At 38.9% G+C, this 144179-nt stretch overlaps 3 protein-coding genes across 3 annotated transcripts; all 3 read left to right on the top strand.

Annotated features, from left to right (window-relative positions):
• Positions 1 to 7015: 7015 nt before the first annotated feature.
• LOC145771932 (actin-histidine N-methyltransferase-like) lies at positions 7016 to 65629 on the top strand. Its single transcript, XM_082583703.1, has 14 exons — positions 7016 to 7205; positions 7794 to 7886; positions 31156 to 31313; positions 36562 to 36634; positions 37627 to 37737; positions 54939 to 55019; positions 55379 to 55434; positions 57106 to 57241; positions 57539 to 57636; positions 57818 to 57992; positions 58338 to 58496; positions 58638 to 58801; positions 60574 to 60763; positions 62160 to 65629. Exons 1-14 carry the CDS (start codon positions 7109 to 7111, stop codon positions 62249 to 62251), a joined length of 1683 nt encoding a protein of 560 aa, XP_082439829.1. The 5' UTR covers positions 7016 to 7108; the 3' UTR covers positions 62252 to 65629.
• A 58237-nt stretch (positions 65630 to 123866) lies between these two features.
• On the top strand, positions 123867 to 127649 carry LOC145771884 (lymphoid-specific helicase-like). The gene has a single exon (XM_082583640.1). It carries the CDS (start codon positions 123902 to 123904, stop codon positions 126665 to 126667), a length of 2766 nt encoding a protein of 921 aa, XP_082439766.1. The 5' UTR covers positions 123867 to 123901; the 3' UTR covers positions 126668 to 127649.
• A 5900-nt stretch (positions 127650 to 133549) lies between these two features.
• LOC145764275 (protein FAM200C-like) lies at positions 133550 to 133879 on the top strand. The gene has a single exon (XM_082575900.1). The coding sequence runs from the start codon at positions 133550 to 133552 to the stop codon at positions 133877 to 133879; it is 330 nt and encodes a 109-aa protein (XP_082432026.1).
• Positions 133880 to 144179: the final 10300 nt, after the last annotated feature.

The raw sequence follows: 144179 nt of genomic DNA on the forward strand, positions 1-144179 counted from the left end.
ATTCATAGCAGTCAGTTTATCAGTATAATCTTCAATTTTATCTTCATTGTTGTCAGTCGATAAGCTTTTAATAAAAGCATCAGTAGAGCAGTACAACACATCGAAACTTCCAGTTACTTCAGTGAATTTTTCTTTTAATTTTATCATGTCAATTGGGGGTAACATTAATTTTGAAAATTCATTTACAGTTTTGTTAAAATTTCTGTTTAGTTCTCTCAACTGTCTTTCTGAAGGAATTTCAATTTCAGCATTAGGTCTAGTTGCAGTTTCTTCTCCAGAGCCAACAGAGTGTTCTCCATTTTGAGAGCTCATATCCTCCTTGAGGAACTGTGTCCTTTACCTATTTAGGCACCAGACAAATGAAATGTTTTTATATTGTTAATTATTGATTCTATTTTTGTTAAGACTCTCACTCCTAAGGAGGTTTTCAATCGAATGAATAAAGTCCAGTCTGATTCAGCATATTTTCATATGTATTTTCAATATCCAGGGTGAGACTATTTACATCCAAATAAGTCAGTTCCAGATAGTTAACTACAGACTAGTTCGTCGATAAAAACATTTCTACCTTATGAGACCTTATTCAAATAGAACAACACATTAATTAGATACACATACCGTAATAAACTCATCAATCCAAAGAGATTAAGCTAAATTATTATTATTTATTCTAAAATCCATAGCTTACTGTCAATTCTAATTTCGTTTCGACCACGATATAATGCTGGCGCGCTAGAGCCTAAAATCTGGTATCCGGTCATTAATAAATAAAAGAAGTACGTTGTACGAATATTTCACACAAACCAATAAACAAGATACTGTACAGTAGTAAGAACATACCAAGAACGTTAGATCGCAAGAAAAATTAGTAAGAACAAAGAGATGGAAAAACACTGTACCAACGCAAAAAAAAACGAAAAAGAAAAACAAAAAACACGCAAATGAAACTACGGACTTGGAGAGCTAAAATCTTGCAATCAATTTTCAAAAACGCGGAAAAAATCAAACTGTTGAAGAATTGACTTCAGCAAGTGCCAAAGTTACTACTGTATTGCAATTATGACACAATGAGTGAATAAGCAATGTGATTGCGATGTAACTATACGATTTTCCCGTACGCAAAAAGGCACGACAGTAGTGTTAAAAAGTTGTCTGAAGTTTGATGGGCATTTTCAAGTTTGTTGAGCATTTTATCTTTCTATATAGAAAAATATGTATTGTGATTACGAATTATTTCAAAGTTTAAAAATGCATCGCGGGCCGCACCAAAATTTCTCGAGGGCTGCATGCGGCCCGCGGGCCGCGTGTTTGAGACCCTTGCTTTAGACCATGGTTGGGTGAGTTCACTAATCACTGGTTTTCTAAAAACCGGGCTGCAGACGATAAATAAAACTTAACTTTTGCAGGTGACCGTAGTTTCTGGGCTACGCCGTGTGACACAAATGGAAGAAGTTCCTAATGACAAGTTTTTGTGTGTGTTTAGAATGTAAGGAATATTTTTTAAACAAAACCGGTTTTTTCAAAAGTTTTGGTAATTTGAAGTGTGTTTAAAATGCCTATATGCTTTGGCTCCTTTTTGGGCTACTTGCAAAAAAAAATTGGTTTGAAACGTGTTTTTGGCTTGGTAATTTTGAGGAATCTGGCAACTCTACAAGGTTTGCTTCTTTAAATGTAAGTTTTACTTTTATCGAAATTGAGTTTAGAACAGGGCTTTTCAACTGCGAGCCTTTTTCGGGGTTTGCGAGCCGTTTTTCGGAGGGTTGCGAGACGCTTGAAATTCCAGTGTATTACGGTATTGTTTCCAATTTTTTTTTTGCCAAAAAAGATTAAAAACTGTGTTTTTTCGCAATTGAGCATTTTTCTACTTAAAGTTATTATATCGTTTAAGCTTTCAGACGTTACAGGGCTTTAACCATAGGAAAGCATTCGATATTTTTCACCAAGTTTTTCTACATTGCTTTGTGCAGACTAAAGTTAACCAGTAGCAATGCTATGGTAAAAAAGCAAAATTATATAGAATCCTATGCAAAATATAGATTTTTCAGATCGTTTTCAACGGCATTGAAAAAAATTAGTGTCGGCTATTTTAAAAGTTCTTTTAGCAACATGTGCACGCATTAACAAACTTGATAGTTAAAAATAGGAAGTGGCTACATTTACGGCGCCGTAAATACAGCCGTTCCATGCCTTTTTTCTAATCTTTACGTCGGTTTTACTGCGCATGCGCACTGTTGCTGGAAAAAAAGTCCATATATAACTTCCAAATTCAACTGTTTTTGCCAAGTGAATTGGTGGCGCCTACGATCTTTGTTTGGCTTTTGCTCTCAAGGATACGAGTTCAATTCCACCAAGAAGTGATTTTTTTTTTAAACCTAATTGTTAGGCTACACATTTTTGTGGCCGTTCAGTTTAGTTTGTTTTTATTTCTGACCATCACAACGAAAAAACAGTATATGACAAACATAGCAGAGGTATAGAAAAAGGTAGAAGCGACAAAACGCGGACGTGATAGCATGTATGATAGCAAAGCAGGGCAATCAGTTTAAAATATGGCATGATCGTAAAACCTAAAAATTTTATAAATTTAGAATTTTTTTTTACTCCATTCAATTGAAAGAAAAAAAACTCACTAGCCTTTTTTTCTCTTTGTTTCAAATTTATAAAAATTTTGTTACGGTGTTACGAGTGGGTGCAACCTAGTTTGTACCCTGAACAGTTCGGACCCTCAGTTCGTACCCTGAAAAGATCGAGAGAAAAAATTAAAAAAAGCCGAAGTCGCTGATCGCAGTTTAATAGCACAAAGCCGAAGTCGCTGATCGGAGTTTCCGCAAACAAACTCGAGGGTTAGGGTTAGCGGAAACCGCGGAACTGCGGAAAAATATTTGCGGAAACTGCGATCAGCGAGGGTTAGAGCAGAGCATAGATTACTCGATGATTAGAGTTAGGGTTAGCCGAAACTGCGGTTAGCAAAGCTGATGAAAAATGTTTGCGGAAACTGCAACCAGCGAGGGTTAGGGTTAGAGCATAGATTGCTCTATAGTTAGGGTAAAGGTTAGCGGAAACTGCGGAAAAATGTTTGCGGAAACTGCGATAAGCGAAGGTTAGGGTTAGAGCATAGATTGCTCTATAGTTAGGGTTAGGGTTAAGGTTAACGGAAACTGCGGAAAAAGGTTTTCGGAAACTGCGATCAGCAAGAGTTAGGGTTAGAGCATAGATTAATATATGGTTAGAGTTAGGGTAAAGGTTAGCGGAAACTGCGGTTAGCGGAATCTACGGAAAATGTTTGCGGAAACTGCGATCAGCGAGGGTTAGGGTTAGAGCATAGATTAGCCTATGGTTAAGGTTAGCGGAAACTGCGATCAGCGACTTCGGCTTTGTGCTATCTTTCTCTCGATCTTTTCAGGGGGAAAATTTAAAAATGTTTGCGGAAACTGCAATCAGCGACTTCCGATTTTTTTAATTTTTTCTTTCGATCTTTTTAGGGTACGAACTGAGGGTCCGAACTGTTCAGGATACGAACTAGGTTGCATCCTTACGAGTTACGACCATGCCATATTTTAAACTGATTGTCCTGCTTTGCTATCAATCATACACGCTATAACGTCCGCGTTTTGTCGCTTCTACCTTTTTCTATACCTCTGCTATGTTTGTCATAAACTGTTTTTTCGTTGTGATGGTCAGAACTAAATACGGCCACAAAAATGCGTAGCCTAACGATTGAGTCACTTCGGTTTAAAATTGGCAGTGGTTATTTGACCGGCTCCGGTCTTTGAATCTGAAACACTATTTGACCGGTCATGACGTCACTGCATAAGCGCTTTTTTCTTTTTCTCTTTCAAAGCAAAAGACGAGAAGCGCCGACATAAGTCCTAAATTCAACACGTATTCTTCAACTCAGTCCGTGGCGAGTAGGGTTCGTCTCCGGCTGCCAATCTAGAGGGGATGAGTTCGATACTATCCGGAAGCATTCTTTTTTTTCATTTTTTTTTTATCTAAATTTTGACCCGAAGCGCATTTATGTGGTCAATTTTTAATTTGAGTAGCCTACAGTCCAAGTTAGTTAATAGTTCTCAAGTTAGTTATATACAATACTTCTTTTAAAAGAAATGATAATGGTAAAACCATTTTTTAAAGAAGTATTGTATATAACTAACTTGAGAGAAAAATGTAGGGTCGTTCGGCAACACACGTTCACTTATGACGATCGGAAAATTACCAAGAGAAATTCTCAAATTCCAGCAAATTAAAAAAACTCTAACATTATTACTCACATTTGAAAAGACATAAAAAATGGGCTGTAGGCTACTTAAATTAAAAATTGACCACAAAAATGTGCTTCGGGTCAAAATTTAGATAAAAAAAAAATGAAAAAAAAGATTGCTTCCAGATAGTATCGAACTCATCCCCTCTAGATTGGCAGCCGGAGACGTATCGCACGCGCCACGGACTGAGTTGAAGAATACGCGTTGAAGTTACTGAACTTATATCGGCGCTTCTCGTCTGTTGCTTTGAAAGAGAAAAAGAAAAAAGCGCTTATGTAGTGACGTCATGACCGGTCAAATAGTGTTTCAGATTCAAAGACCGGAGCCGGTCAAATAGCCACTGCCTTTAAAATTTAGTTTAAGAAAAAAATTTTAGTTCAGAAAAAAAATTAAAAAAAATTACGGCGCCGCAAATGCAGCCACTTCCTATTAAAAATAGGAGGTGACTACTGACTATTTGACCGGCGCCGGTCTTTGAGTCTGAAATACTATTTGACCGGTCATGACGTCACTATGCAGGCACCTTTTTCTCTTTCAAAGCAAAAGACAAGAAGCGCGTATATAAGTTCTAAATTCGACAATTTTATTCAACTCGATCCGTGGCGCGTGCGATACTTCGCCGGCTTCTATTCTAGAGGGAATGAGTTCTATACTACCCGGCAGCGTTCTTCTTTCTTTTCTTTTTTTAACTAAATTTTGACCCGAAGTGCATTTTTGTAGTCAATTTTTAATTTGAGTTGCCTACAGCCTAATTTTTTATGTCTTTTCAAATGTGAGTAATAAAGTTAGAGTTTTTGTAATTTGCTGGAATTTGAGAATTTCTCTGGGTAATTTTCCGTTTGTGGCCGTGCTAACTACTGATATATAGCCTACTACATAATTTTTCATTCAGGCATGTTTTAAACCTTTCAAGGTTTTGCCACCTTTTCCCGTTCATTAACGTGCTGGTAGGTCTATATTGATTTTTGTAGTTAGTATCTTTTTCGTCCCGGACGCGTTAATGACGAAAAATAAAATGATTGATTGATTGATGTGACCGTGTTTGCCGAACAAAGCCTTACATTTTTGCTCTAGTTATATACAATGCTTCTTTTAAAAAAATGGTAATGGTATATAAATGTAATGCAACTCAAATTAAAAATTGACTACAAAAATGCACTTTGGGTCAAAATTTAGTTAAAAGAAAAGAAAGCTTCTGGGTAGTATCGAACTCATTCCCTCTAGAATAAAAGCCGGCGAAGTATCGCATTGAATAAAATGAATCACGCCACGGATTAAAATCAATCAAGCCACAGATCGAGTTGAATAAAATTGTTGAATTTAGAACTTATATACGAGCTTCTCGTCTTTTGCTTTAAAAGAAAAAAAGTGACTGTATAGTGACGTCATGACCGGTCAAATAGTGTTTCAGATTCAAAGAGGGAGCAAGTCTTTTAGGCGCAGACAGTTAGGCGCCGGTCAAATAGGCGCGCACACTGTGGCGTCAGGATATTTAGGTGCTATTCCCAGTAAAGTCTACAGATGCTTGGCAAGTTGGGCAATGCTTTTCACACAAAATGTTATATTGAACAGAAAAATATGTTGTTTTGTTAATGCGCGTGCATTTATTTGTTGTTAGTCATAACTTCAGTGAATGAAGCTGCTTTATCCTGCAATGCTTTTCACACAAAATGTTGTAATGAACAGAAAAATATGTCATGCTTTCGTGAGTGAAGCTGCTTAAACCGGCAAAGCTTTTCACATAAAATATTATATTGAACAGAAACATATAGACTACTGTTTTTTTAATGCGCGTGTTCGGCATTTATTTGTTGTTAGTTCAGGTTTGCGTCGGTGAAAGCTTTATTAACAAATTATTCAAGTTTCCGAACATGAATGAGTTCACTTTTAGTTAAGTCAAATAATAACTACCACCAAACATCAGTAAAAAATATACTGTGGCCTATATTCAAGCTGGCGGTAGGCTTGAGTGAAGAGTAACTCAGTTTTCCGTCAAAACCCGACTAGGTTTTGCCAAAACTGAGCTGCTACAATCTGCAGGCTTTACTAGGAATAGCACCTAAATGAACGGGCGCCGCAGTGCTCCTCAGTCCTCACCTAAATATCCTGACGCCACAATGTGCGCGCCTATTTGACTGGCGCCTAAAAGATGTGGACCCTTCAAAGACCGGCGCCGGTCAAATAGCCACTGCTATAGCCACCCTTAAAAAATATAGTTGAATGCAGGTAAACATTTATGAAACGTCTCTCATTCTCAACATGCAATGTCATTAGAACATTGTAATGTTATTAATAACAGAAGTTTTGATGGGAGGGGCGATATAAAACTTTGCGAGGAGGATTGCTCCCCCAAGCATTCCCATGGCTACATTTCAGAAGAAAGGTGGAAAAAACTTAGAATAATGTTGTATCTAGAAGAAATAAATAACTTCAAGCTGAACACTAACAGTTCTTTTTAACTGTTACCGGTACTTTTCAATTTGCTTATTTTTATCTGTTAATATTAGTTAAGGAAATTATATATACTTGTTACATTTTAACGTTATGTTATTTTTCGCACATCTCTAGTCCACAGTTATCATTAGGTTGTGATCCTTGGGTTGTGACTTTGCTGATTTTCTTCCTAACCTTATGTTGGCTGTCGAGAAGAACAAAGAAATCATTTAATCAGGCTGTGCCATCTTTATTTTGTGAAAAATTCTCTTACTGAAAGAAATGTTGCTGTTGTTCAATTACAGGCTTTGACAATTAAATCTAAGTCTTGATACTTTGTTTACCTAAATACGCTGGGTGTATATTTAACCACATTGATTTTCTGAGAGAACAGTACCTACTGTTAATGCGCAATGGGTAAGAAACACCGAATGAAACAAGGAGATAAAAGTGGAATAAGTGTGAAGCAGAAAAAGCAGCTGATGTATCTAGCAGCTGAACTCTTTAAATGTAAGTTATCAATTAGCCTAACTGATCCTGTTTTCATGGTACCCGGTCATTTGGTCGACATGACGTTTGGTCGACAAAACATTTGGTTGACAGAACGATTCATTTTAGGGTTAGGGTTAGTTAACTAACCTTAACCCTAACCCTAAAATAAATCATTCTGTCGACCTACCGTCCTGTCGACCAAATGTCCTGTCGACCAAATGTCTTGTCGACCAAATGTCTGTAGACCAAACGTCCTGTCGACCAAATGTCTGTTGACTAAATGACTGTCGCCAAACGACCGAACACCGTTTTCATAAGGCACAATGGCACATGTTATAGTTACCATACATAATAACATAGCCTTTGATTGAGAATTGAAGGTATCACAGGGTATCACAATTGAGGTCATCGTATGTCACTTGAGCATGATGTCATGCATTTCAGTTACAAATCTTTTTAGGTAGGAAAACTGAAGCATTTCACTAGTTTGTAACAGGTAACTATTAAAACCTGGTAGACTAAATTTACTGGCATAGAATCAGCTGAACATAATCTGGGCAGATCCTTACATCTTTGTTTAAATAACAGTATATATTTGTTCTACAGTATGCATCATTACTCCAAGTCGTAATAAGGAGTGGGATCATTACCTCAAAATTTTTGATGCTGTTGAACAGTTTCAACAAAAGCAGAAAACAGGTATTATACCCTACTGATACTACATTTATTTGACATATATACATAATATGGAATATATTATACACATATATTATTGTCCAAGGTAGGCCGTACAGCTGCAACCGGTGAGGAGACACGACTTTGAATACTATGGTTATTGGTTATGTAGTGTTACTTTACTTCCTCATTTAATTCTCATTACTCCCAAGGCTGCTCTGGCCCAGATCAGTACCATAGTACCTGTCAGCGTCAGGGTCCCATACAGGCCATAAAACTCATATTTTTTTCCGGCAGTCATCATTGCCTACTGAGAGCTTCTTCTCGGCGGCCAAATCTGCGCACTTGGAGGCCAAAATATAAAAACGATAGCACAAGTTGAAGTCTGGGCAAAGTCCTGCAGTAGAATCGTGGTACCACGCAATAATAACTGCTTTATCGGGATTGTAATCCGGTATTGCGGGACCATCTAACGACACTAAATTGTTTCAGCTGCCCAGTAAATTGTTTCAACTGCATAACCGAATACCAATTTTCATAAAATCTGACCATTTATACCGTTCAAATGTCACCATTGAGGGTGTGAAGTCTCTAACCCAGGGGTTCTTAACCTTTTTTGTCTTGTTTACCCCTTGACGAATGAAAAAAGTAAAATTTACCCCCCACCGTTTTGGTGGCCCCTTGTGATGTCCGTGTCCAGACTTCGAGGTCATAAATCTCGTTGCGACTTCTACTGACTTTTCAATCATCAATTGTTGGAAAATTTGTGTAAATTTATTTTTGTACTTTTCTACTCCACAGATCTAATTTTGTCTAAAAGCCCTAAATTTTATCATGTAGGCCTACATCTATAATGGTATCATCACTTTTTCCTTGAGTTTGCATATTGAGCTGGTTCAAACTTGAAAAAATGTCTGTCAAGTAAACCAATGCACCAATAAGTTTGTGGTCGCCAAAGTGCTTATACTCATCGGGGATTTGCGTTCTCCATTTAAATCTCGATTTCACCATATAGTTCGAAAACTCGAGACAAAACAATACCCCGAAAGAGCCACTGAACTTCGGTGTGATAAAGGAGAACAGAGTGTTGTGATCTCATCTGCTCACAAACCACTTTGAAAAGACGATGTTTAAGAGCACGTGCCCTGATAAAATTCACACATTCAACCACATGCTTCAATACTGCTTTCAAATATTCTGGAAAAGCTTTACTTGCCAGTGCATGTTGATGAAGGGCGCAGTGAGTAGAAATGATGTTCGGTGCGGGTTTTTTCACCAGAGTTGTAAAGCCAGACTTAGCATTGAGCATAGAAGGGGCACCGTCTGTGCAAAGTGAACCCACATGTTTCCAGGATATATTATTTTGAAAGAAACTATCATTTTTTTTCCAGAACATTAACCGCTTTGGTAGTCGTCTCTAAACTTTTGCACATCAAGAATTCCTCTTTCATCTCACCAGCATGCACATATCTACAGTAAACCAACAAATATGCACAGTTCGACACGTCAGTGACTCGTCTAGCTGAAGACTAATTCTTGCCTTACTAGCTCGAATTTCGTCTTTGTGGTCGAAGTTCTAATTAGGTTGTGTACTGTGAAAATGTAGCACACATAGCCTACCCTGCTGAAATGAAACTGGTAGTCTACTTGCGTGGAGATAAAAAAAAAAAGAAGAAAACTTACATTAAGCATAAATTTGAATCAAAATCGAATGCAACACTATCAGTTTTTTAATAACTTAAAAAATGAAGTTTGCTTTAATTTATGATTCAGTAAATTTATCCCCTCGGTAGGTGAAATTTACCCCCAGGGGGTAAATTTACCCCCGGTTAAGAACCCCTGCTCTAACCCATAGCGGGAATATTTTTCAACTATGACGACATGTGTTTTCCCCTCTCAGATGTCAACTAATCTAGTTCTCGTTTTTAACAACGATTCAATGTCCGACAACATTGCATCGACATAAAAACGAAAATATTGCCAACCGATGTAAATTAGCACTTCAGGTTAACACTTTGTTAAAATAAACCGGGAATTACAAACAAGACTTAGTCAAACAGGCAAATACGCAAAGGTTTTTTAAAAACTTTATTCTAGGATCATTTAATAAGCGGAAAATTCGTCTTGTTTTTGTTTATTTATGTCCATCTAGTACTGCTCTATATTTATGCAAAAAATTGCAAACCTGCAACTTGTGGTTTCGCGTCACGGTAATTAACGCTATTACTCTGAATGAATGCGCGTCACGCGTTGGCCTAATGTACTCACGCATTTGCGAATGTGCGGGTAGCCGGGTACAGCTGATGATCGCAGCTGGATATATTCCATAGTAGGCCTATGAAGTCCATACAATAGCAAATGTTCCTGCACAATACAACAGCGGTGATTATGATGCGCTGACCTAATTCTATGTCACTCTTTGATACTACATCTTTTCGGAATAGCCCGTTTCGGTGAGTCGGTCCCTATTAGGTGATTTTTTTCATTTTTTTTTTTAAATTATCGGGTACCGTAGCCTAATTATCATTGCCGTTTTAGGGTTAGAGGTTAGGAACTCACCGAATCGGACTCACCGAATAGTAGCAGACCCACATATTTTCGACAGTTAATCCACGCTCATTCTATTGCAAAATTAAATTATTGGCTGGAAGAAACCGGCGGCCAAACTTGGCCGACTGAGAAGGTAGCACTGGCGGTCATTTTAGCACTACTTAGCGGCCTGAATAATGTTTAAAAAAAAATTGGAGAAATGGGATAATTCATATATCCAAAAATATTCAAGTTTTGTCACTAATTTTTTGCACAATACTACCCCTAGTGGCGAAAAGAAAAATTGAAATATCTTAAAAACCACTCGTCATATTGTTATGGAACTTGCATGCACCCCCCCATTTTCATGGGTAAGGAATTTGATTTTAGCAATATTTTTGCAAAATATTACCACTAGAGGGCGGTAATTCTAATTTTGAACTATTTTTCTGTAAAAAGGCGATATTGTTGCATTTCTAGAGCTGTGCTATGTGAAGAATACAATTTCATGGCTTATGCACAACAAAATTTATTCAATTGTAAAGAAACTGCATCATGCAGGGTAGGCACTATATCAAATCCAAACAGGCAATGTGAGTCTTAGTTAACACAATTTCCGCAAAGGCAGTTGTGCATCTTCATTGTGTTGATAAACAACGTTTTCTAAGATTTAGTATCTTTCTTCGTTCCTCCTCCACCACTTGAATATAGTTTTGCGGATTTTTTTCTTGCTTTGCTAGATGAAGAAAGTCGGAGACCAGTTTTACCCCTCTGCTGAATGATTACAGACTCTGAGTGCACTTATGATACCATTAGCAGAAGCATAGCCATCATCTATTTCCCACTCTTTTGGGTGTTTGGCAAGAAAAGTTGAAATGTGCAAAAGTACAAAAAACATTTTGCTGCTGGCATTTGCATAGGAGCACAATGACAATGAGTTATCATTAACAATGTCTGGCAGCTCTGGCTTACTGTATCCATTACCGAACCTGTTTGTAACCTGGCCATGGAAACTTGCATTTAAATGCAGCAGAGTTCCAGCCAAAGCTTCCTTTTCATCCATAATGACTTGTTTGTCCCATAGAACTAAGGGGATCAGCTCCCTAGTTACATACCATGTGTGCCTACCTAAAGCTTTTAAAGCAGCAACACTGATAATTTTGTCTACTGCATCATAGCTTTTGATGTCACTTACCGGTTGCAAATCTTTTCGGGGTGCTGATGCGGCAATTGGACAGTTGAACCACCATCCATGTGCAAAAGTCAACAAATCGCTCTATGTTGTGTATTTGTGACTTGGAAATGATTTCTTGTGGTGGAAAGTCTTGCAGCATTACTATCTTATAGCAATATAGCTTAGGGTGGATCAAAAAAAATGAATTTTTGAGTTCAGCTTAGTGCATCTGCTAAAAGTTGCAGTTTGGGCTATCTTTTGCATTGGTACTTGAAAAAACATTTTTTGACCCCGTTTGACCCCTATCCAAGAGCTCTCTAGTGGCCGCCGAACCAAAATTCCTTAAATTGGCTATAATTTTTTTTCTAGTGGGCTCAGGCTAGTGGTTTTGGTGTCTATCCCCACTAAATCAAGTCTTGGGAAGTCATTTCTGCAATCTAAAATCATCTATGGGCTAGCAAAATGACATCAGAGCCCTTTTTCAGCAAAAATGCTTAAAAAATTGGAACTTTATTGGGTTTTTTTAGAAAAAGGGCAAAGAAAAACAAATTCATAATGCTGCTAAAGGCATTTTTGTTAATACACTGAAGCAAACATATAAAGCAAACAATTACCCTATAAAGTTTTGCAAAAATGCTGCCTTTGACTTGTGCATCCAATTATCCATAGCACAAAATGCATGACAACGGGTTCAGGCAAGATCAATCTGTGAGTGTTTTGTTGCTTAGTTCACCAACTTATGGCATGCATAACTTTTTTTGTACATAATTTATCTTGTGCAGAACTTCCAGCCAGCATGGTTTGTTGCTTGTGTATGTTTTGTTTGTCGTATCCAGGTTTACACCCGGTGGTTGAAGATTTAGATTAAGTGGACGGGAAGGCAAGGAAGCCAATCTTCGTGTCCACCTTCCGGCATGCCTTCAAGTGTCCTGCCACACACACAGCCGCATGCTCTTGAGTGGTGTCGAATCGGCACCCTTTCGATTGCCGTTCCAGTGTTCTCACCACTCGGCTATGCAGTGTTCTCACCACTCGGCTATGCAGTGTTCTCACCACTCGGCTATGCTTGTGTAGATCTTGTACAACTCTGAACATATGGCCTTTTTTTTCTTCAGACTTGGTTACTTTACTGGAGTGATAATTTGTTACCATTCCCAACGCTCGCTTATCTGCATCGTTTGTGACACGGAAGAAGCTGAGTTTCTGCTTGATAAAAGTAAAATTTTTATTTTGTTCCAATAGCCTTGGAGGAAAGTGCAAAAAGTCGGGGATGACCTCCAAGAGGGAAAATAAAGTAAATGAATCTGGACCAAACAAATCTTTTAAACTTTGCGTCTGTGGCTGTATAATAGGCTTAAGTAACTCTTTGGATTGGGAGGTTGTTCGAGTTCATTGATGCTGACTCCATTGATACTTAACCATAATTTGCGCAACAGATTTTTTTTTCAGTTATGGAAACTTCTTAGCTAAACAAGCTAAAGACTACAAGTCTCTCAGCCAGGTACCAAAGATGGTTGTCAAGCTTAGCCTGGAACAACTATGCCAATGGTTTAAACAATTTAGGATACTTGCCTGTGTTATGTTATGATCCATCATCAGTATGAAATCATTGCTGGGAGACTAACGTCAAAGGAACAGTGAACCATGGCTTAAAGTAGAAAATGCAAAGAAATACTGCTAACTCTTATTCTTTGCGGCTGCTCATGACTACAGGTTGCAGAAGCTTGGATTGGCACAGTTATCTGCTTTTTTCTCTGCTCTTTTCTTTTTCTGCTTGACTTTAGTGCTGATTTCGACTTCGAACCAGTACTAGTTAATACATTCCAGTTTCTTTTTAGTACAGTTATCACTTGTCAGTTGTTAAATAACCTTCATTTAAATAGCCTCTCCTGTTAAATTCGATACAGCAGTCAGATGCTTCAGATAAAGGGGTTACATGAGAAAGCTGAGACTTGTTTTTACTTGCAGAGGGGAGTTTTGCCAGATGGAAAATACTTCAAAATGAAAGCTCCAGGTACCTACCATCATGCTCGATGGATGACAAAAATAATATACACACTGAAGATAGCCTTGTTGAGAAACCAAAAGTCAAAATTAGTACTAAAGTTAAGCAGAAAAAGAAAAGAGCAGAGACAAAAGCAGATAGCTGTGCCAATCCAAGCTTCTGTAGTCTGTAGTGCTGAGCAGCTGCAAAGAATAACAGAGTTAACAGTCTGGTACACCCCTTCATTTTCTTTGAATTTTAACAGTCTTTCTTTGCATTTTCTACTTTAAGCCATGGCTTACTGCTCCTTTGACCTTTGAGTCACCCAGCAATGATTTAATGTTGATGATGGATCGTAACACGAGCAAGTATCCTAAATAGTTTAAACCATTGGCATAGTTGTTCCAGGCTAAGCTTGACAGCCATCTTTGGTACCTGGCAGAGAGACTTGTAGTCTTTAGCTTGTTTAGCTAAGAAGTTTCCATAACTGAAAAAAAATGTGCTGCGCAAATCATGGTTAAGTATCAATGGAGTCAGCATCAACGAACTCAAACAACCTCCCAATCCAAAGAGTTACTTAAGCCTATTATACAGCCACAGACGCAAAGTTTAAAAGATTTGTTTGGTCCAATTCATTTACTTTATTTTCCCTCTTGGAGGCCTTCCCCGACTTTTTGCACTTTCCTCCAAGGCTATTGGAACAAAATGAAAATTTTACTTCTATCAAGCAGAAACTCAGCTTCTTCCGTGTCACAAACGATGAAGATAAGTGAGCGTTGGGAATGGTAACAAATTATCACTCCGGTAAAGTAACCAAGTCTGAAGAAAAAAAAGGCCATATGTACAGAGTTGTAGGCTACAAGATCTACACAAGCAACAAACCATGCTGGCTGGAAGTTCTGCACAAGATAAATTATGTACAAAAAAAGTTATGCATGCCATAAGTTGGTGAACTAAGCAACAAAACACTCAGATTGATCTTGCCTGAACCCGTTGTCATGCATTTTGTGCTATGGATAATTGGATGCACAACTCAAAGGCAGCATTTTTGCAAAACTTCGTATGGTAATTGTTTGCTTTATATGTTTGCTTCAGTGTATTAACAAAAATGCCTTTAGCAGCATTATGGATTTGTTTTTCTTTGCCCTTTTTCTAAAAAAAAACAATAAATTTCCAACCTTTTTAAGCATTTTTGCTGAAAAAGATCTCTGATGTCATTTTGCTAGCCCATAGATGATTTTAGATTACAGAAATGACTTCCCAAGACTTGATTTAGTGGGGATAGACACCAAAATCACTAGCCTGAGCCCACTAGAAAAAAAATTATAGCCAATTTAAGGAATTTTGGTTCGGCGGCCACTAGAGAGCTCTTGGATAGGGGTCAAACGGGGTCAAAAAATATTTTTTCAAGTACCAATGCAAAAGATAGCCCAAACTGCAACTTTTGGCAGATGCACTAAGCTGAACTCAAAAATTCATTTTTTTTGATCCACCCTAATATAGCTGCTTTCCCATTCACCTTGCTCGATGGACTGCACCGCATTTCATGAAGTTGTACTGTCCACTGTTGATTCCAATGTACACCGCCATCAGGTCTGAAAGTTCTTTGTGATCACCCCTCTGATAATTTTGCATATCTCTCTCAAAATTTATAAGTGCTTTCACTTTTCTGCTTTGAGTTGTTACAAATTTTCCCAACTCTTGAGGAACTTTGGTATGCAATACAGCTGCAGCGTGTGGGGTTGCATCAAATCCTTTCTTCTGGAATCTTTTGAGGTCTTGACGTTTCGATGGAGATCTTGACGTTTCGACTTTCAGGGCTTCCCACACATGAGAAAGTATAACTTCTCCAGTATGTTTTCTGCATGCTAGGCAGAGAAGTGGTTTGTCTAGCTTTATTTGAAGAAAAATGCATGCAGCAGAGAGATGGCTAAGGATGGAAAAAGTTTTGGGTGTTGCTGTTTTAAATTTTTCTTTTTTTTCATTCCATCTCTCTGCTGCATGCATTTCTCTTCAAATAAAGCTAGACAAACCACTTCTCTGCCTAGCATGCAGGAAACATATTGGAAAATGTGGTGCAGTCCATCGAGCAAGATGGATGGGAAAGCAGCTATATTGCTACAAGATGGTAATGCTGCAAGACTTTCTACCATAAAGAATCATTTCCAAGTCACAAATACAAAAATTAGAGTGATTTGTTGACTTTTGTATTTAACGAATGGTTGGTTCAACTGTCCAATTGCTGCATCAGCACCCCGAGAAAATTAGCAACTGGTAAGTGACATCAAAAGCTATGATGCACTTGATGCAGTAGACAAAATTATCAGTGTGCTGCTTTAAAAGCTTTAGGTAGGCATACAATATACATGGTATGTAACTAGGGAGCTGATCCACTTAGTTCTATGGGATAAACAAGTCATTATGGATGAAAAGGAAGCTTTGGCTGAAACTCTGCTGCATTTAAATGCAAGTCTCCATGGCCAGGTTACAAACAGGTTCGGTAATGGATACAGTAAGCCAGAGCTGCCAGACTTTGTTAATGATAACTCATTGTCATTGTCATTGTGCTCCTATGCAAATGCCAGCAGCAAAATGTTTTTTGTACTTTTGCACATTTCAACAACTTTTCTTGCCAAACACCCGAAAGAGTGGGAAATAGATGATGGCTATGCTTCTGCTAATCATATCATAAGTGCACTCAGGGTCTGTAATCATTCAGCAGAAGGGTAAAACTGCGGAATGGCCCGTTTCGGCGAGTCCGATTCGGCGAGTCCGATTCGACTAGTCCGATTCGACCAGTCCGATTCGGCGAGTTCCCTATTCGGCGAGTGCCCTATTCGGCGAGTTTTTGAACATTTTGAAAGGAAATTATCGGGTACCGTAGCCTAATTACAATTGCCGTTTTTACACCGTTTTATTGTCGCTAAACGTTGAAATCGTGCAGAAAGGAATAAAATAAAATGTTTGAACTATTAAATTAAAATTCGTCATGTCAGTTCAGTTATTTTTATTTTTGACCATCATATCAAAAACAATACACGTCAACATAGCAAAGGTAGAAGTGACAAAACGCAAACGTTAAAACGTGCTTGAATTCGTCATGTCAGTTCAGTTATTTTTATTTTTGACCATCATATCAAAAACAATACACGTCAACATAGCAAAGGTAGAAGCGACAAAACGCGAACGTTAAAACGTGCTTGAATTCGTCATGTCAGTTCAGTTGTTTTTATTAATTTCTGATCATGATATCAAAAACAATTCACGTCAACGTAGCAAAGGTGTAGAAAAAGGTAGAAGCGACAAAACGCGAACGTTAAAACGTGCTTGTGACCGAAGTAAGTTATTGAGTTGAAAGAAATTTAGCAAGGTTGCATCACCTTCAGAAAAATTTAAGATATGAAGGAAAAATAAAACAAAGAAAATGTTAGAAAAAAAAAAATGTTTATGTCTATAAGTTAGTACTTTTGAATAGTTAAAATCATAGGCGCCTAACTATTTTTTTGGCCGTGGGGGCGAAAGCGTGTTTCATCAGCAGCAACGTAAATTCAGCGAAATGTCACGCAGATGGATGACGTAATTATGTCGTCACACTAGGATTGCTTTTATTGCCACACTCGGAGTTGTCGCTACGTTCGACCTGCCGTTAATTATTATAAACAAAGCTCGACCAAAACACATGCGTCTGCGTTGGCTAGCGGTTGATGGACTGCGACTCTTTAAGCTAAGCACAACATAAAGTTTAGCAACGAACTAGATTTATTAGCATGAAACAAGAGACGAAAAGGTTTACTAAAAGGTATACTGTAAATGGAATGAAAGTACTAACTTGATCATATGCTTGAAAATATACCTGTTGAAAGCAAAATCATTCATGTTTACATCAATTCAACCGCACGTCACCTTTAATAAATTTAAAAGTTGCTGACATCCGTAAACAGCCCTTGAAAAATAGTTACAGAGAGACGTTTGATTAAGTTTACGACTTGACATTGCTCCCTTTTCACTACAATATCGCAACTTATGGCTGACCAGCTTTCAAGTTCCAATTCGCTGTAATACGCCCGTTTTCGTGTTGCAGATGAAACAAAAGATGCGCATATTTCCCGCCTTTGATCGGGTTTCCATGGCAACGGACGTGTGTGCGCCATGCAGTTTGCGCGAGTCCGTTGTTGTGTTGATTATGCCGCTTGTGTGACTGTGAGCAGTGCGGTTTGTACCAGCCCTTGTTACGTTGGTTAGTGGTAACCTCGGGCCGAGACTTCAAGTTCATTTTCATAGCAACCGATTCACTGCGGCGACAATTCTCTGCAGAGGTTTCGACTTTCGAAAGCGACAGCGAGGCTGTTTGCAAGCGCATTAAGTTAAACGCACGCTGCGTCAACGTAGCAAATTATGTTGTTTTTGGGTGCATTCAACATCTGATGACATTGAATCGACGCAAAATGGTAGATTTTTGCTATGTCACTGGCAGCAAAATCAGTCATTTTTACATTGATTCAACGTCTGCAGACGTTAAATCAACGTAAAAATGACAGATTTTTTTGTCTGGGGTGGGATTGTAGCATCGCTACTCGTTCTAGTGATTATTTACTGCGAAGCTGTTGCGGTTTGCATTTAAAAATGTTTTCCTGCTGCCGATCGCTAGTTCATCTATTGTTTTATGTATCAATGCCGCATAAAAAGTTGCTCCCACGCGGAAATATGCGTGGGGGCCTGGTCCCCACGGCTTAGGCGCCTATGGTTAAAATGATTAGTTTGGATCATGTGTGACCTACACTCCTACAGCTTAGATTGAAAGGAAATTATTGGGTAGGCTACCGTAGCCTAGTTATCCCGACCAGCAAATATTTGTTCCAAGAACCCAGTTAGCCTAACAGTTCATTTTTACATTGTAGTAACAGAATGAAAAGGCTAGCCAAGTGTGTAGCCTATCGTTTTAACGTCGCTAAACGTTGAAATCGTGTAGAAAAGGGTGCTTTTGCTGACTAGGATACGTTGAAACTGAGAAACATTCACAGAAGCCCTACGATACATTGCATTTTTAAGATAATGTATTCAGACGTTGCATCAATGTACAAATGAAATGTTATGCTAAATGGGTTCTTGGAACAAAGCGTAGGGCTTCTGTGAATGTTTCTCAGTTTCAAAGTATCCTAGTCAGCAAAAGCTCCCTTTTCTACACGATTTCAACGTTTAGCGACGTTAACACGATAGGCCACACATTTGTTTAGCCTTTTCATTCTGTTACTACAATGTAAAAATGAACTGTGTTCTTGGAACAAATTTTTGCTGCTCGAGATAACTAGGCTACGGTACTCGATAACTTCCTTTCAATCCAAGCTGTAGGCCACACATTTGTTGGTCCAAACTAATCGTTTTAACTATTTAAAAGTACTAACTTATAGACATAAACATGATCTATTTTTTTTTTGTAACATTTTCTTTGTTTTATTTTCCCTTCATATCTTAAATTTTTCTGAAAGTGTTGCGACCGTGCCAAATTTCTTTCAACTCAATAACTTACTTCGGTCACAAGCACGTTTTAACGTTCGCGTTTTGTCGCTTCTACCTTTTTCTACACCTTTGCTGTGTTGACGTGTATTGTTTTTGATATCATGATCAGAAATAAAAACAACTGAACTGACATGACGATTTCAAGCACGTTTAAACGTTCGCGTTTTGTCGCTTTTACCTTTGCTATGTTGACGTGTATTGTTTTTGATATGATGGTCAGAAATAAAAACAACTGAACTGACATGACGAATTTTAATTTAATATTTCAAACATTTTATTTTATTCCTTTCTGCACGATTTCAACGTTTAGCGACGTTAAAACAATGTAAAAACGGCAATTATAATTAGGCTACGGTACCCGATAATTTCCTTTCAAAAATTTCAAAAACTCGCCGAATAGGGCACTCGCCGAAAAGGGCTTTCGCCGAATAGGGAACTCGCCGAATCGGACTAGTCGAATCGGACTCGCCGAATCGAACTCGCCGAATAGTAGCAGACCCGTAAAACTGGTACTGTATCCGACTTTCTTCATCTAGCAAAGCAAGAAAAAAATCCGCAAAACTATATTCAAGTGGTGGAGGAGGAACGAAGAAAGATACTAAATCTTGGAAAATGTTGTTTATTAACACAATGAAGATGCACAACTGCTTTTGTGGAAATTGTGTTAACTAAGACTTACATTGCCTGTTTGGATTTGATATAGTGCCTGCCCTGCATGATGCAGTTTCTTTACAATTGAATAAATTTTGTTGTGCATAAGCCATGAAATTGTATTCTTCACATAGCACAGCTCAAGAAATGCAACAATATCGCTTTTTTACAGAAAAATAGTTTAAAATTAGAATTACCGCCCTCTAGTGGTAATATTTTGCAAAAATATTGCTAAAATCAAATTCCTTACCCATGAAAATGGGGGGGTGCATGCAAGTTCCATAACAATATGACGAGTGGTTTTTAAGATATTTCAATTTTTCTTTTCGCCACTAGGGGCAGTATTGTGCAAAAAATTAGTGACAAAACTTGAATATTTTTGGATATACTTATCCCATTTCTCCAATTTTTTTAAACATTATTCAGAACATCAAAGAGCATCTTTTAAATATACCCCCAATATTGCAAAACTTATACACTGCCCTCTAGTGGCAAAAAACATGAAAAAAATCAAAAAGTGGGCCTCAAAATGGCCTCGGCGGTGGAGGTAAACGTCGATGAAAATTTCTGAAACTTTATATTTGTGATCTACTGATCTAAACACAGTACCACAAAAAAGGTAAGCATGGTGAAACCAAGATTTAAATTTCATGGGGCGCCTGCAACACCCTAATATATATATTATATATAGTAGCAGAGATGTACGTATGCGCCGCAAATTCTACGCCGCATACATGCGGCGTAGACTTTTTGTTTGCGCTAACGCTTGCGGCCACATTTTTTTGGATAGTTTGCGCTTAAGGATGCGCCGTAAAGTTTTCGCGGTTTTTTAGCGCATAGCGTCAACGCATACTTTTTAATGTCTTAGTTGTTGTTTGCAATTTTTTTTGTCAAACTGCGAAATGTTGACGTCTTGCAATTGCCCATTGTTCTAGTGTTGTGTCACAGTGTCATCTATTGTTCAGTCAGCTGGAGTTTGTTTGTATATCGCACTACTGCCTTTGACGCTAGAGTCCCACGTGGAGACTGAAGTCTTGCAGAAAAAAAGAAAGAATTAGTTAAAACAACTTAGGCCTACTAAGAAATTACTTAGTAAATTACGGGTCAGAACAGGAATGTAATGTAAGCAAGCAAGTAGGTAGGTTGTAGCCTAATGTCGCTCCATGTAAAATGTAAACAATGACTTGGCTTCGTAGTGTGAAGTTTTTTTTAGTCAAGCAGTGTTGAAGGCGTTTGTAAGCAATTGTGAGCACTTTAATTTATATTAGTTAAGTCTTGCATTTTGGGGCAAATCAGAAACTTCTCAGGCAATGAGCAGTGCAGCCTATGTATCTAAACAAACTCAAATATTTGGTCTCCGACCGTGATTGCTTGCATGATGTTGTACTCTGTATGTTATATGTAGTACATTACTTTGCCTTTGCCGGTCATTCTTGTTGTAGGCTATGTAGCGTAGTAATGTGTAGGCCTACATACAGTAGGCTATCAAGCTAAGGTAATTTTTACTTGACAATTTATACAGTCTGTTGCGTAAGTATGTAATTATATATGTTTTGTAACTTGATGAGCAGTTTAGCAAAACATGCATCCAGGGGCCAATTGTGAGAGGCTTTTGAGTAGCCTACTGCTAATAACACTAGTAATGCTAACTATCCCTGAATGCTAATAACAAAGAGTTGTGCAGTTCAGAACCTAAACTTGCTTGTGTCTGGCAGTTTTGTCTTTCATTAACCCACTTTTTAAAAATCTTATCAAAAAAAAGCATAGAGCTTACTGAGAGAATTATGGCATTACAAGCAACATTAGTCTTATTCAAACGGAATCATTTTAAAAATAGTGTTTTTTATAATGGATTTTTAGGGAGCGACAGTTAGTATATTACTAGGAGCGACAGTTAGTATAATACTAGAATTTTCTTGATAGGCATATGCTACAGTTTCTTACACTACACTATTGTATTCAGGGAATAACTTACGGTAATACTAATCTCCAAGTGCAATGGAGCATGATAATACAAATCCATGGCCCTACATGGAAAAGTATTTTAAGCTCTCTTCTTCGAAAGGCAAAAACTTATATTTTCAATGCCAGATGTGCCTTTCGGCCAAAAAGATAATTTCTTGTAACGAGAAGTCGCGCAGTGGCTTGAAAAGTGTGTTGTTTCAAGTGGTTTATACCGTGTGAATGTTTGGCACCTAGCAAACAAAATGAGTTTGCGCTAGAGTATGCGCTAACGCTGACGCCGCCAACTTTTTTTACAAGTTGCGTTGACGCATACGGCGTATAGTTTTTCGAACGTTTGCGTTTGCGCTGACGGCGTCAATATTTTTTGTATGCGCGTACATCACTGTATAGTAGGCTATTATATAGAAATGTACCGTTATATCGATATCGGCCACTTATGGAGTATTGAACTTCACGATAAACCGTGACTCCGCAAAGCAACTAGATAAATTATATAAGTCACCAACGGTCCGAACGGCTAAACTTTTGCTACCATCGCCCACTTCGGCCATCGCCCACATTGTCTGTCACCAACAGCCTAACTTGGTCTCGCCTAAGTGGGTTTTGCCCAGATGTCATGTTCCGACTTTGGGTGTAGTGCGTTTATCTTAGAAGTGTATTGATTTGGGACTCGAGGTCTTATTGGTATCGGGCCTTAATGATCTTCTTAACGGTCATTCTATTTGTCGAATAATTTTTGTAGAAAATATAATACTTGGTTTAAATTTTTTTATTGTATTTTCTATTATGAAAGTCTATTTAGAGAGTTTATGCAAACCAAATGTTTATTATTTTTTCAAAAACTTCAATTAGGATGTCTGTTTCTTTACTTTATATCCCAGTCCCCATCCTCATTCATGGTGGTTTTTTATTATTAGACAGTTAGACACTCGGCTACATCAGGGGTCGGCAACCTTTCGTATGCAGTGTGCCTGTTTATGAATAATATCAAAATATCAACAACTTGCATGCCAAACATTGTTGTATGTTTGGTTTTGTACTGGCAACTATCTGATATTAAAATTACGGAATGGCCCGTTTCGGTGAGTCCGATTTGGTGAGTTCGATCCCTTAACGGGGAATTTTTTCAATTTTTTTTTTTAATTATCGGGTACCGTAGCCTAATTATCATTGCCGTTTCAGGGTTAGGGTTAGAGGTTAGAAACTCACCGAATCAGACTCACCGAATCGGACTCACCGAATCGGACTCACCGAATAGTAGCAGACCCTTAAAATTAAACAGTAAAGTTGACTGAGTTAACAGACAAGAAACAAATTTGTTTTATTAACTTTATTGGAAGACATCGAATGCAGTCATAAGAGTCACTTTTTAATGAGATCCTTGTCCTTGCTTTTTCTTTCTCAGCTCTGTAGTATTAGGATTATATTTGGACACCTTAAGTAGAACACATGCTTCCGAATGATCTTCCGTAAGTCGGCTGCGATGTGGACTGAGAATAAAATTCATGTGCGAAAATATTTGTTCACACAAATAAGTGGAGCCATATGCAGATAGTAAAGCTATTGACATCTTCTTGAGACAGCTAAATTTCTTCGGCAAAGATTCCCAGCACGTCAAAATGCTTGTTTGTTTGTTTTCAATCGTTTCCAGTGATTTCCGCAATTCGTTAAGGTGGGTGGTGACATCTGCAAGAAGCATTAGTTTTACAAGCCACTTTTTATCCTCCAGTTCAGGGTAGACCTTGCCTTTCCCTGCCAAAAAGACCCTTATCTCGACTAGACATTTAACAAACCTCAAGAGAACCTTACCGCGACTTAACCACCTGACACTGCAGTGCATGGGGCACATCATGGTATGCACTGTTCATCTCTTCAAGCAAAGATCGAAACTGTAGGTGTGTTGTAGCAGAGCGTGGTTGCACTTTTTTAAGGTGCTATTACGTGCGCATCAAATCATTTGACGTGCCATGAAAAATCATTTCGCGTGCCACAAGTGGCACGCGTGCCAGGCGTTGCCGACCCCTGCACTACATGGACACTACTATTATGATACAACAACAGTGAGGTAGGTGTGTGGTACAAGTAGCACCTTTGAACCCTGGGCAGTCGCCATGGATTGTTACACCATGGGTCTCGGGGAACACTGGTCTTGATCACACACCAAACTAACAAGTGGGTCCACGTCCCACCTCATGGGCAACAACCTCGACTGGTTGGCTAAAACTTGTTAGAAATCCTGCTGCCTTGCAGGAAATACTTTTTTAAGTAAAGGCTAGGCCCACTGCCAATAACTGTGGTTAGCGTCAGGAAGGGCATCCGGCTGGAAAATCTATGCTCCAAAATATTATTTAAATGCAGCAAAAGCTAAAAATGGCCCCTAGTCCCCAGCAGCCCTTAGATGGGCAAGGGGTGCAAAGAATCTCTGGGTTCCGAGAAAACAAAAAAAACATTGAAAAAAGATTATGGTGTTAGAATCGGATGCTGGAATGTGGGAAGTTTGTGTGGTAAAGGAACTGAAATATGTGAAGAACTAAGAAAACGAAGGGTGGATATATGTGGCTTAGAGGAAGTAAGATGGAGGGGACAGTCAGCGTGGTTTTTAGGTGCCAATGGGAGGAGATATAAGATATGGTGGTCAGGAAATAACACAGGAATCGGTGGTGTTGGTTTCTTGGTAGAAGAGAAATTATGTGAGAAAGTAATAGAAGTTAGAAGAAGGAGTGACAGAGTGATGACAATGGTACTTGCTTTTGAAGAGGAGGTAGTGAGGCTAATCTGTGCATATGCACCTCAAAGTGGTAGGGATTACTTGGAAAAGGAAAGTTTTTATGATGTTTTGGCAGAGGAATGGGATTTACGGAGTTCAAAAGAGTTGGTGTTTGGATTAGGAGATTTTAATGGGCATGTTGGAAAACAAGCAAATGGGTTCGAGGGCATTCATGGAGGGTATGGTTTTGGGGAGAGAAACATGGAAGGAAGAATGCTACTTGAATTTTGTGATGAAAGGAAACTTTGTATTGCCAACACATGGTTTAAAAAGAAAGAGAAAAGGAAGGTGACTTACAGCTCAGGAGGACATGAGTCGGAAATTGATTTTATTGTGGTTGGGCAGGAACAGAAAAAGTACTTGAAGAATGTGAAAGTATTTCCATGGGAGTTGCAGCATAGACTAGTAGTAGGAGACTTAAATATGAAAAAAGTGAAGGAAATTGTGAAGAAAGAACGAGTTTTTGTGAGAAATGTGTGGAAACTGGAGGAAAAAGAAACGAGAATTAAGTTTATGAAAAGAGCAAAAGAGCTGGTAAACATGAGTGCGCAGGACTTGTGGGCTTCATTTCAGAAAGGTGTCCTAGCAGCATGTGATGAAGTATGTGGGAAAAGAAAGTGAGGAAGGATCGTGGAGACACATGGTGGTGGGGTGAGGAGGTGAAGCATGCGATTTCACAGAAAAGAGATGCATACAAGCAGTGGCGCAAAAATGGGTCAGAAGAGAATAAAAAGAAGTATAAGAGTATGAAAAAGAAGACAAAGAGGGTTGTTGCAAGAGCTATGAAGAATGGTGCTGAGGAGGAACTTAATAAAATGGGGGAAAGCCAAAACAAAGTATTCAGACTCATAAAGCAAATGAAAAAGGATGGGAAAGATATTGTAGGGGGAAGATGTATAAGGAGTGGAGATGGGAAGTTGCATTTCAGCCCGGAAAGCAGAGGAGAAGTGTGGAAGGAACATATGGAAAATGTTATGAATAAGGAGAATGTATGGGATCATATGACAGAGGTTGATTTGGTGGAGGGTCCAGTGGGAAAGGTTACTCGTGATGAAGTGGTGGAGGCAATGGGACAAATGAAACTGCATAAAGCAGCCGGTCCATCAGAAGTGAGCGTAGAGAGGATAAAAGCAAGTGGAGCGTTGAGAATTGAAGTAATGCTACAACTTAGCCAAAGGGTATTAGATGGCAAGGGAATGCCGGAGGAGTGAAAGCATAGTATTGTTGTTCCACTGTTCAAGAGAAAAGGGGATGTGAGAAGTTGCAGTGCATATAGAGGTGTAAAACTACTAGAGCATGGAATGAAAGTTGTGGAGCGAATACTAGAAAAGAGGTTAAGAACATTGGTGAAATTAAATGATATGCAGTTTGGATTTATGCCAGGAAAAGGTACAGTGGATGCTCTGTTTTGAGAAGAATGCAGGAGGAATACCGAGAGAAGCAGAGAAAACTATATATGTGTTTCGTCGACTTAGAAAAGGCATTTGACAGAGTACCAAGGAAAATGATGGAATGGGCAATGAGGAAAAGAGGTATACCGGAGGTATTAGTGAGAGCTGTGATGTCTATGTATGAGGATGCAAGAACAAAAGTGAGAGTTGGATCAAATTATTCAAACGAGTTTTCTGTGAAGGTTGGTGTACACCAGGGATCAGTTTTGTCACCTCTGATATTTGCTATTGTGGTTAACGTTGTAACTGAAGGAGTGAGGGAGGGCTTATTGAGTGAAATTTTGTATGCAGACGACCTGGTCTTGACAAGTAATAGTATGGAGGGAATGGAGAGAAAGTTTGAGAAATGGAAAGAAGCATTTGAAACCAAGGGTATGAAGGTGAATCTTGAAAAAACAAAAGTGATGGTGAGTGGAGCAGAAGGAACAGTTGTTGAGAGCAAAGTAGATCCCTGTGGAATATGTGGCAAGAGAGTGATGAGAAATTCAATGCAATGTAAGGAATGTGGAAAGTGGGTACATGCAAGATGTGCTAATGTCAAGAGAGCCGCAACAAGATTGGCGAAGTGTTTTGTTTGTGGGAAATGCAGTAAAGGAAGGAATGAAGTGGAAGGCCATGATGATGAGTTCTGCCATGGCATCGAAACAGTGACAGACTTCTGTTATCTGGGTGATCGGATAAATGGAAGTGGTGGATGTGAAGCAGCGGTGACAACAAGGGCAAGATTGGGCTGGGCAAAGTTCAGGGAATGTGGGGAAATGTTGCATGGCAGAAAATTTTCACTAAGGATGAAAGGAAAAGTATATTGGAGCTGTGTGCGGCCTGCAATGCTATATGGTAGCGAGACATGGGTATTGAGAGAGAGTGAACTGGCAATCCTGAGAAGAACGGAAAGGTCAATGGTGAGAGCAATGTGTGGGGTGAAAACGAGAAAGGAAAAAAGGACTGAAGAATTGTTGGATATGCTAGAAATGAGAGAGACCATAGACCAACTGGCAAGGGCAAATAGAGTAAGATGGTATGGACATGTGATAAGGAGGGAGGAAGGAAGTTTTCTTAAAAAGGCACTAGATCTAAAGGTGGATGGGAAGAGGAAATGCGGTCGTCCAAGAAGAACGTGGAAACAACAAGTGAAGGATGAGTTTAAAAAAGTCGGACTGAAGGAGGAAGATGCAAGGGACAGGGTGAAATGGAGAAAAGGGATTAAGACAATTGCTGTGCGGAAACAATCGGCCACCCCCACTAGTGGGGACGAAAATTATTGAAGTTTGGAGAGTGTAAAGATGAAGCCCGAACCATCTTTACACCCTCTAAACCTCAATAATATCACATTTATTTGGTGTCAGTCTCATGGGGGTTAATTATCAACTAGTATAGATTAATGATATGCGAAATGGTAGTTTTGTGATTATTGGTTTGGGAGATAGCGGATATCAAAAATTGATAAATATTTTTCAAATGTAGAAAATTTCAATTTTTGAAAGGTTCTATATCTAAAACTAATTTAAAATTAGCAATTTTGGTGGTAGATATGAAAACTAGGACTGCTTCTTACTCAGAATACCAAATTTCAGCATTGTAAATGCTTTACATTAAAAGTTATGAAGACCCAAACATGGAGGAAAATGTACATGCGAACGCATTTTGAGGGACCTTGGTGACTTTGAAGGGCTGCAATTTCTAAATATCTTGAGATAATAAGCTGAAATTTTTTTTGTGTTCATTATACATCAATATGAAACTTTAGCGTGAATTTCAAGAAAATCTAAGAGGGTTGAGCTTTCACACCCTTTGAGTTGATATGGAATTCCCCATTTGTGTATTATGTACATCTTTCAAAGTCGGTAGCAACCTTAAAAATGCTTTCAATTACCCTAAAATTTTGACAGGATTATTTTTTCAAGTATTGACATGATACAAGAGGGTGCCCCATTGAATTAAAAAAAAAAAATTTATGAATCACCCTAATGTACATACATAGCTTACAGTTGAATTGCCCGCAGTAACAACTATTGCTCAATCAGCTGATTGTTAGTCTATACCAGTGGTTCTCAAACGGTGTGCCCGGGCGCACTGGTGCGCCCCAGAGGTTATCTAGGTGTGCCCAACAGCATTCCTAAAAAAGTATTCTAATAAGAAAAACAAAAAGAATAGTTACCATATTAGATCAATTTTCTTATCTGCTCCTTCCGTTTAACATCATTATTACGATAATTTCAGGCACGGTCGCAGACATTCGGTAAAACTTGTATTTGTTGCTCACAATAGCAATTGTCTATGTGTGTTTTTTGCTGTTGGAGTAGATTCAGACTGTAATTGTAAAGCAGAAAGAAATTGCTAGTTGCTGAGTTAGTGTTCATAGAAAAGGTGGTAGAGATGTTAATAGTAGTGTACTGTAGGTAGTCACTAATGAAGTATAGTAGTAAATAACTGTAATGCGGATTTTATAGTTAAGAATAAATTTCGTTGATGTAAATATCTTTTTTTTTAGAAAAATTTACTCTTACATATTGACTTAATTATGACATTTTAGTGCATTTTTATATAAAGTGTGCCCAGAATTATTTGTAGTATTGTAAGTGCGCTTAGACTGTAAAAAGTTTGAGAACCACTGGTCTATACAGTAGTGACGTAGACTATATAGTCGCACGCTTTGCTGCTCACGCCCATTCCCGTTTTGAAGGCTCTGACAAAAGCTGCTGATTAGACCGCAATGGGGCAAAATTTTATTGAAAATGGTTTTATCTTATGGTAGCATGTTAAACACAGAGAACGTGTACAATCGCCAAGTCAGGTTTTTCCTTTAGTATCCCTGTAAGATTAGATTGATTGAATCTTCAAGAAGGGATAATGAATTTTTACAAATAAATTATGCAAATTCAATGCTGTTTAATGGGTTTATACACTACAGGGTAGAGTGGTTCAAAAAAATACAAGTTTCTTGGAATCTTCCTCCACAAGGCTAAACAATGTAAACATGTGCCATTTCCCAATAGAAGTGCCCTTGCAAAAAGTTAGAGTGATTGGAGATCATTTGAAGGTCAATCAGATTTTCACTTTTTTACCATATTCTGCCTATGTCAAACTCTATCACACACAGGCCGATATTGTGTGCAAGACTTACAGAGGGAGGAATGCTCCCTATTATCTCGAAAACCACAGCAGAGAATGAGCTAGACATATATATGATGCAGAATTAAACTTAGTGTGTATGTAAACAGCATTTATTAACTTAACACCCAACAAAGCAAAAATCTTATTTCCATACTAAACTATCGGCAATTTGACATCTACCATTATTATTGAAAAATGTTCACTCGAAACCGGCAGTAGTCTCATCAGTCATCTCATCACCAATCATTTTCATAGGTTACCGTATTTTACGGACCATAAGGCGCACCGGACTATAAGGCGCACTGTCAATAAATTGCTTTGATTAGTTTTTTGTTCATACATAAGGCGCACCGGACTATAAGGCGCACTGGACCATAAGGCACACCGGACCATATATAATGGCATATCGGTACTGGTTTTGAGTGTAGGCAATAAAGCACTACCGCACTTGATCCATACATAAGGCGCATCGGACCATAAGGCACACGATCAATTTATGAGGAAAAGTGCGCCTTATGGTCCGTAAAATACGGTAAATAAGTTTAAACATAATACAATTTTTTATTTATCACAAAGAGACATCCATCAATATCACAACAAATGAATTAAAATACAATGTTAGCGTCAAGGACTGTGATGTTAAATCAGATATGACATTCGGCCACTGTTTTCATCACAGTCTCATTTCCGGCTTTGTTGAGATTAAGGGTTGCTTTGGTTGGCACCGGAAACCTTTTCCTATGGGTGCTTACTAATTGCAGTAGGTACTGTTCTGAGTCTCATCTTTGGTTAGAACTGAATCAGTGCAATTCCTCGCTCGGCTGTGTCATTAACCACTTTCAGGAGACTGACACTGGCTTTAAATTTATGGTATGCTGGGTCTGATGCCCAGAGGTATGGGCATGGGGGAATTGGCAAGAAATGCTCCTGCTTCTTTGATACCATTTGTGCACAGCAGATCAAATAGCTGTAGTGACCAACTTGTTATAAATGGCTCTATTGGAGATTGATGGTCGAATCTTGTCCCACCCAACCGCTTCAGAATTTTTGGATGTGGTGGTCATGCCAAGTTTGTCACCATTGCTGTTTTGGTTATCATCAACACGATCATCAAACAGAGCAAGATGCTCAGAAAAATATTACAAGTTACGATGGAGGGCCTTCAGAGCTGCTTTCTTGATGTGACATATTGGGTAGTGGTGAAGGAGGTCGAGAACTAAGTCGTTATTGGGAGCTCTTGTAGCTAATGGAGCCTCGTGCCAGTACCGTGCATAAACAAGAGCCACAAAGAGACAAAACTGGGATAAACCAATGATCTCTTTAATGGTAAGTTTGAACTGGTCCCGGAACAAAAATATCTTTAGGGAGTAGATGGCCTTTGCCATCCACCTTGCACTGTGCATTACAAGTTTTGCCTTTGAATATCTTTGAACAGAAGAATAAATTGAATTGAAAAATAAGGTGTTTTTTGCATCCTGTGGTATCATCATCATCATAATCCATCGTCGGTTTGTTCCCCACTAGTGGGGGTGGCCACTTGGTAAAAAAGTGAAAATCTGATTGACCATCAAACGACCTCCAATCACTCTAATTTTTTGCAAGGGCACTTCTATGGGCAAATGGCACATTTTAAGCCTTGTGGAGGAAGATTCTGAAAAATTTGTATTTTTTTGAACTACTCTACTACAGGGCCATTGTGAGGATACTTTGGGCTCAGTACCAATGAGATCATCAGGCTCCAAATCAAGACACTTCTAACAAACATGCATTATGTCCAAAGAATGCACAGTGGTTTCTTCAACTTTTCGAGCATCATGAAAAAATCATGAAAAAATTAAAAAATTATGAAAAGATTATGAGCCATGAAAAAATTATATTATATTTAAAATCTTCCCGGCCTGAGTCAAAAGTGTCTCCTGGACTCTCTGACAATGCCACCGGTGTTATGCAAATAAGGTCAAACTTAGAATTCCATTTAACTCTTTGCAAATATCAAAAACTGCTTCTTTTTACGACACGAAAGTATCGTCAAAATATCGGTATCTGCATAAAAAAGTGATTTTGGTATGGTTACATCTTTCTTAATAGTATATCTTGTTAGGTATTTCTTAGTAGCAATAATTTCTTGCTTTGAATTTCAGTGAATTATCGCACAAGTGCAGACGAGAAGGAGCGTTGTTCATATTTACCACTATTTCTTGATTGGTTGAAGAACAATGATGTGACACAGCATAATATCAAAATTTATGATTATGGTTCTGATCAAGGACTTGGAGTTATTGCTACTGCAGATATCAAGGTTAGACTTTTGCTGAAGAAGATTTGTTTGAGTTTAACCTATGCGGAATGTCCGCGGGCCAATAGCCTAAAGTTGACAATCTTATTTTGCGTAAAAAAATGTACATTATATTCATAGCAATATAGTATTATTTAATTTCCATTTAATACAACAAAGCAATACTACTACACTATTATAGTATCATAGCCGATGCGATCTTTGATGAATAATGAACTAGATGCTCAGTTCGTAAATTTTTCCAATGTTCCTTTTGTCGTGCAATGTCCCAAAGTGTTCTTGGTTGATTGATTGATGTATTTCGTTTAAAAATAGATAGCCTACAAATGTTGTTCGTTGTCTGCCACGAGCACGTCTCCGGAGAAGGCGACCGCTTAGACAGAGATTTTCTAATTCTTTTCTGATGATGTGACCGAGAAATTTAAGTTGCCTTTGAGTTATGTTGTTCAATAGTTCCTTATCTTGATGCACCGGTACCTGGTTTAAAACTTCAAAACATTTAAAACAACTAAGCAATATGCAGGTTTAAATATTTTGTTGTATACCTATCACCAGATATTATAAGTTAGGCTGTATGTATAAGTTATCTGCTTTTCCATCAGAAATTAACACATCCAGAAACTTTGTAAAACACAGCAGTGTTGATGTGAAGGATCATACTGACGACTTAATTTTTGTACCCAAGTCAAGTCTGGTTCGAGGTCAGTGATAGACAAGCGCAAAATGTCACACAGGTGGTTGAGATGAAGACGGATTTAGATTTAAATTCTGCCGGATTTATCTTCATCGACCGGCTTTGGGTTGGATGTGGATTTAAGCTATTTTCACAACCGAATTTGGATATGGATTTGGACTTCTGCTAATTCAATGTTTTCCTGAAAACTATCTATAAGTGATTGTTCTTCATTTTAATTGCAATAGATTGTTTCCAACGAGCTTCTGTCTACAAGGTGCTGAAAGTTTTTACACTTATAATATTAATACACTTATATATAATATAATATTATTATGATATAATATTATTATTCACACTTATTCTTTTTTGATGTTATATCAATGTAAACTTATGGCAATGGACTGAAACTAAATTGCGTTTTTTTCTTAGTATTCGTCTTGTTGAACTGTTGTAATTTACTAGATGGATGATATATGTTCGTGTATTTCTTGAATTTTGTAACCAGTACATAGTTGAAAATCGTGGCAGAACACCAGTTTCAGATTTAGGCTTGCAGCTTTTGATTTTAATATTATGTAACATAGAATTTTTATGCATGTTAATAATATCGGAGTTTGCTTTACTTGTTCGTTTTACGTATTTTTCAAATTTTCTTTTTTAAATGTGCTAGCTGAAGATGCTATTACTATAGCGAAATCGATTCTTAACTTAATAAATTTTACTAAGAGGTTAGATTGTTGTGCAAATGCCAGCATTTGATGAATGCAAAATAGCAGTACTAGTTTATTGTCGGATTTAAAACGGATTTGGATTAATACAATGCTCATAATTTGGATTTAAGGTTGAAATCTGGAATTAGATTTGGATTTTAAATTCTAAAACCGTACATCTCTGGTAGGTGGAAGTCGCTCAGCTTTGATCTCAAGCAGTTCAAGTTCATAACTCACACAAATGTGTAAACTGAACAAGCTCAAGATTTTGTTTGCAAAGTTTCGCATTTCTATGAATTTGTTTTTACTCAGCTGCTGATAAAAAGGCGTGAGAGAAATATGTTGCTGTTGGTTTCGAAGAGAAGCTCAGCTGCAGGTGAGCTGGAGCCTCATTAAGGTTCAAGCAAAAAGAAGCGAATAGCAATAAGTCCTTTACATTTGCGGCTCAATCTCGAATGTGATCGTTGAATTTCTTAGCAAGAAAATGAATGCTCACATTGCTCACCTGTATCACTCGTTACCATACTTTTCAGGCAAATAGTTGATATCGCAATTACTGGACTCCCACTCGGCATAAAATCATAAAAAATCATGAAATTTGGCTTGATTTGGAAAAAATCATAAAATAGCATAAAATTTAGACACAATCATAAAAATTCATAAAATTTAGTTGATGGAGAACTGAGCATGTAAAAATCAAAAATTTTGTAATAGTGTGATGTGTAATAGTTGTGAAGTTCCAACCATGATGACAGCATAAAATACCGTTTGTGATGGCCGTCTGTGGAATGCGCTGATTTAGGATAACATGTGGTTGCGTAATCAAGTCCAGCGTTGCCTGTGGAGCTGGAATTAGATAAGGAGCGTAACGTATACTATATACTCGAGTATAGGTCGATGGCAAAAAACTCCTAACTTCATATTTATGACAAAAACTCAGTCAGCGAATGAACATTCAGCGCTGGTACGGTAGACATTGAATCAATATTAAAAATATGCTAATGTCCGCCAGCAATTGTTAATCTCGGACGAAAAAGCATATCCAGTTGTGCAAAGAAGAAACTGTAACTTCTGACGTGAGCGGTTGAACTCAAACAAAACTAGGCCAGCAAAATGTGCTATCATGGCGTTCTTGAAGCAAAGATACTCGCAATGTGTGAGAATTATTTTGAATTATTTATTGTTCCCTGCATCCTGTTCATACAGCTTTTCGTAAAGGAATATTAAAGCTTTCATTTGATGTGGATCGGATTTTCCATGAAGTGCATTTCTTTTTCAAACTTTGAAGTGCACGTCGTGAAGATTATGTATCATTAGAAGAGGTAACTAAATTTACAGCTCAATATGCCGTGCAACATGTTCAGACTCGATGGCTCTCCATGAAATATGTTGCTGTCAGAATTGTTGAGCAATGGCCTAATCTAAAACATTACTTCCTGCAGTTTTTGCCTAAGCAAAAAAACTTCAAGTCAAACATTGCATCCACCCAGAGATACAAAAGGATTTCAGAAGTATTAAAGGATCCATTGACTGAAGCTTATATTTCATTTGTATCTTTTGCTTCTGGTGACTTTGACCGTTTTTTAGTCCTATTCCAATGTGAAGAGCCACTGATTCACATTCTTTACTCAGCAATGTGCTATCTGATCACGGCTTTGCTTAGTAAATTCATCAAAAAAAATAGCATATCATCCACAGAGTCAGAAAATCTTTTGCTTGATGTGTCAAACAAAGAACTTCAGAAGCCGTTGAACTTGATTGATGCTGGAACACGAGCAAAAGTTTTACTCAGTGATGTTGCAGTCCTTACTGAAGCTGACAAGAAGAAATTTAAATCTGAGTGTATAAACTTTTTTGTGGTTGCTACAAGTTATCTTTTACATCATTTGCCATTACATTCATCTGTTATCAAGCAGGCACAATTTTTGCACCCAGAAAAAAGAAATGATGTTGGAGCTACAACTTCTATCGCCAATCTAACTTGGACAGTCTCCAATTGCCTTGAAAAGTGCCTTGCAAATGCTTAATTGCAATTGATGTATCTGTTTCAAGAGAAGAGCTTTGTGATAAGGTAAGACTGCAGTGGTTACGGTATCAATCTGAGGACATTCCAGATGAGTTTTACAAGAAGACTGATCTTGAAAGTAGCAATATCACCAATTCTCAATCTTCTTACTGGACTCAAGCGCTAATCAAATGTGGTTTAACACCCCTACCAAAAGTGTCTTCCTACAAGAGAATTGATTATTATTGGACAAAAATTGGAGGCCTGTTAGATGATGCTGGGATAAAAAAAATATGCGCAACTGTTTAGTCTGGCAAAGTGTGTTCTAACATTAAGTCATGGTAATGCCAGTCCTGAAAGAGGTTTCTCCATTAATAAACTTTTGATTGATTTACATGGTTGTACTCTTAAAGAAAACACAATTGTTGCACTGAGAATGGTGAAAGATGAACTAAATCGGTATGATGACGAGGTAAACTTTCCCATTAACAAAACACTAGTTTCAGAAGTGAAGGGTGCTCGTGCAAAGTATGTAGCTGATCTTGAGCAGCAAAGAGTTCTGAAAGAAAAATTGAGAAAAGAGAAAGAAAGTGCTCAGGCTACTGTTGAAGCCAACAATATGGCAGAAAAACAAAAGAGAATCGAAACAATTGAAGGTAAAATTCGAAGAACTGAAGAAAGCATTAAAGCTGCTGATGAAATTATTGGAGATGGGCATGCAAAGCTTCAGGAGGCATTGTCAAACAAAGCGTTGGACCGGAAAGTTTTTCAAGCAGCTGAAGCAAGAATTGACATCGGCCGTGATCGCAAAAGAAAATGTGAGAAATTACTTGCCAGGCTCCAAACTGAAATTAATAAGAAAAGATAGTAAAAGTGAATTATTTACCAATTAACTTTGTCTCAACAACTCAAGGTGACTTTGAAATTGAACAAACTTGCCATTTTCAGTTTTATTTCTTTCATTTCTATTTTGTTTGTGAAATGTTTCAACTGCCTTGCTGTGAGTGTGAAGTAGCCTAAATTGTGCTGACTTGCAATCAGTATCTCTCTCTCTCTCACTTGTTTGCATTTTCTTGATTCACTGTGATTGTTTGATTTACTTGATTTTTTTAGGTTTTTTGTACTTAATTATATTTCGATTCTGGCTGATTATTTGAATTTTATGGTACAGTTTCATCCGATTGAAAATGTCTGAAAATTTTGTTTACATCCTATCATTTTCCAATTCAGTGTTGTGAAGGGGCTACTCTAACTTATACTGTGAATGGCCGCTATAGTTTTCCAAAGGGTCACTTTGGCCACTAGTCGAGTAAGGCCTAGGCCTATATTATGTTTTCTACTTCTACACAAAAGCTGTATGTTTGCTTTGACGTGATGACTTGCATTGACTGTTTTTTTTCGTAATCGCTTCTTATGCTTAAAATGTAGGCTAATAAGAAAAACTTTAAAAAATTAAATATAACAAAACATCGAGCTCTGATGTATAATCATAAAAAAAGCATAAAATTTTGATGAAAAATCATAAAAAAATCATAAAATAGCCCAAAAAAATCATAAAAAATCATAAAATTTTTGGCTTTTTTGGCATAAAATCATAGAAAAAATAGGAAAACCTTGAGTGGGACCCCTGCAATTATGATGCAACAAGTATTTGAACTTTTCTCGCTTGGCTTTTGTCTTGGAAAATACTATCTTCACTATAGTTTTAAAAAAATGCAAGTTAAATTTGTATGATTTCTGTGTGTCTGCGGGAAAAAAATAACACATTGTGCAACAACAGGTGCTTGCCGGATTTGGCTCGCAAGCCGTACTTTGGATTACCAAAATAAATTTGTAATCATCAGAATTGTTTCTTCACAGGCTGATGAATCACTCCTTCTTGTCCCCAGAGAGATAATGTTTTCTTATGAGGAAGCAAAAAATTCTTACTTGAGTAAGTAAAAGGCTTTTATTTACGTGGAAGTATTGACTTGTGTGTGCGACTTTTTATTTGACATATTTTGATAAAAGTGCATTCTGCATTTCATGATATGAAAAATGAATGCAATTCCCTGAGCCGGATTAGCAATAGCAGACGTTTGGTCGGAAAATTACTCCTCGGCGATCGGATTCTATTTGTCAAGCGAAATCAGTTGGCCGTCCTCTGCAAATTGTGGCAACTATGCAGTTCGCCTAGCCCTGGCGTCATCTTATTTTATAAATCTGTCTTTACAAAATTTGACATTGTATACTTACAAGAAAACTACTTTGTAAGAAATCGTGTTTTATTTACCAGAACAAAGTATAATTAACCGAACCACATTGTCACACACGCAAATACATGATAGCCTACTCTAACATAATTTTTGTAAACACAAACAGGCCTCGAAATTCACGGCGGACATGTCCGCCGTCACAGCATGTGATGTCCGCGGGAAGTACCATCTAGATCGGTCATATTTTGTCTGCCGAGAAATAACACTGAAACTAGCGATACAAATCGTCATTGCATAGCACGAACAATTGTTGCAAGAATATAATTTCCCGCACATTCTAGCGCGCATCTAGAAAATGTGAATACTGAATCCCTTAACTTCCATTCAAGCAGGAAAGCTTTCGATTTTTACCTTGCTTCAACGATTGATCACATTGAATCAGCGTACCAAAGGCGAATTCTTCGTGAGACTTAATTTGTTCGCCGAGATAGCTGCTCGTTTGTCCGCCGTCAATAAAAACGAATTTCGAGGCCTAACAAGTAATTGTTTTATACATAGTCTTCCAAACCTTTAAAGCAGCGTTCGGCCTTGTGACATGATAACTACAAACTTTTTACACTTTAAACTTTATTAGAGGATGTAAATGTTGTACGGTAGTTGTCATGTAGCAAGGTGTGTCGTTACTTATGATATAACATGACAATATTTTATTATTACAATATGTTTGTAGAGGATCTGATAGAAAACAACGAAGTTTTGTCAGTCATGCCCAACGTTTGTCTAGCCTTGTACCTCCACTGCGAATCGTGTGACCCCTCATCCAAGTACAAACCTTACATTGGTATGAAAGGAGTTTTTATTTCCGATTGCTTACTGAGTTACTGACTGCCAGTCGCTGAGAATCAAGCGAAAAATTTATGTTTTCAATGTCAGTTAAGCAGTTTCCTATTTCATTATAGCAAGGCTATTAATTTCACTTTAATTTGTACATGGCTCGATTCAACAATGCCTGTTTCTGTGGAAGTGGGATGTTGACATTCACTACAGCCAAATCTAGTAGTTAGTAGACTAGTAGTAGTAATAGTCCAGTTGTAATCCAGTGATGTCCCTATTACCGAGGGTGGCCAGATTCATTCTAAGTGCCGCAATCGCCTTGCTCTTCACAGCACACCCTGCCCACACATCGACCTATCTAACGCGTCTTCTCGTATTAAGCCCACTTTGCTGCTTTCCTCCTCAACTTGTCTTTTCCGCATTTTCTTGGGTCTACCTTGTTTCCTTTGCCCCTTCGCTTGCAACTCCAGCGCTCTTCTCAAAATACTATCTTCCCTTCTCAAAACATGCCCATTGCCCATTAGGGTTATGACTAGGAAATTTTTTTTGCCTGTAGCGGGAATCAATGAACATTTTGATATAAATTTAGAAAATTATAATTATTTTGTTCAAATCGTAAAAAATGTCCTGCACAAACTGACTTTAATGTTTGACATTGGTCTAAATGTAAAAAAAATTTACAATTCAAAACTTATTCTTTGCTACAAATTTAATGTTCAAATATTTGTCGTTTTTGCACTTCTGGTAAAGTTTTTCCATCAATTTGACTCCCCTTTCTACAATTATGTTAGTGCGTGGGACATCTACAATGGGCTTATCCAAATTCCAATGGGTTTTAAGGCTCCAGGACATTGGAGCTCAAAGATAGCATCAAATAATCTTTGGTATATTTCATCTTTAAACCTTTGGTTAGAAAACCAGGCTTCCTGCCACGCATTTGTGATGAATGAGCATGATATCTCCAGAGTTACTCTCCATCTAGGGATGAGGAAGTAGGCAATCATAGCATAAATGGCTCTTGAATTCCATCTAGCATTGTGAAGAGATGGAAGTTTATGCCATTTGATTAGTGCAGGGATGTCCAACCTTTTAATATAGTGAGCCGCATTGTTACTTGAAACAATTCAATGGGCAGCAGAACCTATTAAATTTCAAGAAAAATAGGTATTTACATACAGTTACAATTAAAAAAACCTTAATTTCATCTTTGAAAATAGGAACAAATAATACACACATAGAAAGAAACAAAAGTTTATTTCTGCAATATGTTTAACATTGTTTTTTTTAGCTAAGATGTTATCAACATTTGCATTAAAGGGCGTTGTCTTGATTTGATTGTTAGGATGTTTGCTAAGTGTTTGTCGGTCAGTCTGTTTCTTTCTGCAGTTTTTTATGTTTTTCATGGATGAAAATAACTGCTCGCAACAATATGTACTGCCCCACATGCACAATAATTTTCTGGACAAACTGACTAATTTATTAAATTTATTACATGAATGTAATTCTTTATAAAATAAAGGAAGAGTGTGTTTTCTGTGGAAAGTTTTCAAACTTTCTCGACTTTGCACTTCAAGTTGGAATTCGGGTGGCGCTTTACCACACAATGATATGAAACTGGGTCACTGAATAATTTCAATTTCAATCTTTTTGAAGTCAGAAAATCTGACTGTAAATTTTTCAAGCAAATCTTCAATTCTACAAGCAAACCAGTAATTCACATATTCTAACAATTCTACAAGCAAATCAGCATACTTTTCATAGTTTACAGAACAATCTTGATCTCTTTCAGATAGACTACGAAAATATACAATTGTGCCAGCTTTCAGTCGTGCCATGAAAAGTTTTAATTTCCTGGTAAAACTACTTATTCACTCGAACATTGAACTACACAACTGACCTTTTCCTTGTAAATGCAAATTGAGCTCAGCTAGCATTTCTGTGAGGTCAACTAAGAAAGACAAATCATTCGACTATTCTTCATTTTCTATCAAGTTCACATTTTGTTTCTTTTTTTCCATGAACTGTTTTGTTTCGGGTACCGTAACAATAATTGAAATTTTTTTAAATGGCTGCTCTACTGAGCCATCGGACTTTAGATAACTTATACTCGGACGTATATATAATCTTGTTGCTCCCATACTATACTATTACTACGCCCTAAAAACTGACTGGTACATTTTAATTAGGCTAAGATTCAAAGTTCAAAATACTACTTGAAGTGAAAATGATTTGCGGGCCGCAAAAAAATCTCAGGTAGGCCGCAGGTTGGACATCCCTGGATTAGTGGAAATCTACTATTTTCTTTGAAGAAGCGGAATGCTCTGCACAACTCAAAGAGAAACTTAAAATCATCCCTCCATTCTGGGTTTTCAACCATTTCCATCTCAATTTCTGGCTTGTAGGAGACGCTGCAAGTTTTCGTAGTGTTTCACTACATCATCTACAAATTTATAGTTGAGAGTTGGTTTTGTTGAAGACGTTGGATTGAAGAACTCTAATACATACTTTAAGACTCTATCAAAGAATATGATGTTGACAACCAATATACTGTGGTTTATCAAAACCCTTGCTGATCATTGCATTTTGCAGTTTCACAACAACGCCGGGGGGAAGAACAAGCACCTTCTCGTGGTCCCTCCCGTCAGTACCATATCTTTAAGAAAAAAGATATGCGAAGCGAAGCTTGTCACACTCGAGCAAAACAGGCCCATGTTCAGCGCAGGGTGGATAGGAAAACGCCCTTCTCAGGGCGCGGCAGCTCCTCTGTCGAAAAGTACCGACGACCCACCGTACTGCAGCTGAACACCGAGGGCATTACGGCCAGCAAGCTCAGCATCATTGAGTATCTGGCCACAAAACATCAGGCCCTCGTTATTCTCCTCCAGGAAACCCACTGCACATCTGTGGATAAGGTGGTATTACCCAACTTCACACTCGCAGGTGCAACCATCAGCAGGAAACACGGCCTCGCCACGTTTGTCCATGAGCAACTGAGCTGGACGCCAATAGACCAGTCCAGTGCCCAATCGGAGATAGAGTGGTTATGCATAGACATATCAGGCTATCACATCATCAATGTCTATAAGCCACCACCCTCACGCTTAACACCAACAGCCATCCCAGTGTTCCCCCAACCCAGCCTCTATGCTGGCGATTTTAATTGCCACCACGTTGACTGGGGATACAACACTACCAACACCGATGGTCAGCCAATAATAACCTCACCTTACTGCACGATCCCAAGGGTGCAGCGAGCTTCTTCTCCGGACGCTGGAGCACTGGTACAAACCCCGATCTGGCTTTCGCAAGTGATGACCCCGATAATTGCCAACCGGACAGACTTGTGCTAGAGAAGTTCCCCAGGTCCCAACATCGACCCTCGATTATCACGGCTCCAACGCTCATGATGCCTGTCCCGAGCAAGCCTGTTAAGCGATGGAACTTCAGAATGGCTAACTGAGAGTACTATAGCCTCCTCACCAATGAAGCCACACAGTATCTCCCATCCCCTCACACCAACAACGTGGAAGAAGCCTACCAGGACTTTTGTGATGCAATAACATCAGCGGAAAAACAATCCATCCCCCGCGGCCGACGAAAGACCTACATACCGTGCTGGGATAAGGAGTGCGAAAGCCTCTACTCCGACTTCCTCCACGCCCCTCAGGGCAATGACACCAACAGCTCAGCCACAGCTCTGCTGGCAAGGCTGGACTCAAAGAGGAAGGAGCGCTGGACAGAAGCCGTTGAATCAATCGACTTCACGCACTCCAGCTGCATAGCATGGAGTACACTGAACAATCTAACTGGCAGATCACGTGCCTCTCGTCAACAATGTCTCGTTTCAGAAAATTCTATCGCCTCACAACTTGTGGAGAACGGGAAATACAAATCGAGAGACCGTGCATCAGATAGATCCGTCTTACAAGAAATGACGGACCTCTGGAGGGTAACAACCCCAGACGGGGACAACATCTCGGGTGAGTTCACCCCGAAAGAATTTTCCGCCGCCCTCCAGCACATAAAGTCAGGTAAAGCCCTGGGCCCTGACCACCTATGCCCGGAGTTGATACTCCATGCTGCTGCCTCCTTAAAGTCCTGGTTAAAAGACTTCCTTTCCTGCTGTTTGCACCTCCTGAGAATTCCCAGAATCTGGAGAAGAGCCCTTGTGGTTGCAGTTCCTAAGCCGAAGAAACCCCCAGGGGACCCGAAGAGTTACCGTCCAATCTCACTGCTCTGCATCCCCTTCAAGATCCTCGAGAGACTCATCTACGCCCGTGTCGAACCAATAATAGATCCGCAGCTCCCCCATGAACAAGCTGGTTTCCGACACGGACGATCAACCGTAGATCAGGTCACACTTATGACCCAAGACATTGAGGACAGCTTCTCGGCTAAGAAGAAGTCTGGCGCCGTGTTTGTTGATCTCACGGCTGCCAATGATACCGTATGGCATAGCGGCCTTACCTGCAAGTTACTCCGTCTGCTCCCTGACAGACACATGGTCCATATGATGATGGAACTTGTGCAAAACCGCAGTTTTACCCTCACAACCGGTAGCGGTCGTCGAAGCTGATTACGCCTGGTTAAAAACGGCGTCCCACAGGGCTCAGTCTTGGCTCCTCTCTTGTTCAATATATACACCTACGACTTGCCCCCCACCATCTCCAGGGGATATGCTTATGCAGACGACCTGGCACTCCTGCACTCAGCAGGAAACTGGCAGTCGGTGGAGAGGAACCTCAGCCAAGACATGCAAACACTATCAGCGTACCTCCAGAAATGGAAGCTACAGCTCAGCAAGTCAAAGACAGTGTCGGCGGCCTTCCACCTTAACAACCGGGAGGCACAGCGTGAGATAAACATCAAGATTGATGGGGAACGCCTGCCCTACTGTGCCGAACCTACATACCTCGGCATAACCCTGGACAGGTCACTCACCTACCGCCGGCACTTAAAGTCACTGCGCAAAAAACTATCTACACGCGTCGCACTTTTGAGGCGATTGGCGGGTTCCGGCTGGGGAGCTGATGCTAAAACTCTTCGTACAGCTACCCTAGCCCTTGTTCATTCCACCGCTGAGTACTGCGCACCGGTCTGGTGTCGTAGTTCTCACACCCACCAGATTGATACTGCCATCAACTACGCACTGCGTACTGTGACTGGATGCCTGCGTCCCACTCCAACGGACTGCCTACCCATCCTAGCAGGCATCCAACCCGCTGAGCTACGCCGTAGAGGAGCCACGATTTCTCTCGCCCGCCGCGCTTTGGACCCCGACCATCCCCTTCATGCAACATTCAAGAGACCACCACATATAAAGCAGCGGCTGAAATCAAGACACCCCTTTGTGCCTGCCGCACAACAACTCCTTAAGAATGCAGAAGAACTTGGTTTAAGTGCGGCACACTGGACGAATCACATGTGGAACACGGAGTGGCAAAATCACACCTCCATGCTCCGTGACTTCATACCCGACGCCGATCCCCATCCACCAGGGATGTCCCTCGCAAGGCTTGCGTGGGTCAGACTAAACCGCCTGCGAACTGGCGTCGGCCGCTACCGTTCGGACATGCACAAGTGGGGCCTGGCTCCTTCATCAGAATGTGAGTGTGGTGCCACGGAACAGACTGCAGACCATGTCATCCACCACTGCCTAACCTACCGGCCTCCACACGGTGCGCATGGTCTGAGGGTCCTGGACGACGAGACTGCTGAGTGGCTGAAGATTTCCTGCCCTCCAATCTAGCCTGGAAAGATCGCTCATACGCCATCATCATCACAACAACGCCATCCAGTATTAACAGATGTTGTGTTACATATGATCATTTTCAAATTTTTCCATGCATCATATTCATCTGATAGGTTTTCTAGACTGCTGAAAATATCGTAAGCTGTTCCACTTTTGCATTTTAGAACACCCAGTTTGATTTCTCTTGATGGACTTTTAAAGCATACTACCTGATATAATATTCAATTCATGTTTGCCAATCTTTTTTCCATCAAAGTGTAAACAGATATTATTCTACTCTTCCATAATTGATTTTAATTTTAGCTTTGCATGGTTGCCATCTCTTATAACTGCTCTCCAAACCAAGGTCGGATTTAGATAATGGGGGGCCCGGAGCACTTTTAGATCGGGGCCCCCTTGCAAAAACCACCTCTACGTCTACAGTAGCATTAATCCAGCACTACACAGCATTTTGCAGAAACTTCAAAGACTGAAAGAAAAAAATATAATAATAACAACACAAAATCACATTTTTTTCCACGTTGGGGGCCCTTCAAAAGGGGGGCCGGGGCACTTGCACCCTCTGCCCCCTCCCTAAATCCGGGCCTGCTCCAAACACCATATTGTGATGGTGTGGGAACACTGATTCCATCATCAGCCAGGCTAGCACAGACAACTGCTCCTTTGTTGGTTGAAAAAGAATTGTGTATAACCAATTTTGATGCATGCGATGTAGAAATATGCAACACTGGTTTTGACTGGGTAATATTGTCACTGTATTCTGCCATAGTACTCTCTGCATCACTTGTACAACTCTCGACATCACTTGATGCTGTCTCATCTTCTTCATTTGGTGTGACATGATGTGAAGCCACATTGGTACTGGTATGTGAAGCACTTGATGTTCGCACTCTCTTTGAAAGGTGGATTGACGATTCTGGAGCAGTTTTGTTGGTTGTATAGCCAATTTTTCCTTTAGATTCAATTTGTAGGTTATATAGTTTTTTTGTTTTCTTGGCACAGCCACTCTCCTTCTATCTTGGTATTGTCAAACAGGTTTTCTGTTTCATCTTTAAATGAATCCATTTTCGTTTTTCTATTTTTCTCCTGTTTCTCCATCAACTTATGTAGCTTTGAGATTATTGTTCGCTGGAAAGTTCAATTTTGACCAGAGAATAATTAATTCATCAGCTATTAGAATCGCTTGTGTAGTCTTGTCCTTAGCTTGGTCCAAAAGTGAGAGGTATCGCCCGATTATGTCTTTCTTTTTGGGAATGCGAACATAATTACTCATGGTTTCAATCATTGGCATGTTTCTTCTTGTTGGCTTTACAGCAAGATTATTCGTCCAGGATACCACATTCTTCTCAACAGATTCACTTGACTTGTGGTAAGCCATGATATGAATAATTTAATTTGTGCAATCACAATTTACCAAAATAAAATTTCAAATCTTTGCAATTGAAATTGTGTCAGGCAAATTCAAATTAGTCAATATATATATTACGGTATATAGTCTATAACTCTATATCTCCAAAAGAAAGCCCATCCTTCATACATTGAAAACTGGAAAAAATTTGGTGTGTGAGTTTTTTGTTAAAACAGTCTTAACTTTTGTGAGTTTTCAAATCAAGACTTAAAAGTTTATCATTTGTGACTACAGGACACACAAAATTTTAAAAAATTTTTTCAAGTCATAACCCTATTGCCCATACGACCTTACTCCATTGGCCTTCGCCAACTTATCAACATTCTCATTCAATCCAAGCAAGTTCATAACTTCTTTTGTATTCCTTTTGTCCATCAGCTTCACATCACACATTGCCACCATCGCACTCTCAGTTCTTCTTAAAATCGCCAATTCGTTTTCCCGTATGCACCATGTCTCAATTCCGTACAGCATTGGAAATCTCACTCATCTAGTATAAATTCTTCCTCTCATTTTCAATGCACATCTTCTACCACATGATAACTGTTGACACTCATTGAATTTCACCCAACCAAACCTTCCTCTTGCAGTCACTGCCGCTTCACAACCACCACTGGTATTCAACCTATCTCCTATATAGCAAAAAGCATTCACCGATTCAACTTCGTCATTCAGCTTTTCAACAGGACCAACCATTTTTTCTTCAATCTTCTTGCATTTTTCACATTCAAAACAATCTCCAGATCTGCATGTCACCCTCTTCATCTTTGCACATTGCACATCTTCCATGTACCCACTTCCTGCATTTCGTACACACAACGGAATTTTCCGTGACTCTTCTTCCACATACTCTACAAGGGTCGATTTTGGTAGTTCCCCCTTCCGTTCCACTTATTATAATACTGTACAACCTTTGTATTTTTATTGTTGACGTACATACCTTTACATTGAAGCGCTCCTTCCGCTTCTCAAATTTCTCTCTCAGATCTTCCATTGTGTCAACAAAACCAAATCATCGGCGTATAGTATCGCCATCAAGGATCTTCTCTTACACATTCAGTAATCACATCAATGGCAAAAATTACAAGGGCAAAGATTAGAGGAGTCAGAGGACCGAACCCTGGTGTACATTGACCTTCACCGAAAACTTGTCTGAGAGGATAGATCCAACGCGAACTCTCGTTCTTGCACCGTCGTAAAGACTCATTACTGCTGGCACGAATGCCTCTGGTATTTCTTTTTTTCTCATCGCCCATTCCATCACTCTTTCATAACTCTATCAAATGCCTAAAGTTGCTATATCCACGAAGCACGGTAGCACGACAATTTAAAGCAGACAATTCAAAGCCGTTTATTCAAAGCTGATGATTCAAAGACGAAAATTCAAAGCGGTTGATTCAAAGACGACAATTCAAAGACGAAAATTCAAAGCCGTCAATTAAAATCCGATAATTCAAAGCTGAGATTAACGACAAAAAACAAAACAGAGAAAAGCCGACAATTCAAACCTAAAATAGTTCATAAGAAAACAGTTTCAATTTAATTACATACCAAAAGCCGACAATTCTAACAGAAAATAGTTCGCAAGAAAACTACATGCCAAAGTTGTGAGCAATTCCACGCAAATACTGAGCCGTTGTTCGAGCATCATACTGTTGCACAATGCGAAGGATCTGTTCATTTAGTTGTTCATATTTCCTTTTTCGAGATGGAGGATTGTGGCCTGCCACAAGACGTTCCATTAGGACTTCGTTATGTTTTTGCTCTTTCTTAAGAGCGTTGATGCAGCGAAAGATGGACGGACGAAAGCAACCGACAGTTGATTGAAAACGTCTATGCCACCCTTCAATGCTATTGTTGGTATGATGCTCTCCACGCAAAGTGCGCTGATAAACATTCCAAAGTTCATTTGAGAACACAGCAGGTCTTCGATGCCCGTGGCGAGTTGGTCGACCAATCCAAGTGTCCTCAAAGTAATCAGCTACAGGCTGAATTCGGTGATCAAATTCTTCATCTATCACTAGGGCTTGTAATGCGTTCTCAACGTCTTGTTCTGGTACAAAAGCTAGTGCTGCCAGGCTCCGCGCACTCATTGCAAACTTTCCATCATCTTCTTTATAAGCTGCTACCAATCCAAATTGTTGTATTTTACGCCAAACACATGCTGTAAATGGAAAAAGCAGCCCGTCAGTGAAGTTGCGGGAAAATTGTCTTGAATGGCATTGATTGCAGCCTTCTCAAAGTCTGTCATCCAGGACATTGGATTTATTTGAGGTCGAAAGTTTTTTATAGCTTTCAAAAGTCGACAATAGGTTTGAGCAGCTTTGTTCGGAAGAAGAGCATAGACAAGAGGTACAATTGTGCCTAATTCAATAGCATGGATGGTATATAGCTGTTGAAAGAGATGGCTTGGAGCTGTGCTAAAAGTTCCATCAGAGAAATAGCTTTGACTCTGAGAGAGAAGTTCAAGGTTACGCTGGGTACTGATGCATATGCGATCATTTCCAGGCCCAGAATCATAAAGCAGAAACACAGTACCATCATCCAATTTCTTGAATTCTACTGGAATTACCAGTTCTTCAGCATTTGACGGCTCCACAGGAATATTTTGTACTTGCCTTCTGGCTTGCTGAATGCTGCGTTTCAAAACACGTTCCTCAGGAATTTGAGCTGCTGCATTTGGATGCAAATCTGCTGTTGCCGCCGTAATGATTTGCTGAGCTGTAGCGTAAGACGTTGCTGCTTGCAACTTAAGCTGGGCACAAACATCCAAAACCTGCTTATGCTGACCATTTGGAGCGTGGTTATGTTCTCCAACAAATTTCACTGCCTTTTCATTGCAGACATGCATTCTTGCTTTGCACTTATTTTCCTTCCAATACTCTTCACACAACCAGAAGCTTAACCCCTCACCAAGCTTACTATCCCTGTCGTGATTATAGCAGTAGCCGCCATGGCATGCTTTATTCCTTCCTCTTTCCGTTTTCGTGAAAGAAACATCCATACTACTCCTTGTTCGACTTCTGACTAACTTCAGCATTGCAAAACGATGGACTTTTGAGTACAGTACGAGCTCGCACTCTTATCACATCACAATAAGATTAATTAATTTCAATTATTGACTTTTCCAATCAAGCGGATTAATTATCGTCAACTTTGAACTGCCGGCTTTCAATTGACCACTTGGAATTGTCGTCTTTGAATTATCGGCTTTCAATCGACCGCTTTGAATTGTTATCTTTGAATTATCGGCTTTGAATAGACGCATAACCACGAAGCACATATACATTAGGATGGGCCGTTTTTGACTTTTTTCGAAATTCAAAAGCGGCTAGTCATAAAAAGTGGCACATGCATGAAAAAATTACGTGTGCAAAATTTCATCAGTTTAGGGGTGCATCTTCTGCCCCCGCAAAGGGGTCAAACGTTCAATTTTTTGAAAAAAAATGGGGGAAATTTCACTTTCCATTTTAACATAATTTTTTTTATAATTTTTCTATACTGGCTAGTTGTAAATTGTAAGTGGGATGTACCCAGAACTTTCTTATGTAAAGGCATGTTCGAAGCTTAAGGTTTACTGCCCCTGCATCGACGACCAAAATGCTGAATTTTCACCAATTTGAGATGCTATTTTGTCATTGCTCAATAAACAAACTTATCGCAAAAGGGCGAGATGGTGTTAACGCTGTACGCTCATTTATGTTCTGTCCATTAACTTTGCAGGATGATACGAATGAGGTACGAACATCAGTACATATTTATGATAAAGAGTTACAAAAAAAATGAATAACCTTTTGACGTCAAATTCTAGAGGTGGGCCTAAATTTCAGAAAAATTTGGACCAAATGAAAGAATCTGCAAAGCAAAAATATTTGAAATCGGTTGTTGTAGCCTAAGTGTTCCAATTTTCTGCAATGTACTTGCCCGCAGGAAAATTGTGTCCTTTCTTGATCAAAGAACAACTCGCATAATGGTGATTGATAAACATGATAAATCGGCCACAAAATCTAATTTTAAACGTTTTCCGAGGAGAGTCGCAAGATCAGAACAATTCCGTTCTTTACGTGAAGACCCAGGAGCAGGCAAAAGTAGCGCTTTGGTTAAAACACCTTTAACTTCTTATTCAAGCTCAGAAACTTTGTCATCCAATGAAGAACGCTGCAAAGATTTTGATTATCAACCCAGTTTTGCCTCGGAAAACCCCACAAAAAGCAAGGTTAAGTTTAGTAGTATTTGCTGAATCATGCGATCGTACTGGTATTTCAGATAGGTCTGCAGCATTTATTGCTTCATTATTTCTACAAGATGCGGGAGTTGTAACGGATAGCAAATCTCAATCAGTCATAGATAAAAGCCAAGTGAGAAGAGCAAGAAAAAAAATGAGGTTTACAACTCAAATGGAAAGTAGGCCTATCATGCGCATAAATTTGCAAAGCATATATTTTGATGGCCGACAAGATTAAACCATCAAACACAATGAAATTGCTGGGCGACTTCGAAACATTTTGCAGTTGAAGAACACATTACTTTACTTGAGGAGCCAAGTTATCATTTCATTGGTCATTTTACTGCAGCCAACTGATCTAATGTGTCAATAGCTACCGGGATTCTTGAATGTCTTGGATCCAATAAAGTTAGCTACGATAATGTAATGGCAATTGGATGCGATGGAACTGCAATAAACACAGGTCAAAAAGGCGTCGTGATAAAGCTCCTGGAAGATCATTTCCAAAAGCCACTTCAATGGTTAATATGCCTACTCCATAGTAATGAATTGCCTCTTAGGCATCTTGTGAAAGATATGGCAATACTAGCAGACCTGATAGCTTCACTGGGCTCATTATAATGCAGCTAGCCACTGTCACACAACTAGATGTTGTAAAATATAAAGTAGTTCCGGCACCAGAGATTGAAATTCATGAAAATGACCTCAGCACTGACCAAAAATATCTTCTACACATGCACAAAGCAGTGAAAAGTGGAGATGTATCAATTCATTTCGCGTATAGGAGTCCAGGTATGATGAACCACTCAAGATGGATGAACACAGCCAATAGAATTCTACGTTTATATGTTGCATCTAATGCGTCAGCTGTATTGGTGGAACGTGTGGACCATATTATGAATGTTTATATTCCAGTATGGTTTGCCAATATAAATGAAAGCAATTTCACTAATGGCCAAAAACATTTCTTTGAAATTCTACACTCTGCTCAGAAGCTATCGAATAAAGCTCGCAATATCCTCAACAAAGTAATATAGAGGAATGCGTTTTACGCCCATCCTGAAAACATTTTGATTGCAATCATATGTTATACCAAAGAGTATGAAAGGGAACTAGGATGGAGAAGAATTTTCAATTCAAGAATATTATCATCTCACAGCACTTGTCAGCAAAAATTTACACTGTCAATATTGCAGTTCCAGTCTTCGAAATTAGCACATTTTTACTTCGGCAAAAACGTTGCCGAGGCCAAACGGCAAAAGTTGAAATTGCATCGGCAATTGCTGTGAACGTTTATTACGAAAAAAATTGTAGGCTACCACAACATGTAAAACGAGAAGCGAAACATATAATAGAGTAGTCTATCAAGACCGCAGCGGCATTGTTTGATTTGTTGTGATGTAATAATACCAAAAGTAGCGAGCAAAGCGATACCCACGCTGTTACGATAACTCACGGGGGGGGGAAGTATGCTAATTTTGGGTTGATTCAATGTTCGAGTCAGCACAAATCGATTTAATTTTCCCGACCGGTTGTATTGCGTAACAACAATGCCCAATAAGAAATGACGGCGACGACGTCATTTCTTAAGACGCTTGAAGCTTATGCTTGAAGACGCAAAACTGCCCGTTCATGAACGCGCGATGACATATGATCGGAAGCATTACTTTTCTTTACTGCCGAAGTACCATTTATCCAAATTTGTACTACTTTTTTAACTGGGCCCCGTAGCTTTTCTAATTCCGATTTGTTTCCATCATAAAATTCTTTACAAATTTTACAAAATACTACACTAACTTTTCCTTCTGTCCCCTCTGTTTCATAACCTATAGCAGGTAAATTCCACTTTTTAACTGTATCTTCCTTTACCATGATTTATATTGGCAATGACGCTGGTAAAGAACAAGCTTTTGATGAAAGAATAACTGATTGCGTAACAATTAAGCCAGTATTCATAAGGTTGCAAACTTTTTTTATAGTTCTCATACGCAATACGCATTGTCAGCGCATAAAATTGCACATGTTGTTACGCAACCAGACATCTATCACAAACCGCAATTAACAAAGCTCACTCTAAAGCAGTGGTTTCCAACCTTTTTGTTGTCACGGACCCCTTTAGACAAACTATTAATTCTGCGGACCCCTACCTAAATTTTGCCTGAAACTCAATTAACATACTATTGACTATTGTAATACAAATAATTATGCTACTCAACTACTGTATACTGTGTCATATTGCATTGCCGCTAAGACTCCTGCGGCAAATATCAGGTTAAACAGTTGCTTAAATAAGAAAATTAAAGGATTATTTAAGAAATGTCAGCAGTAGGCCTATTTGAATATTAAGGTGACCCAAAGTGCCATGCCGAAACTTTTTCAACGTAAGCAAATTTAATGAGATGGTTGTTGTTGCCTTTCCTGAACTAAACGACTGAACTGCGATTGAGTTTTTGACAATGCAACACGCATGTCATCTTCAACGTCCACTGTCCAGGCGATTTCTATGTTGTTTTTATTGTAACAAGAGCTGAGAGTCCTGCCTCACAAAGGTTAAATAGTTATGAATGGTAACAAAACAATAATCGCTTGCTTTGCTACGAATGGGTAGGTTTGCAGTTGTGAGCACCAAAATTCTTCCACAGTTTTTGAATGAAACTCAATGCGTAATAACTGTTTTGATCTCAAGTCAAATCAATTAGGTCATCTTTACTGAGATCGTCATCGCTAATGTTGTTCAGGTCAAAAAGAAAAGGATTTCCAATCTATGTTTCAATTTCGTTCGGCAGGTGTTCTAAATTAAAATAACGTTGAAATGAGATTTGCAGGGTTTCAAGTGTGCGCAAAATTTTTCTCTTATAGAGATCAAAAGAGTAGCCTACATTCTCCTCGAGTTTCATCCATCACGATAAGATCTTTTAACATTGGAAAGTTAGTGTAATTACCTGCTTCCAATCTGCGTTTCCAAACCGGCAACTTGGCTAAAAACGCTTTCAGTTTTTCAGCTGCATCAATTATTGTCACACCTGGTCCTTGAATGCCACGATTAACATTATTAATATGACCGAAAATATCGGCTAAGTAGGCCATGCCGTATAGAAAACTTTTACTTTCGAACAGTTTTAAAAGGGGACTTCCTTTTGCTTTCAAAAGAGTTGATATATTCCTCATTTTTTAGCTGTTGCAGTCGTTTTAAAACTTCTCTAGATAACCAACGTACCGATACAAAAGTACTCCGTAATCTGACCCTACTTTTTGACAGAGTGCTTTAAAAGTAAGGTGGTTTACAGGTCTGCTTTTGATGAAATTAACGACTTCACGCAATTTGTCAGAATTTCTTTGAGACTTGCTAGTAAAGTTTTTGCTGCTAAGGCGTACTTGTGCAAGAAGCAATGGGTAACAACCACGCGAGGAGCTTTGTTTTTTACTAAAGCAGCAAATCCGGATTTGTTCCCGAGCATAGCTGGTGCTTCATCCGTGCATATAGAACAAAGTTTTTTTTTTCTCCAAAATTCATCAAGGTAATCACGGACCCCCAAATGCTTTCTCACGGACCCCCAAGGGGTCCGCGAACCCCAGGTTGGGAACCACTGCTCTAAAGGTTAACGCGTTAACCTATTACTTACATGTATTCGACGTCTGTTGATGTTGTGTGGTTCGTTGTGAAAGCGGTGCGATTGTTTCTGATACAGCTGGACGAGATAACGGAAGGCGAAGCGCGATAAGGAGTAAATGCTTACAATAATTTGACGTCTACTGGCGTTGAATCAATGCAAATAGGGGGATATTTCTATAAAAGATTCAATTCTCCCAGCTACATCAAGCAATAGTAAGATTGAATCAACCTCCTAGTCTGGTGTGGTCTAAGAAAATTAGGGTTATTTTTGTAATCTTGTGGTCCTTACAAGCGCTCGTGCGGCCTCGGCATTTTATTGCCGAGGCTAATGTGCCATTCATGCACCTGCCTCGGCAATTGCCGAGGCTAATTTCGAAGACTGAGTTCAGTTCCGAACGTTACTTTGAGATGATAGACTGGCAAAATATTCCAGTTACGGAACCTCCAGTGATGCGTGGTGTTGACAGCAATGTGATAAAAGAGCACATCAAAAGAAAGATGCTCATCACATGTGGTGGACAGCATTGAAAGACTACAATCAAGGAAAAAAAATTCCTAGGTTCCAGTCGAAACAAGATTTTATGATTCTTTAGACTTAAGCCAGAACTAAGATTCAACAATCATCTGGTGAACTAGTTACAAGCCCTTGTTGTTTGTTGTACTTTTGACACAATTTCGTTTTTGTTTTTTTGTTTTTTTTTGTTAAAACAAGTTCAGTTTTATCGTTACATTGCTGTCAAACAAAGTTTATTCCTGTATGTGGTTCTTGTAGTAGCCTATCAAGTGAACGTTTAATGGTTTGTAAATGATAAATTTGTGTAAACAAAATCATGATAACAATTCACGTGGAACTGTACAGTACATTCCATTTACAGAACCTGCAGATCATATTGCTTTTATTCTGAAGTAAATTATAAGTTGCGTTTTATAGCTGCAACTGATCAAACGTAGGTACTATTGCTTTTAATTTATGCAAGACTACGTCTTATAGTTTGTCAGTTCGTATCATCCTGCAAAGTTAGTGGACAGAACATAAATAAGCGTACAGCGTTAACACCATATCGCCCTTTTGCGACAAGTTTGTTTATTGAGCAATGACAAAACAGCATTTCAAATTGGTGAAAATTCAGCATTTTGGTCGTCGATGCGAGGGCAGTAAACCTTAAGCTGCGACTATGCCTTTACATAGGAAAGTTCTGGGTACATCTCACTTACAATTTATAACTAGCCAGTAGAAAAATTATAAAAAAAATTATGTTCAAACGAAAAGTGAAATTTCTCCTTTTTTTTCAAAAAATTGAAAGTTTGACCCCTTTGCGGGAGCAGAAGATGCACCCCCAAACTGATAAAATTTTGCACACGTAATTTTTTCATGCATGTGCCACTTTTTATGACTAGCCATTTTTGAATTTCGAAAAAAAAGTCAAAAATGGCCCACCCTAATATACATGTTCTATCCCTTGTCCTGATATTTCTCTTGCAACCCTCTCAAAATGAAAATAGCATTTGTCGTTCCCAGGTATAAAGCCACACTGCATGTCGTCCAGCTTCACTAAAGATCTTATTTTCCAAGACCCTTTCCACTACCTTCATTGCATGCTCCAACAGTTTTATTCCCCTATATGACCCACAATCGATTACACCACCCTTATCCTTGAAGATGGGTATCACCATGCTCGTCTTCCATGCATTTGGCATTCCTTTTCCATCCACTACACGTTGGCTGATTTCCTGCATTGCTTTTAATCCTGTCTTTCACTTGCGTGTATCATTTCCACAGTGACTTCAGAAGTCCAGGAGCCTTCCCCGATTTTATTTTTTTTATTGCTTGAGTCACCTCCTCTCGAGTTATTCTCATTATTGGACCTGCTACCACGTCGGTTTCCACATTTTGATCCCTATCGTTTTCTTCGTTCATTATCACCTCTGTATGTTCTTTCTCACTGAAACCAAGTCTTCCATTTCTTCCTTTAGTACATCGACCACCATCCACATCTTTCCCATCCTTCTTCAAAACCTTTATAAACTTGTATACTACTTCGTTCGGACCGTTTTTTAATTAGGTCAATCCCTGCTCAGCTTTTTTCTTTTCTGATCTATTTCTGCACCAGTCCTTGTATGCGTATGTTCAATTCCAGAGTTTTCAGGGAAGTTTAATATTTTGTTCAATCTTATGTTTCAGTTGTGGTTACCGGTTAATTGTTTTTCAGATATTTTGCCAAAGCAGTTTACCACAACACTGTACTTCACCCCAAATGAGATGAAGTACCTTAAAGGTTCATCAGTATTAAGTGAGTTTCCGACAGAAATCACCTGTGCTATATACGCATTTAATTTTTTTTATTTACCCTACTATTTAAATTCATCCGACCGAGCTAAGATCAATTACTCAACAACGTTTGAAACTTCGGTCATAGACTTTCACCTCTCTACCAAGCAGCCGACCACTGTTATAGTGACAAAAGCAGCCAATCCGTTTGAACGTCGAATTAATTGCGGAGGAAACAGGCTTGTTTTCTTTTTATAAATGGCATTAGCGAAGACCTGATTTGAGTGCTTTTAGTTTTTAACTGCGTCCTTGCACAGTAGCTCATGGCATTTTCTACGAAGCAAGATTGCGTTATTAACTGTGGCCTTCGTTGTGTTTCAGGTAGCGCTCTAAACCAGTACAGATCGATTGTCCGGCAGTTTGCTCTGTTATATCAAGTAAGATTGATTTGGGATTTTAAATCACTTTTCTAAGGCAAGTGAAGCTTTTGACTGAGACAACTGTCGATACAACAGTTGGCTTGGACCGGCGATAACGGTAGTACCCATACCGGCCTTGATCAAAACCACTCAACTAATTTTTCTTTAGTTTACTGTCTGTACTTCACTACTTCACGAGTCACATGTTGATTGACCAATCCAGACGTTCGCATCCGAGAGGTTTTCTCAATGCCGCACTCAACACGCTCAGCCCAGGCAGCAGGTTTATATTCTGGGTCCAATTATGTTTTTTTTTTAATAATTGCTCAAGTTTTCCCAGCTTTCATAGTCGATCATTTATCCTAACGTAACCTTTTGGCCTATGTATTACGCAAATTCTGTTTGCTCATTTCACTTCTAGAATATTCGATATTTTTAGAAACTCTTCTGAGTTAGTTCTGGATGATTCTGGTCAATTCAAACAAATATAAGTGGCCGCGTATGTTTTCTAATGTTTTTTAGAAAGTTATTCTTTAAGTCGTTGCAGTTGACAATAGTTTTGGAAACCGTGAAAACATTATGAAGCAAAATCGTGAAGTATGTTTGACGTGATGAATTAATTATCTAGTATTGAAAGTGCTAAACCATCCGTCAGTGGTTGAATGATTTCGGAGCATGAAAGTAGAAGGGCTTTAGTTATTAGAGAGGGGTTAGATGGTGGAGGTGGATTAGATGCCATGCTTATTTTTTTTTTTACCAACTGTACACTAAACCTGAAGTGACAAGCGAAAAATATAAAAACAATATATTTTTAAAATACTTTGGAAGCTTTCATGAGCAATCATGATGCTTACAAGAATGTTACAATGTCTGAACAATTATCACCAATTCTCATTTTTGATAGCAAATAAGCAAGTGCTTCCCGATTTTGAAAAAAATGATTTTAATGCAACATCTGACAGCACTAGAATTATATAAGAATTTATTTGATATTTTCATGAAATCAGTGACCGCGAGTTTGATTTAATTGGAAATCTGTTCGTATTGTCAATTGAAAAAGTTTCGTATAGTTTTCATGATACATTTTTTAAACTCAATCCGATTTTTGGTCAAGAGATTTATTTAATGAAAAATCGACCATCAGTATGGCCATTAATCTGTGCTTTGTAATGCGGCAGAGAGAGTTATCCGAGGTATCCATCCGTTTGTCTTCACATCTTTATGCAAATCTGGTTTCTTAACTCTCTTGTAAGTGAAGAAACAACAAAGATTATACTACTTTGTGTGCTTCCTATGAATTATTGTCAAGGAAAAAACAATTTATGTTTCCCACTGCTCTGTTAAGTTCGAATAGTTTAGTGTTTTGAATATATTCATTTCATTAAAAGGTTATTCAGCAAAGTTAATTATTAATAATTAAGTACTTTTATAGAGACTAAAAAGCTTATCAATTGTAAAGAGAGTAGGTTCTCTTCTTAATGTACTGATGTAAAAATACTTTTTGCAAGTTAAATTTCTAAAGGGAATTTTAGCTTCGTATAGCAGTTAAAGTGATTCATAAAATATAAACGCTGAGAACCACCCGACTAGTCTAAATGGTGGTTTATATCACTCAGAAAAACGTTTATTGTATACAATAGAACCGTTAAAAATGAACAGCTGTATTTCATAGAAATAACATTTTTCTAGTTACTGTCAAAAACTGGGGGAAATCAAGCCAAGGACGTGGAGGAGATCGAGATTGGTGCTAGAGAAGCGTTCTCGTATGACGCTTACCGATGGTGCGTGTCCGCTGTGTCCACCCGCCAGAATATGATACCACGTTGTGAGTGATTTCTTGCCTGGCTGCCTTTTAAATATTTGTTAATTATGTTAATATTAGACAGACTTATGGAGTTTTCTTTTATTGGTAAATCAGAAGTAAAAATATAGGCTTGTCACCACCACTCAATATCTTTAAAAAGAAATGTTCGAGTTCATTCAACATCATTAGATTACTCCTGGCAAGGAGACAATTTTCATGCACTTGCAAATTATCTGCTTGTCTAAAGTTCACGCCAATGGCGTCGTACACACTCTTACAGTTCTTTCAAACTGTGATTGTTTTTTACTTTGTCATCAGCAAAGAAGAACCGATCTGGTTCGATGGTTTATAATGAAGAACAGTCAACTCTTGCTTTGATACCATTGTGGGATATGTTCAACCACGCGGTGGGGCCGGTAAGTTATCATGTTCATCACCGTTCAACAAAAGCTGGTAAATCACGCTATTTCCTTATACAACTTTTCAATTCAAACGAAGGTTTCAAAGCATCAACCTTGGTAACCAGGGTCTGTTAGAAGCATTTAATTGGTAATATATTTAGCATTTATGGTACACGATGATCCTACAATCTTCCAGATGAGCACAACATACGATTTAGAAACGGATAAACTTGAGTGCTTAGCCATGGCCGACTTTAAAGAAGGCCAGCAAGTGACGATATGTTATGGCGGACGAAACAGTGCTGATCTTCTTATTCACAACGGCTTTCTCATCGCCGACAACCCATTCGACAAAGTCAAAATAAGTCTTGGTACGTTTCATCAATGGGTTGGTTAAATTTCTGTAAAACTTTAAATTTCTACAATGTCAATTTTTACTAGACTTTCAAACAACTATAGAAGTTGTCTGCACTCATCTGTCAGCGCTTGTTGAGGGACTCAATATCGTATCGTTTAATAAACGTACTGTATCAAAGTCAGAACGAAAATGTTTGCGATCTGTTGTGAAAAGTGACGTTCAAATGACGTGCATGCGTCGCTGGGTTTCCGATTTTGTGCTATCGTCAACTAAACTGCAGTATATGTGATGATATTGATTACTATTTTCAGAAACGAAGACATTGTTTTTTTATTTGAATTTTTTGTAATCTTGTTAGGAGTAAGTCCGAAAGACTTGCTTTATGTAAAAAAGACTCGGCTGCTCGCCAGACTGAACTGTGACTCCAGCGGCCAGTTTGCCATTTGTTCAATCAATGGAAACTTACCAACCTCTCCTGACCTACTGGCCTTTCTGCGCGTATTCCACATGAGCAAAGGTTGGAGATACTTCATGTTTTGATGTGTTCATTACAAGGTGTTGATCGAAATTAAAACTTATTTGTAACGCGCTTGTTAATAATTTTTGCTTCTTGATCACGTATAATTCCTGGACAGTTTCTTAACATTTGTGTTCACAGACGACCTGGATCACTGGTTGGCCAAAGAAGACAAGGATCTGTTTTCATTACGAGAGGTCTATATTTCCACGCCTTCACAATTCAGGAATGATGCAAAGTTGTGGACGTTTCTTGAGAACAGGGTCAAGTTGCTGCTTTTGGAAAGAAAAAAGTTTTTACCCGGTGTATGTGATTAATTACCATTCATGATAATGAAATACCAACTTTTCTTTTTGTGTTATTGACCATCTTACTTCGTCCTCATCTGCCTTTGCAAGGAACTCTCAGTTTGAGGCATCAGAGAGATTTCTCTTTGTGGTTCAATCTTATATTAATATGTCAAGTATGCAGATAGTTTCATGGCAAAGTGAACACAAGTGTTTGCATAGAACAGGGGTGGGGAACCTTTTCAGTATTGCGGGCCACATAAAATGAGAAATAACACAAGCGGGCCACTAAAAATTTCGAAATTTTATTTACAGAAAAAACTGATTCGCAGCGGTAGGTGCTTCCATACAGAGACACATATTTCAAAGCATGTTCCCGCATGACTGGAAAATCACCAGCATTTATGCAGCTTTGATAAAAGTTGAGCTGTGGAATGTTTTGGTACATCGCTTTCAACGTACCGTCATTCTGGAGATCTACTATTTCATGTTGGAAGTTATTAGGAACATCATTATTAAGAACATCTTATTGTTTTCAAGTTGTACTTTCCACAGATGTAGTTTAGCTTCAAATGATTTCACTTTTGCAAACAAGGAGTTCAAAAGCTGATTCGGTCCCTGCAACTTGACGTTGAGCTCGGAGAGGTGCTCGCTAATGTCAACCATAAACGCTAGGTCACACAACCATTGGCTATCAGTGAGTTCGACGACATGGTTTCCCTGATTATTCATGAACTGATCGACTTCGTTTCGTTTCATTTCTTCATCGACGGCCATTCGCAATATACCGAGAATGCAGAGCCTACTCTTTTTTGAGCTGTTGTTTCAATATGATGATGATTATGTGCCTGATCTGATACAGACGTTGGCGATCATGGTCTTCCAAACTTCTCTGTCATTTGCCATTCGTATAAAATCGTTCGTTTTAACTGTTGTGTTTGTGGCCCATTGATTCAAGCTGTTTAAATAAGTTAATCTTTGTCGACCTCTGCTTCTTTTTCCCTGTATCATCCCCAATAGAGCTAATTTTTCCAAATCTCCATGTCTGTGAATATGACCTACAAATTGCATCTGACGCCTTCTAACTGTTGTTATTAATCTCCTTTCTGCATTTGCCAATTTCATAACTTCGTCATTACTCTTCTTTTCAGTCCAAGATATCCTCAAAATCCTTCTGTTTCAATATATTTTGGGTAAAGAAATTTTGACGCGGGCCACATGGAACAGTCACGCGGGCCACATTCGGCCCGCGGGCCGCAGGTTCCCCACCCCTGGCATAGAACAACTACTGGGATTTAGAATTTAGTTTTATTGAGGCAAGTGATGAAATCACTTGCCTCAACTCACGTTGCGTGTGCTTGAATGATTCCAACTCATTTTGGAATCCTTGAATGAAATCAACTCATGTTGCGTGTGCTTGAATGATTCCATCACAGCTCTTTGAAATTCCATTAGTTTGTCTGAAAACATTGAAAACCAAAGCTGGTAATGAGAAGTTTTCTGAAAATAAAAAAACAAAAGTATTTTAACTTCTCATTGCCTTTTCCATTGAGGAACTCAGGCAGTAGAATGGCATTAAAACGACATGGCTCTAGCTGTCGATGAGGGCGTGGTTTATCTGTGGTCAGTTCTATAGAATTGCAATACCGAACTTGTGGAACAGAAACATGTGTAAAAATATGCGTTTTAGCGATTAAGTTGGTATTTGTAGTATTTTTGTGCACCGAAGATTGTTTATACAACTATACAGTTTACTTCCACCTCACCGATGTTGCCGTGTGTTATTGCAGGATGTTGACGAAATGCTATCCGACAACTCTACCTCTCCTCGGGTCAAGTTGGCGCTGAGAGCACAAACTGAAGAGCGGAAGGTTCTCGAAGCTTGCATCGCATTCTGCCAGAAGTTCCGTCTTGGTGTCGAAAAACAAACTTTTCCAAATTTTCAGGAATTTTCTAAAGATATTTTGCAACTTAATGAAGGTAGGTCAAGGACTGGTTTGTACATTAGAACTGGCTAGGAAGTGGGACCTTTGCATTAGCTTGCTGATTTTCATTGTAATATTGTCTGCAAAGTTTCGCCTTTGCCGAACACGGTTATAGGTGAATTGTTCGTAAACAGTTGTTCGTAAAACAATTGTTCGTAAGCAGTTGTTCGTAAAATTAATTCTTTGTAAATCATTTCTTCGTATACATCAATTCTTCGTATAGGTGAATTGTTCGTAAACAGGTGATAGGTCAATTTTTCAGTTGTTACTCAGGAGCGCCGAAATCGGGGGGAAGGGGGGCATCATGGAGGGGAAGGGGGCAATGGTGCCCTTTTAAGGTCATGTAAGCTACTGCACATTTTGCAATATAACAATTTCTGCAATTCGCTTTTAGCCTAATTATAATTTCATTTTTGCCTCAAAATAATATTCACAGCACAAAATTCTGCAACACAGTAGGTTACATCATTGTAAAATAGCATGATTGATGTATTTCATTGTATATTGGACACTTGTGTCATTACTGGATAGTGAGCTGATAGATGAGCATTATCGCTATATCTTATCTTGAAACTTTTTAAAAAATTGACCTTTCAGCAACAAAATTGCCCTTTTTCATAATCCTGCCCCCCAGCCAAAATCGTTGCGGCGCCCCTGTTGTTACTCGTGCAAGACATTTCTTTTCAAAATCCTCACATTTCCAATAGCCTAAATAGTTTCTTGCCCTTGTGCGTTAAGTGCACTATAATCTTTGTAATAAAGCTGGCCACCAAAAAAGTTTTGGCTTTCCTTTTTCGCTGCGCACAAAGTGCATGCCATTCTGAATCATGGAGTCTACACTATGTCTGCTCGTCTACAGTACGTCTCATCTCTAGCATAGGCTATACGCTACCCTAATTAATTGTAACCGTTTTACGAACAATTAGTGTTACGGTCAATTGCATCCACGAAGAAATGCTTTACGAAGAATTGTGTTACGAAGAATTAATTTTACGAAGAATTGGTTTACGAACAACTGTTTACGAAAAAACGTCGGACACCGCCAAACACATACTTTCAAAGGGGAGAAGTACGCACGGCAGATTTGTAGATTGTGCCGGGTGATTTTTTGCTGGTTTAGCCAGGTATTTGGTTTTAACAAATTAGTTGAAAATATCGATTTCGTTATTCTGTCGATGAAATGTGTCTGTATGTTAACCTAGAAAATGCATTTTCTAAATGAATTCCTAACTTGTTTTTATCTTTCTGTTATTTTCTTGTACAGTTTCCCACATGGTTTTTATTATGGGTATGGCAATGTAAATGGTCTGGCCATCTTGTGCTGGTGGCCTAACGCGAATTATTCGTTTCTTTAAATCTGTCAGTGCTCCTCATGTAGCTGTAAATTTCAGAAGTTGAGAAAACATCGTTGGAGGATCAATCTAATGGAAATAATTTTGAAAAGGTCGAACAAGATGAAACTTTTCTTCAAGCAGTGAATTGAATGACAAGGAATGTTTTCGCCTGCCAGATGATAATCTTTGCTCTGGCTTCGTGATAACGAAAATGCGTAGAGATTTTCAAAGACTGCCCACGACCTACTAGAACACGGTCAAATATGTTGCTATTTGAGGAAATTTGTAAGAGTCTGAATTGTTACAATCATAGCTATGATAAACCTGTCATCTTGCCGTTACCAGAAGTAAGTAAAATAAGTAATATTTGCACCTAGACATATTTTTGGCTTGTTTATCCGGAGATTAGGTATGTACGTTGAGCAGTGAGCACAGTTTACACAATACGAATGTAATATGTAAGACTTTTCAACTGCACCCCGGAGGTGGTATCGTTTGGTGCAATTGCATGTTCCATTTAAAATATCAAGGATTTTTTGTGGATTCAATGTTGTAAGCTGTTCATTTGATGTATCAATTTAAATTTTAATTCGTTTGTTTTTCGCCAAGTTTAGTTTTGCAAGTAAAATATGGCTATTGGCGAAACATCCTGCTTTACAAAAAAACCTAACGGCTGTAAGATGAGACTACCTCCAGGATGCAGTTGGAAAGTCTTACATATTTTGCATTATTATTGCATAAATTGTGCTTAACATACATATCTAATCTCTGGTAAAACAAGCCAAAAATATGTCTAGATGCAAATGTTGCTTGTCTTACATACTTCTGTAAGGGGAAAAATGACAGGTTTATCATGGCTATGATTGTAACAATTTAGACTCTTGGAAATTTTTCCAAATAGCAACATATTTGGCCGTGTTTTAGTAGGCCGTGGACTGCCATTACTTTTCCGCCACTTCTATCAATCCAAAGTAACCAGTGTTTCGACACCTGTTGACCCAGATAATCTTTAATGCTAGTTGTGTGGCCCACAGCGCGGTAGCCAGACCGTTATCCTATCATAGGGTATCGAAAAAATGAGCACAAACTTTGAATGGTGTTCATAAAACTGGAATTTTAAAAGTTTGCTTTCTCTTCTCGATTAAAATGTTATTGACTGCTTTCTATTCGAGAATATAACCCATCGGCAGAGTTAACTTCGTGTCAAGTTTGACAGTTTCCAATCGTGCTCTTTTCGTTGTCAGAGCTTTGACCGCAAAATATTGAAATACTAACAGAACAACAATTAGTTGTAACACAGTTTATCTTGCTGTACTATCTATGTGAGCACTGAAAATCTTCACTTACACAATTTGAGCCAAAAAAGTTGCAATATGGCCGGTTTGAGATTGCCAGTTGTGCTTTGGCTACTTGAAATCCAGCTAATAATGGCATGATACAAGCTAAGGAAACATGACAATGATAAAATGACTTCACTGATAAGGAACATCAACTAATCCATGGACATCACTCGCACTGCGCACTGGATTGGGAATATTTACTGCAAGATAAACAAGTTTATTGATTCAATTATTTCTGCTGTACTTTTCCTGGGAGCAGCATCAGTTAGTTTTAGCAAAGAAGCACTGTCTGAAAGATGACAACGCTTTAAAGGAAGACTTTGCTGGGAATCAGCTTTAGCATGTCAATATTAATAACTGCAGTATTGTGTGCGTTAAAGTTTAAAAGGACAAGACACCGGCCGGTTGTTATAACGTCTCGTAGAACTTCTGATTTTAATGTGGCTTGAAATGGAATCGCAGCTAAAAGCTTATACGATGCTTCTAAGTCTCTAATAAGCGGACAGAGATCTGTCTTTTTCTTCGTTGAAGACCGTTTTCTTTACTTTTAATGTCCGTTTTCGATTATAGAACCCATTTACTGCATATGTCATGGTTTCTGTTAAATTGTCTCATTTTGTCCCGAAACGTTAGGTTCGACCAGTTATCTGCAGTGGCTTCTCCATTTCTCTGTTGTTGGCATCTTCAATTTTTAAGCTCTTTTTTGTCAAGTCATCCTTCACAGGTGTTAAAACAGTGATTTCATATTTTCGACATGGAAAATGAAATGCAACTAATCGATATGTGAAGAAAGGGCGTTCTTCCCGGCTATCAGCACAAGGCTGAGCACTCACTAGTACAGCGAGCAGTTGCGATTCGCTAACCATAACGGTGTAGCTTCCACGCTAGCCATTCAGACTATCCAATCAAACAATATGTTTCTCGGCAGCCGATTTGTAGCAAGAATTGACAGCGATAGACAGCCCAGCCCAGCAAGAATTGACAGAATTGGCAGCCCAGCCTCATGGGCGAAACACGGTGTCTATCGCTGTCAATTCTTGCTACAAATCGGCTGCCGAGAAACATAATCGATATGTTGATAATCATAAGACACCCAGCTTGTTCCTTATTTCTCAAGAAAGCGTTGAATTAATTACTAGTTTTGTTCAAAACCAAAAATACAGCGGTGTCAACAGATTAAAAATTTTGTGAAATTTGTTTAAAATAATAATAAAAATTGTTGTTTTGGTACATCATAACGCTTATAACTTTTCAGTAGCTGTGTTGTGGAAAATATGATTCCGTTTTGATTGATGTTGGCAATGTTCTGAGGTTTCAAAATCTAAACATTTTCCATGAAGAAAGATGCCCAGAGTTTTAATTTTTTGATATCCTTCTATTGCATGTTGCTTCGTTCACCGTTATCATCAGGAACGGTGACAGGTTCCATAGTTAACTTCTCATTTCTTTGTGGGAAAAGGGGTATTGTGTTCACTGTTCAGTAGCCATTTGCGTCATGAATCATGCAGTTGTTTGCTCTGTATTTGCGTTATGGTTATGGCAATACAATAACGTGTGATGTTAAAGCAAACGAAAATATTAATTTTACTAATTCTGCGGTCCACTTTATGTAGTAGTAGACCAGTTTTAATCCGGTGATGTCCCCGTTACCGAGGGTGGCCGGATTCACCTCCAAGTGCCGCAATCGCCTTCACACCCTGCATTATGTATTGATGTATTTTCATCGACTGGGCAGTTTCTGGGAATTAAATTTATATCCTTGCCCTTGGATCAAACTAGAAGATTTGCAATTTATATAACTTCTGTGTTGACTAAACGATTGTATCGTTTCTTAGTTTACTGATTTTAAAATTGTATTTTTGCAACGTTTATGAATGCTGTTAAAACTCTTAAAGCAATTCAAGTTTTCAAACACGCTTCACTTTTGCATGCTGACAAGATTACTTGTAGTGAAAACTTTCTGCTTTTGTTCACACAAAGTTCTGAGTTTTGAAAAGACAGTCGTTTTTGCTTTATTTTTTGCTATTTGTTACGTTGATTCTGCATCATCGTGCGGGTAGTAAATAGAAAAACTTTGCAAAATGATTTTAGTTTGCTCTTTTTATCTAAAGATAGCTTGAGGTTTGGAGATGTTTTAGATTATTTTTAAGATACGTCCATGAATCATTTCAACGTCATTACCGCCATTAGTCCTGGACAAAACAGCTTGAAACCAACCGTCACAATTCTCGGTGAGAAACCGATTATAGGCTGTTGTTCTTCATCGTTTCTTGTTTTTTTTTGTGAGTTGTAATTGAAAGTAAATTGCCCGATAAAACAATTTTGATTCTATATTGCATTTTTTTTTCAAAGGTGCTAAGTTATAAAGTGGCAATTTTCATTCCTGTCTCAAACTGCAATGTCTCAACTCACCGTGAGGTCATGCTATTGGTTACTCTCCTGCATCAGTGGGAGTGTTGACCCAATTAAACTTAGATCGTAGGCCTGTAGCTTGTTAGTAGCAAAATCGATTAAACAAAGCAAACATATTGAAAAGCAATGGTCCTAGCTTGGTTTGTAACGTTTTATTAGCTAATTTATGGTTCTTTGCTAAAGCCTATTCCAAAATTAATTCATTAAACAATATAGTCTTTTGGTCAGGGCTTTTCAAACTGTGGTCTGTGACGATATTACGAAAACTCTTGCATTGTGCAATGTACAGTAGGCAACGTGGTACCGACGTCACGGTGCTTGTTTTTTCATGGCAGTATATTAAAGTTGTACTATCTCTTAATTGTGTAAAATATTACAAAATTTGGATGAACTCCATCAGGTCCACATCGAGCTTGAAGTTCAATTACATTTACAATGAAAGTTAAGGGGCCCTGAGAATGGTAAAAATTGCTATGCACTACTCCCACAAGTCAAAAACGAGGGTGGCACTCGAAATTCAAATGGCCGCCATGGACATACCACTCAAGATATTGATCTATAACGTGGTATTCTTTCCTTTGGTAGCCTAAGGCAGGGCTTCCAAAACTTTGTTGCTCGCCACCCCTTTTAATCTCCTAAACTGTTTTGCGACCCCTTACGATTAAAATGTCGGCTGCATTGCCGAGTGGTGAGAACACTGGAACGGCAATCGAAAGGTCGCCGGTTCGACACCGCTCAAGAGCATGCGGCTGTGTCTGTGGCAGGACACTTAAAGGCATGCCTGAAGGTGGACAATAGGCTGGCGCAAAATCTCGAAAAAAATTTTTTTTCTTTTAAATTTTTCGTCAGTTTGGAATATTGTTCCTTTTGGTAAATGTATCTCCTACACCAAATTTCACAAAAAAATATTAACGTTTGACCCTGGTTCACCTGGTTTGAATTTTTTCAAAATATCGAATTTTTGCTTATCCCTGGAAACTGCTCAGTGCTCACCCGCTATCTTCTAATGCATTCTAGCATCTTAATGGACACAATAAGAGGCAGTAACACAAACTAGTATCAAGCAAAGTGGTTTAATTAGCAACTCCATGAACACTGACACGTGTATTACTCTCAAAATGTCGAATTCTACCACATTTCAGACATGATTTTCTTTGTGCACCGTTCACTGTAGTAAATATCTACTGCTTTCAGTTTCTTGAATCATTTGACGATGTTTAGCGATTTTCACAGGCCAACAAAACTTTTTTTTTTTATATAAAGGCAGGACAAGTGAGAGTCATTTTAAGGTATTTCGAGGCCCCTGATTCTGAAAATGCAATAAGTTTTTTCGAATTGGCTTTAGTTTTTGAGTTACCGGTACAGCAAAAATATTTTTTTTGCAATTTTGAGCCCCCATAGATTTAACGTCGTGTTGTAAACAACAAAGTAAACAAACTACATAGACAAAACTGGAAGTAATCCCAGGCACATTTCTGAGTTGTATAAACGCTATTTGGAACCAATCACGTTGATTACAACCCATAGGCCTACAAACAGCTATTTAACGTTTACTGGCCTAGTAACAATCAAAATATGATGTGAAGTAAGCCTGAGGATACAGGATGTAGAATATATAACTTGCGTTTTGCATTGATATATTTGTTGACTTCAACAGTATCAGACTTACTTGTTTGTTTGTTTATCTTTTTCCTGCATTGCGGGAAAGCGGACTTGAGCGCTATGCATCGGTGTACGCCTTCCGACATACACCTGACCCGCGCTGCAGCCGACAGCAATGTCTGTTTCCGGTTGTCTACTTAACTTATGACTTCAATTTGGTACTACCAAAATCGATCACTAGGTAGAGGCAATTATCGTAAAGTTTCTTGCCCAGAGAAACAAGTGCGGGTGGCTGGAGTCGAACACGCAGGCTCTCGACTGCGAGCCCAACGCGCTAACCACTCGGCCACGGCTGCCACAGCTACTAAGTACAAACAAAATGCATACATTGTTTTGCTTAACAAACTAGACAAATAAGCAAAACAAAGCTATCGATGAACAAACGCAACTCTTTATTATGATTGGCCTACTGAGCAACACCCATCAAGGTACGAAGGCCATTTATATAATTACATAATACAAAGTTATGTTCTTCAGTAAAGTACGGTAGTTGCTTAGAATTTTATCCTTGCTGCGGAAGAACGTAATCTTGGTTGTAGTCAAGAATGCCACGTTGATCAAGATGACGAGCCAAGATTCCAGCTGCTACTTTTGATAACTAAATCTTTAACTACAGTAGGTGATAGAAATGGTTTGGAGAAAAAAACTTGACCTTGCTCCAAAACATTACTGAAGGTATTGAGGTTACTCTCAGTCATGCTCGTTTTCCTATTGTTTCAAGCAAATCGCCACTTGAAACTAGAGAGGGCAAACAGAAATAGCAACGTCCATGCAATGACTGCCTTGCACACTCCATGTAAACATGATGTTCCAACATCCTCACCGTGCAGAAGTGTCAATTTTCATGGTGATTTCACGGCTCTCTTTATGCCATGGCACTCTGAACTTCTTAGCCTTGAGCCCAGAAACGGGTTTGAGTGCAATGTTTGCATACTTTAGGAGGAACCCAGGACTTATCTTGATCACCCAGCTTCATGTCAAAGTAATAATAATAATGCTTGTTTTTATATAGCGCTGTATATCTATCGCAGAATGCGTTGGTCCTCTGCGTTGCCTCATGCAACAAAATATATCGGGGTTGTTTGTACAGCATCCTACTTGTCAAAGGCATATTTTATTAGCCTATATGCCATTTATTGAGCCTATAGACCAGAAAAAACTTCTTGCAGCAAAAACTTGGCCTTAGCAAAGGCTTAGAATAAAACTTCATTTGTACAAGTATCCATTTCAGTAAGTCAACCTTTTCAATATAAAGCTGTAGTCATAAACACATGACTTTCGGGATATTTTTCTTGTGATGTAGGCCTACTGATTCACAACTGTTTTCATTGAGTATTTATGTCTCCCTTACGTTAAACACAGTTCGTTTCAACCTTTGCTTGCGTTTAGAACTTTCGTCATAGATATCTTACATATTGATATGCAACTCAGCAATCGTGGAATCATCGCCACGCTCGACTGACTTTATGGACACAATCAACAATCAAGGTTGCCAGCTTGGCTAGCGTATCTATGGTACTGGTAGTCAGTCAGTCAAAGGTAGGCTATTATTGTACGGTTTGGGCTTGGCGAGTGGTGGCTTTTGAGCTCTTTTGGAATATTTTGTTTGGCGTATATTTCAAGTTTTTCACAGAATAGCCTACTATGAAAAATCAAGACAATAATCTTTCTTCACGTAGGTTATGCAACTTCTGTTTCATGATCGTTGGAACTATCATTAAAGCTTGTTGTAGGCAGTTTACAAACCTGAGATGCCGGAACAATTTTGGGACGAGAGTTTTAGGATGAGATATAGCGATAATGCTGGGCAACTCGTTCGTTTTCCCGCTATTAGCCATGAAAGTCGAAATGTGAGACAGATGAATTGAATAATTGCAATAGCTTAAACAAGAAACGAAAGGTAAATTTTACATTCATAGCATCACAATCTGCTGCAAAGTATAAAATGTGTCCACGGGATAATTTGTGTGGGCCTACTGTAGTAGGGCTACCATATGTCCTCTTTTAGGAGGATTTCTCCTCTTTTTTCATGTCCTCTTTTAGGAGGATTTGTCCTCTTTTTTCATGTCCTCTTTTTTGCATTGCTATCATTTTCAACAAGGTTTTATTTTGATGTGACCTTGGCGAAAGCTAAATAAGGCCAAGCAACGATACCAAAAAAGAAAAGTAGCCTATGTTTTCTGTGAGCTGTGGCAGAAGTAGGTTATCCTTGTTTAAGAAAAGTGTTTATTGACTTTGAAGTTGGCAATACATTGCTTGCTGTGGATATGGTGGATACATTTATTTCTGTGGCAAACGAAGGAAGTGTTACTCGATGACCATGTCAGATGTATTTTTATTGTTCGACTTTTGTTTTGCCTGTTTGGATGTATAGACCGCTAATTTCATTTTTCGAGTTCACATCCTTTGATTAGATGCTTATTGCTTATGTTGTCTTACACCAAAGAATAGGTTAACGCTTTTCAGTGGTGTGTGGAAGTATCTGTCAGAGAAAAATGTTGGCATTGATGATGCTAAACTGTTCGATCTAAACCAGTGGTTCTTAACCTGGGCACTACCGCCCCCTAGTGGGCGCTGTTAACTTTTAGAGGGGCGGAAATATTCAGAGGGCGTTATAGGGGGCGCTACATTCAAAAGGTGTAACGATATTTTCCTCACTGCAAATTTGCTTTAGTAGTTCTGCTGGGGGTACGAGAATCCACCGAGGATGAGGAGCTATATACAGTATAGAGATTGTGTTTAACAAGGGAAGTAGTGATTCTCTCTCAGAGCATTCTATGTTGGCCTATACAGCACAATGCACACCATCCGACAAGCGTGGACGTCGGATGGTGTTGTGCATGGCCTTTGTTGTTGATAATGGGCATTGTTTCCCTTTCCTTGTAGTAAGTAAATGGCATTTTGTGGTCAGCTTTTGGCAGGGACAGCGGGCAGGCAGTGCAAGCAAACCATAAGGACTGGTCATAATAATAGTCAGTCAATAATGGTTATTAGTGTAACTCTTACTAACTACTAAAAAGCAGCAGAGATGTGCCTTAAGACTTTTTAGTTAAGAGCCTTAAGGCACATCTGTGCTGATTTTTTAGTATTAAAACTAACATCGGCTTAAACTAGTTTTTTCTTACTAACTAATAACTAATTACTACTGGCTGTAGGCTAGCCTTATAGTCTTGGAAGAAAATGTCATTAGTAGGCTACAGCCCTTATATTATGGTGGGCGCCAGACTATGGAAATCTCTGAAAAGGGGCGCTGGGGAAAAAAAGGTTAAGAACCACTGATCTAAACCAAAGCTAGTGCAAAGGCGTCTTAAACCTGATTCTCAGCCTTGCATTAGCTTTGTTTAAATGATGGCATATTAGAAAATGGACAGAATAGTTCAAATATTGCAGAACTATAGATTTATTTTAATGAATTGTTAAAAATCGAGCAATTCTTCATCTGCAATAAGCTATGGCTCAAAATGCAAATGTAAAACTCATGTTTTCTGTTGAGAAAATCAAATGAACAGCAAAGTGTTCATTGACTGATGATGATGATGGCGTATGAGCGATGTTTCCAGGCTAGATTGGAGGGCAGGAAATCTTCAGCCACTCAGCAGTCCTGTCGTCCAGGATTCTCAGACCATGCGCACCGTGTGGAGGCCGGTTGGTTAGGCAGTGGTGGATGACATGGTCTGCGGTCTGTTCCGTGGCACCACACTCGCATTCTGATGAAGGAGCCAGGCCCCACTTGTGCATGTCCGAGCGAAAGCGGCCGACGCCAGTTCGCAGGCGGTTAAGCCTGACCCACGCAAGCCTTGCGAGGGACATCCCTGGTGGACGGGGATCGGCGTCGGGTATGAAGTCACGGAGCGTGGAGGTGTGATTTTGCCACTCCGTGTTCCACATGTGGTTCGTCCAGTGTGCCGCACTTAAACCAAGTTTTTCTGCGTTCTTAAGGAGTTGTTGTGCGGCAGGCACAAAGGGGCGTCTTGATTTCAACCGCTGCTTTATAGGTGGTGGTCTCTTGAGTGTTGCATGGAGGAGATGGTCGGGGTCCAAAGCGCGGCGAGCAAGAGAAATCGTGGCTCCTTTACGGCGTAGCTCAGCGGGTTGGATGCCTGCTAGGATGGGTAGACAGTCCGTTGGAGTGGGACGCAGGCATCCAGTCACAGTACGCAGTGCGTCGTTGATGGCGGTATCAATCTGGTGGGTGTGAGAACTACGACACCAGACCGGCGCGCAGTACTCAGCGGTGGAATGAACAAGGGCTAGGGTAGCTGTACGAAGAGTTTTAGCACCAGCTCCCCAGCCGGAACCCGCCAATCGCCTCAAAAGTGCGACGCATGTAGATAGTTTTTTGCACAGTGACTTCAAGTGCCGGCGGTACGTGAGTGACCTGTCCAGGGTTATGCCGAGGTATGTAGGTTCGGCACAGTAGGGCAGGCGTTCCCCATCAATCTTGATGTTTATCTCACGCTGTGCCTCCCGGTTGTTAAGGTGGAAGGCCGCCGACACTGTCTTTGACTTGCTGAGCTGTAGCTTCCATTTCTGGAGGTACGCTGATAGTGTTTGCATGTCTTGGCTGAGGTTCCTCTCCACTGACTGCCAGTTTCCTGCTGAGTGCAGGAGTGCCAGGTCGTCTGCGTAAGCATATTTCCTGGAGATGGTGGGGGGCAAGTCGTAGGTGTATATGTTGAACAGGAGAGGAGCCAAGACTGAGCCCTGTGGGACGCCGTTTTTAAGTCGGCGCAGTCTGCTTCGACGACCGCTACCGGTTGTGAGGGTAAAACTGCGGTTTTGCACAAGTTCCATCATCATATGGACCATGTGTCTGTCAGGGAGCAGACGGAGTAACTTGCAGGTAAGGCCGCTATGCCATACGGTGTCATAGGCAGCCGTTAGATCAACAAACACGGCGCCAGCCTTCTTCTTAGCCGAGAAGCTGTCCTCAATGTCTTGGGTCATAAGTGTGACCTGATCTACGGTTGATCGTCCGTGTCGGAAACCAGCTTGTTCACGGGGGAGCTGCGGATTTATTATTGGTTCGACACGGGCGTAGATGAGTCTCTCGAGGATCTTGAAGGGGATGCAGAGCAGTGAGATTGGACGGTAACTCTTCGGGTCCCCTGGGGGCTTCTTCGGCTTAGGGACTGCAACCACAAGGGATCTTCTCCAGATTCTGGGAATTCTCAGGTGGCGCAAACAGCAGGAAAGGAAGTCTTTTAACCAGGACTTTAAGGAGGCAGCAGCATGGAGTATCAACTCCGGGCATAGGTGGTCAGGGCCCGGGGCTTTACCTGGCTTTATGTGCTGGAGGGCGGCGGAAAATTCCTCCGGGGTGAACTCACCCGAGATGTTGTCCCCGTCTGGGGTTGTTACCCTCCAGAGGTCCGTCATTTCTTGCAAGACGGATCTATCGGATTCACGGTCTCTCGATTTGTATTTCCCGTTCTCCACAAGTTGTGAGGCGATGGAATTTGCTGAAACGGGACATTGTTGACGAGAGGCACGTGGTCACAGCGGTAAACCATAATCTCTTCTTGGGAAAATTTTAACATAAAGTTCCCAATCCGTTCGTCTGTATATAATGACCGAAGAAACACACACTTGAACTTCTTTTCAAACAGTGTATTCCTGTAAAATTAGCCCGAGGCTACCGAAAACGAGGGGGTGCAACGCCTACACCACTTAAACTGTCACTACACAACAGATTACTTGGATAAAAGACGGAACCTTTGTCCAGCTAGCAAGCACTAAGCCAACAGTTAAATGTGCGGCCAACTTTCAAACAATCATTTTACGAATGACCAGAATAGATATCAATATCTCAAATTCACGTAGAAAGTAACTGTGACGCAATAAATGAAAGACAATTATGAAGTCATTCCAACAGGTGTTTAAAGCTGATGTAATATTTCCTGTTTAAACAGGCCCAAACAAGTCCTAACAAGTTTGACACAAGTCTACGAACGATGGTGCAATTTTGGCACATTTTCTAGCAACTTCCATGACGTAATATTCAGTAGACTTGAACGGTTTTATATGACGTTTGATTTGTACAGAGATTGGCCGTAACATAGCGACCCCTAGTTATGACAGTCTAACATGGCATAACTAAAAAAGAATTGAAGGACAATCGTGAGCCAATGAATAAAACACACGATACACAAATTTTTTGAATCACTCACGTTTAAGTTAATACGCAAATACAAAGGGCATGCAAAGAATGAACAGCAATAAGAATAAACACGACGATACATGAAATTGGTACCATAGGTACACGCTAAATGACGCTATATACAATAGTTGCGATAATAACCGACTGTTCCGGGCTCAGACAAGTATCGGCCACCGCAGACAAAACCAGGCTCAAACCCTAACACTTAGGTGTTCTTTACGGGGGCGAGGCACGAAATATCCCTCAACACGTAGTCTACTTTCACTTTCCCCGTACTCTCATCATAGTTGCAGACGGCAACTTTGGCTCTACGAACCACAGGCTTCCCTTTCCTAATTTGTGGAACTACCTCATGCACTCTCCCAAGTTGATACTTCCCACGTTTACCAATGTCTTGGAGAGAACCTACCACTACAAGTTGACCAGGCTCCAAATTCTCGGCCATTTTTAGCCATTTTTTCCGGCCCTGAAGACCTGGCAAGTAAAAATCGATCCATTTATTCCAAAACTGCTGAGAAAGTGACAAATTGAACCGATAATCCCTTCTTAATTGGTCACGATCATGTGGTTGCCCAACAGCACAGTATGGGTCTAAGTATGGGGTCAAAAGTGAGGCAGGGGTGATGACAGTAAAATCCCTAGGGTCGTCACTCAAAGGTACCAAAGGGCGTTCGTTCACGATCCGAACGGCACTGCCTGTGTACGTAAGCAGTTCAATAAAATTGGGCTTACGAATTGAAGAGTCCAAAATGTGAAAAAATGCGATTTTAAATTGTTTTACCATTGCCTCCCAGACGCCACCTTGCGCCGGAGCATACGGAGGTATAAATTCCCAGTTTATCTCTCTCTGTCTCAGGGCGTTGTGAAATTCAGCTGATTCTATCAACTCGGGTAACTTCTTAGATGCTGCCTGAAAGGTACTTCCATTATCGGAATAGATAGCATTAACCTGCCCACGTAAATCTGTAAACCTTGTAAAGGCAAGTAAAAAATCACTCAGCGACAATGACGTGACCAGCTCAACATGAATAGCGCGAGATGCCATACATGTGAATAAGAGTCCCCAAGCTTTTTTGTGACTCCTACCTTCAACAAAGGTCAATGGTCCAAGATAGTCTAAGCCGCAATCAAAAAAGGGTTTCCTATGGGCAGTTGTGCGAGACAAAGGTAAATCAGACATGAGCTGCCTTATAGGCCGAGCTTTCTCAATCGCACATACACCACAATCATTAAGATACCTCTTCACGGAAGCATTACCATTAGCGATCCAAAACTTCTGTCGCGTAGACAACAAAGTGTGCTGTACTCCACAGTGCGCATTTCGATTATGATGCGACAGTACAACAAGCCTAGTGAAGGAGTGTTTCGAAGGCAAAACAATCGGATGCTTTGCTTCTAGAGAAATCTCGGGAGAATTACTTAAGCGCCCTTTAATGCGGATTACACCAGCATCATCTACACAAGGTCTGTACTTTTTAAGTGAACGCAATTCCTTCAAGCGTTCCTTCTCACGTTGCGAAGCGCCAACACTACCCCGCTTTATCACTTCCTCAAGTGCATCCGGCGATCGTTTGGTCATTAAATGTAACACATCGCCATACACGCTTTTCTGAACAAACTTCACAGTTAAGTCTAAGGCTCTATCAAGATAAGAGGCGTCCAGTTTTGGCTTCATAAAGCTACGCTTTTTCGTTTTACAGCACAAAAATTCAACAAAAGCAACCAAATAAGCAATTCTCTTTTTCATAACATACAAAGAAGGTGCGGCCTCGATCAATCTGTGAAGGCCACCCTGTCCAACGTCAAGCGACCCCTCTTCGTCACGAAGATATAGGCTATGGACAGGTACTGGAATGGGGTTTTCTACAGATGGAATTTCTTCACACTGATAGAGAAGACTAGAACCATTTAACCACAACTCTCGAAACTCTTTCTTTGTAATAAGATTTGGCCTTGTGCCAACATCAGCTGGGTTCATATCGGTAGGGCAAAAACGCCAATCCTGGGCTCCAGACAACAATAAAATATGCTCAACTCGACGCGTAATAAACTTATTCAAACGTAAATCAGGGTTCTTAACCCACTGCAACACAGTCCGAGAATCACACCAAAAATACTTACTGCAGTCGGGCATCTTCAATGCCTCGTAGGCCTGCTTCACGAGTCTTGCTGTATTCAAAGCGGCAACAAGCTCTTTCCTAGCTATCGGCCAAGAAAACTGATTTTTTACAACAATGGTAGATTTACCCAGAACGAAAGACACACTCGGAACTCCGTTAACCAGTCTACGTAAGTAAACAACAGAAGAGAAAGCTTGATTCGAAGCATCACTAAACCCATGCAATTGATATGAAACAATATCATCCGGACTGCACACACCAGAGTTTGCAAAATACCATCTCGGTAACGAAAAATCCTTAAGCAGGTCCAAAGAGCGAAGCCACGACTCCCACTCTTTAACAAAGCTATCAGGGACCTCGGTGTCCCAATCAAACTTGTCTATCGCCAATTGCTGAAGTATAAGGCGTGCTTTTAGAAAAAATGGCGCTCCAAAGCCTAGCGGATCAAAATTTTGTCCAAGCTGACTGAGCATACTTCGGCGCGTGTGTTTAGCTAAGGGCTTTAAGGAACATGCGATACGCATCTCGTCAGACTCGGTTTGCCACACACAACCCAATGTCTTCGCTGATGGCAAAGTCATATTTTCAGTCTGAAAGTCAATGTCACGAATCAAAGGTGAAAGCATCTCATTATCCAAATTTGACAAGACAATCATAGCCTCCTTGTTAGCACTCCACTTAACAAGTTTAAACCCACGACTATCAAACAAAGCAATTGATTCATGAGTGATTTGCTGAGCTTCCTCTAAGCTATCAGCCGAAAATATAAAATCATCCATGTACATATTATTTGCAATATTACAGAGAGTCAATTCACCAGCACTGCTGGGATTCTGCTCGATCATTTTCTTTATAGCCAAGCAAGCGATATACGGGCTACTCTTTATTCCCCAAGGGTGTACACAAAAACGAAATGGTACCATCCTACCATTTTCAAGGTCATCATCTTCAAACCACAATATACGAAACAAATCCCTTTGCGACTCAGGTAACATTATTTGAAAGAAGCATTTAGTCACATCAGCCATGAGACCAAATCTACCAAGCCGAAATCTAGCCAAGACATCTACCAGAGGGTTTAACAAGTCAGGACCCGAAAACATTACATCATTAACACAAGTTCCTCGAAATTCAGACTTGCCATCGTAAACAATGCGCTTTTTTAATTGTGACGTCACAAAGTATGGTAAATACCATTCAAATCCCTTGACATTTCCTGCTTCACCCGCACGCTCAATATAGCCATTAGATTTAAGATCTTTCATGGTGTCAGTAAGGAAATCACGAAGTTCAGGTTGTTTTAAAGCCTTCTTTCTTAAAGCAGCAGCTCTATCTGACGCCAACACAAAATTGTTGGGTAGATCAATATCTTCCTTCAACGGTACAGGTATCTCAAATCGACCATCTTTCAACTCAATATTCGGTTCGACAAGTTCTCTAGCCAAAATATCATTGCGAGACAATTCACAGGTTTCATTTTGCAAAGTCAAATCCTGAATGACTTTATTCAGGTCTGCTATTTCCATATCGCGAGACTCAATTTTACGCTGAAAGCCAGAGATGACATCCGACTCTGAAGACGTCTGCACTCTGCACACTTTAGCAACGCTTTCAACTAAGGGTGACTTACCACCACAAGCCAACCAACCGAGAGGAGTGAGCAAAGCATGCGGTTCACTACGATTGTCACCAACACGCTCTTCTTTTGCACACATCAAATAAGCGTTGTCGTTGCCAATCAGTACATCTACAGTACTACAATCATTCAAATGAAACATATTCACGTCATGAAAATGACGGAAACCACTTAAATCTTGTTTATGGGGTAAAGTTTTAACATCGTCAGCCCAAGCTGGGTTAACCACCGAGGTTATATCACAAAACAGTTCATCAGTCTCTAACGACTGGATGTTGAGTTTAACAAGGTCAGCACAAGTAGGTTTCTGACCAGCCAGAGTATCCATTTTAAACGACGCTTTATCATACGGTTTAAGACCAAGTTCGCACACCAAGTCACTCGAAACAAAGGTCAACTGCGAACCAGGATCATGCTGACAATACACCAACTTCGATTTGCCAGTCATTGGATTCAAAACACGAGCAGCAGTAACGCGGTTAAAGGCTGCTTTAACATTTCCAATCTTAACATTACGCACAGGAACTCTGGCACCAGCCTCATCTTTACCGACCAAATCCAGAGAATCACGTGACGTCACATAAAAATCATGCAGAAGAAAATAGTGTTTCCTATCGTTGGTAGGTCCACACTTACGACAGTTATTTGCATGATTACAGTCTCTAACCATATGCTGGCGCAAACAATTCAAGCATTTGCCAGCTTTCACAATGACATCTCTCCGATCTTTAGGTGTCAAGCGCAAAAATTCTTTACAATTAGACAAAAAATGATATTCAACTTGACCACGTGACGAACAACAAAAACACGCCGGTATGTCACTATGTCTGGCCACACCGCCGCGCGGTGCGCCAACAGCAGTCGAGTACTGCGAACTCCCTGAAATCACATTATCATGGGGTTTTACCGACGTCTGCCTAACCGGACATGAAGGCAATTTTCCTTTGCCAAACTTTTTAAAATGCTGCGACTCACCAGAATCGCCCATTAGCATAATGCTAAAATCAGTCGACTTGCGCGTTTCCTCCCGTACTACAAAATCAAACAAACTCTGAAAAGTAGGTTCCTCAGTGCTACCATACTGATCACCTAAAAAGTCAAGATAATGCTGCTTAGCGTCAAACGGGAGTCGTTTAGCCAAATCCAAAACAAAACGTCCTTCTAATTTATCACGCTGACCATAAGCTTTCGCGTAAAGCAAACACTGCGACAATTCATCTTTAAACTCTTTCAAATCACTGGAAGAGATAGAAGTAAATTTGCTACCATAGCGATACTTTCTAATTTCTGGTTCTGCGAAAAGACCTCCACGAACTCCAAAACGTTGGGACAAGCGAGCTAACGACATTTCTATCCTGTCTTTCTCTGACAAGCCAGGAGTGTCAGAAACCAAATTAGCAATCGTTTGTGCAGCTGTTCTAACACAAGCTGCTTGCAACAAAGTCAAACGAGTTCCCTTAAAGGGCGAAGCTGCCATCAAGGCCAAAACACGATTTTTAAAGAAGACAAATGGCATATTATTACCATCGTAACCAATCAAGGCCGCCTTATCGAAGAACGTCCTACTATTTTGGTATTCAAAAAAGCAATCCTGCTGTTGAGAACTCGATTTAGCGGGAGAAGACAAGCTATATCCCTTAAGGGGCTGAGTGGGCTCAGTCACATGCACAGCCCGATCACGATCCTCACACACGTTAAAATCAGGAGACGCGATACGCCTCTCACAACCACCCAAATTACGTGTAGCTGGGCGATCAAAAACTAGCGGCGCTGAAAACTGTGAAGGGAGCAAAGCATTACTGCTAATGGCGGCCCCGTGACCTGTACGCTCTGGGGGAGGAGTTCGGTTGTAATTTGCAGACCTTGGCTCTACAGCCTTCGGAAGACCCTTAGCCGCGGCCCCGAGACCTCCTGAAACAGCTGGAAAACATGTGGATTGTACAGGTCCACTTACAGATTGAACAGGCGTCTGGAAAAGGTTAGGTAAATTAAACTGCGATTGATGTTCACTTCTGGAATGCCTAGAAGAGCCCTTCCTAGAGCTACGCCGGGAGCCCAACTCAGAACGATATTCAGCTAAAGCTACCTCCTTACGTTGTTCAGCCCTCAACTGTGCGTCTTTGAGTGCGAACTCAGCAGCTCTCGCTTCGGCTTTCGCGGCGGCCTCAGCAGCTTTCGCGGCAGCCTCAGCTCGTACGGCCTCAGCTCTCGCGATGGCCTCAGCAGCTCTTGCTTCGGCCTCAGCTTGTATCTGGAGCTCCTCTCGTCTTAACTGTAGATTAATTTGTGCAACTATCCGTGACGAGCTCTCAGACATCCTAGTGCTTACATTTGAGGCGCTATCCTCAGGATGTATGTCAGCATCCAACCTATCTGAGAACTCACTTTCTTTTTGTTCGAAGTTATTTTTTAACGAGTTAAATTCGGGATCTACCCTATCACGAAGTTCTGCTAAGATTGCAGAGTTAACAATTTTACTCAAAAGAGCATGGAAATGCCTTAATTCCTCTTCTAAAGTAGATAAGTTAGATCGAAAAATTAACAGTTCCTGCTTATCACTCAAAGAACCTAGGGCTACAGAAAGTTTCCCAATTTGAGTCAAAATATCCCGTCTAAGATGCCGGGCCTCTCGAACTGACTTAGCCTCATCGTTAATGGGTCCCTCCCCAGAATGGCCTGCCCGACCGCAAAGAACATCATCAGGCTTAAACTCAGTCGAGTCGACGGCGGTCGAGTCCCTGTCACCACCGAGTGTAGACATATTAAATGTTAGGGCTAAATTTAACAATTAAAAAATTAAGTTACACAAACACACAAAATTACAGTAGTTATAAAAAACTTAACTGCAAAGACCGTAAAAATACAAAAAAGAATTTAAAGCACGATACCGTAGCTGTACGAGTATGTGAAGTCCAAACGTCCACAAAACTTGCTTGGATTCTTCCACTTGAATCTTCAAGCACAGATGGATTGCCTTTAATCTTCTTTCTTGCCAATGAATGTCAAAGTTATTTTTCTTCTGTACCAAACTGAGAAGAAATGTCTTTACTTTTTAGCTTAAAGTTCTTCAGTTGCCTACCGAGAAGAAATGTCTTTAATTTTCTTTGCTTCTTTAGACTACCAACCAATAAGATCTTCTTTTATTATTTCTTTGCTTCTAAGTGCTTCTGTGCCAAACACTAGACAGAGAATCGTCTTTTATTTTTTTTATGGTCACAGCGGTAAACTATAATCTCTTCTTGGGAAAATTTTAACATAAAGTTCCCTAATCCGTTCGTCTGTATATAATGACCGAAGAAACACACACTTGAACTTCTTTTCAAACAGTGTATTCCTGTAAAATTAGCCCGAGGCTACCGAAAACGAGGGGGTGCAACGCCTACACCACTTAAACTGTCACTACACAACAGATTACTTGGATAAAAGACGGAACCTTTGTCCAGCTAGCAAGCACTAAGCCAACAGTTAAATGTGCGGCCAACTTTCAAACAATCATTTTACGAATGACCAGAATAGATATCAATATCTCAAATTCACGTAGAAAGTAACTGTGACGCAATAAATGAAAGACAATTATGAAGTCATTCCAACAGGTGTTTAAAGCTGATGTAATATTTCCTGTTTAAACAGGCCCAAACAAGTCCTAACAAGTTTGACACAAGTCTATGAACGATGGTGCAATTTTGGCACATTTTCTAGCAACTTCCATGACGTAATATTCAGTAGACTTGAACGGTTTTATATGACGTTTGATTTGTACAGAGATTGGCCGTAACAGCACGTGATCTGCCAGTTAGGTTGTTCAGTGTACTCCATGCTATGCGGCTGGTGTGCGTGAAGTCGATTGATTCAACGGCTTCTGTCCAGCGCTCCTTCCTCTTTGAGTCCAGCCTTGCCAGCAGAGCTGTGGCTGAGCTGTTGGTGTCATTGCCCTGAGGGGCGTGGAGGAAGTCGGAGTAGAGGCTTTCGCACTCCTTGTCCCAGCACGGTATGTAGGTCTTTCGTCGGCCGCGGGAGATGGATTGTTTTGCCGCTGATGTTATTGCATCACAAAAGTCCTGGTAGGCTTCTTCCACGTTGTTGGTGTGAGGGGATGGGAGATACTGTGTGGCTTCATTGGTGAGGAGGCTGTAGTACTCCCAGTTAGCCATTCTGAAGTTCCATCGATTAACAGGCTTGCTTCGCCATTTCTGAAGTTCCATCGAATCTGACAAATAAATAGCCTATGTTATGTTTTTCATTTGTCACTTTTTGCTACATAGTCCTATAATCATCTAAGACAGTGGTTCTTAACCTTTTTGTTTTGGCGGAATCCTTTTGGTGCCCTCGAAGCGGTCGTGGACCCCTAAAAAATTTATAGCATATCGCGTCTCCTTTTTTATAAGTTTTGAAACGACACACTTAGAAAAATTTGCTGAACTCGCGACGCACTTATGATGATTGATGACATTGACCATTGACGAAGTTATGTTATGAGCTATATCTTGGCACACAGGATCAAAAATCTGTATTCTATATGCTGATTGAATGCTTTTTTGCAAATTTTATTGCAAATGAATAAAGTTTTTGTGACCTTTACAAAAAAAATTTTCTCGTTTTTCATTTGTAACCAATAGGCTATTTCGTTGTAATCACAGCCATGGAAAATCCGTGAGTGCTAATAAGCTACAGACTGACGTTTCCATTTCTAAATTAAGCATTGATCAACAACCTGCTGTCTCAAAAGAATTAAGTTGATCATACACAGGCTTATGAAAAGATTTTAGTCTTTTGTATGAAATTTTTTCTAGTTAGGAAGCCGAACCTTTGTGCGACGCCCTTTAAAATTTCAAACGACGCACCACATTGTTGCGTGGTACAGTTTGAAAATCATTGTAAATACACAAATAAAGCAGAACTAATTTTTTAATGTCGTAATTTATCAATCATGCTGCAAATTCGAAAACTTTCGCGGACCCCCTGAAAACGCCTCGCGGACCCCTTAGAGGTTTATGGACCCCAGGTTAATAACCCCTGATCTAAGAAGATGTAAGAATTGTTTAAACGTAAAAATCCACTGGCATTTTGCTTGCTTACTAAACATGTCCTCTTTTTGGGTGATGAAAATATAGTAGGCCTATATTGTAGGCTATAGGCCCTATAATTTGGCTAAAAGCGAATAGCAGAAGTTGTTAGCCTATATTGCAAAATTTGCAGTAGCTTACATGACCTTAAAAGGGCACCATTGCCCCCCATCCAGAGAAAATTTGAGGGTAGGGGGCATCCTCCCCCCTGCTGAGACAGCTTCATTAGCATCACGGATCCAACCGCCAAACCAAGACAATTTTAATGTTTGGTACACACCATAACTAGGCTACCAAATGCTATAGCACAGCTTTCGGTAGCCAGCAGTAACTTTCATTTTGGTAACACTCTACACTATTAATTGAATAAAACTTCAACTTGTCCAGGAACTACAGCGCCAAAAAAGGTCTTTACCTACTTATCAATGGTTGACAGGCTTCAGTTCAGTTCAGTTGTTTTTTTATTTCTGACCATCATATCAAAACAATACACATCAACATAGCAAAGGTCAAGAAAAAGGTAGAAGCGACAAAAACGCGAACGTTAAAACGTGCTTGTGATCGAGGTAAGTTATTGAGTTGAAAAAATTTTTGGCACGGTCGCAACACCTTCAGAAAAATTTAAGATATAAAGGGAAATTTAAAAAAATAAAAAATGTTACAAAACAAATAAACATATAGCCTATAGGCTATAACTTTATTAGCCTACATAACTTTAGCTGATATATTGAAGATTTGTATGGACAGTTGCTATGAAGATCGGCCATGGTGCGTTATCAAGAGTGCTGATGGTCGTAAGGGGAACACGTCTTGATGCGTTTAGCTCATAGCAAAGAGCAAGGCAGGCAAAGAAAACCCCACAAAGAAATCCTACCACGCGCAAAGCCATTTCAAGCGCAACGCACCAGGCCTTGCACGACTCACAAAATAGATAGGCTATAACTTGACGACATGAAACAATGACAAAAAACAAACTAGCAAAAAACAACATCATCATCTTGCGGAAATTCAATTATACCCAGGGAAGTTATGTCTTAAAAATATCAAGCGTGCTTTGATAAAAGTTGCGTTGATAAAGCGATAATTTTAGACCCCAGTCAGCTAAACTCGCCACTTCCACACCGATCCAACGTTGGCTAACGTTGTATTAATGCAAAAATGACAGGCATCGCCAGCTGGGATGTAGTAGTGGTATGTCCCATTGTCCCAGTAATATGATAAATTTGGGTTACCGTATGTTTTACACGTTAAACCATATTAAAGTGACAAAAAATATCCAATTTGGCATATTACGTTAAAAAAAAATAGATAAACAATCAGACAATAGCATGACGATCCAGTCCAAGATATTGAAATAAAACAACTGGTTGGAGCACATGGCCACCGCTTCACCGAAAGATGGAGATTGGTCAAAAAGGATGGAAAAACTTCTGCAGACTCTGTAGAACTTCTGTGGACAAAAAAACACAAGAACCAGAAGGCCAGTAGGAGTACTTACAATCTTACTATTTTGCTAATAAATCTACACACGTTGGCTTATCATTGCTGGGCAAAAAAATATATATATATATATATTAGTATGTTTGTTAGGCATTGTCGGAAATTTTCAGGGGTTGTCAGGCATTGTAGAGTAGCTACTTCCCAGTCAGCAAAGGTTCGTGGGGCCCACTTGGGTTACCCACATTGTACTGCGTGGGCCCCAGTACCTATGTGTCCACGGTTTGCAGAAATGTCCCAAGTGGGCAGCCCACCTATGTTAGAAACGATTCCCCGCCCATTTAATATTATTGTTGTATCTCTGCTCCATTCTATTTTCATGCTTGAGTGACCCGGCCATGCATTAACAATTTTTGCTAGTTGATCTTTCTTTTTACGTTTTGGCATGGACTGGAGTGGTCATTGTTTTATAAATCTGGAGAACTGGAGATTTGGAGTGACTAGGGAATATGTAAGAATTCGGTAAGCAACTGTTTGTTTCGTTTTATTATTGTCGTTTTCAATACACCATTTCTTCTAATAAGTAAGGCCTGCACTTTATCCAGTCTAGGCAAAAAACGTTCTAGACAACCTACGTCTAATGGGTGGGCAGCCTACCATGAAACCATTATTAAAATGTAAACCGCCGTCGCATTGTATCGTTGTATATATTCAATTTTTATGATTATTGCACTTTAATATAGCATAATGGACCGGTGCAAACGTATATTTTATAATTTTTCATCATGGTGGGTAGCCCACTTCATGCCCACAGAAAGCCCAGAAAGTTTATTTCAAGAAATAAAAATAAATTCCCAGATACATTTTCATGATATGATAACATTATTAAGATAAATTCAATAAAAGATGTCGGGAATCGGTTGTAAAGAAAAAAATATGAAGTAGGCCGCGCACTTGGGGCCTAATCGGAAACATCAGATAAACTCACCTTAAGCCCACAAGGCCACGAATGCCCATGGAAATCCCACGTGGGCCCCACGAACCCTTGCTGACTGGGTTTCAGGCATTGTCTAGGATTTCCAGGCACTGTCGATCATTATCAGTGATTGACGGGTTTGTTAGGCATTATAGACCATTTTCAGGCATTGCCAAACATTTTCAGGGGTTTTCGAGGATTTTCAGGGGTTGTCAGGCATTGTAGAGTAGCTACTTTCAGGCATTGTTGGGAATTTCCAGGCATTGTCTAGGATTTCCAGGCATTGTCGATCAATATCAGTGGTTGACAGGTTTGGTAGTCATTATGGAACATTTTCAGGCATTGTCGAACATTTTCAGGGATTGTCGAACATTTTCAGGGGTTGTCGAGCATTTTCAGGGGTTGTCAGGCATTGTCGGTAATTTCAAGGCATTGTCTAGGATTTCCAGGCATTGTCGATGCTAGACAATCCCTGAAAATGTTCGACAATGCCTGACAAACCCGTCAACCACTAATAATGATCAACAATGCTTGGAAATACTAGACAATGCCGGGAAATTACCAACAATGCCTGAAAGTAGCTACTCTACAATGCCTGACAACCCCTGAAAATGCTCGACAATCCTTGAAAATGTTCCATAATGACTACCAAACCTGTCAAACACTGATATTGATCGACAATGCCTGGAAATCCTAGACAATGCCTGGAAATTCCCAACAATGCCTGAAAGTAGCTACTCTACAATGCCTGACAACCCCTGAAAATGCTCGACAACCCCAGAATATGTTCGATAATGCCTGAAAATGTTCCACAATGCCTCACAAGCCTGTCAACCATAGCCGTACGAGACCAAACCATATTGGGGGGCAGAACGTAAATTTGCCCAAATGTGCACGCTTTTATAGAAATTGCCCAAATATAATGTATTGGTCACAGCGGTAAACCATAATCTCTTCGTGGGAAAATTGTAACATAAAGTTCCCGGATCCGTTCGTCTGTATGTAATGACCGAAAAACAAACACTCTTTTGAAACGTCTTTTCAAAAAGTGTATTCCTGTAAAATTAGCCCGCGGCTATCGAAAATGGAACGCAACACCGTACGCCTCTAAAAACTGTCACTACAATACAAACTACTTAGATAAAAGACGGAAAATTTGTCCAGCTAGCAAGCACCAAGCAAACAGATTTGCGACTGACTTCCAACAAACAATTTTACGAATGACCAGAATAGATAGCAATATCTCAAATGCACGTACGCAGTACTGTGACGCAATAGTGAAAGACATTGTCACGCAATTCAAACCGGTGTTCAAAGGTAGTGATGCAATATTTCATCAGGTCTTACGACCGATGGTGCAATATTTGGACATTTTCTAGCAATTTCCATGACGTAAGATGCCAGCTAGGTTAAGTAGACCATAACGGTTTTTATATGACGTTTGATTTGGTGAACAAAATTGTCGGGAACATGTATGCGGTGCATGATAACAGTGAAAAACTAACATAACAAGATCACTAGCAGTGGCGTAGCCAGTAATTTTGAAAGGGGGGTTTTGACGGCGTGTTTCGGTTATGGCGACATCCAGCAGCGGGGGGTCTGGGGGGCCTCCCCCAGAAAATTTTGAAAAATTACTTTGAATTTGGTGCATTCTGAGAGTATTTTCAACAAAAATGTGGTTATGAATATTCCTGTATAATGGTACTGTGCGGTGGTAGCCACTTTAACAAGTCGAAATTCTGCCACTGAAATTGATTAGAATGAAACCGCCAACCAATCAGAAGCTACGGTTTAAGTGACGTAAAAAATGGCGAAAAGAAGATGATAGAAAGCAAATTAAGTGATGGATTTTTTGTCAGCTGGTTGGCTTAAGAGTTAGGGTTAAGGCTAGAAAGTAGTCATTTCATTGACGCGGGTTCGATTCCCACTACTGCTATTGCTCTTTTTCTTCTTTAATTACCAAATAAAGTTCAAAACAAGCATTAACTCTCTGGATGAGTGCTAGAAGAATCACAATTGGACGGCAGCCTCTTATAACATGTTCTGATTGGTTGGCGGTTGTATTCTAGTCAATTTCAGTGGCAGAATTTCGACTTGTTAAAGTGGCTACCCTGTGCGGTGGCATAGCAAAAGGATAAGATCATGTTTTCTTCGGCATTTTTCGGAAATAAAGCTACAATTTTCTATGTTTTCTTGTTGTTAATTCCTGCCTGAGATATTTGAATGTTTGGTAATGGCAAAACTCGCTCTTTGCAATACCCACCCACCCCCCTGGTTACGCCAGTACGCCACTGATCACCAGCTAGCTAGAATTTCTTACCAAAGTAATCAAGATAGAACAACTGAATTCATTTTTGAAGATACCTTGCTTGTGCATTGCTCGATGCTTCTGCACTTTGGCATGGTAAGTAGGAGTAACAAATATTGTTTTACACACCACAAATAATAAACAACGCCACTTAAATATTCAGTTGTGATGTCATAAAAGACTAAAAAATAAACATTGCAGGAAACCGGCTCAGGGGGACCATGCAGATTCAGAAAAAAGTACGTAACAATAGAGAAATTATAATTAAATGTAATAAAACACAGACATACTACTTCTGTTCACATAAACTTTGTTCAATCAATTAAAGTAGTTTTGATGATGCGAATTTTAGTACAAAAATAAAAAGGTCTGGCAGCACTACTTCTAAAAATATAGTTAGGCTTGGTAATTTGATGACAAAAATAACTAAGCTTGATGTATATATTCTAAGTTTGCATACAGACGTTGACGTAGGATTCAAAGAACCCAATTAGCCTAGCAGTACGTATTTACATTGATTCAATGTCTGAATATTGAATAATATTCAATCATCGGATTTGCAGAAAGCGTCTTTGGATTTTCAAAAAATCGCCGAATAGGGAACTCGTCGAAAAAGGCTCTCGCCGAATAGGGAACTCGCCGAATAGTAGCAGAACCTTTTATAAAAGTAACCAAACAAAGCTAAGCAACACCTTAACATTACTTTTAACAGGTATAACATGTCTTTGTTAAATGTTGTGGTGTTGCTTAGCTATGTTCGTTTATGGTTGAAAAAGTACTGTGACCTTCCCACCCGAATTGTTTTATAAAAGTATTTACCAGATTTATATAAATTCATATTTTGTAGTTGCCCAAATCAAGATGATGCATTCATGGATATTATGAAAAAAATTAAAGACTTTGTAAATGTTGATGCCGAGGCAACTGCAATAACTGCATCATGCCAATTTGGGCAGTTTTATAAATAGACTATGATCAGATAGGCCTACTGCAATTTCATATTTTTTTGTTGCCCAAATCTAAACGATTTAGTTATGTAAATGGAAAAATTAATGAATTGTTCATTTTGGGGAAACTGCCTCACGCTAATTTGGGCAGTTGCATCAACAGACTAATCAGTTTCATCAAATAATTTCATGTTTTCAGGTGCCCAAATCAACACGATGCATTTGTGAAAATTAATAAAATTAGCTATATAGCAAATTTTGCGTTTTGATTTGGGCAGTTTCACAAAAGTATTAGAGACATATTTTGGTGGTTGCCCAAATTGGCATGATGCAGTTGGTTAAATGCATTTCGTACTGCAGTTTGATCACCATGCAATACAATATATCAATATGGGTGTGCCAAATGAAAATTTTGCGGCACATTTCTTGTGCAAATAAGAGGCTGCTGTACTTAGTTTGATAGGTAAAAGACATTAATTTATAGTTTTTCTTAATTTATGCTATTTTGTAGCGCTTTATATAGCAATTTCTGCCCTAATAATTTCAAGATTTTGCCCGAATTCGCGACGTTTTGAAACAACAGGGGGGCGGCTGCCCCCCTGGCTCGTACGGCTATGCTGTCAACCACTGATAATGATCGACAATGCCTGAAAATCCTACACAATGCCTAGAAATTCCCAACAATGCCTGAAAGTAGTTAGCCTACTCTACAATACCTGAAACCCCTGAAAATGTTCAACAACCCCTGAAAATGCTCCACAACCCCCCAAAAAGCCGACAATGCCTGACAATGGGTATTTAGAGGTACCCTCTGTGACTGTGATTTGTTTTCAATCGCCAGAATCTCCATAAAGCAGTCCATGCGGAATGAGAATGTGACGTCATCACAAGCAATCCATACGTCAACTTGAAAACGAAGAAAGTTTTATTTAAACAAAAACCAAAAAAATATATTAAAAATAAAGTTGTTTTGCTGTGCCAAGTTTGAAGTCAATGCATACAGCCATAGCTACGCTGTTAGCCTTCAAACATCGTTACGCACCACTGAGTTGCATCTCTATAATTTATGTAAGATATCTATGCTTTCGCGCAATATGAACCAATTGAACTAGACAAGTGCATTTATGACATCATAATGGTAAACAGGGCTGAAAATAAGTAATTTGCTAATTGAAAGCTTTTGAGAAACGATTTCAAAAATATTTTCATTGTCGAATATCTCGAAAACTAGAGCCAATTCGAAAAAACTAAGTGCATTTTCGGAATCAGGGGCCCTGAAATAGCCTACTCTAAAATGACTCTCATCTTTTGTGCCAAAATTTTGTTGTTGGTCTATGTTATAGATTCATTGACTGCGAAAAGGCTGTAAAATCAACTAAAATGACACTATAAAAGCATGTACTATTAATGACTCTCAGACTTGGAGTAGGGTGAAGATGTTCCACGTGGAAGTTAACAGAGGAAGTGACGTCAAAATCACGTGGTCAAATTTTGAGCAATCCTCTCTTCAGATGCTGCTAAACCACTTCGAAATTTACTAATTTTTCAGAAAAACTCAGAATTTCTCCTTGGGTGAACCAGGGTCAAAGGTCAAAAACCAACAAAAATTTTTGGTTTACAAATATCAGTGAGCAAAATTTAACATTTTTCCAAACTGACAAAAATTTTAAAGAACATCAAGGAAAATGAGCCACCCAAAATTTATTGTTATCGGACATTATCGGCGATAATTTTATCGTTATCGCTTAACTTTTTTTGATTTATTGTTATCGCTTTAGGCATTTTTCGTTTATCGATTATCGTTATCGCTTAACTAAAAAATGAGTTATCGCGCCCAACACTGATTGTGGGTAGGCACTTTAACATTACCCACTGGTCGAAGAGGTACGCAATCATGCGTGACATGTTCAATCAATATTTGTGTTTTAGTCACAATTTCGACTTGTTAAAGTGGTTACCATTAAGATCCTTCTTGCACTCAGTTCAGTTGCAGAAGAAAAAATAGTATTAGCAGAGGGTGGGAATCGAACCCACAAAATCGAAATTACTATACTCCTCTGCCCTAACCATTAGGCAACGGTGGTTGTGGTCAGGGCCGGATTTAGACTATGAGAGGCCCTATGCTATTTCATTTGTGAGGCCCCTTCCTATTTTTGAGCTCAGAAATTCTCTCTAAACAACATCACATGTCATTGCTTAATGTTAAAAATACGAGTGCATTAAACTCTTCGTTCTTTTCATTTTCCACATTCATGGGTGCAAATTTTTAATTAAAAGAATGAAAATTTAGTTAGGGCAGTTTTGCTTTTAATTTTAATTTCTCTGATCAAACAACCGTTGCAATAATTGTGAAGTTTATTTGCGAGCAGTGGCGTAGCCAGGAATTTTGAAAGGGGGGATTTTTGACGGCGTATTTGCCTAAAACGACACCCAGCAGCGGGGTTCTAGGGGGCCTCCCCCAGAAATTTTTGAAAAATTACTTTGAATATGGTGCATTCTGAGAGCATTTTCAACAAAATGTGGGTATGAATATTCCTGTAAAATGGTACCGTCCGGTGGCATAACAAAAGAATAAGATCATGTTTTCTTCGGCATTTTTCGGAAATAAAGCTAAGTCTCTGTTTTCTTGTTGCTAATTCCTGGCTGAGATATTTGAATGTTTGGTATTGGCAAAACTCGCTCTTTTAATGCAGTTTCTTTTAAAATTAGGCAAATAGTTTTAGAGACATAAAGAGACTGAAAGCATCTTTCTCAATATCGTGACGTCACCCGCGTTCCAAAGGGGGGGTGGAAACCCCCAACCTCCCACCCCTGGCTACGCCACTGTTTACGAGGACATAAGAAATAGTTACAGCCATCACATAGAGTAAAACTAGGCTACCAATTTTTTTTCTAGCTTCTGTCAAAGCAAAATCATGCAACTTGAGACATTGTCGATCTCAGTTTATTTTTGATGTTTTTGAGCCTTAAGAAAGATCTCTCTCCTGAGCAGTTAGTGACCATTAAGCTTAGAAACAGTCTTAATTTTGCTTCCACATATTGAAAGGCAGTGTTAATTTTTTCCTTGCACATAGAAGTTCATCAGTAAGTTTTGGGACTCGGGTCAACATCTTCCGGATACGCTTCCTTTAAAAGTTGTAAACTTTGGTTGTCCATTTTCAGTTTAACAGTTTTAGCCAAAACTCTGGTGGGCTAACGTTATCACTATCATGCAGAGCATTGCACGCTTGAGGCAAAGCAAATCATCTAAATCTTCTTCGTTAACAACAGAAGGAAAGTTGATGCTGCCACTCTTAAAATTAAAAAAAAAACACTAGATTCTCCAAAAAACCACTAGATTATTTCATACTGTTTTTTGCAGAAAAGACTGCGGCACTAACATAGAAGCTTTCAGCAGAAAGCGCGCAATAATTGCCTTTATTATGATGCAAACGAGTAACGACGTAATAATGACTGTTCGCAACTTGTGTATAGAATTTTCTACTCTGAAAAGCTTGATATATAGAGGTACTTTAGGTAAGGTTTAAACTTGTCAAGTTTTTAAAAGAATTACAAACTTTGAAATCGAATTTCGAGGCCCCTGGACGTTGAGGCCCTAGGCTTCAGCCTGCCTAGCCTATTGGTAAATCCGGCCCTGGTTGTGGTGAAGCATTCAGTTAAATTTCTTTGTATCAAAATTTTTCGATCAGAATATTACGTCACGAGTAACATGACTGAAATCAGCTGAATCGCGAATGAACATGTCACGCATGATTGCGTACCTCTTCGACCAGTGGGTAATGTTAAAGTGCCTGCCCTGATTGTGTTTCACGAGCAGTGTTCCCTTCATGCAAATTTTTTTGGCAAAATAGGTCGGTGTGCCAACTCAATTTATAATTTTTTGACTTTTTTGGTTGTACATTTAGCTTAGTAGGCCTACTGCAAAATGTTGTTAATCAACAATTTTTGCCATGCTGATAAGCACCGCGAGTGACAGTTGTCTAATAAGTTAATCAAAGAAAGACGGTTTTACAGGAAAAACCTAGAACATCACACAACTCAGGCGAAAGAGAAATTGAAAAAAGAAAACTAATCGGGAAAAAATGATGGTTTGCGAAAATGAGAGAACTTGTATACCTGGGACTGGTAGCCTATATAAGTCCCCCCCCCCCCCCCTTGGTAACTCATGACAAAGACAGGACTCAATGGACATGGCTCTTTCGCAGGGCCGTAGCCAGACCGCAGAGCTAGGGGGGCCAACTTTTTGTTAGGGGGGCCGAAAAAATTTAAATGATTTTGGCATTTTAACCTCTTAAATACCGGTATCCACAAAAATTGCAGTAAATCAGATTAGTGTTAAGACCAACACTGGTCTCTTATTTTATCCGCTAGTTAAATCACGGCAACCATATTACAATGACCAACATAACACAGCAATTGTTGACTTGTTGTATAAATAGCGTTAGGCTACTTGTTATGAGCAGTAGCGTAGCCATGAATTTTGAAAGGGGGGGGGGGGGGGTTGACGGCGAGTTTCGCTTATCGCGACACCCAGCGGCAGAGGGTCTGGGGGGCCTCCCCCAGAAATTTTTGAAAAATTACTTTGAATTTGGTGCATTCTGATAGCATTTTCAACAAAAATGTGGGTATGAATATTCCTGTAAAATGGTGCTGTCCGGTGGCATAGAAAAAGGATAAGATCATGTTTTCTTCCGCATTTTTCGGAAATAAAGCTGCAAGTCTCTATGTTTTCTTGTTGCTAATTCCAGGCTAAGATATGTGAATGTATGGTAATGGCAAAACTCGCTCTTTGCAGTTTCATTTAAAGTTAGGCAAACTTTGTTTTAGAGACATAAAGAGACTGAAAGCATCGTTTTCAATATCGTGACGTCACACGCGTGCCAAAGGGGGGGGTTGCAACCCCCATACCCCCCCCCTCGGCTACGCCACTGGTTATGAGTAAAAACTTTAACTGGCTCGAAGAAGCTAGTGCCGAGAATTTTGATATATATGATTACATTCCGCGTATACACCCGTGAGTTAGTCTATTGTAGTCCCGGATGTTTGGATGCAAACCGTCTCACAAACAAGTCTAAATCGATAGATTTCGATACAGAATGTTCAAAGACCATAAGCACCAAGTTTGCCTGTCTTGGTTGTAGCCTAACATGCTCCGTCTAGTGGGAGCGTCAACCCTTGTTAACACTGAGAATTCACACTCACAAACGGCAGTGCTAGATCCAAATGTAGCAATATCTGCTGCAAGGTTGAACACTTTACAAATTAGAAAACTAGAAACAAAATTTATTTACACTGATTGAAGAGAAAAAATAAACACTTCTTAAAAGATTACGGGTTTATATTTTGTATGCGTTGTCTTCAAAAACCAATTGCTTTACCACTGCACATTTTGCGATTTATCACTGCACAAATTTGGTTCATCACTGCACAAATTGGTTATCACTGACCCTTAGAATATGGTACCGAGAATAGCGACAGCTGATATCAAATAGCCTAATTTGTACCGGTTTGTAGGCCTGCTGGAAAACCATACCCTCTTTGTTAGGTTATCATTCTTTCCAAAACATTTTTATTTTGCACAGTTTCTAACAATTTTTCTACCAACCTAACACGTGTTGGCCTTGGTTGAATTGAACATGTTGAAGTTGCCAAAGGAGGGGGTAGGGGGGGGGGGGCGAAATTGTTTAATTATCTTAGCTGTTAACTAAACAAAACAATTGTAGTTAATTGGGCCTAGGTTGGAGCTCTGCAACGGGAAAGATGGGCAAAATCATTACAATTGTAGCTGTTGCTCGAGAATCTTGGGATTTTGCCAGGGGGGGGCGAAATTTTTTTCAGGGGAGCGAGGCCCCCCCTGGCCCCCGGCTGGCTACGGGCCTGCTCTTTCGCCTTAGTTGTGTGACGTTCTGGCGTTACCGGTTTTATAGACTGAGTATACCTCTAACAACAACAAAAAACTCATTGCTTTTTCAGAGGGAACACTGTTCTGCTTCTTCTTGGTTTGAACCTTCTTCGCCACTCCAAGGGTCGAGGGGCTCTGTCTTTTACCACCCTTGGGCAGTGGCGGCGACGCGGTCTAGATGTTTGGGCAGGTGTCGAGCAGCCATTCAATTGATTTGTCATCCAGTTCACGCAGACCACGCACACCATTTGGCGCATGGTAGATGGCGCAATTACAAATGGTGTGGTCTACGGTTTGTTCCTCCTTGCCACACTCACAAATCGCGGATGGAGCCATCCCCCATTTGTGCATGTTGGAGCGGAATAGTCCGACGCCAGTACGCAGGCGGTTGAGCCGCACCCAGGCCTTCCTTGGCAAATGCATTCCGGTTGGGTGGTTGCTGGTGTCGGAGATGAAACTTTGGAGTCTTGAGGAGTTCTTCTTCCACTCTGAGCTCCATTGGTGGTCCGCTCAGGTAGCCGCACTGACGGATTGGTCTTCAGCGGTTTTCATCAGGAGTTGTGCGGCATGTACAAATGGGTGTCTCGATTTCAGTCGCTGAGGTTTCTCGTTCACAGACTCATAGAGACTTGAGTAGAGCAAGTGGTTGGGGTTCGTAGCGCGACGAGAAAGAGACAGGATAGCTTCTTCGCGACGAAGCTCAGCTGGTTGGATGCAGGGATATCTATAACTACGGGATTGGAAACTCTATGGAACTGAAAACCATTTTATACACCAGTAGGGTCACTTTTCTTTGTGCGCTGCTGTGATAAATAATCACATAAATTGATCTCAAAGGTCAGCAAGTAGTAGGCTAAACGAACAACCAAAAGTGTAACAATGAATTCACCTGCTGTAAATTGTAAGGTCTACTCTTGCCTGGTTTGTTTATTTATTTGTATTCCATTAGTAGTCATGTTGTATTTTGTTTGCTGCTTAAAAAATTTCCAGACTGACTATTGGTTATAGTTCTGATAACATCGTAAACGGATTGGTTTCGTACTGGATTGGTCTGTGAACAAGTTGGTGATACAACAGCATATTTCACTGATTGCTGAACACTCCTCATTCACTTCTGATCCGATTTGCAGTACGCAAAATGCTAAAGAACAACAGTAAGCGGTTTTGGACTTGTTGCATTTATTCATTTTTTGGATTCATTGTTTTTTTTTCTAGCAGCGCAAATGTACTTTTATATTCAATTAAGTTTTAATATGAGTGTATATTTTGTATTAATATTGTAAAATCGAATTTTGTATACCTTTTAGTCGGCATTTTATTTTGTTAATCTTTCTGTAGTCGTAGTAATGTGATGACCCTACTGATGTATAGCACTGAATGGAGTTTCCAATCCCGTAGTTATAGATATCCCTGGTTGGATGCCTGCAAGGACAGGGAGATTTTCCGATGGTGTAGGTTGCAGGCATCCTGTCACGATACGCAAGGCGTCGTTTATGGCAGTGTCGATTTGATGGCAGTGGGCACTGTGGCTCCAGACAGGTGCACAGTATTCTGCTGGAGCGTGAACTAGCGCGATGGTGGCAATGCGCAGGGTATCGACTCCGGCTCCCCAGCCTGAGCCGGCCAGACGCCTTAGCAAAGCTGTGCGTGTTGAGATCTTTTTGCGTAGTGACTCCAAATGTTGACGGTAAGTGAGCGACCTGTCCAGGACTACCCCAAGATATTTAAAGTTTGGGCAGAAGGGCAGGGTTTTTCCATCGGTGTTGATCTTGAGCTCACGCTTCGCTTCCCGGTTGTTTAAGTGGAAGGCTGTCGTCACTGTTTTGGTTTCGCTGAGCTTCAGTCTCCATCTGTGGAGGTAGGCTATGCCGAAAGTGTCGACATGTCCTGGTTTAGAGTCTCTTCTAATGTATCCCATTGATTCGACAAGTGTAAAATGGCCAAATCATCGGCGTAGGCGTACTTTGCGGATACCGTGATTGGCAAGTCGTGGATGTAGATGTTATTGATTGATTGATTGATTGATTGGTTTATTTTGTTGTGCAATATTATAACAGCAAAATCATTAAATGATGCAGCACGCTTAACAAACACAATTGAAACAAAGAAAAATACAAATGTACACTGCATCTTTGAAGTAAATTACAACGGGAAGCTGCGAAGTGACCATGACGGTCTTCGAGTCAAGCAGCCACCCTCAGCCAAGTCGATGATAAACATCTAATAAACATTACACTAAAATATCTACACTTGTAACAAAGAGTCAAGACAGAAACAAACTTGCATCCATAATATGTCAAAATGTCAAGTTCCAATATTAGGTATATATGTTAAATATATATATGTTATATATAAATATATGTTATATATGTTCAAATATATATACATATATTTGAACTCAAATATATATATAATGTTAAACTCATATATGTCAAATATATGTTAAATAAATGTCAAATATATATCAAAAAAATAAAAATTGTCAAAAAAAAATATAAAAACAAAAAAAAATAAATGTCAAAAAAATAAAATGTCAAAAATATGTCAAAATAAATGTCAAATATATATATAATGTCAAATATATGTTAAACAGAACACTGTTCATTAAATCAGAACACTGTTCATGAGTTACGATAGAAACGTTTTTTCGGTGATGTCCACAAGCGTTTGTTTCATGGTGCCTGGTTTCTTTCTCCCTGTTGGAGCCTATTTTTTGCTGATATGTTTGCAGGCCACTATCGTTGCCTGTATTGCGATGTGTCAAACATTTCTTTGTTTACTGAAACAGGTAATTGCAAGATATCTTTTGTGAAGCGAATCGACGACACCACCCTTGGCGATCAATATTCATATGAAACCGCTCGCCTCGCTATAACTGCGCAAAACAAGTGGCCTCGTTAGAGGTCAAAAGTGTTGCTAAACGAGCTTAGTCTGGCAATAGCGTTGTTCGACTCATTTTGTTGCTACGATTTTTTAAGATAAATATTAAACAACATGTAACGTTGGATACTGGGTATGAATTGCGTTCTTTTCTGGCATAAGAGTCAACCTTCCTAAAATTTTATTAGTGCGGCCCGCCACAGCTCTCCTTAGTGCCAAAGTGGCCCGAATGCAAAAAAGGTTGGTAACCCCTGCTCTAGCTTTTTCGAAGTTTTTAACATACCGTAGCTGTAATCTAGTTTGACGTAGGCCTAATTAAAGCACACAAACAATATATAGGCTACTGTGTAGCCTACAGTGTAGAACAGTAGCCTACTTATGGCCGGAAAACTTCTTGAGCTTTTTTTTCATTGACATAACAGGTTGCATAGGTTTTAGAGGGGAATAATTATTGTTTTCGTGTTAGTAGGCCTAAGCTATTTTCTAAACATAGGCTACGGTAAAACTTTTCTCAATTTGTCCGCTTGCAGGAAATTACCTTTTCTACGCCTTTGTCAACTTCCTCTTTAAATAGCAATTTCAATTCAATTTGGTTGGTTTTGAAGCTTTATCCTCGCACTGATAAAGCCTTGATAGATTAGCTATTATTGATAGGTGTGATTCCTGGTAGTTTTGCGTACTTCTAGAGCAGAACTCTATCTAGAAGTTTTTGTTGCAGGCCCAGTTACCGAAATTGACAGATTGAAATTTCCGATTGTTGAAGTCTTGCTGCCGGGGAATTATTCCATCTATTAGGTGCGCTGAATGGAGAGCAGTCCTTAGAATGTGTTGCTCAAGCGCTCATCTCCAGAGTAGAACAAACGCCGCTTGATCATGAGGCTTCTTTGTTCCAGAAGTCAGGCGCTAACCAACTGAGCTATTGGAGTGAACGAGAACAAAACCGACAAAAGGAAAAGGTGGAAAAACCACAGAAGTTTAAAGTGGATTCAGCTTTTTAAAACCTTTTGAACGTTGACTCGACTGTGGTTGACTGGTTATATAACTTGACTCGCTTCACCCCGTAAATTTTCGCTTGACTGCTTTTTTCGCGCGAACACTGGTGGACTGGCATGCAAGGATGCCAGCGCTAAGTTTTTCCACCCAGATCTGGGTTTTTTGACCACATCTGGTTTTTAAGTTTTTTTTTTTTCAAATTTAGGTAAATCTAGGTTTTTTTGGTTTGTAATTTTTCTTTGATTCAAAAAGTTGCTGATACAGCTCCAAAACTAGCACAAACATCATGGCTTTCTCGAGAACAAGTCATCAGCAGCATATTAAAGCAGTGGGAGGCGCTGGTTTTGTATTTTTAGTCTCAACCTAAGACTGACAAGGTTGTTGGTGTTAAACACATATATGATGCACTTGTTAATCGTGGAACAAAGCATATGCTTGTTTTTCGCAACTATTTCTTATAAAAGAAAGTGGCTATTTTTCCGCACTTAATGCCATGGTTACAATCAGGTGTTGCCAGAGTTAGGATTAAAGTTAGGAATAAGATTAGGGTTTTGTACTTTGCCCAGGACTAAAAAAATTTCCAAAATACAAGTTTTTATTTTCAACAGCGTTAAACTTTTCCCAAATTTAGGGCGGAACTCCTTATCTGGCTGAACACTTCGTACCCTCATTTCATACCCTGAAAAGATCGAGAAAAAAATACAACAAAGCTGAAGTCGCTGATCGGAGTTGTCGCAAACATTTCAAAATTTCTCTCGATCTTTTCAGGAGACAAAATAGGTTGCAGGCCTCGAAATTTGATTTTGTTGTCAGCGCAATTGGGTGCAACTTAATTCGTACCATGAACAATGCATACCATCAGTTCGTACCTTGAAAAGATCGAGAGAATTTAAAAAAGCCGAATTCACTGATTGCAGTTTCTGCAAACATTTTGAATAAGCTGAATTTGCTATTACTATAGCGAAATCGATTTTTTACTTAATAAATTACACTAACAGGTTAGATTGTTGTGCAAATGCCAGCATTTGATGAATGCAAAATAGCAGTACATTTTAAAAGGGTTAGGATTAGGGTATCGGACTATCGGTACGGTATCTGCAAACAAACAAACAAACTAAAAAGATTGAGAGAAAAAAATAGAACATCGCTGATCGCAGTTTCTGTTTTTTCGGCAGTTTCCGCAAACATTTTTAAATTTCCGGACTGATCCTAAGAGTTTGCCGAAGTCGCCTGATTGCAGTTTCTGCAAATATTTTAAAAGGGTTAGGGTTGATCGGAGTTTCCACAAACATTTTAAAGGTTTAGGGGTTAGGGTTGATCGGAGTTTCCGCAAATAGCTGTACGAGGCAAGGGGGGCAGCTGCCCCCCTGTTGTTTCAAAACATCGCGAATCCGGGCAAAATCTTGCAATTATTAGGGCAAAAATTGCTGTATGAAAAGCTACAAAATTGCATGAATTACAAAAACTACCGGTATAAATTCATATATTTTACCTATGAAACTAAGTACAGCCTCTTATTTGCACAAGAAATGTGCCGCAAAATTTTCATTTGGCACACCCGTATTGATGTATTGCATTGCATGGTGATCAAACTGTAGTATGAAATGCATTTAACCAACTGCATCATGCCAATTTGGGCAACCACCAAAATATGTCTCTAATACTTTTGTGAAACTTCCCAAATCAAAATGCAAAATTTGCTAGCCTATATAATATTAGCTAATTTTATTAATTTTCACAAATTCTTCGTGTTGATTTGGGCAGCTGAAAACATGAAATTATCCGATGAAACTGATTAGTCTGTTTATACAACTGCCCAAATTATCGTGAGACAGTTTCCCCAAAATGAATAAATTCATGAATTTTTCCCATTTATATAAGGCAGTGGCTATTTGACCGGCGCCGGTCTTTGAATCTGAAACACTATTTGACCGGTCATGACGTCACTATACAGTCACTTTTTTCTTTTTCTCTTTCAAAGCAAAAGACGAGAGCGCATATAAGTTCTAAATCCGACCATCTCACTCAACTCGTAACGTGGCGCATGCGATACGTCGCCGCCTCCGACTCTAGAGGGACTGAGTTCGATACTACCCGAAAGCGTTCTTTTTTTTATTTATTTTTTTTTAACTAAATTTTGACACGAAGTGCATTTTTTAGTCAGTTTTTAATTATTTTTTATGTCTTTTCAAATGTGAGTAATAAAGTTAGAGTTTTTTTAATTTGCTGGAATTTGAGAATTTCTCTGGGTAATTTTCCGATTGTGGCCGTGCTAACTACTGATACGGTATATAGCCTACATAATTTTTCAATTCAGGCACGTTTTAAACTTTTCAAGGTTTTGCCACGTCTTCCCGTTCATTAACGTGCTGGGAGGTCTATATGTATCGATTTTTGTAGTTAGTATCTTTTTCGTCCCGGACGCGTTAATGACGAAAAATAAAATGATTGATTGATGTGACCGTGTTTGCCGAACGAAGCAATACAATTTTGCTCTCAACAAAATGCACTTTGGGTCAAAATTTAGTTAAAAAAAAAGAACGCTTCTGGGTAGTATCGAACTCAATCCCTCTAGAATAGGAAGCGGCGACGTACCACACGCGCCACATAACGAGTTGAATAAAATGGTTGGATTCAGAACTTATATGCGCGCTTCTCATCTTTTGCTTTGAAAGAGAAAAAGAAAAAAAGTGACTGGACAATGACGTAATGACGGTCAAATAGTGTTTCAGATTCAAAGACCGGCGCCGGTCAAATAGCCACTGCCTTTATATAACTGTATCATATCGTTTAGATTTGGGCAACAAAAAATATGAAATTATCTGATCATACTCTATTTATAAAACTGCCCAAATTGGCATGATGCAGTTGCCTCGGCATCAAAATTTACACAGTGTTTAATTTTTTTCATAATATCCATAAATGCATCATCTTGATTTGGGCAACTACAAAATATGACTGTACATAAATCTGGTGAATACTTTCATAAAGCAATTTGGGTGGAGAGGTTACAGTACTTTTTCTTCCATGAACAGACATAGCTAAGCAAGGATGCAACCTAGTTCGTACCCTGAACAGTTCGGACCCTCAGTTCGTACCCTGAAAAGATCGAGAGAAAAAATTAAAAAAAGCGGAAGTCGCTGATCGCAGTTTCCGCTAACCCTAACTCCAACCATAGACTAATCTATGCTCTAACCCTAGCCCACGCTGATCGCAGTTTCCGCAAACATTTATCCATAGTTTCCGCTAACCGCAGTTTGCGCTAACCTTTATCCTAATCCTAACTCTAACCATAGAGTAATCTATGCTCTAACTGTAACCCTCGTTGATCGAAGTTTCCGCCAAACATTTTTCTGCAGTTACCGCTAACCTTTACCCTAACTATAGAGCAATCTATGCTCTAACTAACCCTAACCCTCGCTGATCGCAGTTTCCGCAAACATTTTTTCACAGTTTTTGCTAACTGCAGTTTCGGCTTATCCTAACCCTAATTCTAACCATCGAGTAATCTATGCTCTCTAACTCTCGCTGATCGCAGTTTCTGCAAATATTTTTTCCGCAGTTTCCGCTAACCGCGTTTTCCGTTAACCCTAACCCTCGAGTTTGTTTGTGGAAACTCCGATCAGTGACTTCGGCTTTATGCTATTAAACTGCGATCAGCAACTTCGGCTTTTTTTAATTTTTTCTCTCAATCTTTTCAGGGTACGAACTGAGGGTCCGAAGTGTTCAGGGTACGAACTAGGTTGCACCCGCTAAGCAACACCACAACATTTAACAAAAAAATGTTATACCTGTTAATTGTAATGTTGTGGTGTTGCTTAGCTTTGTTTGGTTACTTTTATAAAACTACCCAACTTAAAATGATGCAGTTGCGCCCCAAAATAATAAAAAAATATTTAGTTTGTTTATGCAACTGTGTCATGTTAACTTCACCAACATTTTAAATGCTACTGCTGAAATATATATATAATCTCAAACCAATCATAATATATTCATTTATTTCAAAGCTTTTCAAACTTAAAACCTGCCATGCAAGCTGGCGAAATATTATAATTTCTAGCTTCTAGGGATAGGTCTGGTTTAATTTGGTCCAAAATCTATTTGTTACTTTTGCTATCCAAGGAATTTGCAACTAATCCAATATTTAAGTGCGGTTGTTTTTTATTGGCAGTGGCTATTTGACCGGCGCCGGTCTTTGAATCTGAAACACTATTTGACCGGTCATGACGTCACTCTATAGGCACTTCTTTCTTTTTCTCTTTCAAAGCAAAAGACGAGAAGAGTGCGTATATAACTTGTAAATTCGACAATTTTCTTCAGCTGATTGGATGGCACGTGGGTTCCGTCTCTGGTTGCTGTTCCAGAGGGAATGAGTTCGATACTTCGCGGAAGAGTTTTTTTTTTTAATTTTTAACTAAATTTTGACCCGAAGTGACTCAATCGTTAGGCTGCTGCATTTTTGTAGTCAATTTCTATTTTCGGAAGCCTACAGCCCAATTTTTTATGTCTTTTCAACTATGAGTAATAAAGTCAGAGTTTTTTAATTTTCTTGAATTTGAGAATTTCTCTGGATAATTTTCCATTCGTCATAAGAGGATGTGACCGTGTTTGCCGAACGACGCAAAAATGTAATGCGTCGTTCGGCAAACACGGTCACATCGCAAAAATGTAATGGGTCGTTCGGAAAACACGGTCACGGAAAATTATCCAGAGAAATTCTCAAATTCAAGAAAATTAAAAAACTCTGACTTTATTACTCATAGTTGAAAAGACATAAAAAATTGGGCTGTAGGCTTCCGAAAATAAAAATTGACTACAAAAATGCAGCAGCCTAACGATTGAGTCACTTCGGGTCAAAATTTAGTTAAAAATTAAATAAAAAAAAACGCTTCCGCGAAATATCGAACTCATTCCCTCTGGATCAGCAACCAGAGACGTAACCCACGCGCCATCCAATCAGCTGAAGATATTCGTCGAATTTACAAGTTATATACGCACTTTTCTCGTCTTTTGCTTTGAAAGAAAAAAAGAAAGAAGTGCCTATAGAGTGACGTCATGACCGGTCAAATAGTGTTTCAGATTCAAAGACCGGCGCCGGTCAAATAGCCACTGCCTTTTTTATTTGAGGTGTATAAAACAATATTTGTTACTCCTACCTACCAATCTACCATGCCAAAGTGCAGAAGCATCAAGCAATGCACAAGCAAGGTATCTTCAAAGATGAATTCAGTTGTTCTATCTTGATTACGGTACTTTGGTAAGAGATTCTAGCTAGCTGGTGATCTTGACTTGTTATGTTAGTTTTTCACTGTTATCATGCACCATGCACTCTAATCATGCACCACATGCATTATATTTGGACAATTTCTACAAAACCTTGCATATTTGGGCAAATTTACGTTCTGCCCCCTCAAAATGATTTGGTCTCGTACGGCTATGCCGCAAACATTTTAAAATTTCTGGTAACGATCCTAAGAGTTTTTGTTTGTTTGCGAAAAATTTTAAAATGTTTGCGGAAACTGCGATCACCGATTTCAGCCTTTTTTATTTTTTCTCTCGACCTTTTCAAGGTACGAACTGACGGTACGAATTGTTCATGGTACGAATTAGGTTGCATCCAGCGCAATTTCGTTCAAGTCTTACATCACAATGTCTGGCATTGATCTCCAAGTAATATTGATAACGCAAGGTTGGTTACAAAATTAGATTATACAAGTAGGCTAAGTTTTAGTAATACAGTAAGAAAGAAAAGGTCCAGGGAAAATTCTTTTAGTGAAAATGAATATGATGAACCTACTTGCCCTTCATCACTTTCGCTCACATGACATGCAAAAATAAACCTAAGGGATGTTTGACTCTTCAAGCACAGGTCGGTCTGATGAAAGCCCTTTTGTCCGCTGTCAACAAAATGGAATATCGAGGCCTGCAACCTATTTCGTCCCTAAACTTTTTCCGGGCTGACTTGCACCGAGTTATAGTCGCATGCTCACACACCCCTCCAGAAGACATGGTATCACCGGTACCCGGTCATTTGGTCGACAGGACGTTTGGTCGACAGACATTTGGTCGACAGGACGTTTGGTCGACAGGACGTTAGGTCGACAAAACGATTTATTTTAGGGTTAGGGTTAGTTAACTAACCATAACCCTAATCTAACCCTGACTCTAACCCTAACCCTAACCCAAAAATAAATCGTTCTGTCGACCTAACGTCCTGTCGACCAAACGTCCTGTCGACCAAATGTCTGTCGACCAAACGACCGTGCACCGGTATCACCAAGGTAGCAAAAGTCAGCTACCACGTCAAGTGTGCCACCTTCAACTGCAACCTCGCTTACTGGCCTGCCATCTATTGGTCTTGCTGTGCCCTGACAGCGTGGGCATGAGTACTGAGTAGTGTGGATTCGGTCTGAGTGACCCTTTAATTCCACTACACTTTTTGTGGACCCAGTGGGAGCAATTGGTGCAGAAGATAGAGTTTCTACCGGTTCCACTTAGGCATACCGAGCAAGGGTGCTTTCCTGATCTTCTTAGGGAGTTCTGGTTGATGTCAGAGATCATTATTTTGGTCTTACTCATATTCACTCTTACGCCCTTTGCTTCCATTCCCTTTCAGGCGGCGATTCTGTCAACTAGTGACTCCAATGAGGTGTCGATAATGGCAAGGTCATCAACCGTACGCAGTTCTGTGCGCAGTTAGAGTGACAGGGCCTCCAGGACTGGTCTGCTACTATTTGGTGAGTCTGATTGGGTGAGTCCGATTCGGTGAGAGCCTTTTCAGTGAGATCCTTTTTTGGTGAGAGCCCTATTTGGTGATTTTTTTGAAAATTATCGGGTACCGTAGCCTAATTATCATTGCTGCTTTTACATCATTTTAACGTCGCTAAACGTTGAAATAAGACCCTAATCCGTAACCCCTACTCGTAACCCCTACCCTTAACTCTAACCCCTAATCAACAACCCTTAACTCTAACCCTAACCCTATAACGGCAATAATAATTAGGCTACGGTACCCAATAATTTTTTAAAAAATTACTGAATAGGGCTCTCAATGAAAAAGGCTCTCACTGAATAGGGAACTCACCGAAACAGGCCATTGCGCTCCTGGACAATGATGAAGAGCAGTGGGCTCAATACAGAATCCTGATGCACACCTACGCTTACTTTGAAAGTGTTACTGTGCCTATCCCCAACACGCACATAGCTCCTAGCACTCAGGTACATTGATTGTACTATCCGTACTAGCCATTCCTCAACACTCAGCTTTCGCATGGCCCACCAGATCACCTTCCTTGGCACTCGATCAAAGGCTTTTTCTAGGTCTACAAAGGCCATATAGAGAGTCTTGTTTACGGCAAGGTGTTTTTCTTGAAGTTTCTACTGATGTTAAATCGTTGTTTACTAGGGTTCTTTCTTTTACATGTTCCAAGAAGTGCCCGCTCATGGACGCGTGTTCCTGCATGATCAGAGTCAGTTGCATTGGCTTTTTTGATCACTTTAGTTCTACCGATCCAGTTCTCTACTGGTTTTTTAACATTACCTCTTAAAAGATGTTTAGTTCAGATGGATTACTTCCATAAAATTCCTTGCATACTTTATATACAGAAGATATTGGTATCTTTTCCTTCCTCAATTGTGTATGTGTAACCTGCAGCAGGAAAATTCCAACGTTTTACTGTCTCCTCTTTCACCATACTTTAACTTTCTCGCTTACGTTAAGCATTTAATAAGAAATGGCTGAGATATATATGCGACGGATGCGTCAGTTTATAAACGTTAGCCGTGCAAACTTCATCTACTACTGTACAAAGGGCATTGTGGCGTATTCATTAGGATTGTTATTTTTTATAATGGAAATTTTAAGAAGTGATAATTCTTTGGTTAGTCAATAGTTGTTTAGAAGTTTGGACAGTTTGCCAATTTTACATCAATTCAACATTGCCATACATTGATTTATCATAAAAATGAAGAAGTTACGTGTCTATCTAGGGCACGTGGTCGTGAGTTCTCACAGCAAGTAAAATAGTCCGACCTGACATCTTGGTGCAATGTTTCTGTGGAGTAAAATCCCGCTGCGAGTTATTAACACAGGAAGAAATGTGAAACAAGTTTGTCCTAATTAAGTGTTCATTTTGTGATGGCATTTTTATTGTCGTAGCAAAATGGCCATTATGACGCTTGCGGCAGCATTTACCATGGCAGCTGCCGCTAATTTCGAGGACTGAATGATGTTTCATTTTGATCTACGACAAGCTTTCAAAATATCTGCTTTATTAGCCATAGTTGATTTTGGTTTAAATATGTTTGAAACAATATATATACGGTCAACCTTATACAGTGTATGCTAATCAGGTTGTCAGGCATCAGTAGTCACATTCTAAGACTACGGTTGGGTGAGTGTGCTGATCAATGAAGCCAAGCCACAGATGATACCACTACATGTATCATGTACCCTGTGGTGCAAATTTTTTTGTAGTTATGTAGTTGCCTTTTTCTAATGTATTTTTTTCCGTCTGTCTGTTTTCCACACTATTGCTTTTAATCGCTGCATATTTGATGATGCTTATAATCAGTTGGCTAGTTACCTTCAAGAAGTTGATATATTGTAAATTATTACATTTTTATAAATATTTTCAGATTTCCTGATGATGGAATCTTAGACTAAGTTAAACCGAAAACGTTCGATTGTTAAAACTATTTGTAAATCAACTTTGTTGTGTCTTGCCTGTCTTCGGTACAAAAAAATTTATTGAAATTATGCAACTAGGAAGTTGATTTGAATAGAATAAGCAGAGTTACTACACTGTTCTTATTTCTAATATTTTTTTGTAGTTTTGAAGGGCAGTCTTTTAAATAAATTCCATTGTATTTACTTTGAAAAAATGGGTTTATTTTGGGGGTCTGCTACTATTCGGTGAGTTCCTAACCTCTAACCCCTAACCCTAAAACGGCAATGATAATTAGGCTACGGTACCCAATAATTTTAAAAAAAATTGAAAAAGTCCCTCGTTAAGGGATCGGACTCACCGAAACGGGCCATTCCGTATTTTGGAAACATGTATAATTGTATATTTTTGCTTCAGAGCCAAAGCCAATGGCACGAAGCCTGACAGCCCCAGAGCTGGAACCACTTGTATAAAGCTTGACAGCTTTTGAGCTTTATTTGGAGCCACTGGTGTAAAGCTATGAAGTGGGGGCCAGACCTCTTTTATATTTGTTATGCACTGCAGCCTTGTTTGACATGGATAGGAAGTACAGTAGTAATAATGTAATTTTTATTTTACTGTATGATATGATCTTACTTTACAGACCAGACTAATGAGCTAATCTCTTTCCTTCTAATAAATCATTTTGTGCAAATCCAAATTTTAAGATGACGTCATTGTCAGAAATAAATCTGAGATCTTTTTTCTATTAGACCAGACCCATTGCAGGCCTCTAAGTTCTCGGTGGCCATGGTCATTGGTCACTGAGAAATAGTGGAATGGCTTCCAAAACTAGGTTTGCCAGAAGCTGGGCCTCACCAGCTTCCACCAACATTTCTCCACTCTGTTGCTATTTAAAACTTTTTTCTGCACTCCTTTGCGTTTTCCAAACTTTTTTGCTCCACTTGCGTTTGTATAAGAAACTTTTTTTACTTTACTTTCATTTGCAACATATTTTTACAAACAAGGCAAAGTCTCGCATACGCTGCTGAGAAATATAGCTTATAAAAGCTTTGCAAAAAGTCTGAGCGTCGACCTATAAAAACTCAAAGACCAGCTCAACACCAACTTGGGAAGCAACGCATTTAACTACAACTACAAATATGTTTCAGGGCCTTGTTTGCATTATTTTTTTACTTGAATGAACGTAAAACCCGATTAAACAAGGGACTTTTAAAAACATGAATTTTTAATGGTATTTTGGTTGTCAGGCGCAAGATCTTGCCTGCTGCAAAGCAGCTCTGGTAGGTCATGCTCAGTCGCCGGAAAAAAATGAAGGAGCTTAGAGTAGTGATTCCCAAACTGTGTGCCGCCACAGATTCTCAAGTGTGCCGCAAATCTTTTTGAAATTTTGGAAAAGAATTGTATATTTAAAATAAGCCATGCAGACAAGCATATGCGACTTAAAAGCGCTCTAACTGCTTCAATAGATAATAAATAAGCACATGTGACGTTGAAACCAACTATGGCATTGCCGATACAGCAGGGTAATTGCCACGTCACTATTGGGCTGCTATGTTAGCTATTGCTAACATGTTAGCTATTGCTAACATTACTTTCCATCATTTGGAAGCAATGAATCAAGCAATCTTTCGGCAGAAGAACAGCTCATTGATTTACGAAACGAGAGACTGCTTGGAATTGACGATGAAAAGCGGGTATGTTTGTCAACAATGCAACCTCGTTTTAGTCGTAGCCTACATATATATTGGTATAAATATAAACAAGCACATCCATCCCATTAACACGTGAAAATAATTTATTTAAAGCAACTTTTCTTCTCTTGTAAGTGTGCCGCGTGGGTTTTATAATTTTTCTAGTGTGCCACAAGCTGAAAAAGTTTGGAAACCACTGGCTTAGAGGCATGTATTGAGACATTTCAAAAGATGTGTATAGGTTGCCTGAATAACAGCAAAATTATTTTTCACCACTGTTGGTGATAAGTGCTACCTTTTAAATTCCTTACACTTTCCAAAATCATGCTAAACATCCAAACACTGATTTTGCACGTAAGTTATCAGAAAAGCATTAGATGAAAGTGTTTTTGTTGTAAAATAGAGTTCAACCATTATGATAATGGCTTAACAGCTCAACAATAGTAGATTTTGGCAAACATGAATGTTTAGGGATCTTCAGGCAGGATATCCCATTATCTGATAGCAAAATGGTTGTCATTTTCTGATTTCTCATGGTCAACACTAGGGAAAATGTTTTCAATTTTGAACAGATCTAACTAGACTGTTAAAGCTTCATTTTTTCTTCCACAAGTAAACAAAGACTTTGCACAAAATTTGCTACCGGTACCTTGTCAAGGGACCAAAATTTGGACTGAAATTAACCAAACAGTAAAGAACTTGCATTTCAACTCTTTTAAACAATATTATAAAACTTTTTATTTGACTCAATTGTGAATTGCGCTATCATTTGTAAACGGAGGAAAAAGTGTGTGTAACACTTGTTGTAATGCTTGATTTTTGCCCTACACCCCAATAAAGGTAGAGGTCACACAAAACGTAGTCCAAAGTCCCCAACGGTGGAACAGGCGGATAAAGCCAGCCAGGCTCAACGACTGTGAAGGCGGATGAAGGCTGCAGCATGCCACCAGCTCCAATCGTCTTGGTTTGCCTTGCCATTGGATAAAGCTGATGGTTTTGTCAAGTTTATGTGTGCTTGTTGAGTGTGCGCCAGCAAGTCCACGCTAATCAATTCACGCACAGGCGTCTTCGCAAGACACTCAAACCTAACGGCGATCGATAATGCATAACGGGAACAGGCAAGTGAAAGCTGGAAGTTTCTAGTGCGGAACCGACACGTTAGTGGTGGTAACTTGATTCAGTCGCTCTATCTTTTGGAAGAAGCAGGAAAGATGTTCGGCAGCAGTTATCACGACTGAGCAGCCCTCTTTAGGATCCACTCTGCTCACCCTGAATAGGGAAAGGGCTAGAAAAGGTGCCCTGAACATAGTCTGCTTCAACTCAACCTGTCTGGAAAACCGCGTCCAGAGGGTTCACCTTACCTGCGGTCGAAAAACGAAATATGTAACTATGAAATTTGGAACCTGGAATGTTAGGACTCTAATGGATAACTCCAGCTCAAATAGGCCAGAAAGACGAACTGCTATCATTGCTCGTGAACTACAGCGCTTCAACTTTGACATCGTGGCTCTTAGCGAAACCAGGAGAGATGGAGAGGGCCAACTAAGGGAAGAATGTGGCAATTTTACTTTTTTCTGGAAGGGCTATGATCTTGTACATCCGAGAATCCACGGCGTAGGTTTTGCGATTAAAAATTGCCTCCTCCCAAAACTGACAGAACAGCCAGTTGGAATAAACACTCGACTGATGACACTCCGAATCCAATTGGCTAACAATCAACATGCAACTGTTATCAGTGCTTACGCTCCCACACTTGATGCAGAGGATGCAGTCAAGGAAGCTTTCTATAACCAACTTTGCATCGATTCTAAAGATAAGACTACATACTAAATTAAAACACCACGATCAAGCAAAAGTTCCACAAAAATACAATATTGAAGCTCTTCAGGACACGAAGTCACGTGAGACTTTTCAACAGTGCCTCCAAACTCGTCTTCAGGAAAATTCGATTTCTGACTCTGTTGAAGATTGCTGGAATCACCTTAACACGGCTATTCTCGACACATGCAAAGAAACTATTGGTCATAAGAAGAAGAACCACCAAGATTGGTTCGATGAGAACGATAAAGTTCTCAGGGAACTAATCGATAGAAAGCGAGAAACCTTTATCACGCTCCAGAATGACCCTCAATCTGATATAAAACGTGACCTGTACAAAAAATGTAAGGCTGAAGTCCAAAGAACTACTCGTATTCTCAAGGATGAGTGGTGGGAAAAGAAAGCCCACGAAATGCAACAGCTGGCAGATGCCAATAACACACATGGCTTTTTTAATGCAATGAGAGAAGTCTACGGACCATCCACGCATGGACAATCCCCTCTGAGAAGTAAGGATGGAGAAACGATACTTAAGAGCGAAGCCAAAATAAGATCTCGATGGAAGGAACATTTTGAGGAGCTTCTCAACCATACAGCCACTGGACTAATAAAACTTATCTGTTTTTAGTGAACCACCCAGCAAACTGTCCACTTGAAGCGGTTGACTGTCTCTTATCTTTAGTCTATAGTCCTGTTGCTCAACACAACAAACAGTGTACCAGCCTCATTTTTTTAATCAAAAATCGATTTCGCTTTTAAAGCATCTTCAGTTTGATATTGTCAAGAGAAAAATAATAATAAAAAATTCTTCAAAGGTTAAAAGTTTAGATATTATGACGTAACAATGCATGTTGCGCCACCATGGAAACAATGAAACAAATTATATGATCTATTACTACGTAATTACTAATGAAGAAAACGTAACAAGTAAAATTAAATAGCATGAAAACCAAAAGAGTCTACAAGTTTTATCAAATGAAGTAAAAGATAATTAATAAGTTTCTACACTGTCGATTCGATAATCAAGAAATTGACAAAATTAATGGATGTTCTAAAACAATTACGCAGGCAAATAACAATAAAACAATTAACTAATCAATGAATTCAAAAGTAATGACTGTCTATGCATAGTGATATTATTGAGATTTTGCTAAAAAACTTAACCAGAGCAATTGCATGAAGTGCACAGCAAACAAATGTGCTATAGTAGGCCCACAAGTGTTTTTCATTTAAATTTAGGCAAAAACATTTTTTGAACATTTATTTTGGCATCTAACAATTGATACCACAATTCTTCTTTGTGGTCAAGTTTGATTGGGTTTGGTTCTTCTACAAACGTGACTTCAAAGCAGTCTGATAATTGAAGATTTCCCAGTGAAGCATCAGTATGTATTTTTTGGTAATGTTGTAACAGTGCCGTTCTGTCGGTTTTGTCGGAGGAGTTGCCGCAGTTACCCGAATTCCAAATGGAGCGATGTTTGTTCCAACGTGCAGAAAATGAATTTTTTGTTTGTCCAACGTACTGCTCTTTGCAAATTTTGCAGGTAGCTACGTAAATTCCAAAGTTCTTACATGTCAAATTCTGTTTAAGACGAAAAAGTTTTCCTGATTGCGATGTAAGACTGTGTGTGTCACTGACCATACAAGAAAAGTTTTTTCTACCGCCACACAATGCACAATTTCCGCACCTTTTTGAAGATCCAATGTTTTTAATTTTTTTATTTGAAAAAGCCAAATCCTTGTAAGTCGTGACATAAGATGCAATAGTTGGTGGTCTTTTGAAGACAATACTGGCTGAAGATTTTAATTTCTTTTCTTTGTCTGAAAGCGTCAAAATGTTCGTAAAAGAGGAAGCCCAAATGATTCTTTTTTTGTCTGCGTTGGTTTTCTTCTCCGGTGCAAGTCTAGATTTCCAAGTTTTTGCCAAGTCAATAATGCTTTTGGTCATTTTTTTATTAAAGCCAAACTAAAAATTCCTAAAACATCTAGACCCAACCGAGAAGTTTTGGACGAAGAAACCACCACCTACACTGAAATGGTCACGTCTAAACTACGCAATGCAGAAAAACAAATTCAAAAAAACTATTTCACTAAAAATAATCTAACGCAGTCACAAAGAAATGCCCTATGCCACCTTAAAACTTTAGTCAGAGACAGAGAAATTGTCATTTGTCGTGCAGACAAAGACGGAAAAACAATCATCGTTAACTATTCGGATTATGACCAAATAATGAAAAAGGAGCTACAGAAATTTCACGAGAAAAAAACGTTGAATAAAAACAACATCAATAAGCATATGAATGAAGTTAGAGAAGATGGTGAAAATTTGATGAAGAAATTACATGCAGCAGGTATTTTGGATGACAAACTTTTATTGCATACCGTAGGGATTCAACATTCACCATCAGGATACCATAGAAAACCTGGACCTACAGCTAAATACTTTTGCAATAACTCCGCAGCTTATGCATACCCTTTGTTTAAAACTCACAAACTAAACGAAGAAGTCTTAAAAACAACAACAATCTCTGAAATTCCGACCAGATTATTACAATCTGCCGGCAACATCACCACTTCCAGAATTACTGCTTTCCTCGAACATATGCTCCAACCAATTAGTGTTAACTTCTGTAAGACAGAAATTGATGAATACTGCAGGGACAGCAAGGATTACATTACAAAACTCATTAGTTGGAAGTCAAGTCCAAAAACATTTCTCAACAACAATGATAACAAACTGCACCTCGTAGCAGCTGATGTAGAAGGACTCTATCCTAACCTGAACCGTCGACTAGTACAAACAGCAATGGCATTTGCTTTGAATCAACAAACGACATGGAGCAAAACAACACAAACTTTGTTTATTAATTTAGTCATGCTTTGCTTGGACAATGTAATTATTCAATACCAGGACAAATTTTATAAACAAAAGCAAGGTTTGGTAACCGGTGACAACAACTCCGTATCGATTGCCAACATTTCCATGCATTATGTTGTTCGAAGCATATCGCATGTATTACACAAAACGGAACTATTCAAAAGATTCATCGATGACATCATGTGGCTATCATTTGGGTCCCAAAACACAGAAAACATACAATTGCACTTGATCGAAGCATTTGCATCTTGGGATCTAAAACTAAAATTTAGAAATATTTCCACCGAAGATGAAGGAAAAGGAGTTGAGTTTCTTGACGTGTTTCACATCATTTCAAGCCAAAACAACATGGGGTTTTTCACTTCTGATTTTGTGAAACCAACAGCTGTGGACGCAAAATTTCTTCATGGAAATTCACATCATCCACAGAGTGTGTTCAGATCAATTGTGTATGGAGAATGCATTCGAATGCGTCGATTAAATGAAACTGAACCATATTACTTGAAGAGTTTAACTCGCTTGTACAATAAATGCATAGCCTCTGGCTTTAATAAAAAAATGACCAAAAGCATTATTGACTTGGCAAAAACTTGGAAATCTAGACTTGCACCGGAGAAGAAAACCAACGCAGACAAAAAAAGAATCATTTGGGCTTCCTCTTTTACGAACATTTTGACGCTTTCAGACAAAGAAAAGAAATTAAAATCTTCAGCCAGTATTGTCTTCAAAAGACCACCAACTATTGCATCTTATGTCACGACTTACAAGGATTTGGCTTTTTCAAATAAAAAAATTAAAAACATTGGATCTTCAAAAAGGTGCGGAAATTGTGCATTGTGTGGCGGTAGAAAAAACTTTTCTTGTATGGTCAGTGACACACACAGTCTTACATCGCAATCAGGAAAACTTTTTCGTCTTAAACAGAATTTGACATGTAAGAACTTTGGAATTTACGTAGCTACCTGCAAAATTTGCAAAGAGCAGTACGTTGGACAAACAAAAAATTCATTTTCTGCACGTTGGAACAAACATCGCTCCATTTGGAATTCGGGTAACTGCGGCAACTCCTCCGACAAAACCGACAGAACGGCACTGTTACAACATTACCAAAAAATACATACTGATGCTTCACTGGGAAATCTTCAATTATCAGACTGCTTTGAAGTCACGTTTGTAGAAGAACCAAACCCAATCAAACTTGACCACAAAGAAGAATTGTGGTATCAATTGTTAGATGCCAAAATAAATGTTCAAAAAATGTTTTTGCCTAAATTTAAATGAAAAACACTTGTGGGCCTACTATAGCACATTTGTTTGCTGTGCACTTCATGCAATTGCTCTGGTTAAGTTTTTTAGCAAAATCTCAATAATATCACTATGCATAGACAGTCATTACTTTTGAATTCATTGATTAGTTAATTGTTTTATTGTTATTTGCCTGCGTAATTGTTTTAGAACATCCATTAATTTTGTCAATTTCTTGATTATCGAATCGACAGTGTAGAAACTTATTAATTATCTTTTACTTCATTTGATAAAACTTGTAGACTCTTTTGGTTTTCATGCTATTTAATTTTACTTGTTACGTTTTCTTCATTAGTAATTACGTAGTAATAGATCATATAATTTGTTTCATTGTTTCCATGGTGGCGCAACATGCATTGTTACGTCATAATATCTAAACTTTTAACCTTTGAAGAATTTTTTATTATTATTTTTCTCTTGACAATATCAAACTGAAGATGCTTTAAAAGCGAAATCGATTTTTGATTAAAAAAATGAGGCTGGTACACTGTTTGTTGTGTTGAGCAACAGGACTATAGAATACAGCCACTGGTGCCGACTTACGGAGTTACGGGGTGGCCACGCCACCCCGTAACCGCTGTGATGGGGTGGCGGCCACCCCGTTTAGGTTACATTACTTACTGCAAACAAATGTAATTTGAACGGACGTTTAAATCTTTTTTTGATCATTGGTTTTCGCTTCAAGTCAACGTAAAGCAAGAGGTGAACCAATGCAGTATTGCAAAGAAAATGATTGTTTTTGTCACAAGCATGATACTCGCGTAACATTAAGCAAGCTACGTGAAGATTACGCAACACGTGGTTACGACTTTTTTTCCTTGTTGTTGTTGCGATCGTTTTATTTGTTACTTGTCATAAGTCATTGTTACATTTGTTAGGTTTACAATGGGATTTATTAATCAATAAAATAAGATTTTCCCTCCCTCAAAAATCTTTTTTGAAAAATTTTAATCTACAGCATAGAGTCCATATGATTGTCGCAACTGCTTGATCTATTTGCAAGCAATGAAACAATTTCATTAATGCTTCCAAACGTGGTCTGCATTGTGAAAATATACTTATCGTTGCCTTCCACCGCCTGCGAGGCGGAGCGATCGTTTAGTGCACTCAGGCGCATAAAAACCTACTTGCGATCTACCATGGCGCAACACGGAATGGCCCGTTTCGGCGAGTCCGATTCGGCGAGTCCGATTCGGCGAGTCCGATTCGACTAGTCCGATTCGGCGAGTTCCCTATTCGGCGAGAGCCTTTTTCGGCGAGTGCCCTATTCGGCGAGTTTTTGAAATTTTTAAAGGGGAATTATCGGGTACCGTAGCCTAATTACAATTGCCGTTTTTACATCGTTTCACCGTCGCTAAACGTTGAAATCGTGCAGAAAGGAATAAAAAAAAATGTTTGAACTATTAAATTAAAATTCGTCATGTCAGTTCAGTTATTTTTATTTTTGACCATCATATCAAAAACAATACACGTCAACATAGCAAAGGTAGAAGCGACAAAACGCGAACGTTTAAACGTGCTTGAATTCGTCATGTCAGTTCAGTTATTTTTATTTTTGACCATCATATCAAAAACAATACACGTCAACATAGCAAAGGTAGAAGCGACAAAACGCGAACGTTAAAACGTGCTTGAATTCGTCATGTCAGTTCAGTTGTTTTTATTTCTGATCATGATATCAAAAACAATTCACGTCAACATAGCAAAGGTGTAGAAAAAGGTAGAAGCGACAAAACGCGAACGTTAAAACGTGCTTGTGACCGAAGTAAGTTATTGAGTTGAAAGAAATTTAGCAAGGTTGCATCACCTTCAGAAAAATTTAAGATATGAAGGAAAAATAAAACAAAGAAGATGTTACAAAAAAAATAATGTTTATGTCTATAAGTTAGTACTTTTGAATAGTTAAAATCATAGGCGCCTAACTATTTTTTTGGCCGTGGGGGCGAAAGCGTGTTTCATCAGCAACAACGTAAATTCAGCAAAATGTCACGCAGATGGATGACGTAATTATGTCGTCACACTAGGATTGCTTTTATTGCCACACTCGGAGTTATCGCTACGTTCGACCTGCCATTAATTATTATAAACAAAGCTCGACCAAAACACATGCTATGCGTCTGCGTTGGCTAGCGGTTGATGGACTGCAACTCTTTAAGCTAAGCACAACATAAAGTTTAGCAACGAACTAGATTTATTAGCATGAAACAAGAGACGAAAAGGTTTACTAAAAGGTATACTGTAAATGGAATGAAAATACTAACTTGATCATATGCTTGAAAATATACCTGTTGAAAGCAAAATCATTCATGTTTACATCAATTCAACCGCACGTCACCTTTAATAAATTTAAAAGTTGCTGACATCCGAAAACAGTCCTTGAAAAATAGTTACAGAGAGACGTTTGATTAAGTTTTCGACTTGACATTGCTCCCTTTTCACTACAATATCGCAACTTATGGCTGACCAGCTTTCAAGTTCCAATTCGCTGTAATACGCCCGTTTTCGTGTTGCAGATGAAACAAAAGATGCGCATATTCCCCGCCTTTGATCGGGTTTCCATGGCAACGGACGTGTGTGCGCCATGCAGTTTGCGCGAGTCCGTTGTTGTGTTGATTATGCCGCTTGTGCGACTGTGGGCAGTGCGGTTTGTACCAGCCCTTGTTACGTTGGTTAGTGGTAACCTCGGGCCGAGACTTCAAGTTCATTTTCACAGCAACCGATTCACTGCGGCGACAATTCTCTGCAGAGGTTTCGACTTTCGAAAGCGACAGCGAGGCTGTTTGCAAGCGCATTAAGTTAAACGCACGCTGCGTCAACGTAGCAAATTATGTTGTTTTTGGGTGCATTCAACATCTGATGACATTGAATCGACGCAAAATGGTAGATTTTTGCTATGTCACTGGCAGCAAAATCAGTCATTTTTACATTGATTCAACGTCTGCAGACGTTAAATCAACGTAAAAATGACAGATTTTTTTGTCTGGGGTGGGATTGTAGCATCGCTACTCGTTCTAGTGATTATTTACTGCGAAGCTGTTGCGGTTTGCATTTAAAAATGTTTTCCTGCTGCCGATCGCTAGTTCATCTATTGTTTTATGTATCAATGCCGCATAAAAAGTTGCTCCCACGCGGAAATATGCGTGGGGGCCTGATCCCCACGGCTTAGGCGCCTATGGTTAAAATGATTAGTTTGGATCAACAAATGTGTGACCTACACTCCTACAGCTTAGATTGAAAGGAAATTATCGGGTAGGCTACCGTAGCCTAGTTATCCCGACCAGCAAAAATTTGTTCCAAGAACCCAGTTAGCCTAACAGTTCATTTTTACATTGTAGTAACAGAATGAAAAGGCTAACCAAGTGTGTGGCCTATCGTTTTAACGTCGCTAAACGTTGAAATCGTGTAGAAAAGGGTGCTTTTGCTGACTAGGATACGTTGAAACTGAGAAACATTCACAGAAGCCCTACGATACGTTGCATTTTTAAGATAATGTATTCAGACGTTGAATCAATGTACAAATGAAATGTTATGCTAAATGGGTTCTTGGAACAAATCGTAGGGCTTCTGTGAATGTTTCTCAGTTTCAAAGTATCCTAGTCAGCAAAAGCTCCCTTTTCTACACGATTTCAACGTTTAGCGACGTTAACACGATAGGCCACACATTTGTTTAGCCTTTTCATTCTGTTACTACAATGTAAAAATGAACTGTGTTCTTGGAACAAATTTTTGCTGGTTGGGATAACTAGGCTACGGTACCTGATAACTTCCTTTCAATCCAAGCTGTAGGCCACACATTTGTTGGTCCAAACTAATCATTTTAACTATTCAAAAGTACTAACTTATAGACATAAACATGATCTATTTTTTTTTTTTGTAACATTTTCTTTGTTTTATTTTCCTTTCATATCTTAAATTTTTCTGAAAGTGTTGCAACTGTGCCAAATTTCTTTCAACTCAATAACTTACTTCGGTCACAAGCACGTTTTAACGTTCGCGTTTTGTCGCTTCTACCTTTTTCTACACCTTTGCTATGTTGACGTGTATTGTTTTTGATATCATGATCAAAAATAAAAACAACTGAACTGACATGACGAATTCAAGCACGTTTAAACGTTCGCGTTTTGTCGCTTCTACCTTTGCTATGTTGACGTGTATTGTTTTTCATATGATGGTCAGAAATAAAAACAACTAAACTGACATGAAGAATTTTAATTTAATAGTTCAAACATTTTTTTTTATTCCTTTCTGCACGATTTCAACGTTTAGCGACGTTAAAACGATGTAAAAACGGCAATTATAATTAGGCTACGTTACCCGATAATTTCTTTTCAAAAATTTCAAAAACTCGCCGAATAGGGCACTCGCCGAAAAGGGCTCTCGCCAAATAGGGAACTCGCCGAATCGGACTAGTCGAATCGGACTCGCCGAATAGTAGCAGACCCGGCGCAACAGCGATTGAACCACGTCCTAATTTTTAATGTTTATCAAGCTGAAGCTTCACGGTTACAACTTGACCAGTTGATTAACAGTTGGATTGACAGAGCTGCTGTTCGCAAAAATACTTTTGCCAAATGTTAAGTGTCAGAGCAGCAACGTAACAATAAAATTCACGACATACCTCCTGTGCTTTGTTTTAAAGTTGCTTTGTAAATTATCGAGCTACAAATCAGATGTGAAAAGACAATTGCATCTACAAAACACGCTTAGTAAAAATCAACCAAGAACATGCAGTTTGAAAGTTTTTAGGTTGCTATATTGTGCTATCCGCCACCCCGTGCAAAAATAAAAGTCGGCGCCTATGCATACAGCTGTTATTGACAAATGCGTGATTGACATTATTCCCAACATGATACAAGAAGACTCTCTTTCTCAGACACCATCTCTCGGAGAGGTCAAAACTGCCATCATGGCCATGAAAAACAACAAAACAGCAGGCCCTGATGGAATCCCAGCAGAGATTTACAAAGTAGGTGGCAGTTTAATCCAACGTAACCTTCATCAACTGCTAATCAAAATTTGGACAAATGAAATTGTTCCATCTGATTTCAAAGATGCTAATATCATCACCATATACAAGCGCAAAAGTAATCGATCAGAGTGTGGAAATTACCGTGGGATCTCTCTGTTAGCAACTGCTGGCAAGATTTTAGCACGTATTTTAAACAATCGCCTCAAACTGATATCCGAGAAGATCCTTCCTGAATATCAGGCTGGCTTCAGGCCATCGCGTAGCACCACAGACATGATATTTTCCCTCAGACAATTGCAAGAAAAGTGCCGTGAACAACATCAACCACTGTACATGGCGTTTATTGACCTATCTAAGGCCTTTGACCGCGTCTCCAGAGATCTCCTGTGGGATGTACTTTCGAAATACGGATGTCCAGACAAATTTCTTCGTATTCTGCGTCTTCTTCATGATGGTATGTTTGCCAGAGTACAGACCAGCAACAACAGTTCTGAACCTTTCCTGGTTAACTCTGGAGTGAAACAGGGCTGCGTAATAGCACCAACTCTTTTTGTAATTTTTATTGCATCTATCTTGGAAATAGTCCACCATGACCTTCCACCTGGCATTGACATATCTTACCGCATGGATGGAAAGCTCTTTAACCTCGCCCGCCTTAAAAGTAAATCAAAGACTACAACACGGAGTATCATGGAATTTCAATATGCCGATGATAACTGTGTAGCAGCACTGAGTGAAAACCACCTACAACAGATTCTGAATGCTTTCCATCAAGCATACAAGAGGCTTGGACTTAGCGTCAATAGCAACAAGACTCAGGTCCTCTTTCAACCACTTCTTAAAGATCGTACCAGTGCTCTGCCAGAAATCCTTCTCGATGGTACACCTCTAAAAAATGTGAAACACTTCTGCTACCTCGGAAGTGAAATTTCAGACAACGCTGACCTTCAGGATGAAATACAACATCGTTTAAATTGTGCTAGCACTGCTTTTGGAAAACTTCGCTCACGAATATTTGACAACCATAACATACGAAAAAGTACAAAGCTCGCCGTCTACAATGCAGTAGTTATCACAACACTACTATATGCTTCCGAGACCTGGACCACCTACCGAAACCATATTAAAACTCTTGAAAGATTCCAACAACGCTGCCTGCGCAAAATTCTGAATATCAGCTGGGAAGAGAAAAGAACAAATTTGAGCATGCTAGAAGAGGCTGAAACAACAAGCATTGACTCCCGCATTATTCGAAATCAACTTAGATGGTGCGGGCATGTAGTGCGAATGCCAGATCAGCGTCTCCCTAAACAAATGTTCTACTCGGAATTGGCTAAGGGTAAGCGTTCGGTAGGTGGACAAAAGAAGCGGTATAAAGACTCACTGAAGAGTAATCTTAAAGTGTGTAACATCAATTATACAAACTGGGAGGAAACCGCAGAGGACAGGCTGCTCTGGAGATCTGCCACTCAGAAAGGTGTAGCCACGTTTGAGAAGAGCAGATCTAAAAGGTTAAAAGAATGCAAAGAAAAGAACGACAATCACACCCACAACCAACTCTCCCAAACGATCTTAAATGTACCAAATGTAACCGAACTTTTAAAGCCAAGATTGAACTAATTAGCCATTTAAGAACTCACCGTTAGCTTTTATTTTATTGCGAAGGCCATCATCTTCGAAGACGAGGGATAGCCATCCTAACCCTAACTATAGAGCAATCAACCCCAATAAAGAGTAGGCTGTGTGTAGCCTATAACATTGTATAACAATATTTGTTATAGAATTATTCGATATGCTGTTTTACTTTAAAGCACACAATGTCGCTAAATGTTGAATTTCCTAAGTAGTTTAACATTAAATTTTTAATGACTTTACTCGTGAACTGACTATGTACTATGTAGGCCTAGTTGTATCAGAATTGAAGTTCTTATTCACTGCCGACTGGGAACCTTTATATGTGTGCTGCATGTAGTGATTGCACTTTAATAATGGTTTTCAGTTTATTGACAGAGTACTACAGTACTCCTGCAACTGGATGACAGGCAGCATTTAGACTAGGAAACCACAAGGTTATACGGTGCTGCCAGTCCATTCTGCAATTATACATGTAGATATGTTCTATTCGTGTAATAACTCAATTTATTTTTTCGCTTTGGAAGGTCAAATAAAAACATGTTTCTCCCTCATTATGCCATTAAGTATGGTATTATTCAAATTTCATCATTGTCAGAAGGTTGATCAAATATATACATGATATTTCAGTATAATTATTTACATCAAATAAAATTATTCACTAAAAACTTCTACAGCCTGGTTCACCCTAAAAGGGGGATCATCAGAAGGTCCTTATTATTATAAGCATATTTATATACTGTATTGCTAAATTTAACTCTTAAACTAAATTCTTTCCAAATGTTATCCTTGCAATTTCAATGTCCCTTTAAATTTTATTTTTTCCTAAATTAAATTAAAAAACTTTCCATTTTCAATGACTAAATGTCCAAGATGAAAGAAGTTATTACTTTTGTGCATGATACAATGTTCAATTAGAACTTTTGTTGTATTAGAACTGGAATGTTTGATGATTTTTTTTATAATTGCTGATTTAATCTTTTTAGCGTTCATTTTTATATTGAATTAACATTCTCTAGTACTTCTTGCCAATCTAGTTATTCAGGCAACAGAGCAGTGGCAATGGGATGACATAACTCTGTTATATTTAAACCTCCGATTTTTCCTCACTTCATATTATATTAAAACGAAAAATCATTCCTGTGCAATATGTGCATGAATAGAGAAGACAGAAGAAGTACAATCCATAGCGTATTCCTTTCTTGACAATTTCAGTAGACAATCTTTCCGTACAGACAGATGCTTGTTGGATTCAGTAAACATAGATTTATATCATGTTAACAAACAGTGAATCAATTTCTTATGAAACTTCAATGAACACTTCCTTGGTACAACATGTTTTCAGTTGGAGATTATCATGAGTTATCATTAAAACAAGATTAACAGCAAAAAACATCAAATCACCTAAATTGCAGACATAACTTGCCAAAATGATTATATTTACAATTTTAGGCTACCAGGGAAGAAGCTTTTTGTTAATAATGCATTTCAGTACATATTATGTAGAAGGCATAGGCTATATCTCCATGGCCATTCCAGTGTACCTACTGCACTGAGGAGGCTGGAAGGCCGAAACGGTGTGCACTGTCTGCAGTTACTTCTTGTATGACATGTACAGTGCTTGAGGTATTGTATCCTGCTCTTTGTATACATTACAGCAGGGGTCACCAACCTTTTTTGCATGCGGGCCACTTTGGCACTAAGGAGAGCTGTGGCGGGCCGCACTAATAAAATTTTAGGTAGGTTGACTTTTATGCTAGAAATGAACGCATTTCGTACCCAGTATTCAGCGTTACATGTTGTTACTATTTATCTTAGAATACCGCAGCAACAAAATTAGTCGAACAACGCTACCGCCAGGCCAAACTCCTTTAACAACACTTTTGACTTCTTTAACAATGTCTAATAAACGAGGCCACTTGTTATGCGCACTTATAGCGAGGCGAACGGTTTCATTAGAATATTCATCGCCAAGCAAGAGTGATGTTGTCACTTTGCTTCGCAAAAGATATCTTGCAATTAACAGTTTCAGTAACCAAAGAAATGTTTGAAACATTGCAATACAGGCAACAACAATGACCTGCTATGTTGCTAACATATCAGCGAAAAATAGGCTCCAATAACAGGGAGAAAGAAACTAGGCACCATGAAACACACGCTTGTAGAAATCACCGAAAAAAAACTTTTCTATCGTAACTCATGGACGGTGTTCCCTCTAAAAAAGCAATGAGTTGGTTTTTTATTATTTTGTGAGAGTCTATTAAACCGTATTTCTTGATTATTAGACAACTGTCACTTGCGGTGCTTATCAGCATGGCAAGAATTGTTGATTAACAACCTTTCGCAGTACTAAGCTAAATATTTTCATAATACAACCAGAAGTAATACAACCAACACCTGTCAGAAGATATTTCATTTTCTTGATACAACCAGAAAAAGTCTTTAAATTTATATATAATATTTTGCCAGTTTATTATAAATTGAGTTGGCACATCGACCTATTTTGCTAACAAAAACTTGCTTAAAGGGAACACTGCTCGTGAAACACAATAACAGTGAAACGCACACTAGTGTTTACATGACATTTACAAACTTAAAGTAAGTAACCCTATGCTCACAGACAATTTCGAAATTAGAAAACAAACGTTTTAATCAACTACTGGGACAGTGTGGCTGGACATCGCATTGGAATAACGTTAAGCGACCCCCATCTAGAACTACAATCTGATTGGTCGATCGGTGGAATCGTATGCAAAGCAAAAATTTGCTTTCCGGAAAGTATTTTTTACCTTCATGCTCATTGACTCCTCAAGAAAAGTATTTTGGGTTATAGGCTTACTTGTACGCTAATACTGTACCTTCCGCGGGCCACAGCGATACAGCGTGGCTGGCCGCCATTTTGTAATCCCTGCATTACAGCTTTCTTACATTATATCATAGTCATTTCGTTTTCTTGACAGGTACTTGTAAGCATTAAAGTAAGTAATTACTGGCTGCTAAAATGAATGTGCTAACTGCAAAAGAAAATAGTATTGAACACAATTTGTCTACAGGCTTGATTGATAAAGAATGTCAAGACACCATTAGCATGCCTAAACAGATACCTGAAGACAGTGATGATGTTATGGGTGTGGTGTGTGAAATTTTAAGCAATGAGGAAAGCGACCATGTTTGTGATATTATCAAACCTGACGTATCATCTTATGATTCATCATACAACAAAAATTCACATTTAGTAACAGAGTCCATGATTGAAGAAGAAAAACATCTTCACAGTGAGAGCATTGTCGAAAATGATGCAATAACTAAAAAAGCTCTTAAGGAATGGACACATGCTTCCAAGGATGTCCGTTTAACTCAACTTAATCATCTTTTAGAAAAAAGCAGCATTTATGCTGAATACTTGGTTGATGTGATAGAGACAAGTAAAAGACGAGAAAAAAAACGTGCTTTAAAAAAAGAAAAAAGACAATTAGAAGGAAAACCAATTTCCAAAAAACAAAATAAACCTTCAATATCAGCATCAAGAAAAAGAAAGGCAGAGAGGGATTCGACAACTTTCAAAATCGCTAAAGTTGAAGTTCAAACGGAGTTCAAAATTGGTGACTTGCTGAGTGTGAAAAAAGTAAACAAAATTGGCGAAGAAGATCTGATTGAAGCGAAGATTGTCGATTTGATTTATGTAAAGAAGCGTTGGAAATATAAAGTGCACTACATTGGATGGAACAAGAAGAAAGATGAGTGGATTGAAAAAGATGCAATCGTGGATGATATAAGCAGAAACGACGATGCCTGTGATCCCGAAGATGATGGAGAAAATAATAAAAAATCTTCTGCAGTTATCAAAGTAGATAAAGAAGCTTTACTAAGAGCAAAGTTTCAATTTGGAAATGATCCTAGCCATCAGTATGTTGTCATTGATGATATTCGTTACTTTAATGGAAAAGAGATTTCTCCCATTCAGCCAGAACTTCTCACTGGTGGAGTTTTACGAGATTACCAAATAACAGGCTTTCAGTGGCTTAAAGTTTTATTCAATAATGCTGTCAATGGCATCTTAGCCGATGAGATGGGCTTGGGTAAAACAATTCAGTCCATTGCTATGGTATGTCGCTTAATCAAAGTTGGTTTTTGTGGTCCTTATTTAGTGTGTGCCCCATTATCGACAATATGCAATTGGATTTTAGAATTTAGAAAGTTTGCTCCACAAGTGCCTGTTCTTTTGTATCACGGATCAGCAGCGGAAAGGTCTGTCCTTCGATCCTGCATAGCCAAGCGCACATCTGATTTGTCTTGTTATCCTGTAGTGATAACATCTTATGAAGTACTCATGAAAGACAGGCCGTCACTTTCTAAGTATTCATGGGACTATCTTATTGTAGATGAAGGGCATCGAATCAAAAATATGAACTGTCGCCTTCTGAAAGAATTAAAACTGTTGAAAGTAACAGCAAAAGTTCTTTTAACCGGCACCCCACTACAAAACAATTTAGCTGAACTGTGGTCTTTGCTCAATTTTTTGCTTCCTGAAGTTTTCAATGACCTCAGTACTTTTGAAGCGTGGTTTGATTTGAATGACATACAAAAAAAAGCCAAAACAATTTCTTCAGAAAAGGATGAAAGCGTTGTTGTAATGTTGCATAAAATCCTTGCACCATTTTTACTGCGTCGTACGAAAGCTGACATAGATGTCTATCTGCCCCCAAAACGGGAATTGTTACTTTTTGCACCTCTTGTCCCTTCCCAAAGTGAATTTTATCACGCTGTTGCAAATCGAACTATTCGAAAACTACTTTCGACTAAAAATGGCAAGGAGAATGAAACCACGCTGTCAAGTACCACTTCCATTGATGAATCAACAATGAATGGGGATGTTAACCAAGGAAAAGTCACTCGCAGTATTACATTGGAAGCCAGGCTTGCATGTGAAAAAAAAGACCGGCATGCTTTTGAGACAGATTCTGTCATCAATGTCTCTTTGAATAACTTGATGGTACAGCTTAGAAAGTGCACAAATCATCCATATTTAATCGAATATCCTTTGGTTCCAGGAACCAATATGTACAGAATCGATAATAAACTGATTAGTTCTTGTGGTAAAATGCAACTGCTGGACAGAATGTTGCCTGTGCTCCGGAAAAATAAGCACAAAGTTTTGATTTTTAGTCAGATGACCAAAATTCTCGACATCTTGGAAGATTATTGCAATTTGAAGGGTTTCAGCTTTTTCCGTTTGGATGGCAACACAAAGTGTCATCTCAGACAAGAATACATCGATAAGTATAACAACGATCCGGAGACATTTTTATTCCTTCTTTCAACTAGAGCTGGCGGACTGGGCATCAACCTGACAGGTGCCGATACTGTTGTCATATATGATTCCGATTGGAATCCACAAAACGACCTACAGGCACAGGATAGATGCCACAGAATCGGTCAAACAAAGCCCGTGATTGTTTACCGTTTAGTGTCCGCCAATACTGTCGACCAATTCATGGTTGAAAGAGCAGAAGCTAAAAGAGCTCTAGAGCGCATGATCATCAATCGATCCAAATTTAAAGGCGAATTAGCAGAAGACTTAAATTCAAACAAATCCGGCTACGTTGAGTCTACCACATTGTTGTCCATGCTGGAAAAGTCAGCTCGAAAAGATTCCAGCTTGAAGGCCATAAGTGATGACGAACTCAAGAAGATTCTCGATCGGGAAACGGTTATGACGTGTTTGGATGAAGAATTGAGCTGCGGGGTATTTCAGTCAACAGACTAATAGTTTTTTGTTTGCGTGTTTTCACAACTTTCTATAAACCATGCCATTTGTACTTACCATCTGTTGGAAGCAGTTTAGCATGACTGTACGTCTGACAGTTCTGTCGGCTTTTTACTTAACTGAAGTTGAACGTTCGTCGATTCAATATCCAGCGACTGCTTTGGTTGGAGGAGTTGAAACTCAAAGGATTTTTTCTGAAAGCTTAAATTTGCTAGAGAAAGCTTTTGTGAAAAAATGGTATTTAACATTTCAAAACTGGCGTTGTCAAATGTCAAACTTCAATTTTATCCACAAGCGTTTAAGGGTTTTCTTTGCAAGCCGTTTTTTAGGTGTTTGCTTGCTGGTGCTACCTAAATTGCAGCTGCCGATTCGTGGAACCACTCCCATGGTACAGCAGATGTTATTTGTTTCTTGCAAACTGCTTCTTTTTATTAATCATAGTTTCTTGCAATTATTCACTTGTCGTTACACGTTTTGGTTATGTAAGGCGACTTACGGCAAATCGATTGCATAGTGTTGAAAGATGCGTAGAACGAGCCTTGTCTTATTTAATTTCTTTCTTTACCACTTATCCACCAAATCAGTCTTTGATTCAACACATGCAGACGTGGAATTAATACAAAAGCAACTAATTTTCTGGCTAGTATTTTGCAAAAAGTATTTGAACAAAACTTAGACTTTTTGGCACTCTTTAGAAAAGATTGAAATTAAAAAGTGAACAAGCACCAAGCTCATATTTTGTTTGTTTAATTTCAAGAAAGTAATTGCCTCGATTGTTGAGTATGATCTTGTCATTGGCTGCAACTGCTTTTGTTTGGCTGTACTACTGCGGTGCAAACTTGGCTGCGTTTAAAATGGTTTTGACAACGTTTGCGTAATGTTTGTTTTTTACGTTCTTGCAATCGTTTATCGCACTTTCCTACACTAGCTTCATCAACACGATATCTGCATCTCTTAATAAAATTGTAATGCTTGGTCGTAGCATTGACGTTTCGTATTCAGTTAAATTTCAAATTTTGATCATTTAGTTCAGGGTTGTCCAAAGCCTGGCCCGCCGCCTCTTCTAGAAAACTTTTAAAAATTACCGTATATCCTCGCATATAAGCCGACCCTAGAAAAACAACCTTAAAATGGTAAATTTATAAAAATCCGCATATAAGTTTTATGTTTAATTTGTAATGAAATGATATCTGTTATGAAAGAGTACAATGTACAACGACACTACAGCACTCTTCATGTCACTGGCTATGATGAATACACTGGTGAGGCGCGGCGAGCCCTACTCAATGATCTCAAATCAAACCTGCGTAAGCGTCAAGAAAACATGTTTCAATTAGTGAAGCCTTCGTCTTCTACAACCATTGCTTCTTATGATGTATCACTTTTGATGGCTAAATCCAAAAAACTTCAATGTATTCAATGCTCCGCTGACTATAACTATATCAGAAGCCGATGACGATTTGCAGCTTGAATTGTGTGACTTGCAAAGTGACCAGTTTTTATTAAGCAAAGCTACACTGCCAATCACTCAATTTTGGCCCCTTCTTTCTGAAGAGCATTATCCTAATTTACGCCGTTTTGGATTGCACTTGCTGTCAATGTTTGGCAGTACCTACCTTTGTGAAGCAGCATTTTCCGCAATGAAGTCGATTAAATCCAAAGAGAGGAATCTACTTAAACAAACATCTCTCGAAGCCTGCCTTCGTTTAGCCTTAACCTCAGTTGACATTGACACAAAGGAGCTGGCTTCCAAAATGCAGGCACACCCATCTTACTGAATTTTAAGTAAACTGTACCGTTTTACGTACTTCCTTAAATATTTTTTACGAATAAATTTATGGTTTATTCTTATTCATACTTGTCAGTTATTTATAAGGTTTCCTGGTCTACTGACGTTGCTTAAAATTTCCAAAACTCTCTTATTCGTAGTATTCACATCTTAGCTTCTTTAATCTATTTCCCAATATGTTTTTATGATAAATATAAAGATTCATTTACACATGTACGTGTTTTACTTTACATCTGGTACGGTGAGTCAGTGTATAAGAGGAAAAATGTCAACTGCGGCCCGCGATCTAGTTTCCTTGCCGAATGCGTCCCGCGTCCCATAAAGTTTGTACAACCCTGATTTAGTTCAACTGCACGTAGAATACGGATCACAATTTTAATAATATGGAAGAGTATGTTGGTGGTATCAGGGTTGCGCGAAAGGCTGCAGGGTCAACGAAGTAGCCTACGTTGCTACAAGTGAATAACTCAACTCGATTACAATAAGGTCGCGAGAAAAAAGTAACCCTTGAAAAACCGACTACCGCAATTACCAATATTAGGCTACTATTGTGATAATGGCACAAGAGCTGTCAGGTTTTCTGGACTTCTGCTGCACTCCGACGTCTATGACTAATATTTTGGGAATTTGACTCCGAACTCCATACCGACCATAAACCGCAATCCAGGCTATTGGCCTATACTATAACACATAGCCTACCCAGGGCCGTTGGAACACCGTCTTGGGTCCATATATGTAGTCAGAGATGGGCGTGATCTTGATCTTCAAGATCACTTTTTTTTGGTGATCTTGATCTAAGATCACTTTTTTTTGTGTGATCTTGATCTTGAAAAACAATAAGATCAAGATCACTTTAAAATTGAAGTTTACTTACTAGACAGAGGCATTTTTTTTAGAACTCGTACTGTACAAAGTAGTTAGTGGCAACTACTAACATTAAGCCACTGTTAATATAATATGTGTCCAACAAAAGACGATTTAAAGTCACCATCTAATCTGATCAGCGTTGCCATTTCAAAATTGAAAAAGTTTTCTGTGTTGGTCATAATAAAGAAGTCAACTTCCGTGTACTTTATGTTGACATATAATAAAAAATGATTTAACTTTGTTCACAACTTCCATGTGTAAATTTTAAAGAAATGTTTGCTTTCTTTGATCCAATTTTAGATGTTTCAAAAGTCTAGAATGGCGGTGTTAAAAAATCTGGACTCTAGCCGACTTTGGTCATTTAAAGTGGTTTATTGCAGCAAATCAACCAGACCAAGACTTGTTTAAGGTCTAAGTATGGAGTGGTTTGTCTGACCGCAAACCTCTGAACGTTTTTGAAAGCAGACAACAGTATCAAGGTTGCCAGATTGGTAAATAGTGCAATAAACATTGACGTAATGCAGTGAAACTTAAAACTACTTAATAACACGAATAAAAACTCCCACATGAAGCAGATAAAAATTTGGTAAAAATGATGCAGTTCAAACTTTATTTTTATTTATTATAAATAAAAAGTATAAAACTAATTGCAAATTTTGCGACTTTTTCAGTAGGCCTATCGTACTACTGTAATTAACCTCGGCCTTGGGTGTGACGTTGCAGTTCTACGCAAACTACGTCAACAATTGATAGGCCTAATAGCAACAGTCACTAACTTATTACAATTGTTAGGCCAGTGATCGAGTAGTTAAAAGTAAAAGTTAGCAATACCAACTATATACCTTTAGACCCCAGGTTGCTTATAGTAGGGGAGACCGGGGCAAGTTGAGCAGGTTTTTTTCAAATCTATTTTTTTTTCATTTTACTAACTTTTTCGAAGACTCAAGTAAAGCATTTCAAAAACATGCTAATAAACTAAGTTTTAAGACAAAAACTGGTTGGTTTTATTTATTATTTTGCACTGTATTCAAGTTTAAGTAACGATTGCGCAACTTGCCCCGAATTATTTTTCCGGGGCAAGTGGTGCAACACCATGGTGGGCAAGCTGTGTAGCACCATGGGGTAAGTTGAGCAACACTAGTGCCAGGGGCAAGTTGAGCAACATGTTACGACCATATTACAGTTGCACAACTTGCCCCGTAATCAATTTCACAACTTGCCCCATTCACACTTTTTTTAAAGAACAAAAAATTTCAAGAAAACTAACAAATGCATAAAAAAATTTTACCTGCGAAAATACAACTACATCACACGTCTACTGACCCCTACTGCTAAAGTTTGACTAGTTCTATTGTGCATCCAAAAAATCAAAATTTCGTTTGCATCCGAATTTAGATCCTAAGACCTAAACTCCTTATATCGTTGATCAAACCTAACCTGCCCAAAAAACTGATAACTGCAATTCACGTGCTTCAAAGGCATTATAGGTAAAATATAATAACGGCGTTAAAGATTCATTACGCTCTTTATTTCCTTTCAAACGGGGACTTGCACAGCTTGCCCCGTTGCACAACTTGCCCCGGTCTCCCCTACCTAATTATTTTTTGCAACATCATTGATCAAAAACTTCATTTTTTTTCAAATACCCAAAAAGTGATCTTGATCTTCAAGATCACATAGTTTGGTGATCTTGATCTTCAAGATTACGTATTCTTGGTGATCTTGATCTTAAAGATCACCAATAGGCCTACTGGTGATCTTGCCCATCTCTGTATGTAGTGATGGCGCTTAAAAATAAATAAGAAAGCGTTTAAGGCCGCAAACTTTTTCGATGTTGAGAAAAAATTGCATTCATCATTTAAGCAAAGTGTAAGTAACTTTAACATTTTTTTAGAAAATACAGTTAATAGGCTGTTCCCGACAATTTTCACCAAATCAAACGTCATATAAAAACCGTTATGGTCTACTTAACCTAGCTGGCATCTTACGTCATGGAAATTGCTAGAAAATGTCCAAATATTGCACCATCGTTCGTAAGACCTGATGAAACATTGCATCACCACTTTGAACACCTGTTTGGATTGCGTGACAATGTCTTTCATTATTACGTCACAGTTACTGTGTACGTGAGTTTGAGATATCGCAAATTATTCTAGTCATTCGTACATTGGTTGCTTGAAAGTTGGAGGCATATTTAACTGTTTGCTTAGTGCTTGCCAGCTGGATAAAATTTCCGTCTTTTATCCAAGTAATCTGTTCTGTCGTGACAAGTTTTTAGTGGTGTATCGCGTTGCATTCCATTTTCGACAGCCAGGTGGCTAATTTTACAGAAATACAATTATGAATAGACGTCTTCAAAGGAGTGTTTCTTTTCGGTCATTACATACAGACGAACGGATTCGGGAACTTTATGTTACAATTTTCCCACGACGAGATTATGGTTTACCGCTGTGACCATAGGCCGAAAATGCAGTAGCGATCTGGAAAAAAGTGGACCAGAGTTTTAACAAAGCAAAATTTATAAATAGATGAACAATGTTAAACTTAATGTTCGAAAAAGTAACACTTGAAAAGGGGTGTGGAGGGCTGGCCCTCCACAAAATAATCCGGGGCAAGTTGTGCAATCGTTACTTAAACTTGAATACAGTGCAAAATAATAAATAAAACCAACCAGTTTTTGTCTAAAAACTTGGCTTATTAGCATGTTTTTGAAATGCAATACTTGAGTCTTTGAAAAAGTTAGTGAAATAAAAAAATTAGATTTAAAAAAAACCTGCTCAACTTGCTCCGCCTTCCCCTATACGCGTGTTGATCAACTTACCCCAACAAAATTGTTATGTGGTAAATTGAGCAACTGCTCCAAGAAAGCCTACTCTAGCATTGCACAATTTACTCATCCTAATTTGTGTGACAAATTAAAAATATTTAATTTAAACTTTTTATTGAATATCCTCACCTTTTATACTTACCCAAAAAAAAACGGATTTGATTTACATAACAATGAAATTATTGCTTATTTTCATAGATGTAGGCCTACGTATATGCCGATTACTTGCGGCATAGACTTTTGTTTGCGCTTACGCTTGCGGGCTGCGGCTGCATTTTTTGGATACCGTAGTTGTTTTGTTGCTTGAGGCTACGCCGTAAAGTTTTTGCGGTTTTTCAGCGCATAGCGTCAACGCATACTTTTTAATGTCTTAGTTGTTGTTTGCATTTTTTTTAATCAAACTTTCCAAATTTTGAATAAGTTGAAAGAATGTTTTCAATGGGCAAAGACATATTGAAACCAAAACGCAGCAAAAGGTCAGATGAACACTTTCAGATGCTTGTGTTTCTTCGTGGAAACTCAAAATAAAACTTGTTTGTTTCGAGTGGTTTATACCGTGTGAATGTTTGGCACCTAGCAAACAAAATGAGTTTACGTTACCGCAGTGTATGCGCTGAGAGAGAGAGAAGTTCATTTATTTGCATCAACAGTACATGTGGAAAAACAATACAAGGTTACAATGTGAACTAGGTTGTTTTAATGTTTGCTGATGCTGCTGTTTGCGTTTGCTGATGTCTCCAACTTTTTTTTACAAGTTACGTTGACGCATACGGCGTATGGTTTTTCGAACGTCTGCGTTTGCGCTGACGGCATCAATATTTTTTGTATGCGCGTACATCACTGCTTATTTCTCTCAGAAGGTTGGTTGCTCAAACTTTACCATGCACGAATGAGAATTGTCATTTCATGGTATGAGTGTAGCACAAAATCAGATAAAGTTTTCCTATCCCGTTTACCTTCACGTTGGTTGGTTCAAACGCAAACTCTATCTGAAGTGACCTAGCCCTTTAAACTCCGAAAACTGGTATCGTGAATGTGAGTTGAATATGATGACCTTATGTCAGGGGTTCTTAAACTGGGGTCCGTGGACCCTTAAGGGGTACGCGGACTAGTTTTAGGGAGTCCATGAAGGCCTAATGGAAATCTTAGTGTAGCCTATAGGCTAATATCAAAAATGGAATAAATTGTTCAAAGGAAAAGAGATTACTGTAAGTTCAAACAACGCTGATGATTTTCCTCAGGTCATCGTTAGGCTACTCATTGCTTTGTACATTGCCATGCATTAGCATCGAAAACTGTCCAAAAGTCCCAAGAAATGTTGTTTAGTAGTGCGAAAATCGTTAATTTTATCAAAACTCGTGCTTTGAACCATCGAATATTGAAAAAGTTAGGTGAAAAAATGGGAGCAGAACAAGAAACTCTCCTCTATCATACAGAAGTTCGCTGGCTGTTAAGTGGACAAGTTTTGAAGCGCTTATTTGAACTTCGAATGAAAGTTTCTTTTTTTCTAAGAGACAAGAACATTGAACTCACAAGGCAGTTTGACAGTGAAGAGTTTATTCAAGGGTTAGCTTACTTAGCGCAGTTAGCGGATGTTTGTGCTCTTATGAAAGAGGTAAATCGTTCTATTCAAGGCCCTGCCGTTACAACTATGGACGCTTCTGAAAAACTTAAAGCTTTTCAGGACAAGTTATCTCTGTGGAAAAGGAAATTGGAAACTAACAACTAATCCAATTTCTCAACGTTGGAAGAATTGATGCTTCAAAATGGAACTGCAGTTTGTAATGCACTAATGCTCTACCATCTTCTCTGCACACAGACATTTGGAAGCATTGCAAAACTCTTTCAGAAGTGACTGCTTAGGAGGATATTAAAAATACAGCATGGCTACATTACCCTTTCCACGTTGACTGGAATCTATCAGTGATGAGGACATTGCAAAAGATGAGTTCATTGAACTAAGGGCAATGGAATTGTTAAAATTGTCTTTCAATTTGAAAAGTATTGGCCATTTTTGGAGTTTGTTGACTCAAGGCTTGGTAAAGTGCCCTTTTGCGACTACATATTTATGTGAGTCAGGATTTTCATCCTTGGTACGGTAACTATCAAAACATAGAGTCGAAACCGGTTGGATGCAAAGGATGACATGCGTGTTGCCTTATCAAAGACGAAGCCACAATTGCATGTTCTTGTTGAAGACAAACAGCAGCAGGACTAGGCCACAAGGGGGTCCATGCAAACAATTTTTTTAAGGCGGTCCGCGTTAAAAAAAAGTTTAAAAACCCCTGCGACCTATGTTGTCTCTGATTAGGTTACGATATCTACAAATGCCTGTTTAAAACAAAAGCGTAACCTACCTCCCCTTAAGAAAATCCTGCTTATGCCACTGCTCGAAATAATATTTTTACGCTCTAGTGAGCTCTCGCGCTTCTGTAATCTCTGGTGCTGAATGATTCACTTGACTTATCGACAAGTTGTACGGCTGAAGTAGAGAACAAACAATATCTTGCCAAAGCTCACAACATTGAACTGTGAAGCGGAATTAAAGTCAGAATTCCAGGTAGCAGTAGCTGCAGACAAACTAAATGCGTGTATTTATCTCTAAAACTGTTTGATAGGTCTCAAGCTGACGAGGCGGCTATTTAGTTAGATAGGCTACTGTACTGCCGTTAGTTGCTCGAATAGCTGAAAGTAAAAGCCATGTACTCTAATCAAATCTATGTTCAAACAGGAGTTGGAGTATTTTTGGTAAAGTTAATTTAAAACTACACTTCAGTGCTGTAGTATTTGTGAGCGTATGAAAATCTGGCTTAGTAAGCACAGTCTGGAACGTTTGTTTACTGTGAATTGCCACTTTGTGTTGGTACGCTCTGTGCTAGAGATTAATGCAAGTCAAACGCTTTTCAATAGTAAATAAACCGGAAATGAGTGTTTCCTTGTGACAACTAGTTTCAACGTCTAGCAACGTTTAGCAATGTTAAAATGACACAGTTGCAACTTTATTTCACGAAGCTGGCGTTTTAGCAATAAAGACAGGAACCGTGATAGATTAGTTTAGTTCAAAAAATTATAGGTTTTCAGCAACTGTAAAGAAAAAGAAGCGAAACTAGCTTTGTATTTTTACAAGGCTGTGGAGCATAACATGCTGCTCACTCTGTGCCTCTACCTACCTACAGGCGCGAACCTAAGAGTTTTTTTCGGGGGGGCCAGAAAATTTGAAAATCAATTAAAAAGAAAGAAAAAGCTAAACAGATATGAACAATGATACTACGACATATACGATATGCTAGAAAATAGACATTAAAACAACCACTTTCATCAATTGTAATGCCGAGGGACTAATATCAGCTGTTTAAAAGCATATTAAACCATTTGATGCGGAAACATACAATTTTTCACAAAGGTTCGGGGGGGGCCCGGGCCCCCTGGGCCCCCCCCATAAATCCGCGCCTGCCTACCTAGATAACTCAGTGGCAGCACTAAGATGTTTCATGTGATGAGTTTAAAAAAAAAACTTTAGTAAACTTTGATCTAATGGATGACATCACGTTTCTTAGCCAACATACCTTTTTTGTGGCCATAGTATCAATTTTGCTGCTAATAAAGAAAATAAGTGTAGGCCTAACGTTGAAAGATTAAAACTCGTTGCTAAACACGCGTTGGCCCTATTCTCTTCAGCATGCCTAAGTGGAGTTTGGCTTTCTTCATGGCCTTTGAATGTGTATTAAATACACACAATATGGTAATGGTTCAAGATTAATGTCATAGAAATATGCCGGTTTCCAGTTGTTAAAATTGAGAACTGGGTTATTGAATTTGTCAAAAATTGGGGGAAAAATGTCAGGTTGTTTTACAATTGTTAATATCTAACTTATGTTTGGTTTCTTACATAATCAAAATTGGATTTTGGTGATAAGGAACAAAAAGGCTACTATAGCCTACATAAAATGCAGGGGCTCCGTTAGAGAGGAGGCCGCGGGGGTGATTACCCCCCACCAATTGGAGTGGGGGGTAACTAATGCAAAATTATCCCCCCACTAATGTAGAAATAAAAAAGAATTTTTAATAATTTTTCTGCTTTTGTGTTTTTTTTGTTTTTTTTTGCACAAATTTTTAGTTTTTTGCTTGGAAACTCCGACTGCAAATGCAATAGAGACCTGCATAGTGCATAATGCTGTGGGAATTGTTCAGGAGCTAAGTAGTTTGCAAAATCAGTCTGGCAAGTTCAAAATCACCCTGCAGGAAGAATCCCGCCATAGCCAGCACACTTTTGCCAAACAAGATGGCTGACCTGTGTACCGGCCATTTCTTCAGTGTTGTTAATCCACAAAGCCTTGCTAAACACACTTAAAAATTTCAAAAATGCGAAATCATTAGGCGTTTATTCCCAATTATTGCAAGGCAAAACATTCTTTTCATTGCAGCTTTGCCAAGTTTTATTCAAACCACTTAAAAAGATAACTGGCCTGTTGCAAATTAAGTCTGATACCATCAGCGACATGATGGAGCTGGTTGAAAACTTAAAAGTTAATTACCAGAGTCTTAGAAATGAAGAACAATTTATGCAGTTATACAAGAAATCTCAGCAGCAAGTGGATAACTTAGGCTTAGCTAAAGTCCAAATTTCAAAAAAGCGCTGTAAGCAAAGTGCTTCCCATGACCTCGCTTCTCATTCAGAAAGTACCGTAGTTCTATGCATCTATTGACAGCATAGTGCAAAGCCTCACCCACCGCTTCAATGGCGAAGAAATTAAAACTCACCAAAAGCATAGGCCTAAAGAAGTTTTAGTATCTGGCACAATCAACGACAGTGCTGTTACGGCGTTGAAACGATATGGCTTCGCCGTGAAAATTTTGGGCCAAGATTTAAGCCACTTCCATCAGAAATTTGGGCCGATCAAGTATGTGTGCGATGTTCGAAACAAGTTAATGGGACTTATTATTGTCAAACAGTTTTATGCCAATGTGGAAAAACTTGTAAAATTGCTATTGGTCAATGGCCCTTTTTCTGCAGAAGCTGAAAGATCGTTAAGCTCGCTACGCTACTTAAAAACATGGCTCCGAAGCACAATGACTGCTTCAAGACTCAATTTCATTGCCATGTGCCATGCCCAATGCCCATCAACTGTATTTGGATGAAATAGTGTTGATGAAATCTGCAAAGAATTTGTTTTACTATGCACAAAAATTTAAAGTCTTTGGCGACTTCTGACTGTTCTGCTTAGAATAGAAGCAGAGTGCACACTGTGTTTTGTTTGAGTTGAGGTGTTCGTTTATAATGTTATTTCTTTGTAGTTTTTGTGAGATTTTGGCACAAGGGTGTTATGGCATTTTTTGTTTAGTGTTATTTCTTACACGGCGCAGATGATAGGCCTTCCTGTAGCAGTGCCGGTCTTTGGGGTGTGCAAACCGTGCGATCGCACAGGGCCCGCAAATTAGGGAGCCCGCAATTTACTCAGAAACTGCAGTAATTTTGTCATTTCCAATGGAAAAATTCAACAAGTGAGTTCAACAAATAAGGAATTAGCAACAAGAAAACATAGAGACTCAACGGGTGCAACCTATTTTGTACCCTGAAAAGATCGAGAAAAAAAAACAACAGAGCCGAAGTCGCTGATCGGAGTTGCCGCAAACATTTCAAAATTTCTCGATCTTTTCAGGGGACGAAATAGGTCAACATTTTTTTTTATTACACGACTTCAGGGTACGAAATCGGAGTAGCCTACGAATTTTTCAGGGGACGAAATAGGTTGCATCCATACTCAACATAGAGACATAGCTTTATTTCCGAAAAATGCCAAAGAAAGCATGATCTTATCCTTTTGCTATACCACTGGACAGTACCATTTTACAGTAATATTTATACCAAAATTTTTGTTGATCATGCTCTCAGAATGCACCAAATTCAAAGTAATTTTTCAAAATTTTCTAGGGGGGCCCCCAGACCCCCACTGCTAGGTGTCGCCTTCGGCGATCACGCCGTCAGACTTTGCCCGCCGACCGTCAAACCACCCCCTCCCCTTTCAAAATGCCTAGCTACGCTACTGGATTGGATCGTTGTCATTGGGGCCCGCAAAGCATATTCCGCACAGGGCCCGAAATACCCTAAGACCGGCACTGCCTGTAGTATCGATCAAGATGTCTCCTTATTTTCAGTTCTTGTGAAAGTTAATGCATTTTAGCTTTTATTTATTTTTTTTAGTTGAATGTAGGTCTAGAGTAGACCCTAGATGCTGAAACGTTTCATTTCACTGTGGATGTTATGGCACAGGTTGTCGTGCTGTAGCCTATTCATGTAATTGTAAATTAAGTTATAGATTATAGCTTTGACCTTAACGCTTTTGGCCTTTTAAATGTAACCTTTTAGCTTTTAGTAACCTTTTATCTGAAGTGCAAAATTTGGAAGACTTGAGCCAAGGAAGAATACAGAGAGGGATTTTGTGCATGTCCTCTCTTCCAGTCAAAAATTGTCTCAAAACCTCAAAAAAATGTGGTAAATGTTAAAAAGCTTTTGCTCGTGATTTCAGATTCGTTAAAAGAATTTTTCGATTTTATATCGTGCTGAAAGGCAAAAATTTTGCGCCTTCGGCGCAAAACATGCAGCCTAAGACGCTGTATAAGAAACTAAAGCTTTCAATAATGCGAACGGGGTCTGGAGAGCGATTTTCCAGAAGTATATGTGATGCGATAATCCAATAAGCCCCTATCGATGTCAAAACATCATTCCCGCCCCTGCTTAAATTACCCCCCCCCTCACTCTCAGGAAGTGTCCGAAGCCCCTGATAAAATGTATTCAAGATTAGGAGGGAACTTTTGTGTGACAGAGTAGTTGAGAAAATACATTTTATAGCCTAAATATACTGGTAGGCTAATCCATTAATTGTTGCAGAGTTTTAATTGGACTACGGGTATTAATTGTCGCAAAATTAATTTATGCACAATCAGTCACATTTGGGAAAATTTTCAGTCGCACCCCCAAATTCAACCTTCCTCTACACGTCTGCAACGTAGCGCAGGATATGTCGCATGGGACTTCATTTAATTAACTATCGTAACCGCTCGAACTGCCAACAATGATTGACAAATACAGTAGCAACGTTGAAGCGTAGCCTATGAGAGCGTGCGTTTCCAGCAACCTTGACAAACAGTGCAAGTTTCCAGTCAAAGTTTCATTTCAATTCACTGCAGCAAACGTGGCTTGTACACTGTATGTAGCACATCACGATGATTTTTACAAATGTAAAAAATTGAGGAAATCAAAAAATGAGTAGCCTAAATTACGATGAAATAAGACATTAAAAAATACCACCCAAATACAACAAATGCAAGTTTTATGGTCCTCACACTTTTATAAAAAAAAGCTTTTTTTTTATCCAGCTTATATAGATTCAACGCTTGTAAACGTTCCTGATCACAGCTTAACAATTTGGCTAGTTGTTAAGTGAGGCGAATCAGAAAGATTGTCCATTGGGCAATTTTGGACAATGTCCAAAATTGCACCATGTATGCATAACAGTGCAAGGAAAGAAACAGCTACTCAGTTGAGTCCGTTTTTAGCATCTCAACAGTAATGTAGGCCTACTGAATTTCAATCATATTCCGCGCAAGCATTTTTAGTATTTCTTTGAAGTAGGCCTACCATATTTTCATCGCCTAAAAAGAGGACACGTTTCGCCAGCGGGTAAAATACAAGTAGAATGTTACGCATGAAGAATTTTTCACATCCTTTTGAATAATTATCACCATGTAACAAAATTTCGCAAAATTTTTAGTTGCAGAAAATTTTTTATGTATTGTGTTCTGTTACTTCAAACTAATCATCAAAATACCAAAAAAAAATCTGAAGTGTCCTTACTTTTGGTAAAATGTCACTTTTTATGATTGTTAGTTTTACTCAAAGATTTTCTGTATTAACCAGCATAGTTTTCTATTAAACGTGTAAGCATGCAAACACAAAGAAATATTATGCAAATATAAGCCATATATGCATCATGCAACGATGAAAACACTTCAAAAGTGATCACATTTGTGTGACTTGCGTCTGTACACTGAGAAATGTTCTCGTATTGCGGACCATACACCCCCCCGGCCCACCTTCCCTCTTTCATGTTGCAAATCCACAGCCCTAGATATTTTCTTTCCATATAAGATGAAACCTTTCACCATCTTTTCCGCTTTCTCCAATTACCCATACAAGGATCAACACAATCAAGATGGGAGTGCAGGAAGTGCATTTTTATGGACATGAAACACACCATTTTTCATATTCTTTCATCACATTGTTTCCAAAAGTTGATTTGTTGAGCCTATTACCAAAATTCTGAATTTATGTCTGTATTAGGTATGTTGAATTCGTCATGAGAGACTTTTTCTATACCTTGAGACACTATACGTGTCTTATGCAGCTTTTTTGCTCGAGGGTTTGAGAATCGGCAACTCAGCTGCTAACTGCTATGCATAACATGTGCAATAGAATATAACATAGAAGAATATTCAATGTCATGTCGGTTTTTTGTTTTTCTAAACCGTGAACTGTCAACCATATAGCAATAACGGTCTTCTGTATGGTTTCGGGGTTCTCTCCGAACTCTTGAAATAGCAAATACTGTAGTAGCCTACTGTATCAAATGTCGTTTTCCCTTAGTCAGCCATCTAAATTGGAGAGATGTGTTCTGCAGATCACATAATGTGCACAGCTTCTAACTTGGTCAATTTGGTCGCTAATTTCCATACCAAAATACATTTCATAAGTATAAAAGCTTTGTTTCATTGCACATTTCGCTTGTTAGTCTGATATGGTTACTGATATAGGTAGGCCTATACCGGTACCACAGACATAGCAAAAAGTTTCAAAACAATCAGCAGAAATTAGGATAATAAATAATAAATTAAGGACCATAAATCAGTAGAAAGTTTGCATTCACGTGATGATCCAATCCCCAACTTATCTGCAATTTAGGCTAGAGCTTTTTACAGAACACAGTAAGAAGCAATGAATGATTGAAACATTTTAAGTTCTATATTTTCTGATTACATTGATAGTAAATAAAAACAATTTGAAATTTCTGTACTTGCTCTATTCCGCGACTATGACCAAACAAAGATGATTGTTATGATACAAGCTACAGTTATGAAGCTAGAATGATAGCCACTATGACGTCATAGTTTACGGACCTTATAAGGAATTTAGAATAAGAGCTTGAGAAACAGGGTACTAGAAGTTCAAAAACCTTAAATAAATATTTTTTAAACGACACTTGTGGAAAAAAATTGCTGGAAGCATGTTTTAATGAGCAATATCTTTCAAAAAATACTAAAAACTTGACACAACTAATTTTTTGTTACTAATATCAAATATCAAAACATTGACAAATATCATGGTGATAGACCTATGCAGCAAAAGCTATAACAAAAAAACAGACAAGTTTGTTTGTTTCTCGAAAGCCGATTTGTTAGATTTGTGTGACAAAATGAAAATGTGATGTAATAATGTCATAAAAATGTGACAAATCAGGCAGTATCTGCAGTTAGCCATCATAGCCATGCCTTAACCTTTTTCAGAAAAAAAGGACCAGCTTTAACGAAATCATAAATTACTTGCAGGAAATATACGGTAATTGAAGTTATATACAGCTGTTAACGAGATGCTACGGACAGACTCAACTAAAAGGCTGTTTCTTTCCCTGTAGCCTACCATTGTGACTGTATCATAGATTAAAGTCATTCTACATTTGCACTGACATAAGTTGTAAGTATCCATGCCACGATTTATTTTGAAATAGGCTGTATGTCATGCATAATGCACTTCGGATTGATTTTTCGATTTGCTTCACCTGACAAATTAGCCAAACTATTAAGTTGGTAATCAGCAAGGTTTACAAGCGATGAATCAATACAAAATAAATCTGGGTAAAATAACTTAATAATTTATTGTAAAAGTGTGAGAACCTTAAAATGAAAATATGTTAAACTCTTTTGCAAGTTTTTGCTTTTTTTAATGTTTCATTTCTTTGTGATTTACTCCATTTTTTAATTTTCTTATTTTTTTTAATTTGTCCAATTTTTCATTTTCATATATTGGATGATCAGATCTCCTCAAATGAGAAAATTTCCTCACAAGAGGATTTGCAGTTCCACTCGCACTCATCGCTGACCATTATTTGGCTTTTAAGACAATCGCAAAGCAATGTGGTAGGCTATGTTTCAATGAACGTCTAAGCAATGTAGTATGTTTCAATTGTTTAAAACAGCAGATCAAATAGTACGTCAATGTTTTTTTTTGAAAATTTAAAAATCAGAATGTTGTATTGGTACGGAAATGGTTGGAAATTGCAAAAAAAGTCACATAACAATGAAATCCTGTTGAAAATATGAGCAAGAAAACTAAAAAAGTAAAAAAGAGGACATTTGAGCATTTTTGGGTGTCCTCGGAGGACAATATATTTTTCTTCAAAAAAGAGGACAAATCCTCTTAAAAGAGGACATATGGTAGCCCTATTTGAAGCTAATCCTTCCTCATTGCAAAAAAATAAGGGAACAGCAAAATTATCATGGGCTGAGTCTGACAAATAAATTTGTCTTGTTGTTTTGCATCTGTTTTTTTGCTGTAACATTTGCTGCATAGGTCTACAATTATCGTATCCAAAAAGATGCAATTTTTCAAACGGAAACTTCTACTTGCCTTTTACTTGCTGGCGAAACTTGTCCTATTTTTAAGCGATAAAAACATGGTAGCCAAAGCCTTAATCTATGACTCTATGTCATCAATTGTCATTGCGTTGCGAGTTCAACAAATTTTAGTTAGAAGTCTTAAAACCACTGCGTTACGCACTGACACTGGTGGGCTACCGCACGTGAGAATGAAATGGTTTAAGCAGGGTCGGATATAGAGAATGAATGGCTCTAGGAGCAGTGGCGTAGCCAGAAAAAAAATGAGGGGGGGGGGGCAGATATTTGATGAATTAAAGAGAACGACAAAGTGTTTGATTTAAGACATCGCCACCTGGTGTGCTGTAGCGTATCCTGGTGGGTTAAGCAAGGCAAGCAATAAAGCTGGCGGGGGGTTAGAGCGTGCCGAAGGCACGCGAATCCTAGGGGGTCCGGGGGCATGCTCCCCCGGAAATTTTTTGCAAAATTGCACTCAAATAATGAATTATAGCGCTTTCTGGAAACACTTTCAGGGTAGTATTTGTGTGAAATTTATTTGCAGATAAACAGCTATTAACTTATTAAAGGTAGCTGTTACACACGAACAGGCAAAAACTGCGGCTAAAATTAGATAACACAAAAAGCTCAGCTACACAAAAACCCAACAGAGTAAGCCATTCTGAAATTGCTTCCACAGATTAGTTAAAAGAAGCGTGAATTGCGTAAACTTTGCTCGATTTACGATTTGCAAAATTTATTGGTGTCTTTTTTTGTGTCTAAAACAAGTCCTGGGGGGTGTTAATAGCCAGATGTCTTGGAAAACGATATAAATTTATCAAATTATATTATATTTTCAACAAAGGGTTCAAATTCGGAATCCAAAGTTTGAAAATTTGGGGGGCCGTGGCCCCTTTCGCCCCCTGGCTACGCCTATGTCTAGGAGTCTAGGATTTTGTCCATTTGAGACCCCTTACCTCCACCTTAACAGCCATAAAGACGAGTATTTCAAACATCCACTGATACCATAGTGAATTGTTAGTGATGGAGAAATATGCACGCAAGCAGAAACGTCGCCAGCACAGAATGTCGGAGAGAGGACAGATAAGTAGGCCTATTATTGCACATGTTAGTGAGCCCGGCAGAGTGGGGGGTCCGGGGAGTCGGGGACCTCTCCAAAAGTTTTGAAGAAATGTTTTAAAATAGCGCATTCTGAGAGTACTTTCAGCCCAAATTGCTGCAACAGAGGGTAAAAGGTGTACGGTATTTAAGTTACATAAAACTAAACATTTGACTAAATAAATAGTGATTAGTTCAATGGTAGGCTTCAATGGTTTTGTGTTTCAGTTTATTAATTAATATCTTTAGCAAAAAATACAACAAGT

Source organism: Aplidium turbinatum, chromosome 1 (assembly GCF_918807975.1).
Source record: "Aplidium turbinatum chromosome 1, kaAplTurb1.1, whole genome shotgun sequence".
Classification (NCBI taxonomy): Eukaryota; Metazoa; Chordata; class Ascidiacea; order Aplousobranchia; family Polyclinidae; genus Aplidium; species Aplidium turbinatum.

What these genes read in the sequence shown, in the direction of transcription:
- LOC145771932 (XM_082583703.1), top strand. Translation starts at nt 7,109, where the DNA reads ATGGGTAAGAAACACCGAATGAAACAAGGAGATAAAAGTGGAATAAGT. An exon ending in TAAAGGTTCATCAGTATTAA is followed by an intron (nt 55,020 to 55,378) that starts GTGAGTTTCCGA and finishes GTTGTGTTTCAG; the next exon opens with GTAGCGCTCTAAACCAGTAC. An exon ending in AGTTTGCTCTGTTATATCAA is followed by an intron (nt 55,435 to 57,105) that starts GTAAGATTGATT and finishes ACATTTTTCTAG; the next exon opens with TTACTGTCAAAAACTGGGGG.
- LOC145764275 (XM_082575900.1), top strand. Translation starts at nt 133,550, where the DNA reads ATGGGAGCAGAACAAGAAACTCTCCTCTATCATACAGAAGTTCGCTGG.
- LOC145771884 (XM_082583640.1), top strand. Translation starts at nt 123,902, where the DNA reads ATGAATGTGCTAACTGCAAAAGAAAATAGTATTGAACACAATTTGTCT.